At 43.0% G+C, this 144,179-nt stretch overlaps 6 protein-coding genes and 1 pseudogene across 42 annotated transcripts in view; 2 read left to right on the top strand and 5 right to left on the bottom strand.

Annotated features, from left to right (window-relative positions):
* LOC110497818 (kinesin light chain 1) overlaps positions 1–38,891 on the bottom strand; it is a 41,372-nt gene extending 2,481 nt beyond the window's left edge. Inside the window, exons 1-15 of one of the 8 annotated variants that reach the window (XR_005037715.1) lie at positions 38,268–38,867; positions 23,513–23,783; positions 23,012–23,242; positions 22,821–22,899; positions 12,874–13,102; positions 11,679–11,766; positions 11,066–11,167; positions 7,700–7,873; positions 7,454–7,553; positions 7,168–7,220; positions 6,674–6,741; positions 6,474–6,582; positions 6,085–6,249; positions 4,827–4,863; positions 1,979–3,598 (exon numbers count right to left, since the gene is read on the bottom strand). Coding sequence is in view for 4 of the 8 variants with exons in the window: in XM_021574221.2 (XP_021429896.1) it covers positions 308–374; positions 1,979–2,109; positions 6,085–6,249; positions 6,474–6,582; positions 6,674–6,741; positions 7,168–7,220; positions 7,454–7,553; positions 7,700–7,873; positions 11,066–11,167; positions 11,679–11,766; positions 12,874–13,102; positions 22,821–22,899; positions 23,012–23,242; positions 23,513–23,782 (1,866 nt within the window). In the remaining 4 variants the exon portion in view is untranslated. Of the gene's footprint in view, positions 1–307; positions 375–845; positions 1,838–1,978; positions 3,599–4,826; positions 4,864–6,084; positions 6,250–6,473; positions 6,583–6,673; positions 6,742–7,167; positions 7,221–7,453; positions 7,554–7,699; positions 7,874–11,065; positions 11,168–11,526; positions 11,589–11,678; positions 11,767–12,873; positions 13,103–22,820; positions 22,900–23,011; positions 23,243–23,512; positions 23,784–38,267 lie in introns of those variants that run through there. The other 7 variants (XM_021574222.2, XM_021574221.2, XM_036954777.1 and 4 more) reach the window with 7 other exon arrangements.
* A 921-nt stretch (positions 38,892–39,812) lies between these two features.
* LOC110497821 (cytochrome c oxidase assembly factor 8) lies at positions 39,813–48,591 on the bottom strand. Its single transcript, XM_021574236.2, has 5 exons — positions 48,299–48,591; positions 41,173–41,370; positions 40,481–40,544; positions 40,286–40,376; positions 39,813–39,964 (listed from the first exon to the last, which is right to left on the bottom strand). The coding sequence occupies exons 1-5, from the start codon at positions 48,443–48,445 to the stop codon at positions 39,847–39,849; spliced, it is 618 nt and encodes a 205-aa protein (XP_021429911.2). The 5' UTR covers positions 48,446–48,591; the 3' UTR covers positions 39,813–39,846.
* On the top strand, positions 48,358–63,860 carry LOC110497819 (BAG family molecular chaperone regulator 5). Of its 12 annotated transcripts, XM_036954780.1 has the most exons (5): positions 54,888–55,492; positions 56,445–56,535; positions 59,274–59,458; positions 60,134–60,985; positions 61,130–63,860. In XM_036954780.1, the coding sequence occupies exons 4-5, from the start codon at positions 60,168–60,170 to the stop codon at positions 61,665–61,667; spliced, it is 1,356 nt and encodes a 451-aa protein (XP_036810675.1). In that variant the 5' UTR covers positions 54,888–55,492; positions 56,445–56,535; positions 59,274–59,458; positions 60,134–60,167; the 3' UTR covers positions 61,668–63,860. The 12 variants fall into 12 exon arrangements, with proteins under 12 accessions (XP_036810676.1, XP_036810674.1, XP_021429909.1 ...); XM_036954779.1 differs by lacking the exons at positions 54,888–55,492; positions 56,445–56,535 and adding an exon at positions 48,372–48,495; XM_021574234.2 differs by lacking the exons at positions 54,888–55,492; positions 56,445–56,535 and adding an exon at positions 48,684–49,105.
* A 16,800-nt stretch (positions 63,861–80,660) lies between these two features.
* On the bottom strand, positions 80,661–92,628 carry LOC110497817 (annotated as a pseudogene).
* Positions 92,629–93,000: 372 nt separating this feature from the next.
* Positions 93,001–103,702, top strand: ckba (creatine kinase). Of its 2 annotated transcripts, none has more exon segments than NM_001124715.2 (8): positions 93,001–93,041; positions 100,117–100,304; positions 100,441–100,595; positions 100,738–100,870; positions 102,265–102,436; positions 102,738–102,861; positions 103,038–103,227; positions 103,392–103,699. In NM_001124715.2, coding segments are annotated over 8 exon segments (1,152 nt in total). In that variant the 5' UTR covers positions 93,001–93,030; the 3' UTR covers positions 103,571–103,699.
* Positions 103,703–103,892: 190 nt separating this feature from the next.
* On the bottom strand, positions 103,893–133,307 carry mark3a (MAP/microtubule affinity-regulating kinase 3a). 16 transcript variants are annotated; one of them, XM_021574216.2, is made up of 19 exons: positions 131,899–132,044; positions 129,937–130,119; positions 127,488–127,541; positions 126,084–126,132; positions 125,387–125,452; positions 124,623–124,693; positions 124,018–124,074; positions 123,106–123,342; positions 122,456–122,596; positions 121,676–121,775; positions 118,791–118,903; positions 118,539–118,686; positions 118,165–118,382; positions 117,936–118,039; positions 115,282–115,548; positions 114,492–114,518; positions 106,629–106,708; positions 104,875–104,919; positions 103,893–104,502 (listed from the first exon to the last, which is right to left on the bottom strand). In XM_021574216.2, the coding sequence occupies exons 1-19, from the start codon at positions 132,004–132,006 to the stop codon at positions 104,426–104,428; spliced, it is 2,145 nt and encodes a 714-aa protein (XP_021429891.1). In that variant the 5' UTR covers positions 132,007–132,044; the 3' UTR covers positions 103,893–104,425. The 16 variants fall into 16 exon arrangements, with proteins under 16 accessions (XP_021429891.1, XP_021429887.1, XP_021429883.1 ...); XM_021574212.2 differs by lacking the exons at positions 106,629–106,708; positions 131,899–132,044 and adding an exon at positions 132,470–133,307 and having other exon boundaries at positions 122,477–122,596; XM_021574208.2 differs by lacking the exons at positions 106,629–106,708; positions 131,899–132,044 and adding an exon at positions 132,470–133,306.
* Positions 133,308–134,035: 728 nt separating this feature from the next.
* LOC110497814 (eukaryotic translation initiation factor 5) lies at positions 134,036–141,299 on the bottom strand. Of its 3 annotated transcripts, XM_021574200.2 has the most exons (12): positions 140,931–141,299; positions 140,540–140,730; positions 139,202–139,478; positions 138,932–139,013; positions 138,620–138,792; positions 138,005–138,116; positions 137,777–137,898; positions 137,442–137,600; positions 135,502–135,663; positions 135,194–135,358; positions 134,910–135,050; positions 134,036–134,775 (listed from the first exon to the last, which is right to left on the bottom strand). In XM_021574200.2, the coding sequence occupies exons 3-12, from the start codon at positions 139,271–139,273 to the stop codon at positions 134,677–134,679; spliced, it is 1,287 nt and encodes a 428-aa protein (XP_021429875.2). In that variant the 5' UTR covers positions 139,274–139,478; positions 140,540–140,730; positions 140,931–141,299; the 3' UTR covers positions 134,036–134,676. The 3 variants fall into 3 exon arrangements, with proteins under 3 accessions (XP_021429875.2, XP_021429877.2, XP_021429876.2); XM_021574202.2 differs by lacking the exon at positions 140,540–140,730 and having other exon boundaries at positions 140,931–141,248; XM_021574201.2 differs by lacking the exons at positions 140,540–140,730; positions 140,931–141,299 and adding an exon at positions 139,963–140,327.
* Between the last annotated feature and the right edge of the window lie 2,880 nt (positions 141,300–144,179).

Genomic DNA, 144,179 nt, shown 5'->3' with positions numbered 1-144,179 from the left:
TCTGGTTACAGACTACTATACCTGGTTCACCTTAAGTCTAATTTCCTCATTGCAGCCACATAAATCAACTGTCAAAAGGTATAATTTCCTACATCTACCGTGCACATCATTCATTACTGTGAGTTGTGACTAAGGGCTTATTGATTGGGGAATTGTTGTTTCATAAAGTCTCAGAGAGTAGTGTGTAAGAAAGAGGGAGGAAGATAAACACAGGGGATGGTGAGGGAGAAGAGATCCAGAAAAAAAAAAATGGGGAAAGATTGAGTGACGTGAAAGATGGAGCGTGAGAGACAGTTAGGCTCCTTACTTGGTAGAGGTCTCCGGTAGCCTTGTCCACCACGTTTAGAACACCCAGTGAGCTGGCTCGCTTCATGCTGCACCCAGAACAGTGGCATGCAAGGAGATGTCAGTGAGAGCCGGGTTGAGGGGTCAAGAGTCAGGGGTGAGGAGAGGGACATGTGGCCCATGAAGATGGTATGTGGGTTAATAACAAAAATGAGACTCACTCACGGGTTAGTTTCCCCAGACAATGCCCCGACACAAATACATAAAGCCATCTCTATGAGCTAAATCATAACATATGGGTTAAAGGACACACTTAACAAAAGTTGAAGAGAGAGTGACAACAAATTGATTAAAGGGAGTAGTATTCGGTGCCAAATTCATTAAATTCTGTTGATACAGCGCTCTACTGTCTCCTGGATTAGAAAGGTCATCATAATGGGGTTAAATCGTCATTGATAAAGAGTTAGGAACGTTAAAATGGTCTGAGGGATAGAAAGAGCAGAAGAGAGGAAAATGAGTCAGAAAACAGAATGTCAAACAGATGAGGCATGCAGTAGCCATTCACTTGGAAAAGTTTATTAGTCAGAAATAAAAACACAGCATAGATATGTATTAGAATATTAAAATAAAACAAAATTCCCATGCAGACAAAAATAAATTCACCAAAAAAACTGATATTTGCACCTTGTTTTGAAAATGTTGTTTAAAAATTGTGAAAAAAGGAAAACAAATAAAATAAAATATGGCTTTCATATGCAGGCATTTCAAAGCAGGCAATTAGTAGTAGTTTGGTCATCTAGAGCTCTTAATCATTCTCTATTTAGTCCTGTCTCTAGGCCAGATTGTCGCTCACAGCTGACAGAGTACTCTGTGTACACATGGCCGTGGGAAGTTGTTTTGCGTTGTGCATATGTGAGTATTTTTCTCCGCTCATACAGGAGTAATAATGGCCTAGTTCACTATTTTTGTGGAAAAACAATTATTATTTTTAAAGCAGATGTTACTTTTTATACAAATGATAAGGGCATAAAATAGAGAAGCTCACTGCTGACTGAGGCACTAGGAGTCGGAGTCCTCTGTAGTTTCAGAATCAGTCCGACTTGCTCTGCCTGTCAGCTCAAAGCACTTCCCTCACTGAACATATCCACACAGGCAATGTAGTCTGGAATAGTACCCTGTTTCTACAGCGTGACATTGAGCCAGTAATAGTCTGTACCAGTCACAGTATGTGGCATTCATAGTGTATGAAAGTGAAAATGCACAAGTAACAGGCTCTTGAATGTGTTAGTTAGTGGTTCATTAGCTGTGCCAAACAGGACTCAGAGTTACACCAGAGTTAACCCACAGCAGAGTAGAGATCCCTCCAGGAGCAGGGTGGCTTAGTCTTTTCTGGGGCTCCCGACTGGCGCAGTGATCTAAGGCACTGCATCTCAGTGCTAGAGGAGTCACTACAGACCCTGGTTCGATTCCAGGCTGTATCACAACCGGTCGTGATTGGGAGTCCCATAGGGTGGAGCACAATTGGCCCAGCATCATCTGGGTTAGGGTTTAGCTGGGGTAGGCCATCATTGTAAATAAGAATTTGTTCTTAACTGACTTGCTGAGTTAAATAAAGGTTAGATACAAAAAATATTATTTCACCTTTATTTAACTAACTGTGCATGAAGGGGTCAAAGGTGAGGAGAATAGTTACCCAGAGTTTTTGGGGTCCCACTCCCGTGAGCTGCCGCCCTTCAGCTTGCGGACCAGTTTCTCACTGCTGCGGCGAATAGAGGCACGGAGTTTACTGAAGGAGCCGCTCCGCTTCAGAGAGCCGGAACCGTCCTGATGAGAGAGGTCAGAGGGTGACTTTCACACTCACATCTTGCATACACACAGGTAGAGACAAACATGCATGCAGAGTTGCACACACCCCCACACTCCGTACAGATATGCACGCACGCACGCACACACACAATCAAAATACAGAGAATTGGCTCAGTAACTTCTTCTGTCTGCATATGTGATGGACTGTGCATGTGCTTGTTTTTGCATGTGCATCCGATTAGACTCTGTTGAGACAAAACATGTCGGCCTCATCCGTGTGCTATTCAGAAATGATGCTATAAAGAAATTAGAGAAGCCCTCCAAAAACATTGTATAAAGTTATGCTCACAATAGTTCTCTTGGGTCAACAGAGCAGAGCAATGTAAATTCCTTCTAAAGGTTTTCAAGCTTTATTCATTCAAGGTAGCAATATCCATCCTGCTATGTTTGATCAGATCTTGGAGTAACAGGTTTTCATGCTCTGTGGTTATTCACACAGCTCTGACCCCTAACCTCTGACCTGTCCACTAGGACACCACCATGGAGAAGAGAAGGAAAAGAAGGACGGGTCACTTTACCATGGTCCCGGAGTTGACCGCTACCATCAAGATTTAGACACACACACAACCAACCACACACAAACCCCGCTTTACACTCACACACAGAAAGAGAGAGAGCACACAAAGAGGCTACAGGCAAAGATGTGAGTGAGCAAAGACTTACGTTTTATTAGAAGTTAAGAGATACATACTATAAGAAGCACAGACAGGACAGAGTAGATTAGTAGGAGCCATGAAGAGAAGTGTCCAGATTCCACTCTGCAGAGTGAGGCATGTCCCACTCCTCTTTCCTATACCCCCCTCTACACTCCCCATCCCCTCCCACCATCTGGCTCTGTATACACAGGAGCTGCATTGTCTTTTGACACTCCCTCCTGATCAGGACATGACAACACCGTTAAGTTTGACATCAATAGGACCACATGGAGCATAGGATCAAACACTAGTAAAGAAACTCGACAGCAGCCTAGAGCCACCACGGTACTCTGAGGGAGCATACAGGATGATGATCATGCCACCAACTCATAGAATTCACAGTATGTTAGTTAAATCACTACGAGCAAAAGCAGACCGGTATGCATCATTACTTCTAGTAAATGCTGGAAACGCAACACCACACACACCCTACTGAGAGATAGAACAGATAGAGTGAGGAGACAGAGTATTTAAGTACAGCAAAGAGCAAGATAAGGTAATGGCAGGAGGCAGGAGTGGCTTGGTTTGGTTCTGAGACAGAGCCCAGCCCCCCTGGTCCCATTGACAGTGGATAGGAGGATAGAACTAGGGACAGCTTGGCCCAGTAGAGTCACCAGACAGACAGCCCAGAGGAGGAGAGAAGAGTCTGAAGAGAAGACACAACTGCAAAGCTGGAGGGGTGGCAGGCGAGCTGGTGTCCGTCATGCAGAAGACAAGTACTTAGAACCACAACAAGGCATCTGGGATTATGCCTGCCGGTCAGACAGGGTGAAGAGAGGGAGGAAAAAAGAAAGAGAGAGGGAGACAAATTAAAGGAATACCAAGAGAGGCAGAAGAGGGTATTGAAAAACAGAGATGAAGATGAGGTAGAGTAAAGTGAGAAAATGAGGAAGAGAAGGAAAGCAGAGCAAGTCAGACAGACAGCAGTGGTCAGCCAGTGTTTCCCCTACAGAGACAGTATTTCTCCAGGTAGGGCTGTGGCGGTGCTTTACAACTGCAGAAGGCATCAGCGCTCAAAATTAGCAACAGCTAAAGAGATTTATAGGGCAAAGGAAACTATAAGCAACCACACAAATCCAGGGACCAAGGGTAAAGTAAAAACAGTAGCCTAAAAACTAATTGAGGAGTGAATTAAATCAGTCCTTATGGCACTTGAATCCCTTATCAAGTGCATCCAACTGATGCAAAGGCAGCATGGATTTGGAATTGCTCATATGACCTCAGAGCCTAAATGGTCAGTTAAAGTATCTCTCAATAGACTGAGGTCCTAGCCAGTATGAGCTAATCAGTGCCCTGGTCATGATGGTAAATTCGGTAGTTGTGTCATTTGGAAAGTGAATGAATAGAACTATAGTTAATGAATATAACAGGCTCAATTCAGCCAATCTAAAAAAAACTGTGAAGTTAATCCACAAAACAACCAACAATGTGACTATAACCCCAAAATAAACTAAAACAACTGCCTGTGTGTTCTAACCCAGTCAATTCCCTGTACAAAGCCATCAGCCATTTTCCACTGCCATGTTCAGAGGACCTGAGGCTCATCCATGGGCAAATCAAATCAAAGCTCCGGAAAACCCCAAAAACACGACAAACAAAATGGAAAATAGGACTAAAGTGGGTGACAGAACCCACCCAAACAAAGCAGAAGTGAAGGGGGTATTCTTGGAGAGATACTGTGTCTGGGGAACAGTCTGTCTTCTAGCACACTTAAATCATACTTGCACACACAATAGTACAGGTTTTACTCAGAGAGGAAACAACAAGTTAGCCCACCACAGCACTGCATGCACAGACAAAGGGATGCAGACAGTAAATACACACTCAGAATCAGCTAGAATAATGGGACAGATTGTACAGGTTGAATGCTGTCCCACCACTCTGACTGGTAATAACCTGCCACTGGATGCAGAGAAAAAGACAGCAGGGGTACTGTATCACCATCATCATACATGTTTAAGTCTGTCCATCCATCCTTACCAGTATGTACTATGTGTGTCTGACAGAGGTTTCAGCACTACACGCCGCACACACAATGGGCAGGAGAGGCACATACAGTACAGACAGTACAGTAAACACAGACACACATGATGAAAGTGTCAGAGGGACATTGAAGATGTACAGTACAGAGCCCACATGCATCAGTGATGAGAACATGAATGAGTCACCATGGCGACAGAGGTGTTCTTTAACACACAGGTTAGTGTCTGACTGAGACAGTCCGATAGGTGAGCAGTACAGTAGAGAACACAGGTTACAAATGTGCCTGAGCCCAGTCTCCCCGGAGCCTTGAGCTGAGGGCAGACCAGGCAGGCAGGGGACTCCAAGGAGGAGATGCTGATTGGTTGTCTTGGGCACTACGGCTACTGTTGCTATGGGAGCAGGGCAGTTCTGAATAGCAGACTACAGCAGAGAGTGTGGTGTGATTTGCAAACATATGCTGTGACCAAGAGGACTTTACTGCAGTAATCGGATAGAGCCAGTGAGAATAGCATACAGTTGTCAGACTAATGCATGGAAAGGACGAGTTTGTTGTGTGCAATATACTGTTTGCTGAAACAAAATAGAACCATACAAAACATATGGCGCCTATACTAGATACAGTAACTTGCGGGTACAAAGGTCTGATAAGTCATTTTATGTAAGCAGCTGGAGTGTTCACTCAGTTGAGGACTATAAGCATGAGTGTAGACTAGAAGCATGAGTGTAGACTAGAAGCATGAGTGTAGACTAGAAGCATGAGTGTAGACTAGAAGCATTACTGTAGAACAGAGGAGGTGATTATAACTACAAACTGGCCAGACAGTCAATCAGCATTATAACCTTAGCTATCACACAAATAATATGGAGTCATATAGAATCTAGGACATTTACCACCAAGGTTACCACTGGCAACTCAGTCCTCATCAAATAATTGACAAGTTGTAGAGGATATGCACTTTAAGAGTAGGTAAGAAATAACTTTAAATGTTCAGTAATATCCTCCTTGACAGAAGCCACTGTTCACTGCTCATTAGTAGATTAAATAAATCATCAATTGTAATGTATAATCTTAACATTGATCATTTCTAGAGACGTTTTCAAAGTAAATTGAGAAATCCGATGAGATATTAATCACAAAGCCAATCATATCAAATATTTTCCATCCCAATTGGGCTTTTCTCTAGGAGGATCTAAGGGGTGTGTCTGTACCCCTTCCTACTCCCTGTGTGTGGCCTGGGCTGTGTACTGTACTTACCCCGTTCCACTCCACGCTCATACTCACTTCCTCGCCACCGTCCGGGCCACTCTCATACTTGACCGTGGCGTCGGAGGTCAGGCTCTCACGGCTCCACTGCTTCTCCCGCGTCTCTGGCTCACTCAGAACATCCGCCACACGCTGTTTGTGCACCGTGTCCAGACCCTGGCCATGTGGACAGGAAACACACACACACTCTCAGTGATCAACATCGCATCATGTGTTGGATTTTGTTCTGGATTGGTTTACAACAGATGAAAACCAAGACCTGCTAGTATTTCAGTTTAGACAGCTGGACCAACGATACTCCTCCAGTCTGTTCACATGACCCTGGGCTGGCAAATCTATTATTCAGGCAGGTAAGTGGCAGAAGAGGACAGTGGTCACACCTGTTTTCTGGAACGCATAGCGGCCTCTTCTAGGGTCTCTGCCGCCTCAAATTTACCCTGCCGCTTGTAGAGGGCGCCCAGGTTCTTCAGGGTGGTGGTCACTGTGGGGCTGGGGCAGACATTATAAACACATCATGAACTAATGTAATCACATACAGGACCATAGGCATACCACTACAGTTTCCATACTTAATACTGACCTGTCTACTTTACAGGCTTTGTACCAGCCTCCATACTCTCCGAACGGGGAGCCGTCCTGCTGCTTTCCCTAGAGATGAACCACCACATCCATCAGTTGTCAGGATTTAAGGACTTGAAACGCTAATGACAGAAATCTACCACCATAGTAAAATGGTTGGTCACTAATTAACAGCCTAAATATTCCAGCTAATTCTTGACAAATGACACAGGACCATGAAAGGAGGTTTGGATTACATCAGATATGAAAATATGAGAGATCGTTAACGCGGCACCAAAATACATGAGTGTTTAGAGGTGGAAAATTGAGAGATTACGGTCGGTCACGATTTCTTCTTCAGCCGTCTAAATCGATAAACCTTTCACACCGTGACGAAAACACTTTCCCCTGTCAGTTGTGAAAGTTAATCCACAGCATCAGCAGTGACTAATACCAGGGTCCTTAGTGAAAGTGGACTCTCCATCATCCACACCACACACACACACAATCTCTCACCTTGCTCTGTTCTTCTCTCTCCTCCGCATGCATCCAAATGGGTTTGTTCTCATCTGCAGTCAGAGACAAACAACAACCAACCATCAGACACACGCAGGTCAAAAGAAAATATTGACTGACATTCAGGCAGACAGCAGGGTATGGTCTGGCTCAAACCATTAGAGCATTCAACTGAAAGGTCATTGTTGTTTTCAGAAGCTTTTCAACTAAAATGATGACAGCAGCGTGAAAACATTCACCTTTACATCAAACGACAGACGATACTTGATTGCTGTGTGTGTCTTACCGTCTACAGAGCCAAACTCCCTCTCATGTGCGCGGGTAAGGATCTCTTTGTACAGAGTTTCAGCCTGCTTGAACTTCCCCTGCTTCAGGTAACAGGACGCCTGTGAGAGGATGAGAGAGACCGAATATGAATATGTAAGAATATGACCTTCAAAACGTCAGAAACTCTTCTTCTCATAACTCATTCTAAAATGTGCAGTCATCACACAAAGCCAGTGATCTCTTAACCCCTATGTGACCCTCTCACCAGGTTGTTCTTGGTCTTGGCCACGTTGGGGTCGTCAGGGCCCAGTTTGGTCTGGTAGATCTCCAGGGCCCGCTGGTAGTAGTACTCCACCTCCTCGTACTTGCCCTGGTTCTGACACAGCAGGGCCAGGTTGTTCAGCTGCTTGGCCACATCTGGGTGGTCCTTACCCAGAACCTGGGCAGGAGAAGATGGGGGGAGGCCATGTTAATATAACAAAACAGTGAGTAATAAAGCAATAATGGTTCACGCTAATCAAAGCATCTCAAAGTGAAAGGATGAAAAGGGAATATTTATAACAGAAAGAGACCCCATCACCATTACTTTGGATAGAATAATAGTCTCCGTTCTGTACTTTATGTGATCTGGCTGGACCTTTAGATAGGCGGGTGAAGTCAGAGCAGAGCTGGTGGAGAGGAGAGGTGTCATTAAGGGGTTGGGTGAGGAAGGAGGACAGAGCTGAGGGCTAACTCTGTCTCTCTGACTGACTCACTGAGAGAAAGACACACAGAGACTGGGAGTTAGGAGTGAGAGGCTCACTGCTCATTAGCAGAGAAATTATGATCTTCCTTCCCTCTATACAGTGAGTGACAGAGGCCTGGGTTGGAGAGGCTTGCTAATTAAATCAAATCAAGTTTTATTTGTCACATGCGCTGAATACAACAGTGAAATGCTTACTTACAAGTCCTTAACAATGCAGTTAAGAAAATACCAACAAAAAAAGCAAGACATAAGAATAACAAATAATTAAAGAGCAGCTGTAAATAACAATAGCGGGGCTATATACAGGGGGTACCGGTACAGAGTCAAAGTGCAGGGGCACCGGTGTCGAGGTAATATGTACATGTAGGTAGAGTTATTAAAGTGACTATGCATAGATAATAACAGAGTAGCAGCAGCGTAGAAGGGGGGGTGCAATGCAAATTGTCTGGGTAGCCATTTGATTAGCTGTTCAGGAGTCTTATAGCTTGGGGGTAGAAGCTGTTTAGAAGCCTCTTGGACCTAGACTTGGTGCTCCGGAACCACTTGCAGTGCGGTAGCAGAGAGAAGAGTCTATGACTTGGGTGACTGGAGCCTTTGACAATTTTTAGGCCCTTCCTCTGACACCGCCTGGTATAGAGTTCCTGGATGGCAGGAAGCTTGGCCCCAGTGATGTACTGGGCCGAACGCACTACCCTCTGTAGTGTCTTGCGGTCGGAGGCCGAGCAGTTGCCATACCAGGCAGTGATGCAACCCATCAGGATGCTCTCGATGGTGCAGCTGTAAAACCTTTTGAGGATATGATGACACATGACAAATCTTTTCAGTCTCCTGAGGAGGAATAGGTTTTGTCGTGCCCTCTTCACAACTGTCTTGGTGTCCTTGGACCATGTTAGTTTGTTGCTGATGTGGACACCAATGAACTTGAAGCTCTCAATTTGCTCCACTACAGTCCTGTCGATGAGAATGGGGGCTTACTCGGTCCTCCTTTTCCTGTAGTCCACAATCAACTCCTTTGTCTTGATCACGTTGAGGGAGAGGTTGTTGTCCTTGCACCACACGGTCAGGTCTCTGACCTCCTCCCTATAGGCCGTCTCATCATTGTCGGTGATGTCACTGTTGTGTCATCAAGAAACTTAATGATGGTGTTGGAGTCGTGCAGTCATGAGTGAACAGGGAGTACAGGAGGGGACTGAGCAAGCACCTCTGCACGCACCCCCGTGTTGAGAATCAACGTGGCGGATGTGTTGTTACCTGCCCTTACCACCTAGGGGCGGCTCGTCAGGAAGTCCAGGTGTTGTTTAGTCCCAGGGTCCTTAGCTTAGTAATGAGCTTTGAGGGCACTATGGTGTTGAACGCTGAGCTGTAGTCAATAAATAGCATTCTCACATAGGTGTTCCTTTTGTCCAGGTGTGAAAGGGCAGTGTGGAGTGCAATAGAGATTGCATCATCTGTGGATCTGTTGGTGCGGTATGCAAATTGGAGTGGGTCTAGGGTTTCTGGGATAATGGCTTTGATGTGAGCCATGACCAGCCTTTCAAAGCATTTCATGGCTACAGACGTGAGTGAGTCATTTGGAGGTAGTCTCTCTGACTTAGACCTGAGAAGATAAACCAAAAATGATCGATACCGACCATAATGAACACTTAAACGCAGGCATTTTGCTGATATTGTTTATTATGATAAGTAGACTATACTAGAGAAGTTTTAGAATAAATACATTTACTAATACGGGTGATTGTTAATGGGACAATTGACGGCTACAACCATCAAACTAGTAGTAGTAGTTTAAAGGATAATACAAATAAAAATAAACTGTAGTGCAGATTAATGTTATAAACTTATCGTTCTGTTTATCGCTATCGTATCAATTCAGGCAATTTATTGTGATTTTTGTCCATGTTGTCCAGCTCTACTCTGATTGACGGTTTCTCTCTGAATTATCAATAGCAACCTGAATGCATACAAGTCTCACTCCCCCTCTCTCCTGTGAAGCTTCTACGTGGATTTGAAGGGTTTACTGTTAACATCATTAGAAGTATGGGATTTCAAAAAGGAAACAACTGCTAGGTCTGGGTGATATATTGAGAGTTTTATTGAGGAGTGCTTCTTTGAACTCCAGACCAGGCTAGTGCATGTTACTGGGGAACTTTTTAGAGAGTCCCTCCCTCCTCCTCCTAATCTTCATCCCTAGGGATAAACCAAGGACTGAGGCAGCTCACACAGTGGGAAAAGCGCTTGCTATTAAAAGAGAGAACTGCAGGAAAATTCCTCCTGCATCAGCAAAGCCTTCTTCCTTCCTCTGTTGCCGAAAGCTGGGTGGCATATCTCTAAGCTCAAGAGAGAGCTTTATCATCAGTTTAAGAAGTGGAGAATAGAAATAACATGTATCCGCTGTCCTTAAGCTCTAGCACAGACGACATCACAGAGGGAGTAGACGTGTCATTCTTAGCACAGAGGGAGAATGAGAGGAAAAGGCACAAAGGGAGAGAGCGAGAGAGTGAAACAGAAAGGGAGATGGATAAATAGAGACACTGCACTTTGCATCTCCAGGACTGCTGAGCTCCTCCTTTATAAGCATCCCATTTTGTGCAGCCAAAAATAATGAACCCTCCCAGGACTTAACTCTCTCCAAAGTCACAGTTCCTCTTTGAACAACACAAAGCTATAGGGAGGCTTGGGAGGAGGGAGCGAATGCAGGGGAGAGCATATAGACAGAAAATACGTTTTAAAAGTTGCGTTTAACTAAGAGGAAAACTTTCGAAGGAACAGCAAAGTTCTTTGAAACTTGAGCAAGATATATTTGGAGGAGCAGGAATCAGGAGTGTTCTGCAGTGTTAGCACTCCATTCCCACAATTCCTTGTAGTGACCAGTGCCCTCTGACCCACCTTCTCCCGGATCTCCAGAGCCCGCTTGCAAAGTGGCTCCGCCTCTTTGTACTTCCCCCGTTTCCCGTAGAGCACGGCCAAGTTGTTGAGTGTAGCAGCCACCTGACACACACACACACAGAAATAGAAAGAAAACACTCTTAGGACAGCCTTAAATCATCTGTGCATGTATAATTGAGTGTCCACAAGGCTCAACCACGGCAGCAGAGTGCAACTGATCTGGTGAATTTAACCAATTAGAGGTGTAACCGACAGATGAGAGGAAGACAAAGAGGGAGGCACGAAGTGATTACTGCTATTTAATTATATCCCAATCAGCAGGATAAATCTCCACCACGTGTATATCACTCAGACCACCAGACCAATGAGACCACAGAGGGACCCACAGTGACCTTTGATTTAGACTAGGGTGGTCTGGGGCCCACATGTGACAGACACGAGGGGGTGATAGAGAGCCTAACCTCTGCTGCTCTGAGTCTGCACTGAAGGAACTGGAGGTCCAGGGAGAGTCAGAGACACAAGCCTGTTGAGGTCGGCACAGTTAGTGGACCTGCCTGCCTGGCTGGTTACAGACATACTGCTGAGACACAGATTGATGAGAAACCACACTCACCGCTGGATGGTCCCTGCCCAGAGTTTTCTCCCTGATCGCCAGAGCGTCATTCAGCAGGTTGGCTGCCTCTTTGTATTTGTTCTGGTCCCTGATAGAGGAGAGAGAAAAAAAGAGAGGACTCATGGGGCATGTTACCGTGGTTTCTCTGACAGTGAGGCCTATTACCACAGGGCAGTGTTGTAGTACTTGAGTCCAGGACTCTGACTTCACTCGGACTAAAGTTGTGATTTTCATATTGTTGGAAAGCTACTTTTAGCACTACCAAGGGACTCAAGTATAAATGATTCGGACACCACGGACTCGACCTCAAGGTTTAGTGACTTGACTACATCACTGCCATGGGGTCTCAAGTACAAGTTTGACAACCTTGGGGATCATAACCAAGTCTCTCCCCACATAAATAACCATTTTGTCCAACACAACCCTTTGTTATGGACGAATGTTTTGTCTTGGATAGACCCATATTAAGTATTGTCAGGTTTAAAAACATGCATTGCAATCAATGATTCTTCCCATTTCCCAGAACTAGTAGCTGACAATTCTTACTATACAAGCTGACATCTTGTCGAATCAGGATCAAACATACACCAAGTGTACAAAACATTAGGAATGACAGACTGACCAGGTGAATCCAGGTGAAAGCTATGATCCCTTATTGATGTCACCTGTTAAATCCACTTCAATCAGTGTAGATGAATGGGAGGAGCCAGGTTAAAGAAGGACTTTTTGAGCCTTGAGACAATTGAGACATGGAATGTATGTGTGCCATTCAGAGGGAGAATGGGCAAGACAAAAGATTGAAGTGCCTTTGAACTGGGTATGGTAGTAGGTGCCAGGCGCACCGGTTTTCAGTGTGTCAAGAACTGAAACACTGCTGGGTTTTTCACGGTCAAAAGTTTCCCATGTGTATCAAGAATGGTCCACCACCCAATGGACATCCAGCCAACTTGACACAACTATGGGAAACATTGAAGTCAACATGGGCCAGCATCCCTGTGGAACGCTTTCGACATTTTGGAGAGTCCATGCCCCAATGAATTGAGGCTATTCTGAGGGCAAAGGGGGTGCAACTCAATATTAGAAAGGTGTTCCTAATGTTTTGTATACTCAGTGTATATTGACTTTAACTGATCCACAGCCAATACCAACCACCACGACCCACCTCCCCACCCCAGAGCCCCTTCCCCAGGCTGACCTGTAGACCAGGGCCAGGATGTTGAGCATGGTGGCCACGTCAGGGTGGTCGTGTCCGGAGGTTTTTTCCAGGTCCTCCAGGGCCTGTTTGCAGAGGGGCACGGCCACCTCGTAACGGCCCTGGGAGGCGTACTGGATCACCAAGTTGTGAAGGGTCCTGAGGCGAGCCGGGATCTCATAGCCACCCTGCTGGGCGGCGGCTGCTGCTGCACTACCGTGGGGCTGCTGGACTGGAGACACACAGAGGAGGAGGGGGGCGGGCGAGGGGTTAACATAACATAAACTATACACACACACACACGCACAAAATTACTGGTAGAGTGGAGAAACTGAGACACTGTACAGGCACATATGAAGTATGTTGGGTCGGGAAACCATCCAAATGTCTCAGATCACTGCATGAGAGATTGTGTGAAAATGTGTATGGTTGAGGTGTGTGTGTTATAAGCAAGAGGTCTGGAAACCACCTGATTGGGTTTCTCATTAGAGGCCCACAGCTCTGTACTGACTCTGAAGGAGGGCCAATGGGCTGAAGAAGCAGTGGTCCTCTGCAGTAATAACCCTCACCACCACACCCAAAGTACCAAAAATGTCTCTCCAGTAACAAATGATCCCAGGTGTTCCATAGAGCTAAGACTGTTTGCAAGTTCACGACAAGAATGACAAATTCTATTGACTAGCATGGAAAAGCTAGGGCTGGCACAATTACTGTGTAACCGACGGTTATGGATGAAGGCCGTCATGAAAATAAAATAAAAAAATAAAATAACCGTCAAAATAAATATATACACATAGGGTCAGTCAGAAATTATTCACACCCCTTGACTTCTTCCACATTTTGTTGTGTTAAAATTGATTAAATTAAGATTGTGTGTCTCTGGCCTACACACAATACTTTTTAGAAATGTTTACAAATGGAATAAAAATGAAAAGCTGAAATGTCAATAAGTATTCAGCCCCTTTGTTATGGCAAGCCTAAATAAGTTCAGGAGTTGAACATTTGATAACAAGTCACATAATAAGTTGCATGGACTGTGTGCAATAGTAGTGCTTAATATGCATTTTGATTGACTACCTCATCTCTGCACCCCACACATACAATTACAGTATTTGTTAGGTCCCTCATTTGAGGAGTGAATTTCAAACAAACATAGATTCAACCATAAAGACCATAGAGGTTTTCCCATGCCTCGCAAAAATGGGCACCTATTGGTAGATGGGAAAAATGTAAACAGCAGACATTGAATACCCCTTTGAGCATGGTGCAGTTATTAATTGAACTTTAGATGGTGTATCAAAACACCCAGTCACTACAAAGAAACAGGCGTCCTTCCTAACTCAGTTGCGTGACAGGAAGGAAACCGCTCAGGAATTTCACCATGAGGTCAATGGTGACTTTAAAACAGTTACAGTTTAATGGCTGTGATAGGATGGATCAACATAGTTACTCCACAATATTGAACTAATTGACAGATTGTTTCTGTACCGCCTTCCTTCATTTCAAAATATTCCAAAACATGCATCCTGTTTGCAACAAGGCAGTAAAGTAATACTGCAAAAACGTTATGTTTTGGGGCAAATCCAATAAAACACATTACTGAGTATAACTCTCCATAATTTCAAGCAAAGTGGTTGCTGCATCATATTATGGGTATGCTTGTAATCGTTAAAGACTTGGGAGTTTTTCAGGATACAAAAGAAACGGAATGCAGCTAAGCACGGGCAAATTCTGCCTGGTCCGATGAATACCGGTTCCTGTTGTGTCATGCTGATGGCAGAGTCAGGATTTGGCATAAGCAACATAAGTCTATGGCCACATCCTGCCTGGTGTCAATGGCACAGCGGTGGTCTAATGGTGTGGGGAATATTGTCCTGGCACACGTTAAGTCCCTTGATACCAATTGAGCAACGTTTCCACGCCCAAAGAATTCAAGCTGTCCTGGAGGCAAAGGGGGTCCGACCCAGTACTAGATGGGTCTACCTAATAAAACGGCCTATGAGTGTATGTATATACAGTGCCTTTCGGAAAAGTATTCAGACCAATGAACTTTTCCCAGATTTTGTTACATTACAGCCTTATTCTAAAATGGATTAAAAATAAATAAATCCTCAGCAATCTACACACAATACCCCAAAATGACAAAGGTTTTTAGAAATGTTTGCATATGTATTAAAAATAAAAAACAGAAATACCTTATTTACATAATTATTCAGACCCTTTGCTAAAATTGAGCTCAAGTGCATCCGGTTTCAATTGATCATCTTGGAGATGTAACTACAACTTAATTGGAGTCCACCTGTGGTAAATTCAATTGATTGGACATGATTTGGAAAGGCACACACCTGTCTATATAAGGTCCCACAGTTGACAGTGCATGTCAGATCAAAAACCAAGCCATGAGGTCAAAGGAATTGTCCGTAGAGCTCCGAGACAGGATTGTGTCGAGGCACAGATCTGGGGAAGGGTACCAAATCATTTCTGCAGCATTGCAGGTTCCCAAGAACACAGTGGCCTCCATCATTCTTAAATGGAAAAAGTTTGGAACCACTAAGACTCTTCCTAGAGCTGGCAACCCGGCCGAACTGAGCAATCGGGGGAGAAGGGCCTTGGTCAGGGAGGTGACCAAGAACCCGATGGTCACTCTGATAGAGATCTAGAGTTCCTCTGTGGAGATGGGAAAACCATCCAGAAGAACAACAATTTCTGCAGCACTCCACCAATGACTCTCAGACCTAAATGACTCTCAGACCATGAAAAACAAGATTCTCTGGTCATATGAAACCAAGATTGAACTCTTTGGCCTGAATGCCAAGCGTCACATCTGCAGGAAACCTGGCACCATCCCTACGGTGAAGCATGGTGGTGGCAGAATCATGCTGAAGGATATTTTTCAGCGGCAGGGACTGAGAGACGAGTCAGGATTGAGGCAAAGATTAATGGAGCAAAGTACAGAGAGATCCTTGATGCAAACCTGCTCCAGAGCACTCAGGACTGGGGCCAAGGTTCACCTTTCAACAGGACAACGACAATAAGCACATTTCCAAGAAAATGCAGGAGTGGCCTGGGGACAAGTCTCAATGTCCTTGAGTGGCCCAGCCAGAGCCCGTACTTGAACCCGATTTAACATCTCTGGAGAGTAGAGGTCGACCGATTAGGATTTTTCAACGCCGATACCGATACTGATTATTGGAGGACCAAAAAAAGCCGATATCAATTAAATCGGCCGATTTTTTACATTTATTTGTAATACTGACAATTACAACAATACTGAATGAACACTTATTTTAACTTAATATAATACATCAATAAATCAATTTATCCTCAAATAAATAATGAAACATGTTCAATTTGGTTTAAATAATGAAAGTAAAGAAAGTAAAAGTGCAATATGTGCCATGTAAGAAAGCTAACGTTTAAGTTCCTTGCTCAGAACATGAGAACATATGAAAGCTGGTGGTTCCTTTTAACATGAGTCTTCAATATTCCCAGGTAAGAAGTTTTAGGTTGTAGTTATTATAGGACTATTTCTCTCTATACCATTTGTATTTCATTAACCTTTGACTATTGGGATGTTCTTATAGGCACTTTAGTATTGCCAGTGTAACAGTATAGCTTCCGTCCCTCTCATCGCTCCTACCTGGGCTCGAACCAGGAACACAACGACAACAGCCACCCTCGAAGCAGCGTTACCCATGCAGAGCAAGGGGAACAACCACTCCAAGTCTCAGAGCGAGTGATGTTTGAAATGCTATTAGCGCGCACCCCGCTAGCTAGCTAGCCATTTCACATCGTTTACACCAGCCTAATCTCGGGAGTTGATAGGCTTGAAGTCATAAACAGCTGCTGGCAAACGCACGAAAGTGCTGTTTGAATGAATGCTTACGAGCCTGCTGCTGCCTACCATCGCTCAGTCAGACTGCTCTATCAAATCATAGACTTAGTTATAACATAACACACAGAAATACGAGCCGTAGGTCATTAATATTGTCGAATCCGGAAACTATCATCTCGAAAACAAGACGTTTATTCTTTCAGTGAAATACGGAACCGTTAAGTATTTTATCTAACAGGTGGCATCCATAAGTCTAAATATTTCTGTTACATTGCACAACCTTCAATGTTATGTCATAATTACGTAGAATTCTGGCAAATTAGGCGGCCCAAACTGTTGCATATACACTGACTCTGCATGCAATGAACGCAAGAGAAGTGACACAATTTCACCTGGTTAATATTGCCTGCTAAACTGGATTTCTTTTAGCTAAATAAGCAGGTTTAAAAATATATACTTCTGTGTATTGATTTTAAGAAAGGCATGATTGTTTATGCTTAGGTACACATTGGAGCAACGATACGCACCGCATCGATTATATGCAACGCAGGACACGCTAGATAAACTAGTAATATCAACAATGTGGAGATAACTAGTGGTTATGATTGATTGATTGTTTTTTTTCTAAGATAAGTTAAATGCTAGCTAGCAACTTACCTTGGGTTACTGCATTCGCGTAACAGTCAGGCTACTCGTGAGGCAGGTGGTTAGAGCGTTGGACTGTAAGGTTGCAAGATTGAATCCCCAAGCTGACAAGGTAAAAATCTGTCGTTCTGCACCTGAACGAGGCAGTTAACCCACCGTTTCTAGGTCGTCATTGAAAATAAGAATGTGTTCTTAACTGACTTGCCTAGTTAAATAAAGATTAAATAAAAAGGTGTAAAAAAATAAATAAATACAACTCTACCAAATTGGTGTCCAAAAATAACGATTGTTATGAAAACTTGAAATCGGCCCTAAATAATCGGCCATTCCGATTAATCGGTCATCCTCTACTGGAGACCTGAAAATAGCTGTGCTGCAACGCTCCCCGAACTACCTGACAGAGCTTGAGAGGATCTGCAGAGAAGAATGGGAGAAACTCCGCAAATACAGGTGTGCCAAGCTTGTAGAGTCATACCCAGGAAGACTGGAGACTGTAATCGCTGCCAAAGGTGCTTCAACAAAGTACTGATTAAAGGGTCTGAATACCTAAATCTAATATGTTTTTTAAATTAGCAAACGTATTTTTTGTAATATTTTTTTTTACAGTTTTTGCTTTGTCATTATGGGGTATTGTGTGTAGACTGATGAGGGGGAAAAAACAATTGAATACATTTTAGAATAAGGCTGTAACCTAACATAATGTGGAAAAAGTCAAAGGGTCTGAATACTTTCCGAAGGCACTTTATATTTATATTATTTTTGTGAGGAACGAACAGCTAACTGAAGACGGGACTGCCGGGCATTCGTGCGGTTGAGCCCGTTCTGGTTGTGTCACGTTCGTCATAACGAGGAGACAAAGGCGCAGCGTGAGATGAATACATTCTTCTTTAAACAAAATGAACATGAAGCCATAAACACGAGTGCTGACATGCAACTACACATAAACAATAACCCACCAAACCAACATGGAAAATGGCAACCTAAATAGGATCCCCATAAACAGCTGCCTCTGATTGGAAACCAATTCAGGCCACCATAGACCTACATTCACCTAGACATACCAAAACCCAATAGAAATACAAAAAACCCTAGACAGGACAAAAACACACATACCACCCTCGTCACACCCTGACCTAACCAAAATAATAAAGAAAGCAAAAATAACTAAGGTCAGGGCGTGACAGTACCCCCCCCCCCCCCAAAAGGTGCGGACTCCCGGCCCGCAAACCTAAACCTATATGGGAGGGGCTGGGTGGGTATCTAACCTCGGTGGCGGCTCTGGTTCTGGACGCCGCCCACGTTCTTTACACTGAGTCCGCTCTTGTAGCACTGACCCGTGGATCATCGTCGGAGGCTCTGGACTGCGGATCCTCGCCGTAGGCCCCGGGCTGGGGACCCTCGCTGGAGACCCCGGGCTGGGGACCGTCGTTGGAGGTTCCGGACTGTGGCCCGTCGTTGGAGGTTCCGGACTGTGGCCCGTCGTTGGAGGTTCTGGACTGGGTACTGTCGCCGGACGCTCTGGACTGGGTACTGTCGCCGGACGCTCTGGACTGCCGAGGCGCACTGTAGGCCTGGTGCGTGGTGCCGGCACTGGTGCGTGGTGCTGGCACTGGTGGTATCGGGCTGGTGACACACACCTCAGGGTGAGTGCGGGGAGGAGGCACAGGATACACTGGACCGTGGAGACGCATTGGAGATCCAGAACATAGAGCTGGCTCAATACGTCCTGGCTGGATGCCCATTCTTGCGCATCTCTGAGACACCTTGCGCATCTCTGAGACACCTTGCGCATCTCTGCATAACACGGTGCCTGACCAGTTACACACTCCCCACGGTAAGCACGAGGAGTTTGCTCAGGTCTCCTACCTGACTCAGCCAATCTCCTCAAAAAAAATCTTAGGGCTGCCTCTTGGGCTTCCGTGCTATCGTCGCTGTTCCTCTATTCTCCTGTATTTCTCCTCGTAGTAGCGCCGTTCCGCTTTCGCTGCCTCCAACTCCTCCTTAGGACGGCGATACTCCCCCGGTTGTGTCCAGGGTCCTGCTCCATCTAATATCTCCTCCCAGGTCCATTTCCCCATTAAGCGCTGTTCCTCCTTTTCATGCTGCTTGGTCCTTGTTTGGTGGGTTATTCTGTCACGTTCGTCATAAGGAGGAGACCAAGGCGCAGCGTGAGATGAATAGATTCTTCTTTATTTAAACGAAGAACACTAAAGAAAATGAACGTGAAGCTGTAAACACGAGTGCTGACATGCAACTACACAGACAATAACCCACAAAACCAAAATGGAAACCTAAATAGGATCCCCAATCAGAGACAACGATAAACAGCTGCCTCTGATTGGGAACCAATTCAGGCCACCATAGACCTACATATACCTAGACATACTAAAACCCCATAGATATACAAAAACCATAGACAGGGCAAAAACTAAACCAACCACCCTTGTCACACCCTGACCTAACCAAAATAACTAAGGTCAAGGCGTGACAGGTTGTCAATAGTTAGCACAGCCACAAAGTCATGATTATGGCTAAACCCCACCTATTTCTACAAAGGAACTTCTTAAAATCTTAATTTAAACTTAACCTTAACCACAATGCTAACCTTATGCCTAACCTTAAATGAAGACCAAAAAGCAAGATTTTTTTACAATATACACAAAGGTTTTAGAACAACACAGGTTTTTCTTGATTTTACTTTTTTATACATTGTAGAATAATAGTGAAGACATCAAGACTATGAAATAACACATAGGGAATCATGTAGTAACCAAAAAAGTGTTAAACAAATCCAAATATATTTTATATTTGAGATTCTTCAAATAGCCACCCTTTGCCTTGATGACAGCTTTGCACACTCTTGGCATTGTCTGAACCAGCTTCAACCAGTTCCCACATATGCTGAGCACTTGTTGGCTGCTTTCCCTTCACTCATATAACCAATCATGACATTGTGGCTGTGGTAACTCGTGACAAACTGCCAACCCATTATTGACCCATTATTGACTTGAATGGGAATTCCCGTTCTATTCATTCTATTTCTATGGCAGCACATGCAGTCAGGAACGGTTATTACAGTCATTAATTACTTCATTTGGCTGGCCAATTACGGTCATCCAAAATTCCATGATCGTCACAGCCCTAGGCAAAGCCAAACATATCCAATAGATGTGAAAAGGTAGCGCTGCATTGCAAAAAGGTCACTCACAAACACGTCACTTGTCATGGTCTTTTCACTTCATATATGCGAGGACAGGAACAAACGTTCACTACACTGTAACTACCTAAAAAAAAACTAGCTATGCTCCATCTACACAACATGACCAAAAATGTGGACACCTGAACATCTCATTCCAAAATCATGGGCATTAATATGGAGTTGGTCGTCCTTTGCTGCTACAATAGCCTCCACTCTTATGGGAAGGTTTTCCACTAGATGTTGGAACATTGCTGTGAAGACTTGCTTCCATTCAGCCACAAGCATTAGTGAGGTCGGGCACTGATGTTGGGCGATTAGGCCTGGCTGGCAGTCGTTGTTCCATTTCATCCCAGAGGTGTTCGATGGTGTTGAGGTCAGGGCTCTGTTCAGGCCAGACAAGTTCTTCCACATCAATCTCTGCAATCCATTTCTGTATGGACCTCGCTTTGTGCACGGGGCATTGTCATGCTGAAACATGAAAGAAAGGGCCTTCCCCAAACTGTTGCCACAAAGTTGTAAGCATAGAACCGTCTAGAATGCCATTGTATGCTGTAGCATTAAGATTTCCCTTCACTGGAACTAAGGGGCCCAGCCCGAACCATGAAAAACAGCCCCAGAAGACTATTCCTCCTCCACTAAACTTTACAGTTGGCACTATGCATTCGGGCAGGTAGCGCTGTCCTGGTATCCACCAAACCCAGATTAGACTGCCTGATGGTGAAGCGTGATTCATCACTCCAGAGAACACGTTTCCACTGTTCCAGAGTCCAATGGCGGCGAGCTTTACACCACTCCAGCCGACGCTTGGCATTGAGCATGGTGATCTTAGGCTTGTGTTCGGTTGCTCGGCCATAGAAACCCATTTCATGAAGCTCCCAATGAACAGTTATTGTGCTGATGTTGCTTCCAGAGGCAGATTGGAACTCGGTAGGGAGGGTTGCAACCGATAACAGACAACTGTTATGCGCTACAAACTTCAAATTAAGACCTTTAAAAAATAAAAAAAATTATACAATAGTCTGCGGTCCCATTCTGTGAGCTTGTGTGGCCTACCACTGAACCGTTGTTGCTCCTATACGGTTCCACTTCACAATAACAGCACTTACAGTTGACCGGGGCAGCTCTAACAGGGCAGAAATTTGACAAACTGACTTGACGGTAAAGGTGGCATCCTATGACAGTGCCACATTGAAAGTCACTGAGCTCTTCAGAAAGGCCATTCTACTGCCAATGTTTGTCTATGGTGATTGCATGGCTTTGTGCTAGATTTTATACACTTGTCAGCAATAGGTGTGGCTGAAATAGCCAAATCCAATCATTTGAAGGGGTGTCCACATACTTTTGTAATCCTAGTGTAGCTGGAGACAAGCAATTAAACCATCTCCACCACTGCAGTGAGAGGGACCTAAGACATAAGAGTATTTCAGGGAGGTACCAGTCAGGACAGGAGAGGAGTCGAATCCACTTCACACTACACAGACAGACACAGAGCCCTGTCTCAGTCAGCTCTGCTTCATGTGGGGGCAGGATTAATGTGAGCGCACTCAGGAGCATTTGACGCTTGCCTCCCCCGCATTCTGGAGAGCTTCCTGGCACAACCCACTCTTTTCTTTGATCCTCTCTTTCGTTCCCTCTCGCTCTTCAGATTGTGCTCATTAAGCAGGCAGAAACTTGGAATAAAATAAAGTATTAACAGCCCAATACAAACACAACAAAGGACTAGAGAGATCCTGCTCCTCTCTCTCTCTCCCTCCTCCATATCCCTGTCTGCATCTTATTAGCTCTCTATGTGGTGGAGCAATTACTGGAGATGTACCCTTTAAATCCCTGCAATATGTTACTTATGCAGATTAATTATGCTTTTTTACCCATTTGCTGGAAGTGGTTCTGTGTAGGATCATTATACGATATTGTACGTAGGACCCCTTTGCTTAATTTTATCAATAAATGCCCAGCTTAGTGGGGAGTGGGTGTTGTCCCTCTGCCTGAGATCCTCTCATGTACATGCTGGTTGCTGGAGTGAACCCAACCTGGTGACTGTGTGATCTGGCTCACTGGGTCCATTTCCATTTGGCCTGCCTCCACACTCAACCAGCTCTGACTAATAGCACTTTAAAGCTCATAGTGATACGTACTTTCAGACCAACAGGAGGAGAAATGGACTAGTTAATGTATTGGAGGGAGTGGGGAGGGAATGTAGGAAGTAGGAACAAGGAGAGGAAACGTGAGGTGAGGAACAGAGAAAGACATGGGTACAAGAAGAAGACTCACTGCCTGGAGGTTGGTCATCCTGGTCATCTGGGAACAGATCATCCAGATTCTCTTTACTGGAGTCAGAGTCCTTCTCCTCCTAACAGAGGAAAACAGGGAGGACAGATGATTGTTATTGTCATTCAGTGTAAACCAGGCAAATGAAATGCGGTGGTGTGAGTCAGTCTGTGTGTGTGTGTGGGTTAACTCACCGATGGCAGCAGGTCCTTATCGTACTTCTTCAGCTGGTTCATGAACTCCAGGTGTTTCTTCTCCTCCTCCAGCTGAGCCACACTCTGCTCGCTCTTCTGCAGCTTCTGCTGGGTGCCTGCCAGCTCGTCCCTCAGCCACTGGTTCTCCTGGCACAGCCGGCGCACCTGTGCCCGCAGCTTCTGCTTCTCCGACTCCACCGAGCTCAGGTGGCCCGACAGCGCCATCATCACCTGGACCAAACACAGCGAGGGGTTTAGGGGTGAGGCAACTGGGCAAGAGGTCCAAAGGGTGCGGAAGAACACTGAGGAGACTAGTAGTAAATAATTAATGGATAATCCTTGGTTGTAGTCTGATTTACTGACACAGGTCATTTAGGTGGTAGGTGCCTGTGGGTTCTCCATCTAGCTGTCTAATTTGAAAGTTCATTAGATTAGATCCCAGAGGGCTCTAGCTCTCCCCCAGCCTGAGGCGTGTAGCCTAGACCTATACAGTGTACTAACCTGTGCCTCGCTCAGGCCCAGCTCCAGCATCTCCAGGGACTTGCGGATCATGAGGGACTTCTCCTCCACCAGGACTCCCTGGTCATCCTGCTTCAAGCAGTGCAGTGTGCCCAGAAGGCCCTCCAGGATGGAGTTGTGTTCCTGCTTTAGAGCCTCCAAGCCCTGGATCACCTGCTTGGTCCTGGAGATGATCTCATCCTGGGACAGCTTCTCCCCAGGGTCCTCCTCCTCCTCCTTCACACACACCATGGCAGACATGTTCTCACGCATCCTGTAGCAGTCACACAGAAGAGGAATGGATTTAGTTAAAAATGTAGAAGTATGAATACCCCAGCCCTCTATTTCACTGTTGCTAAATGCATATGCATATCAGTTTACTCCTGGCTGTATCCCAATGTGTTACAGACTAATGAACTTCTGCTTGATCTTAACTTCCGTCCTCACAGTTGTGCGGCATATTACATTTTATCATCAGACAGCCTTTCCAGCATCCAGCCTACTCTTATCTATTGAGCATTTCTTAATCAATATGCGCCTCAGTGTACCTGTTTCTGCGTGGTAAAATCACTAGGTTTATTGCACAAAGTGTGCTTATCAACCAATGACACATATGCAAGCAGGGCTTTTGAGAAAAGAAAGAGGAGCGCCTGGGCGATTTATTGGAAGACCTTCTGCTCTGACTGCAGCCTGTCTGTCTGTCAGTTTAAACAGAGCCCAGCTGAGGTGTTGACAATGTAGATATACCTGGACAGATCAAGCGCTTGGGTCTAGAAGGTTCTATCTGCATTTTTGTCAAAATGTCATTATTGACATAACCTTGTTCTGTTCAATGTTCTCTACCTTTACTGAACAAAAATATAAAACTCAACATGCAACAACTTCAAAGATTTTACTAAGTGACAGTTCATAGAAGGAAATCAGTCAGAAATAAACTCATTAGGCCCTAATCTATGGATTTCACATGACTGGGTAGGGGTGCAGCTATGGGTGGGTGGACCTGGGAGGACATTAGCCCACCCACTTGGCAGCCAGGCCAACCAACTGGGGAGCCAGGCCCAGTCAACCAGAATGAGTTTTAACCCACAAAAATGGCTTTTTTACAGACAGAAATACTCCTCAGCAACCACTCCCCACCCCCCCTCAGACGATCCCACAGGTGAAGAAGCTGGATGTGGAGGCCCTGGGCTGGTGTGGTTACATGTGGTCTGCGGTTGTGATGCAGGTTGGACTTACTGCCAAATTCTTGAAAAGCAACGATAGAGAAATGAACATTCAATTCTCTGACAACAGCTCTGGTGGACATTCCTGCAGTCAGCATGCTAATTGCACGTAGCGCTCCCTCAACTTGAGACATCTGTGGCATTGTGTTTTGTGATTAAACTGCACATTTTAAAGTCTCCTTTTGTCCCCAGCACAAGGTGCACCTGTGTACTTATCATGCTGTTTAATCAGCTTATTGATATACCACATCTGTCAGCTGGATGGATTACCTCAGCAAAGGAGAAATGTACAAAATTTGAGAGAAATAAGCTTTTGGTGCATTTTGAAAATTACTGAGATCTTTTATTTCAGAGCACGAAACCAACACTTTACATGTTGTGTTTATATTTGTGTTTAGTGTATTTTCATCATGAGCAAAAGCTATTGCTTTCCTACTGAAAGTTGCAAAGAAATTGTGATCCATTTAATAAAACACAAGAGACCAGCTAAATTAATAAAAGTATCAGGACCAGCAGCATCTAGTGGACAAAAATGAATGTGAATGTATCAAGTTATGGTAAATAATGCAAGCGACTTAAATAGTAATTTTTCTGAACGGGAGGGAAAAAACCCACCAGATTCACAGGGAATACATTAAAATGATGAAGAAGCAATATTCAAAGCAGCAGCGCCATACTACTTGTCAAACAGAGAACTGATGGTGTATATTGGTTGATGAGGTGGGATTGGCAGGGGTTGTGGGTGGTCCGTGGGAGATCTTTGACCATTTTATTATTCATGTCTTACTCATTGTTAGGTTAGAATTGTGGTCGAAATCGAATGTTAGGTAATATATTTATTTAAGATTATATGAATCCTGTAAATTAAAATGGCCAATTTGGGTACAATTAATTAGCTTAATTTCTCAGAGATCAAATTATATTTCAACAAAACGTTTCAGGAACGCTGATCTTATCCGTTTCTAACTACATAAACGATTTCAGAACAATCTGAGATGGTGCGTGTCAAAATCCTCTTTCTTGTGTTTTTTGAGGTGGAATTACTCATCTTAGTCACGGTCCTTCTCATCACCAAATGGATTGACCTGGGGTCCTCTTCAATTTAGCCAATCACTATGGTACTAAAATGAATAAGAAACACTATGGCACGTTTATATAAGGCGCTATTCACTGATAGAAACTGCCAACAACCATGGTAAATTAAAACAACATACACCCCTGGAGTCGTGAAATTAACAAACACCATCTCTCTGTATCAAACTTCCAAGTAGAAATCATTGCTGCGCAGTCTGCATTTGTCATGCAGTCAGACACACAACTTTGGGATAAAAAAAAACGATTTATTTGGAAACGGTCGTCATTCCGCGTTAGCCTTCCTATTGTATTAAAAACACCTCTGTCGCTTTATTCGCACACTCAGCATTCGCAACTTCAAGTTCAGGAGCCAACCTCTTATACAGTATATGTGGTCTCAATGAAACTGGAAGCATAGAAATAGCGCACATAGAACACATCTAGCGCTTCTTAGACTTGCTTTCAATGAGAATGACAGATTTATAACTCATATTTCTATAGGTATTTGGTCAGTTCGCCCAAAATGTTACATTATTGCAGCTTTAAATGTTACGCTATTGTTTACTACAGTGTCTGTAAATAAATATTGATAATGGAAAGAAGTGGAGGGCGCTCAACCAACATAAGTCGAGGTGCAATCAAAAATATATAATTGAAAAGGCGCAACACACACATACCATGTTGAGCGAGCGTTACCCTTTTCAATAAATGTTAATTACCCATTTACAGTGCCTTGCGAAAGTATTCGGCCCCCTTGAACTTTGCGACCTTTTGCCACATTTCAGGCTTCAAACATAAAGATATAAAACTGTATTTTTTTGTGAAGAATCAACAACAAGTGGGACACAATCATGAAGTGGAACGACATTTATTGGATATTTCAAACTTTTTTAACAAATCAAAAACTGAAAAATTGGGCATGCAAAATTATTCAGCCCCCTTAAGTTAATACTTTGTAGCGCCACCTTTTGCTGCGATTACAGCTGTAAGTCGCTTGGGGTATGTCTCTATCAGTTTTGCACATCGAGAGACTGAAATTTTTTCCCATTCCTCCTTGCAAAACAGCTCGAGCTCAGTGAGGTTGGATGGAGAGCATTTGTGAACAGCAGTTTTCAGTTCTTTCCACAGATTCTCGATTGGATTAAGGTCTGGACTTTGACTTGGCCATTCTAACACCTGGATATGTTTATTTTTTAACCATTCCATTGTAGATTTTGCTTTATGTTTTGGATCATTGTCTTGTTGGAAGACAAATCTCCGTCCCAGTCTCAGGTCTTTTGCAGACTCCATCAGGTTTTCTTCCAGAATAGTCCTGTATTTGGCTCCATCCATCTTCCCATCAATTTTAACCATCTTCCCTGTCCCTGCTGAAGAAAAGCAGGCCCAAACCATGATGCTGCCACCACCATGTTTGACAGTGGGGATGGTGTGTTCAGCTGTGTTGCTTTTACGCCAAACATAACGTTTTGCATTGTTGCCAAAAAGTTCAATTTTGGTTTCATCTGACCAGAGCACCTTCTTCCACATGTTTGGTGTGTCTCCCAGGTGGCTTGTGGCAAACTTTAAATGACACTTTTTATGGATATCTTTAAGAAATGTCTTTCTTCTTGGCACTCTTCCATAAAGGCCAGATTTGTGCAATATACGACTGATTGTTGTCCTATGGACAGAGTCTCCCACCTCAGCTGTAGATCTCTGCAGTTCATCCAGAGTGATCATGGGCCTCTTGGCTGCATCTCTGATCAGTCTTCTCCTTGTATGAGCTGAAAGTTTAGAGGGACGGCCAGGTCTTGGTAGATTTGCAGTGGTCTGATACTCCTTCCATTTCAATATTATCGCTTGCACAGTGCTCCTTGGGATGTTTAAAGCTTGGGAAATCTTTTTGTATCCAAATCCGGCTTTAAACTTCTTCACAACAGTATCTCGGACCTGCCTGGTGTGTTCCTTGTTCTTCATGATGCTCTCTGCGCTTTTAACGGACCTCTGAGACTATCACAGTGCAGGTGCATTTATACGGAGACTTGATTACACACAGGTGGATTGTATTTATCATCATTAGTCATTTAGGTCAACATTGGATCATTCAGAGATCCTCACTGAACTTCTGGAGAGAGTTTGCTGCACTGAAAGTAAAGGGGCTGAATAATTTTGCACGCCCAATTTTTCAGTTTTTGATTTGTTAAAAAAGTTTGAAATATCCAATAAATGTCGTTCCACTTCATGATTGTGTCCCACTTGTGGTTGATTCTTCACAAAAAAATACAGTTTTATATCTTTATGTTTGAAGCCTGAAATGTGGCAAAAGGTCCCAAAGTTCAAGGGGGCCGAATACTTTCGCAAGGCACTGTATGTGTAAGTGGGTGCTGTTTTTCTTCTTTTTTTCTGTGTGCTTTGTCTCTGTTGTTGTATCTCTTATATGGGTGAAAATTGTGAAATTCCAATAAAAATACTGTTAAAATTATTTTTTTTTTAAGTTCATTTGTGGAATTTCTCTCCTTCTTAATGCGTTTGAGCCAATCAGTTGTGTTGTGACAAGGTAGAGGTGGTATACAGAAGATAGCCCTATTTGGTAAAAGACCAAGTTCATATTATGGCAAGAAAAGCTCAAAAAGGCAAAGAGAAACGACAGTCCACCATTACTTTAAAGACATGAAGGTCAGTCAATACGGAATTTTTCAAAAACTTTGAAAGTTTCTTCAAGTGCAGTCGCAAAAACCATCAAGCGCTATGATGAAACTGGCTCTCATGAGGACCACCACAGGAAAGGAAGACAGAGTTACCTCTGCTGCAGAATTTAAGTTCATTGGAGTTAGCAGCCTCAGAAATTGCAGCCCAAATAAATGTTTCATGGAGATCAAGTAACAGACACATCTCAACATCAACTGTTCAGAGGAGACTGTGAGTCAGGCCTTCATGGTCGAAATGCTGCAAATAAACCACTACTAAAAGGACACCAATAATAAGAAGAGACTTGCTTAGGCCAAGAAACATGAGCAATGGACATTAGACTAGTGGAAATTTGTCCTTTGGTCTGGAGTCCAAATTGGAGCTTTTTGGTTCCAAACGCTGTGTCTTTGTGAAACGCGGTGTGGGTGAATGGATCATCTCCGCATGTGTATTTCCCACCGTAAAGCATGGAGGAAGAGGTGTTATGGTGTGGGGGTGCTTTGCTGGTAACACTGTCTGTGATTTATTTAGAATTCAAGGCACACTTAACCAGCATGGCTACCACAGCATTCCCAAGAAGGGGGGTGATGGAGTGCTGCATCAGATGACCTGGCCTCCATAATCCCCTGACCTCAACCAAATTGGTTTGGGATGAGTCGGAACGCAGAGTGAAGGAAAAGCAGCCAACAAGTGCTCAACATGTGGGAACTTCCAAGACTGTAGGAAAAGTATTCCAGGTGAAGCTGGTTGAGACAATGCCAAGAGTTTTAGTTACTACACCATTTCAAATGTGTTATTTCATAGTTTTGATGTCTTCACTATTATTCTACAATGTAGAAAATGGTAAAAATAAAGAAAAATCCTTGAATGAGTAGGTGTTCTAAAACTTTTGACCGGTACTATACATTACGAACATTTTATTTATGGTTTACAGGATATCCATCAAAAAGCAACTACACTACATGACAAACAGAATGTGGACACGTGCTCGTCGAACATCTCATTCCAAAATCAAGGGCTCCCTTTGCTGCTATAAGATCCTCCTCTCTTCTGGGAAGGCTTTCCACTAGATGTTGGAGCACTGCTGCAGGAACATGCTTCCATTCAGCCACAAGAGCATTAATGAGGTAAGGCACTGATGTTGGGCGATTAGTCCTGTCTGGCAGTCGGCATTCCAAATAATCCCAAAAGTGTTTGATGGTGTGGAGGTCACGGCTCTGTGCAGGCCAGTCAAGTTCTTCCACATCAATCTCAACAAACCATTTCTGTATGGATCTCACTTTGTGCACGGGGGCATTGTCATGCTGAAAATGGAAAGGGCCTTCCCCAAACTGTTGCCACAAAGTCAGAAGCACAGAATCACCTAGGATTTCATTGTATGCTGTAGCGTTAAGATTTCCCTTCACTGGAACATAGGGACTTGTCTGGGAACAGCCCCAGACCATTATTCTTTGTTCACCTAACTTTACAGTTGGCTTCATGCATTCGGGCAGGTAGCGTTCTCCTGACATCCTCCAAACCTAGATATATCTAGATGGTGAAGCACTCCTGAGAACGCGTTTCCACTGTTCCAGTGCTCCAGAGTCCAATGGCGGCGAGCTTTACACCACTCCAGCCAACGCTTGACATTGCGCATGATGATCTTAGGCTTGTGTGCGGCTGCTTGGCCATGGAAACCCTTTTCATTGAAGCTCGCTTGGAGGGTTGTTAACACAGTGTCCAAAGAAGGGCCAGAAGTATACAAAATGGTGTCGTCTGCATAGAGGTGGATCAGAGACTCACCAGCAGCAAGAGCGACATCATTGATGTATACAGAGAAGAGAGTCTGTCCAAGAATTGAACCCTGTGGCACCCACATAGAGACTGCCAGAGGCCCGGACAACAGACCCTCCAATTTGACACACTGAACTCTATCAGAGAAGTAGTTGGTGAGCCAGGCGAGGCATTTGAGAAACCAAGGCAGTCGAGGCTGCAGATGAGGATGTGGTGATTGACAGAGTCGAAAGCCTTGGCCAGGTCAATGAATACGGCGGCACAGTATTGTTTCTTATCGAAGACGGTTAAGATATTGTTTAGGACCTTGAGCGTGGCTGAGGTGCACCCATGACCAGCTCTGAAACCAGATTGCATAGCGGAGAAGGTATGGTGGGATTCGAAATGATCGGTAATCTGTTTGTTGACTTGGCTTTCGAAGACCTTAGAAAGGCAGGGTAGGATAGATATAGGTCTGTAGCAGTTTGGGTCAAGAGTGTGTCCCCCTTTGAAGAGGGGGATGACCGTAGCTGCTTTCCAATCTTTGGGAATCTCAGACGACACGAAAGAGAGGTTGAACAGGCTAGTAATTGGGGTGGCAACAATTTCGGCAGATACTTTTAGAAAGAAAGGGCCCAGATTGTCTAGCCCGGCTGATTTGTAGGGGTCCAGATTTTGCAGCTCTTTCAGAACATCAGCTGACTGGATTTGGGAGAAGGAGAAATGGGGAATGCTTGGGCGAGTTGCTGTGGGGTTGCAGTGCTGTTGACCGGGGTAGGGGTAGCCAGGTGGAAAGCATGGCCAGCCGTAGAAAAATGCTTATTGAAGTTCTCGATTATAGTGGATTTATCAGTGGTGACAGTGTTTCCTATCTTCAGTGCAGTGGGCAGCTGGGAGGAGGTGTTCTTATTCCCCATGGACTTTACAGTGTCCCAGAACTTTTTTGAGTTTGTGTTGCAGGAAGCAAATTTCTGCTTGAAGAAGCTAGCCTTGGCTTTTCTAACTGCCTGTGTATATTGGTTTCTAGCTTCCCTGAAAAGTTGCATATCACGGGGGCTGTTCGATGCTAATGCAGAACACCATAGGATGTTTTTGTGTTGGTTAAGGGCAGTCAGGTCTGGAGAGAACCAAGGGCTATATCTGTTCCTGGTTCTACATTTCTTGAATGGGGCATACTTATTTAAGATGGTGAGGAAGGCATTTAAAAAAAATAACCAGGCATCCTCTACTGATGAGATCAATATCCTTCCAGGATACCCCGCCCATGTCGATTAGAAAGGCCTGCTCGCTGAAGTGTTTCAGGGAGCGTTTGACAGTGATGAGTGGAGGTCGTTTGACCGCTGACCCATTACGGATGCAGGCAATGAGGCAGTGATCGCTGAGATCTTGGTTGAAAACAGCAGAGGTGTATTTAGAGGGCAAGTTGGTTAGGATGATATCTATGAGGGTGCCCGTGTTTACGGCTTTGGGGTGGTACCTGGTAGGTTTATTGATAATTTGTGTGAGATTGAGGGCATCAAGCTTAGTTTGTACGATGGCTGGGGTGTTAAGCATGTTCCAGTTTAGGTCGTCTAGCAGCACGAGCTCTGAAGATAGATGGGGGGGCAATCAGTTCACATATGGTGTCCAGAGCACAGCTGGGGGCAGAGGGTGGTCTATAGCAGGCGGCAACAGTGAGAGACTTGTTTTTATAGAGGTGGATTTTTAAAAGTAGAAGTTCAAATTGTTTGGGTACAGACCTGAATAGTAGGACAGAACTCTGCAGGCTATCTTTGCAGTAGATTGCAACACCGCCCCCTTTGGCCGTTCTATCTTGTCTGAAAATGTTGTAGTTGGGGATGAAAATTTCAGAATTTTTGGTGGTCTTCCTAAGCCAGGATTCAGACATGGCTAGAACATCCGGGTTGGCAGAGTGTGCTAAAGAAGTGAATAAAACAAACTTAGGGAGGAGGCTTCTAATGTTAACATGCATGAAACCAAGATTATTACGGTTACAGAAGTCATCAAAAGAGAGCCCCTGGGGAATAGGAGTTGAGCTAGGCGCTGCAGGGCCTGGATTCACATCTACCTCACCAAAGGAACAGAGGAGGAGTAGGATAAGGGTACGGCTAATAGCTATGAGAATTGGTTGTCTAGAACATCTGGAACAGAGAGTAAAAGGAGGTTTCTGGGGGCGATAAAATAGCTTCAAGGTATACAGACAAAGGTATGGTAGGATGTGAATACATTTGAGGTAAACCTAGGTATTGAGTGATGATGAGAGATATTGTCTCTAGAAACATCATTGAAACCAGGTGATGTCATCGCATGTGTGGGTGGTGGAACTGAAAGGTTGGATAAGGTATAGTGAGCAGGGCTAGAAGCTCTACAGTGAAATAGGCCAATAAACACTAACCAGAACAGCAATGGACAAGGCATACTGACATTAAGTTGAGGCATGTTTAGTCGAGTGATCATAAGGGTCCAGTGAGTAGTGAGGTTGGTTGGGGTCACGCGATTCAGACAGCTAGCCGGGCCATCGGTAGCAAGCTAGCATAGGATGGAGGTCTGTTTTTAGCCACCTCGTGCGTTTCCGTCGGTAGATTAGTGGGGTTCCGTGTGGTAGAGGGGATTAATCCAATTGGCAAAATAGATATAACGACCCAAGAAAAATTGTCTGAATAGACCTATTCAGATAGCAGCCGATAAGACAGCTAACGATTAGCGGGCCGCAGATGGGCGTTCAGGTAACGTCGCGACCGAGGGGCCAGTTGGATAACTCCCTCAGGCAGATAATGTCGGTAGTCCAGTCATGAAGGCCCGGTGGGGCTCCGCATCGGCAGTAAAACGGTTCCGGATAGGTGATTGTAGCCCATGAGTGGCTGATGGAACTCTTCAACTGGCTAGCTCCGGAATAATTTATGTTTGCTCCGGGATCGACGTAAGCCAATAGTCACATGGATAGCAGCTAGCTAGCTGCGAGATTCAGGTGTAAATGTCCAGAGCTTGCGGTTGAAATCCGGGGATATGGAGAGAAAAATAGGTCCGGTATATTCTGGTCTGAGTTGCGTTGTACAAAACTGGCGATAGATTTGAGCTAAAGGATAGCTGATGACCACAAACCGTGGTTAGCTGAATACTAAAGTTAGCCACTAAACTGGCTAGCTTCTGGATAGCTTCTGGCAAGCTTCTGGTTAGCTTCTGGCAAGCTTCTGGCAAGCTTCTGGTTAGCTTCTGGTTAGCTTCTGGTTAGCTTCTATTGTGGATTTCAGATTTGAGGTAAATAAATATATATTTTTTTTTAAATTGGTGAGGCGGGTTGCAGGAGAGTGTTTTGAAGTTGAGTTTTTGGGAAAAAATATATATAAAAAGATAGCTATGAGAATTGGTTGTCTAGAACATCTGGAACAGAGAGTAAAAGGAGGTTTCTGGGGGCGATAAATAAAGGTGTAAATATATATACGGGACACGACAAGACGAGGACGTCTAACTGCTATGCCATCTTGGGAAACAGTGAGCTTCTGTGAGCTTGTGTGGCCTACCACTTTGCGGCTGAGCCGTTGTTGCTCCTAGACGTTCCCACTTCACAATAACAGCACTTACAGTTGACCGGGGCAGCTCTAGCAGGGCAGAAATTTGACGAACTGACTTGTTGGAAAGGTGGCATCCTATGATGGTCCCGCGTTGAATGTCACTGAGCTCTTCAGTAAGGCCATTCTTCAGCCAATGGTTGTCTATGGAGATTGCATGGCGGTGCATAAAATTGTATACACCTGTCAGCAATGGGTGTGGCTGAAATAGCAGTGGTGTCGACATACTTTTGTATATATAGTGTACAGTGGAAAGAAAAAGTATGTGAACCCTTTGGAAATACCTGAATTTCTACATAAATTGGTCATAAAATTTTATCTGATCTTCATTTTATCTCCAATTGCCAAAATTATTATAGCCTTATTAGCATTCAACTGTCTATACATAAATAAATTAAATAATTCACAATAGGCTACTAAAGCATGATTTGGACACAGCGGATCATTAGCTTCCTCTAAGGTGTGGATTGTTTTTAATTGCATCGCCTACAGTTGGATGGAAAGGCAGCACGCACAATTTGGGAAGCGTGCATGGCAAATGCCAAATAGATGACTGTAGAGTAGCGACTTTCAGTGAAAAGTAGGCATATCGCATTATTTAAAAATGTAATCACAGGAAAATATAGTTTGGAAAGCAAATGGCTATTGCTGTAAAGAGAAGTCAATGAAAATACTAATCTGTATTTTAGTAAGCAAAATTCTAAACTTAATTGAGCAAAAAACATTTTATTGGCACCAACAGAGAGCATCGGTGAGTGCTCACTGCGCATATTCACTATTTAGGCTTTCATTGATGGGTCAGTGCCACTTAAAAGTTTGTTTTTGGATAATAATTTCCTCCTCCAGTTTAGATGGACGTAATATTATATTTGTGTCTCCCCTTATCGTAGTCTTATCATGGTTAACATCGTTTTTATTGATCTGTTTGTCAGTGTCAGCGGAGCAGGCTACTCTGTAATTTGTCATATTAAAAAAGATTATGACTGGAGAGATGAGCAGAAAGTGAAGTAGAATTGCATGAAATGTGTTTCTCCCATGCAAAGAAAACGTATCTGATATAGCTCAGGCCTCTACGGCAATACGCGCTCAGCCATGCATTGAACAGTCTTTTTTGCGAAACAGTGATTGAATTATATTATTAGTCTAAGTTATGACTATACAATCTACTCATCAAAATACGAATATTATCGTATAAAAGTCTACAAATGCAATGATGCATGGAATTCTTTATTACAAAAGGTGAATTTATGGTGAAAATGTGCTTCGCCAAACTTGAAACTGACTTGAAACTTACTCGTCTTGTTGGCTGAGGAAAAGTAAAATCGACAGTTATACTAACATCTTCAAAGTGCGCGGTAAGGACACACGTCATTGCATTCTCGATGTGCATGTTCTGTTAAGATTACAGGCAAATCCTTACAGCACTGGTTTTAGTCACACAATTTAATTTAGCTAGCTAGGTAATGTCAACTACTTATGTCATCATTAATGCAAGCACATGGCCTGAATGATCGATCTGTGCCAACTTTCTTGCTTTTTGCAGATTGCATATTTTAGAAAACTAAATAAACCCACTAGCTAACATAATAGGCTCAGACAGTAAGTGTTCTTTATCACTTTGGCGCCAGTACACTGTCAGCACATAAGTAGCACAGACTGCTTGCTAGCTAGCTAACGTTAAGTAAATGAGAATGTCATGAGGTCAGGGTTGCTTGCTTGGTGAAGTGTACTTTTGATTATTTACTTATTTGAATAGGCTGGCTGTGGCAAACCAGTCACAGTCAAACCACCATGACCACTCTCTTACGTTGTGACATAGGGCTTAATAATTATGTTCAATGAACAGCTCGTAGAGCGCCCTCTTCAGGCAACCATTGAATTTATTTTTTTAATGGCTGCAAATGAGCAGACGGATTTGTTTATTCTATGTTTAAGTAACGGATGTGAAGCGCTAGCTTAGTTAGCGGTGGTGCGCGCTAAATAGTGTTTCAATCGGTGACGTCACTTGCTCTGAGACCTTGAAGTAGTGGTTCCACCTTGCTCTGCAAGGGACGCGGCTTTTGTGGAGCGATGGGTAACGATGCTTCTTGGGTGACTGTTGTTGATGTGTGCAGAGGGTCCCGGGTATGGGCGAGGGGACGGTTTAAAGTTATACTGTTACATATATAATACTGCTACAAATATTTATGTGAAAGGCTAATAGCGGCTGATAATATCGGTCAACCGATTTATAGGCTCTATCCTAAATATGATTAGGCTATAGTTTACTACATTGCATAGAAATAAATATTTATCACCCATATTTGTCTCCATCTGAAAATCGGCCAGCTCCTAAGAGGGATGGGTTCGGGACCAGTTCTTGCGGGAGCAGGGGGGTGGGCTGGTGCGGTATGAAATGCTGCTGGTGCGGGCGGGAGCTGAATTAAGAAATCAGTCCCATGTAGATCTCTATTTACATGGTCTAGTTTTTCTTTCTTCTTATGAAACCCAGAACAAAAAGCACTGTAGGGAAGGAGAGGGAAGTATTTTGATGTTATCGTTTGAAATGTAAATATCTGGCTTGAAGCGTAGCCCGGGGGGACTCAGTGCTCTCAAAGGGATGTTAAACTCGTTCAAGCATTTCCCTGGAGTCAGGTTTGTGCTGTAATGGAGATTCAGAGAAGCGGTGGGATCCTCAACCGATTCCCTGCCCAATACTGCAGAACAAGCTGTTGAATGGATTTAAGGAATGAATGAATACAGTAGGCTGTCTAGAATGCAAATAGACCACAGGTGACCAACATAAATTTTCGTCATACTAATTGGGTATCAAAGCTGCTGCTGTATGAGCCAAAGTGAGAGAGCTGCCCGGAAGGCACCTCCAGACCTGTCTGCATGAAATCACAGATAGTTCCCACCACCATCATCATCTCAGAGTTTCTCAGTCTTAAGGTTTTAAATGTAAAAACATTTTTTTTTGCTTTAGGATGTCAACATTTTCCTTGCAGCAAGTTAGGTGACAGTTAAGATTATGCACACACACCCTTACTCATTACCCAATAGGCACAGAAAGAAAAAAAATCTGCAGAAAAGAGGAACTAACCAGTGCTTGTACAGACATTCTTGCATGAAGATGTAGATATTGTAAGACTACTCAGAGGGTTAGTCAGCGATGTGAAAGCTGATAATCATCAACTATGACTCAGGAGCGAGGTTGCTGGGAGAAACTTCTCCACCCAACCAGACACCACACAGAAACAGAGAGAGTCATGTCTCACGCACAACACAGCATCCACATTTTAACGTTATAGACGGCAGCTTCCTCTGGGTCTGCAGCATGTGTGTGTGTACGCCCACCAGCCAGAAACATATTCACCTCAAACCAGAAATAACCACAGAGTGAAGTCTGAACCACCAACAAGGGGAAAGGGAGCAGAGACCTGACTGTTGGCATGCCTCCCCTACTGAAGAGCAGCCTAGTATAATTAACATTCACTGCCACATTTCAGCAGGGCCTGACTTTCAAACCCCCAGCTGTCAGCCCAAATACACTGGTCTCAGTATCCCTGGCCAACACAGCATCTGCATCCTCCTTTCTGAGTAACTTCACCAAGGAGTGGAGCCGAGACCAGGTTTTGTTGACTCTAGCTCCGACTACATCGACTCACATAAGGTCAATATTTTTTTAAAGAAATAATAACAATAATAATATATAAGGAAACGCCCACCTTGTACCTATGCTTGTCCTCTGTAGTTGTGTGAAACTTCCTTTACAATGAAGTGGAGTTTAGTACAATACCCCCTCATCAACATAGGCGATAGAACAAGCGATAGAACATTGGGATGGCAGGTAGCCTAGTTTAAAAGGTTGCTAGATCGAATCCCCGAGCTGACAAAGTACAAATCTGTCGTTCTGTAGCCTGAATAAGGCAGTTAACCCACTGTTCCTAGGCCGTCGTTGTAAATAAGAACTTGTTCTTAACTGACTTGCCTGGTTAAATAAATTGTGAATTTCAATGAAAACCATCAACACTAGGCTAGGCAAGCAGGCATCGAAATAAAAGTAGCTCTGGGTGAGAACACAAACATGTATGGATATTTGGCCAACTGAACTGGTGTTTTCAGTAAGGTCCGCTTCTCAGTTTTCTAGTTAACAATTATATAAATTGATGAACCTGTAGAACCAGTTCAGTGTCCTCAAACTTACCTAGCCGCAGTTCAGCCTAGTGCGTGGTTATTACTGGTTAATAACGTTATAGCAGCTAACGTTAGCTAGCTAGCATAACAAGCTTCCTCAATCGTCCTAGCAACCTAATCTCATGAGAAGTCAATAACAAGTGTCAACAAGAAAACATTTGTCAGATGAATTACAAAAATTTACTTGTGTGAATTGAACAGAAAAATATTTGTTTTAGACGCAATCTCGGCATCAGTCCGTAGCTAGCTAACGTTAATTAGCTGCCAGTGACAGACTCCCCGGTAGTCAAACCTTACCGTTCTGTTGGACATCCGTTGCCCAACACAGTACAGTGAGGAGTTAGTCCGACTTCAATGCAGTTTCCGATTGAAAACACTGAAATGTTGTATATATTCTGAAACAACAAGTTATTTTTTTTGTTATTTCGACTTTGCGAGAACAGAAACACTGCTCACTGTCTTGTCTCTTTGCGCTGTTCTTCCTGACTGACCACAGGTAGCTGTCACGGCTTTATTGCTTATCGCTGCATCATCGGTGACTAGCTAGCTACATGTACGGGAAGTGATATCTGAACCAAAAAAGTATTACATGATCTTTCATGTTAAATAGACCACGTTTCATTTAACTAGGTCTTATATCACTAGAAACACATTTGTTGGCTACTGAACTGTTGGGCGAAAATGGCGTTACCATAGTTTCTAAACTCAGAGACGCAACATCGCGAGACTTTGGGAACGCTTGCGAAACAGACCAAACAGCCCAGGCCGGGGTTCGAGAAGTCAATAAGAGAAGTTTAAAAAAAATCTTCCTTAGTTGTTAATCTTCTAAAAATATAAAAGGCACAACCTAAATTCGAGCCAATGTATTAAGTAGTTAAAAATATTAGTCCAACCTCGTGAAAGTGATAAACTGACAGGTTCTCCTTTTCGTCAAAACAGCTTTATATTGAAGGAGTGCCTTTGATTCAACTGCCCACACATGCGCAGTTCGACGCTAGACGACAGTAGACCCGGTGACGTTTCTACGCATGAGTTTAGCTAGCCAACGTCGCCTACAAGCGTGAACGGGGATTTCTTTTGGAGAAGCAGTTTTAGCCTATCTTCACACTGTACTGTCTTTAGCGTCACAGTCCTCGCGCCCCAACTCCCCTTCATTTATCATGATGTCATCCAGTTCAGATTAAACTGGCAGTGACACTGACATTTATTGTGATAGCAAACTCAAGAGATTTTAGATGGTTTCTATACCGTCTCTGGCTAGCATCACCGATTATATCACGTGAGGGATTTCATTTACTTCAGGCCAGGTTTATTTAGAGTAATACAGTATTTCCATCAATTTGAATGAAAGATTGTATGCACAAAAGTGCTGTCATTCAATCAAAACCAGAATATAAAACTGGGTGGCAGGAAGCCTACTGGTTGCTAGTTCGAATCACTGAGCTGACTAGGTGAAAAATCTGAGGATATGCCCTTGTGCATGGCACTTTACCCTAATTGTGCCAATGTCACCATCAATAATGTCTGAGCCCTGGGTGTGACGCCACTCTCTGAGGGTGTCTCAGGGGGAGAGGGATATGCAAAAAATAAATAAAAACGTTTACATTTCACACCACACACATACACTTGTACAAGTTACACACTTGCACATATGTGAAACAGGACAAATATAAGCACCCCCCTATTTATTAGATGTCTAACCCTCTTCTGTTCTCTTTTCATTCCCGATCCTAGAACAAATGACTGGGTTAGTAAAAGTATTATCATGACAGGTGGGGGGAGTGTTGTGGGAGTTCCTCACTCAACTGTTGCACCAAATCAAATAAAAGACAAACACTAAGGTGAGAGAATAGAAGATAACGTATTTAATGGAGTATCATGTGGTAGGGCCGCCTTTCTTCCAGCCTCTTCTCTCAGCAAGCGTTCTCCAGACGCTGTGGAAAGCCACTCTGCCCATAAGCAAGGTGATTGTGAAGTTACGTCTGTACCAGTCCCTGTCAATGAGATGAAGGGAGGGAAAAGAGACAACAATACTGTAATAAATAGGAGAGAACTCATTATATTCACAGAATGGCTTGCTTATGCACATACTAGTTTTACATATACAGCAATGCCTAGTTAATGCCTGGTTAAATAAAGGGTCAATAAAAAACAATGTTGACTCTGTGCATGAGTTATATCACATTAATTAATAATGATATTTCAAGATCTGCTATTGATGACCTGCTATCTCACCCCCCATTAACCAGTAGGAAGATACAGGGCATCCTTTTGCACCTGTTTGATTAACTGTAAGCAATAGTTCCCAAACTTACTTATTGTAATTGGCATGTCTTATGCAGTTTTCATCCAGGAAATGTTTGTAAAAGACTGCCATTTCTTCACTGTTTAAAGCCCTTTTCCTTCCTGAGAAAATATAAGGAACAACAAACATTAAGACACATTCCAACCACCCCTGTCATCCATCAGTTTGATATCCTTCATAATTTCAAATCACAATATCAGCTAACCTTTCTCATCTCTCTCAGTCAAGCCTTTCTCCTTCAGTTGTGAGAGGACGAAGGCATCCTTCTCCTAAATGAGAAAACAGAAATAGCCTTTGAACAGAAACAAAGTAAAAAATAATCATTTAAAAAAATGTCTACACTACTACAGTACTGGAAATATATATATTTATATATTTACCTCAATATTTGAGATCAGTGAAGTGCTGCCCTCTGGTGGACAAAATGTGTTGTCTAAATTCTAACCTATGCTATATTGGCCATATACCACAAACCCCAGAGGTGCCTTATTGCTATTATAAACTGGTTACCAATGAAATTACAACAGTACAAAGTTATTTTTTGCCATACCCATCGTATACGGTCTGATATACCACAGCCTTCAGCCAATCAGCATTGAGGGCTTGAACCACCCAGTTTATAATCTATTATAGCTAACTCAATACACATTTACTGATGGGTTTTTGCTTAGCAGTTACAACTTCGATTACATTTCATTTTGGGTACAATGAGGCTTACGCTAGCCAGAGACTACTGAAATTAAGTAAAATCAACAAGAAAATCACAGAAAAAGTGTAACAACAGCTGAGCTAAGTAGTAAATCATTTGTGATTGCACTACTGCGTTAGGTGTCTCTGAGATGAGTCAACAGATAATTAAGGATACTGTTGAGTAAATGGATAATTAAGGAAGCAAACCTTGTTGAAAGTGATATTCTGATTGGTCCAGAATGCATGGTTCCAATCCTCCGTCTCTTGCCTCAAGGTTCTAAGCTGCTTCTCCAATTCAGTCTCATTCTCAGGGATGTGGTATATGATTGGTCGCAGGTTTGACAGCCTGTGAGGGGGACCAACCCAGTCATGCTTAGATTCAGCAGCTGGGATGAACTGGGATATCTGTTTAAAAGATAAATAAAACATCCTAAATCATGTTACTTCTATAAACAGACAGTACACAGCAAAGGGGATGACACATAAGATGTATTTTAACCATCCCCTCATATCAATTCAATATTTAAAGCCAGGCAATGTTCTTATTGAGGGGGTTTGGTTATTAGGCGACAGTAAAGGCTGGTAGCGCCTTGCATCATTTGAGCTTTGTTTTATGACATCATTATACAGTACCAGTAAAAGGTTTGGACACACCTACATTGTAGAATAACAGTGAAGACAAAACTATGAAATAACACAAATTGAATCATTAGTATCCAAAAAAAAGTGTTAAATCAAAATACATTTTAGATTCTTCAAAGTATCAAGCCTTTATCGCAGTGCTAGCTGTGCCACTAGAGATTCTGGGTTCAAGTCCAGGCTCTGTCGCAGTCGGCCGAGACCGGGAGACCAATGGGGCGGCGCACAATTGGCCCAGCGTCGTCCGGGTTAGGGGAGGGTTTGGCCGGCAGGGATGTGCGCGATGGGACGACTAGCGACTCCTGTGGCGGGCTGGGCGCAGTGCACGCTGAAACGGTCGCCAGGTGCACGGTATTTCCTCCGACACATTGGTGAGGCTGGGTTAAGTGGGCATTGTGTCAAGAAGCGGTGCGGCTTGGTTGTGTTTCGGAGGATGCACGGCTTTTGACTGTCGCCTCTCCCGAGTCCGTACGGTAGTTGCGGCGATGAGACAAGACTAACTACCAATTGGATACCACAAAATTGAAAAGAAAACGGGCTAAAAAAAAAATAATAATAATAATTTTTTAAAGGAGCCCCCCTTTGCCTTGATGACAACTTTGCACACGCTTGGCTTTCTCTCAACCAGCTTCATGAGGAATGCTTTTCCAACAACCTTGAAGGAGTTCCCACATATGCGGAGCACTTGTTAGCTGCTTTTCCTTCACTCTGTGGTCCAACTCACCCCAAACCATCTCAATTGGGTTGAGGTCGGGTGATTGTGGAGGCCAGGTCATCTGATGGAGCACTCCATCACTCTCCTTCTTGGTCAAATAGCCCTTACACAGCCTAGAGGTGTGTTGGGTCATTGTCCTGTTGAAAAACACATGATAGTCCCACTAAACCAGATGGGATGGCGTATTGCTGCAGAATGCGGTGGTAGCCATGCTGGTTAAGTGTGCCTTGAATTCTAAATAAATCAGAGTGTCACCAGTTAAGCACCCACACACCATAATACCTCCTCCTCCATGCTTCACGGTGGGAAACGCACATGCATAGATCATCCTTTCACCTATTCCACGTCTCATAAAAACGACACGGCGGTTGGAACCAAAAATCTCACATTTGTACTCATCAGAACAAAGGACATATTTCCACCGGGCCTAATGTCCATTGCTCGTGTTTCTTGGACCAAGCAAGTCTCTTCTTATTATTGGTGCCCTTTAGTAGTGGTTTCTTTGCAGCAATTTTACCATGAAGGCCTGATTCACACAGTCTCCTCTGAACAGTTGATCTTGAGATGTGTCTGTTACTTGAACTCTGTGAAGCATTTATTTGGGCTGCAATTGCTGAGGCTGGTAACTAATGAACTTATCCTCTGCAGCAGAAGTAACTCTAGGTCTTTCATTCCTGTGGCGTTCATGAGAGCGTGATGGTTTTTCCGATTGCACTTGAAGAAACTTTCAAAATTCTTGACATTTTCCAGATTGAAAGACCTAATGTCTGATGGATTGTAGTTTCTCTCTGCTTATTTGATCTGTTCTTGCCATAATATGTACTTCGTCTTTTACCAAATAGGGCTATCTTCTGTATACTACCCCTTGTTACAACACAACTGATTGGCTGAAACGCATTAAGGAAAAAAACTCCACAAATGAACTTGTAACAAGGCACACCTGTCAATTGAAATGCATCCCAGGTGACTACCTCATGAAGCTGGTTGAGAGAATGCCAAGAGTGCGCAAAGCTTTCATCAAGGCAACGGATGGCTACTTTGAAGAATCTGAAATATCAAATATTTTGATTTGTTTAACACTTTTTTTGGTTACTACATTATTCCATATGTGTTATTATTCTACAATGTAGAAAATAGTCTAAATAAATAAAAACCCTTGAATGAGTAGGTGTGTCCAAACTTTAAAAAATTAAAAATGTTTTTTAAGTCGCCCTATTGTGTATGATGATGCCATGACTTGTTACTAGCAGTAGGAATACACTCCCTCCTGGACCCTTACACGAACTCTGAATTTGTCCTGCTAGGTGGCCTAAACTGGGACGTGTTTAAACCACTTTACCAAATCCTAAAGCAATGGTACTCCCTACATCGTTCTCAGATTATTACCAATCCCACAAGGCATGACTCCAATCACCCAGAAAAGGCTACTCATATCCTTCCTGTTTGGCCCTGTCCGGGGGTGTCCTCGGATGGGGCCACAGTGTCTCCTGACCCCTCCTGTCTCAGCCTCCAGTATTTATGCTGCAGTAGTTTGTGTGTCAGGGGGCTAGGGTCAGTTTATTATATCTGGAGTACTTCTCCTGTCCTATTCGATGTCCTGTGTGAATCTAAGTGTGCGTTCTCTAATTCTCTCCTTCTCTCTCTCGGAGGACCTGAGCCCTAGGACCATGCCCCAGGACTACCTGACATGATGACTCCTTGCTGTCCCCAGTCCACCTGGCCGTGCTGCTGCTCCAGTTTCAACTGTTCTTCATTATTATTATTCGACCATGCTGGTCATTTATGAACATTTGAACATCTTGACCATGTTCTGTTATAATCTCCACCCGGCACAGCCAGAAGAGGACTGGCCACCCCACATAGCCTGGTTCCTCTCTAGGTTTCTTCCTAGGTTTTGGCCTTTCTAGGGAGTTTTTCCTAGCCACCGTGCTTCTACACCTGCATTGCTTGCTGTTTGGGGTTTTAGGCTGGGTTTCTGTACAGCACTTTGAGATATCAGCTGATGTACGAAGGGCTATATAAATACATTTGATTTGATTTGATACTCTCATTGGTGTTATCCTTACAAAGAATCCTAATCGCGATCACTGTTTTACAGCTTGTTTTCGTAATTGCTGCTCAGTGAAACGACCTGTCCCAGACGCTTGCTAAAAAAATAAACTCTAATGACCTGGCCACTGTAAATTGGTATAGAATCAGCTTTATCCCCTCTGACGAAGACGCTTGTACCTTCTTTTTATATATTTTCCGTGGTATTGTTAACAAACACACCCCCATAAAGAAAATGATAATTAAAAACAGGTTCATCCCCTGGTTCGACCGACTCCCCTTCAAGAATTCCATTTGGATAAAGGATCGGCATACGCTAGGGCTGGGCGGTATACCGTATTTTATGATATACTGGTATTGATGCAGGGACCGGTTTGGGTTTTTACTTTACCTTCTATACTGGTATTTGAATGTTTGGTTTGTTAAAGGTGATACGCCATGTGTAATGTCAATTTGTATAGTTTACTTCGCTACTTGAGTCGTCTTTCTTCGCTCTTTCTCACTGTGCTACTTTCCACACAGACCTAGCCACGCCCCCTGTCACTCAAGGAGCGTATTTGTTGTTCCTCAACGAGATACTTGCGTTCAGTCTGCATGGTCAATGCAGCACATGCAACAATGTTGATGACAATGCTGTTTTCACTTTGCTTCTTAGTTGATTAATATTATCGTTCTATAATGACACTATTCGTTTATGTTTCTTACATCAGCAAACAGCTAGTTTGTATTTTCTTAGCTAGTTGCCCTAAATCTTGTAAGACGCTATTTGCTAGCCGCTAATGCTAATAGCTATCTAGGTAGCTAATACATTCACTAAGTAAAAGCAAACGTAGCTAGATAATACCAGTGATGGTGTTGACCTAAACTAGCATTTTTGTGCAACAGTATCTTCTAAATCAAAGAGGAATATGTTAGCTATATGAAGTAGCTAAGAGAAAACATGCAAGGTAGCCAAAGCTTATAGGGTCCCCTAGGAAACACGTATCAACAATTTAGTTCCTACCCTGTCACAATAACTCCTCCCTGGTATTTTAATTCGTTTTCATCTCAAACAGTGTATTCAAATTTCCCACCATTTTATTCTAACTATAGAATTAGAACAGTAATTATATTTCCTTGAGTCCAACAGTTTTGCTCTAATTTGCAACATTTGGTTAAAAATAACTCTTTAGATTATTTGCCCATATCGTGCAGCCCTATGTGGCAGTGTGGAAATTATCTAAATTGAGCAGTGGTGTAAAGTACTTAAGTAAAAATACTTTTAAGTACTACTTAAGTCGTTTTTTGGTATCTATACATTACTATTTTATTTTTTTTGACTACTTTTACTTCACTACATTCCTAAAGAAAATACTGTACTTTTTACTCCATACATTTTCCCTGACACCTAAAAGTTTGTTACATTTTGAATGCTTAGCAGGACAGGAAAACGGTCCAATTCACGCACGTGTCAAGAGAACATCCCTGGTCATCTACTGCCTCTGATCTGGAGGACTCACTAAACACCAATGCTTGGTTAGTAAATTATGTCTGAGTGTTGGAGTGTGCCCCTGGTTATCTGTAAATAAAAATAAATAAATAAAAATGGTGCCATCTGGATAAGGAATTTAAAATAATTTTTACTTTTGATACTTACGTATATTTTATCAATTACTTTGAATGCTTAAGTATATTTAAAACCAAATACTTTTAGACTTTTACTCAAGTAGTATTTTACTTGTTGACTTTCACTTGAGTAATTTTATATTACTCAAGTATGAGAATTGGGTACTTTTTCCACCACTGCAGGAAATCCAGAAATGATAGGTGCTGAAATTAGTTTGGGTTGAAGTTGAATTGAACAGTATAAAACCATCAGAAAGGAGAAAGACTCATTGAAATCACTTAGAATGTATGTATTGCCACCCTAGGATCACTTACTAATCATAAAGCATATGTAAAACTTGTATTATTCAAAAACTAAAAATACCATCCAATTCTTTTTTTAAAATACCGTGATATAATATTTTGGCCATATCGCCCAGCCCTAGCACACACATACTCAGGCTGACTGGCTCTCATTCAGGCAAATGAGAAATAAGTGCACTTGGGTTAGTTCTAGAAAACGGTTAAAGACCTGGAGAATAAACCCTCCTCCTCACAGCTGCCCATGTCCCTTAATGTTGATGATGTGGTTATTACTGACAAGGAGTACATGGCTGAGCTCTTTAATCACCACTTAATAAAGTCAGGATCCCATTTGACTAAGCCATGCCTCCTCGCCCGTCAAACATTTCCTCATCTCCCACCCCTTCTAATGCAACTAGCCCTGATGCTCCTGCCTCGCTACAAAGTTTCTCCCTGCAGGCAGTCACTGAGTCCAAGGTGCTAAAGGAGCTCCTTAAACTTGAACCAAAAGGTTTAGACCCTTTCTTCTTTAAGGTTGCTGCCCCTATCATTGCCAAGCCTCTCTCTCTTTTTTTAACCTGTCTCTCCTCTCTGGGGAGTTTCCCATTGCTTGGAAGGCAGCCTCAGTGCATTCTGTATTTAAATGAGGAAATCAAGCTGATCCTAACTGTTATAGCCCAATTTCTATTTTGCCCTGTTCATCAAAAGTGTTGGAAAAACGTGTCAATAATCAACAGACTGGCTTTTTTGATGTCTATAGTATTCTCTATGGTATGCAATCTGGTTTCCGCTCCGGTTATGGATGTGTCACTGCAACCTTAAAGGTCCTAAATGATGTCACCATTGCCCTTGATTCTAAGCAATGTTGTGCTGCTATTTTTATTGACTTGGCCAAAGCTTTTGATAAAGTAGACCTTTCCATTCTTGTGGGCCGGCTAAGGAGTTTTGGTGTCTCTGAGGGGTCTTTGGCTTGGTTTGCTAACTACTTCTCTCAAAGAGCGTAGTGTGTAAAGTTGTCTCAGCCACTCTGTCACCAAGGGAGTACCCCAAGGCTCAATCCTAGGCCCCACACTCAGGAAGCTCTCTCATCCATTTATATGCAGATGATACAGTCTTGTACTTAGCTGGCCCCTCCCCGGATTTTGTGTGGAAACGCTCTCCAACAAAGCTTTCTTAGTATCCAACAAGCATCCTCTGCCCTTAACCTTTGTTTTGGAGATGTTCAGAACACACCCCACTGGTGTGATTAGTACCTCTGAGGGTGTAGACCGTCCTACCCATGCTAGATTACTGAGACGTAATTTATAGATCGGCAGGTAAGGGTGCTCTCAAGCGGCTAGATGTTCTTTACCATTCGGCCATCAGATTTGCCACCAATGCTCCTTATAGGACACATCACTGCACGTTATACTCCTGTGTAAACTGGTCATCTCTGTATACTCATCACAAGACCCACTGGTTGATGCTTATTTATAAAACCTTCTTAAGACCTCACTCCCCCCTATCTGAGATATCTACTGCAGCCCTCATCCTCCACATACAACACCCATTCTGCCAGTCATATTCTGTTAAATATCCCCAAAACACACATATCCCTGGGTGTCTCCTCTTTTCAGATCGCTGCTGCTAGCGACTAGAACGAGCTGCAAAAAACCTCTCAAACTGGACAGTTTTATCTCCATCTCTTCATTCAACGACTCAGTCTTACTGACAGTTGTGCTGTCATGAGTTGCTGCTATGCAGTTGTCGTCTTAGGTCTCTCTTTATGTAGTGTTGTCTCTCATCGTGATGTGTGTTTTGTCCTATATTTTTAATCCTAGCCCCCGTCCCATCAGGAGGCCTTTTGCTAGGCAATCATTGTAAATTATTTGATTCTAACTGACTTGCCTAGTTAAATAAAATAAATACAAATTCTCATCAACCAACATTAGCAAACAATGCTTCTGGAGGTAGGTCTCTGAAACTCAGACCAGAGACGTGCAATAAAGAAGCACATGAAATCAACTCATTGATGAGAAACTAGCTAGTGAGTGGCCCACGCACCTTCACTGAGTTCCCTTGCTTTGTAGGTTCACTCGAACTGCACCGACAACTGGCGTTCGCTGATATGCGCCGCATATGCAATGGACCTAAAAGATTACAAGGCCATGGTGACCTCCGCAGAAAATATCCTGTCGTTTTTCCACTCATTTCAGGGCCTCTTCTACAACGTATTTTACAACATCGTCGATATTCTAGACGTAAGTAACATGAAAATAGCCACTGTTTAGTTCGTCTGTGACCAACTTGCAACGCTACCACGTGACAGAGAACGTTCCATGTACTTCCTGTATTTAAATTAGGTTGGACGACCAAGGTATATCACAACGTCTTTCTGTTTACTTAGTCAAATTCTTTAACATAACCATTTGTCTGCGGAAGCGCGAGTGTAATTTATTAGCATTGTCCACATGTGTATTTAATGTAACGCCCAACACGGCTTTCATATATCTATTTTGGCCAGCCTGTCATTCCTCGTATTTCCACGATATCGACTAGATAGGATACAGTTAGTCAGAATTGTCCAGAATGTACTTTTCGTATCAGGTTATAAGAATTAACGTAGCAGTTTAGGAGAATTAGGTTAAGGTTAGGAAAAGGATTTGGGTTAACTAAAATGCTAAATTTTTTCAACATTATATATCAATTTGACCTTAACCGTATACCATCTAGCCGTGATCGCATTCGCCTTGAAAAAAAGCTAGTAGTAGCCAGCTAGCTGGTTGCTAAATATCAGATTGTGGTTGTGCTTGGTAATGTTTAGCATTATATCGATATTTTCCCTATTATGGCTGTACGTTGGTTATGCAGGTAAGCATGAGGACATGTAGCTTATCATATATTCCTGAACAATTATAATAGTAGCTATCCCTATTATTTCACATTGATTTATTTAGCTAACACCGTTAAGATATCTACAACGTAGATAGCTAGCTTACATGCTAGCCTACATTTAGCTTGTACCTAAAAGACAACAAAAAATTACGCCACAGTAATGTTTTCATCTATATGTGTGGATTTATTGCACTTTGACTGACATGTTATGTTCTCAGAGAGCAAAATTGCTGTCAAGGGACAGGTGAGGTGATTGTGAGTCCTTTGTTGACCAGCGGTGCACTTGTTCCAAAGAGGATCATTGTCCTCCAACATTTGGAGCCCCGTTAAAATTCTACAAAAAGTAGCTAGCTACAGCTTTCCTTCCCCCTTCCATCACTGATTATAACTTCAAAATAACTGGACAGGTAAAAGTAATCTGGTGGAGCCGGTGTGTTGACATGTCCAATCATGTGTCATCAGTCAGTGATTACTGAGGAAGGAAAGGTGCACTTTAAAGGAATTGTAATGATGCCTTTGGACTTTTGAAGATAGAGTTAGCAGTTTGACATCATAAAAGCGGGCGACTTCCTGCTCAGAATTACAGGAATATGTTCAATAAGAAAACAGATTTGGCGATGTTGTGCACTACTGAGCACAATCCATGAGTGGGAAAAAGACTCTCGCTAAGGTGACTCAGATGGAGGTCTTATAGGTCTGTAGATGATGCTCATTTGAGATGGGAGCTAGAAGGTAACAGTCTAGGAACATACAGAGAAGGAACTGTCAGATGAGTCAAAATACCCCCGGAACGAGCCACACTGGGAGCCAAATTTGAAATACAATACATTGTATACAATACATTGTATACATAGAGCAGAGTGGAAAAATCGCATTAAAAAAAACAATTTAAATGTATTTTCGGAAGAACTGTGGTCACCATTCATGTAATACATTAAACATATAGTCTGCATAAGACTGAATTGGGGAGTTATTTCATAGTTTTTTCACAGGTAGGCCTACATTATTTTCCCATTTCAATCTTTTAGCAACCATATTCTTGGAGTGACTGTTATGGGCAGAGCAGACCATCAAATATGCATTTAAATATTTTGATATGCAACCTGGAATTAAATTTAATAGCACCAGTGCTTCTACAGTGAAACAAATCTCACATTGGTGCCATTTGTGAGCGATGTTGTTAGGCTACATTGTATCGTTGTTTCTTCAGAGTGCACTGGCAATAACAATTTCATTTCACAGAGAAAACACGGGTTCTTCAACTTTAGCACTAGCCAATATCCACACATTTTTGAATGATCTGAATGAAGATGATGGTGAAGGGGGTGATTGAATTTACAATATACAATTGGGGTTGGCCTCTAACCAATTTGTTCCTGAGCTTGTAGCTACTCGGTGGGCCAGAACATATAGCCTACTATCTGCCCAATTCATATCCCCACATTACACATTTAACACATGGTTAGTGGGATAATCAATTAAATGACAATGTGATCATTTCGATCTGATTACAGTGGTTAATTCACCAATGTCTCTATTAATAGGCCTTTACCTACTCTATTAAAATATATTAATCTTAAATGTATTTCTCCAATGCCAAACCAGTGTGCCTTGTTTGCAACGAAACTGTTGCTGTTTGCAAAGAATTCAATCTGAGATATCATTATGAATCTAAGCATGGTACTTTCAGAAGTTGATTTTCCACCCCAGACATGAGGCCAAAGTCTGACGCAGAAAGCAGGTAGGCCTATTTAAGGAGTACATGGTGACAGTATTTTGAGGAAATAGCTATAGTGACAAATATATTGATAACATAATTACGTCTGTCAAACGTGTGGTGGGAAATTCTCACCAAGTTAGAGAGACTTTGTTATTTTTTCAAACAATCAATCTTTATTAATAACAATTGCAATAATGAAGCAGGTCAGTTATGCACTCTGATGTGTACGGCCAAGAGTTTCGATGACACGAGTGAAGCCTTATATAGATAAACTATCTTATGCAAGCATATACAAAACACGTTATCTTGGTATGTGTGTGGAGAAAGAGACAAAACTAGGGTAAAAGGTACAGATGTGAATTGGGCGTCTCGTTCTGTGGCAACAGCTAGTTATTCTAGTCTAGTGAGTCAAAACAACAGGAAATCACTCTAGACAGTTTCTCTGAAGTAGATAAACGGTTTCCCATTTTGAAATGCAAGAAGCTATACAGCCTTAAAAAGATAATTCATTATACAAGCATTAAAGAGGTTTGACTAAAATTCCCCTTCCACAGGTAAGCCTACCTCTTATTTTTTAAATAGTGGTCCAACAAATCCCTCTTGTTAGTAAATTTGCCTACTCAACTTTCAGCACCGGGCGCTGCCCATATTGATTTTTGAAACCGCGATCCACATGGCTGCATCTCAACAAATATTTTTTCTAATTCATCCAATTGTATTCTATTCTCTGTTTTTACCATGGACCTATTCCCCTAATATTATAAATAAGCTTTCACATGTGTGTTTTACACTTTTTATCAAGCTGTTGGTGCTTGCTTCTATTTATGCGAAATCAGTTGACCGCTGTAGGTTGAACTTCTTGTTTCCTAACATTATTCTTTTACAATTTTTTGTAGCGAATTGAGAAGACCCTTTACCCATCATATCCTACATATGTTAATCAATGCAGTGGTGGAGTGGCTTGTCTGTCCTGGAGATCATGTTGCGGGCTTTGCGCTGTATAGTGTGTTCTTTCAATCAGTTTAGATGTTGTGAAAAAATGAAATAGTAAGCGTATAGGCTACTCCAGTGACATGTAATACCCTATTCACTTTATTTTTATGCAAACCTCCAGAACATACATTGCGAAACTTGAAAGAACTCATGGTTCTCACGGTCAAGCAAAATTATACAATGTATCACTTGTACTCTCTGAAGAGGAAAGAATAATAGGATTTATTTGACCATTTAAAAAAAAATATATATATATATATATATCGCTCGCAAATGGCACAGATGTGAGTTTCTTTTCACTATAGAAGCACTGGTCCTCTTAGATTTTAATTCCAAGTTGCATACCAAAGTATTTAGGCTCATATGACGGTCTGCTCTGCCATTCCTCTCCTTCACACCAGGGCTGCCAACAATATAGGGTTGCTATAAGACGTAAATGGGAAAATAATGGACCTGTGAAAAAAACATAAAATAGTTCCATTACCATAAGATGTATTAAAGCTGCAATATGTAACTTTTTGGGGAACTGACCAAATTCACAGAAATGTGAGTTTTAGATCTGTCATTCTCATTGAAAGCATGTATAGGAAGTTTTAGATCTGTTATGTGCCCTATTTCTATACTTCCCATTCTTAAGTTTAGTTTATGCTTCTTTTGCTTTTGTACACCAACTTTAAAAAGCTGAAAAACAATATTTGGGGTTATTGAAAATATATTTCACAGCGGTTTAGATGGTACAATGATTCTCTACACTATACATTGCTTGTTTTGTCACAAACTGAAATTAGGTAAACTATTTGAATTTTTGCAACCAGGAAATGGCAGAGCAATTTCTGCATATTGCACCTTTAATTGAATAAATCAAATCAAATGGATTTTTATAGCCCTTCGTACATCAGCTGATATCTCAAAGTGCTGTACAGAAACCCAGCCTAAAACCCCAAACAGCAAGCAATGCAGGTGTTGATGCACGTTGGCTAGGAAAAACTCCCTAGAAAGGCCAAAACCTAGGAAGAAACCTAGAGAGGAACCAGTCTATGAAGGGTGGCCAGTCCTCTTCTGGCTGTCCCGGGTGGAGATTATAACAGAACATGGCCAAGATGTTCAAATGTTCATAAATGACCAGCATGGTCAAATAATAGGTCTGGGACAGGTAGCATGTCCGGTGAACAGGTCAGGATTCCATAGCCGCAGGCAGAACAGTTGAAACTGGAGCAGCAGCAGGGCCAGGTGGACTGGGGACAGCAAGGAGTCATCATGCCAGGTAGTCCTGAGGCATGGTCCTAGGGCTCAGGTCCTCCGAGAGAGAGAAAGAAAGAGAGAATTAGAGAGAGCATACTTAAATTCACACAGGACACCGGATAAGACGGGAGAAGTACTCCAGATATAACAAACTGACCCTAGCCCCCGGACACATAAACTACTGCAGCATAAATACTGGAGGCTGAGACAGGAGGGGTCAGGAGACACTGTGGCCCCATCTGATGATACCCCCGGACAGGGCCAAACAGGAAGGATATAACCCCACTCACTTTGCCAAAGCACAGCCCCCACACCACTAGAGGGATATCTTCAACCACCAACTTACCATCCTGAGACAAGGCCGAATATATGCAGCACGACACATCTCCTTCGCATAGAGTTGATCAGGCTGTTGATTGTGGCCTGTGGAATGTTGGCCAACTCCTCTTCAATGGCTGTTCAAAGTTGCTGGATATTGGCGGGAACTGGAACACGCTGTTGTACACTTCGATCCAGAGCATCCCAAACATGCTCAATGGGTGACATGTCTGGTGAGTTACTGTATGCAGGCCATGAAAGATCTGGGACATTTTCAGCTTCAGGAATTGTGTACAGATCCTTGCGACATGGGGCCGTGCATTATCATGCTGAAACATGAGGTGATGGCGGTGGATGAATAGCACAACAATGGGCCTCAGGATCTCGTCACGATATCTCTGTGCATTCAAATTGCCATCAATTAAAATGCAATTCTGTTCATTGTCTGTAGCTTATGCCTATCCATATCATAACCCCACCTTCACCATGGAGCACTCTGTTCACAACAATGACATCAGGAAACAGCTCGCCCCCACACGACGGCATACACGTGGTCTGAGGTTGTGAGTCCGGTTGGACGTACTGACAAATTCTCTAACACAAAGTTGGAGGCGGCTTATGGTAGAGAAATGAACATTAAATTATCTGGCAACAGCTCTGGTGGACAGTCAACATGCCATTTGCACACTCCCTCAACTTGAGACATCTGTGCCATTGTGTTGTGTGACAACTGCACAATTAGGTGGCCTGTTATTGTCCCCTGCACAAGGTGCACCTGTCCAATGATGATGTTGTTTAATCAGCTTCTTGATATGCCAAACCTGTCACGTAGGTGGATTATCTTGGCAAAGGAGAAATGCTTATTAACAGGGATGTAACCAAATTTGTGCACAAAATTTGAGAGAAATATTTATTTCAGCTCATGAAACATGGGACCAACACTTTACATGTTGCATTTATATTTTTATTCAGTGTACATTTAAATTGTGTTTTAATGCAATTTTGTCCCACCCTGCTCCATTTCAAATTTGGCTCCCAGTGTGTCTTTACTTCCGGGCTATTTTGATGCAACTTGCAATTCCTTCTCTGTATGCTCCTAGGTCACAGTTAGTGATGCAATGGTAAAACAATGGGTAGATAAACGCTGATTGTGGTGCATTTACCCTCCACTAAACCACTGGTCATAGTGTTTACAAATATGGCCATTGGCCAAGGTTTTATTCAGGGTCACACTATCTCATATTCAGTAGGCAGCAAACAGAGAAGATACATGGGACCTATTCAGGTTCAAATGTTGCAGATACAAGCTAAATATGAACTGACACAATTACCTGTCATTCTGCATTACACACCATATGTAGGGGCCCCAAGACCGACCATTGGTCCTTCAGTGGTCAACCATCCTCCACAGTCCCCATGATGTGTCTACACTTTGCCAGTAGGTGGTTATGAATCATGGTCAAATTTTCCGATTCTATATGTCTTGGCCGACCAATTCTTGTAGTCTGTTCTAGGCTATACACTTCTGTCTGAATGTCCTGCAATATTATGTACTCCTGAATTTAAGCCCCTGGGCTGTAACTAATCCATTTTGTGTACAGGCAGTTTTACCTCTTAAATCCTGTATGGATATGGAAGTTGGCATAAAATATTTGCAAAAATGGAATCTATGTCATTGTGGTATTCCATCAGCACCTTAGTTGGTCTCACGTTTTTGCCAGAGATGCCAAGTGCTTTATATCCCATGGAAATACAATACATTTCAAATTGTTTTTAATAGGAATTATAACGTCAAACTCCTGCGCAACTCTGTATACGATCCCTTTGTACAGTCCACTGAAGACTAGTTTATGACGCGCGTGAACAAACCCTCTGAATTGGTGCGTGGGAGGGGCAACACCGCAGTGCATAGTGCTGTTGGACTGTACCGAGGAGAATCAGCCATTGAAAACAAATTATCGTTACATACCTACATAAAGAGAAAATATACGTATTTGGATGACACAACATCGATTATGATCATTGTTGGCTAGCTGATGGAAACGGACATCTTTAGAAATGTGCGCGAATGTCTTTGGCGCTTTGAAAAGGTGAGACATTTCATGCGCAGCTGGGAAGGTGGTGGAACATTGCTGGCGTCTGTTACATTGAAACAGCAACCTAGCAACTGACAGTTTTGAAAATACGTTTTGTCTGAGAGATAGGCCAGAGGCAGCACTGCAAGCCTATGTGGCGGTATGTGAGTTGGTGCATGCATTCTTTGCGGTGACACTGTTGTGTTTACTGCTATTTCTATAGCCATTCGGTCGGTAAGTAAATTATTAGATCGGCTGCTTACGATTACATAATGCTTAAAGCCCTCTGTAGTAGGCATGTAGTAACGTTACTGTAGATAGGCATGTAGTAACGTTACTGTAGATAGGCATGCATGCAATGCAAAGTATTTGCTCACTGGTTTGCTGCGTTTGAAGAGGGACTGTTCTAGAACTCGTATTGAATTGGATCTCTCAGACAATAAGCCCCACGGAGCATCACCTTACACCGGGGTTCCCCAACTGGTGATTTTATTTGCCCCCCCCCCCTTTTCATTTTGTTTCATTGTTGGACATAAAATAGTAAAAACACCAGCAAATCAGCTTAAAGTGATTTACATTTAGGAAAGTTTTCCCACGCATAATAGAGACATGGATGTGATCGTATACAAACGTAAGCAAGGTTAGAAACGATTGTTTTAGTCAAATGTTATGTCTGTGTGGGCTTCTTGCGGTCAATTTGTAGTCTACAAATGATTTGTAATTATGTTCCGGCCACCTGACCATCCGCTCCCCCAAAAATTGTCCCGCAGCTGAATTTAGTTGATGATCCCTGCCTTACACAGCTCAATTGTAGACTACAGGTATCAATGTATTGATGACCTGGGTCTAAGATATGTAAACATATAAGCCATGTTGGCAGCCCACAGAAGACATCAAGTTTGATCTGTTTGCTCTTATCGGGTTCTGTGTCGGGCAATTTTTGATTTGTAAACTGTTGGTCTCACAGGTAACCTAAGCCGTTGCCAGAAAAGGGGCATTTGCCGGTGGCATCCTGGTTTGGAGACCTTTCCGAAGACTCAGAATGTGGTCATAACAATGTATGTCCCTTCCTGATAGGCTACCTCTCTCTGACATTCAGAGTGAGGTTACATATCTGGGAGGTTTGACTAGCCTTTCGGGTTTTATTTATTACTCATCCTAAACGGAGAGCAAAATTAAATGTATGCTGTTTTATTCAATGTACCTCATGTAGATAGGATTTTATTTGCGAAGGTCTAGTTGTCGATTTGTGTGGATTCGGCCCATGGTCGTCACCATGCTTTTAGGTAGGAGTACAATAGCAGCACAGTATTATTTGAGATAGTCTTTCATACTACTGTGTCTGGTTATATTAATTCAAAAGACAACAAGTAGCCTAGTGTCTCTAGACTCTCTCCTGAGGCCTGTTCTGGAAAAATGAAATCATTTTCTCTTTCATTTCTTGTTTAACCTTCAAATACCTCTTGTCCTTTCTGTGTCAATCCATTTCAATTCAGCAAGCCATGACACCCACCCACCGTGCTTCTACACCTGCATTGCTTGCTGTTTGGGGTTTTGGGCTGGGTTTCTGTACAGCACTTTGAGATATCAGCTGATGTACGAAGGGCTATATCAATACATTTGGTTTGATTTGATCTCACATTATTCTCAAATCGTTTCTGTAGTTACAAAAATAAGATTCCTACAACATTATTTATGATGAAATGTAATTTGATCTCTGATATACAATTGAGCTATAATTGCACCCAAATTGACCATTTTAATTTATAGGATTCATATACTAATCAGTAAATATAATACCTAACATCTTATTTTGACAACTTTTTTTGTTCAAAAGCTACCCACTGATCCCACGCACCCCACTCCAATCCCAACACAACAGTGAGTATACTGTATCAGTTCTCTATGTTTAGTAGTATGGAGCTGCGGCCCTGAGTATTGTTTCTTCATCCTATGTAATGTATTCTCAGTGAATTCGGTGATGGTTTTCTTCCCTTGTTCAGAGAAATTTGTCATTGAAGTTATGTTTGTCCCATCCTACATCCTCATATTGCCAGGTCTGACCACTAGATGACGTTGCTCCTGCTAATAGGTGAAAAGGGTTGGAAGTTTCCCCCTCAATGTGAAAGGGATAGTTCACCCAAATGACAAAATAACATTGGTTTCCTTACCCTGTAAGCAGTCTATTCATAGGTTGCACCTCCGTCACTTAGTCACGTTATGAACGTTCTCAAGCCGCTCTCTATCAGTGGTGCCCTAAAGTGGTGATCAGCCCATTCATTCTGGATGGAGGCTAACGGTTTAATCTAAATTACACTATAGTGCCTGTAAATACAATGGCATTGCAAAAGTAGTCATATTTAGTAGGAAACAATTTTATCAGCATTATCATGTCATCAAATTTACTTTAGACAGATGGTAATGTTGTCATTTGCTATTAAAGTTTTATCCAGCTAAAATCCAGTGGCCTCCCCTCAATCTTAGCTAGCTAATGTTCTACTGCATCTAAAGTCAATATGTTGACCTCAAAATGATGACAAAAGGTTTTCCTACTAATTATTTGCCTCCTTCTGAATTCATTGTATTTCCAAGCCACTGTAATGCACTTTTGATTAAATCTTCATCAGCACTCATTGATGATGCATTGAGTAGAATGCTCAGTCGGGTATCAGTCCAAAACAAATGTTCAAAACAATATTTTGACAAAACATGCAACCAATGAATTGATAAGGTATGACATCAACCCATGCTTTGGTTTTGTTGGCCATGGTTTCAAATGCTACATTTTAAGCATTTGTGGCACAAATCCAATTCAAGTCAATGGTACCTATATTAGCATTTTCACACTTCATGTTTGCCACAAATGCAAAAAAGTTAGCATTTGAAACAGTGGCCAGGTAAACAAAATAATGGCTTGCTGTCATACATTGTCCATAGACTGCTTACATGGTAAGGAAATCGATATGTCATTTGGGTGAACTATCCCTTAAACATTGAGGGGTTCTTAAAAAAAATAACTTAAAAGCTGGAACAGCACCATTTAGTGGTCAAGAACCTGGTATTATCAGGATGTGAGATGGGACATATAAACCTAACAACGTCAATGACTAATTGAACAGGGAAAAACAAACCAAAACAAATTCACTGAAAATACATTACATAGGATGAAGAAACAATACTCCAAGCTGCAGCTCTATACTGCTTGTCAAACACAGAACTGATACTGTATAGTCCTTGTTGGGATTGGTGTGGCGGTTCCGTGGGAGGCTTTTGACAATTTCTTTGGATTCTTCATGTCTTACTCAGTGTTAGAAAAAAAAGTTTGGTCCAAATCAAATGTTAGTTCCTATATTTATTGAATATAATACAATTAAATTAAAATTGCCAATTTGAATGCTAATCTTATCCGTTACTAGCAACAAAATAGGTTTCAGAACAATCGTGTGGCGTGTAGGAGAATACTATAAGCCCTAGGCCTATATTGTCTCAACTGACTTTTTCCAATGGCTCTTCTTAGGTTTTGACTATAGCCTATATGTAGTATTGTCTATGTCACACCGACATTATTTGAGGCTTTTCATGTGGGTTTATTATCTGAGTGGTCTTGCAATGTAACCAATAGACATGTTTTCCTCGGGACTGTTTAAATGGACCCTAGTAATCCCATAATGACTGCCAAATCGGCACTCTCTCTCACCATAATCCCCTTTTGGAAAAATCCCTCATATGGCGAACAACAGTGACACACTGTCTCTTTAAGAATGAGAATAATGACCTGTCTATTGTGACATTACAGACACATCACTGTGGAATAGCAGCAGAGGAACCGCCTGCAAATACAATATTTTGAGAGCCTCTCAATCTGCAGTGTCTGGATGCCGATGGTGCAGAAGTTAGGCTACTGGTGTGTTCTTCTGAGCCAGCTTGATCATACCTGAGCCAGCTTGATCTTATTCATTGAGTTTTCCCTCTGGAGTTTTTGTAAGTAGTGTTGTTGACTATTTTATACAATTAAGGAAACAGTCATCTTTGAGTGAGAGGAATTAGTTCTGTTGGGTGTCATTTTCAGTCCTGCTCAGACGTTCTTTGAAGAATGTAACTCAATTATGGTTATTTCGGACCTGGGGTGTAAAATGACATTGTTGTCGCTGCAGTAATCAGACTTAGTTCAGTGGTGTTCATTAGACAGCCTTGGACATAAGCTGAAATAGTAGCCAGCACTGTGTCTAGAGCTGTAGCCTACTTTCAGTAAGGAGTTTAATGATTGTCATGCTAGTGTTATCATTGAATGTTTTAATTTATTGCCTGTTTTTAGGACATGCATGCATAATTCTTGTTGGTTAAACAGTCACACTAACAAATTGGTATTGTACTTTGATCAAGTGCATCAAGTTCATTTAAACCTCCAGTAACTATTTGTTCTTTGAGGTAATAACAGTGTACAAAAGCGTCTTGTTCATTCTTGTTTTTATTTTGGGTGGAGCTTGGAAACCGCAGGCAGCTTAGGTCAACATTACATAATGGAAACAAGAACACCTGGCCTAACATACTGAATTGGATAAGCCTCATACTCATTTTAGAGAGTGTAGATTTTGCCTATGAATGTGTTTAGTTATGAACTTTTGTTATTGCATTTGTGCTGTGCCTGTTTTGCAGCTTGTTTGGAAAGCCCTTTGATGGTGGAAAGAGGATGGACCATGGCAGCCAGCAGCAGCAGCAGCAGCACCCAGCCATGATACGGCTCTATGAGGTCCAGCGGGAGGTCCAGTCTCTGGGCCCTCAGGTGTGCACCTTCAGCGGGTTGAAAAACGAGCGGGAGTATCGGCGGCTGGAGCGCGAGCTGACCCGGCTGCTCCTGGAGGTCGACCAGGTGGACACGGAGGGCAGGGCAGACCTACAGGGGGCACGCAAGAGAGCAGCCCAGGAGGTGGAGGGGCTGCTGCGCTACCTTGAGGAGAACGCCACCCACCCGTCCCGCCTGGCCATCGAGGAGCTGAGCCGGGAGGCCCAGGGGCTGGTGGAGCAGGGGGTGGTGGAACCACAGCGGGCCGGGGGCACAGCAGAGATCAGTGATGAGCTGGTGGATGCTGTGCAGGAGCTGATACTGAGGCTCACCCAAGTGAAGACAGGAGGGAGGGTGCCCCTCCGTAAGGCTCGCTATCGGGCCCTGACACGACTGTGTGCCGTGCAGGACGTGATCGAGGGGCGCACGCGCCAGCAGACCCTCCCCCTGTCAGAAGATACACACGTGGCCGTGCAGAGGATCAACCAGGTGATGGTGCAGGTGAGTGGGGCGCGCAGCCAGCTGGTGGCACTGCTGATGGGGCTGAGTGGGAGGGATAGCTGTGCCCACCTGTCCCGCGTGCTCACTGAGCTCCTGGTGGAGCTGGATGCCCTCGATGTGTCGGGGAACGCAGCGGTCCGGAACTACCGCAAACAGGTGGTGGAGGAGATCAACGGTCTGCTCAAACACCTGGACCTGGAGGGAGAGGGAGACGACACGCGCAGGTACACAGCTTTACTACAATTACAAATAATAGTACAGAAAGGATACAGTATGTATACAGTAATACAGTATGCATGTGTGTATACATGTTTTCAGGTACATCTTAGCTCAGAAATGTGATGTTGTATACATCTTTCTTTTTTCAGGTATGACTTGGCGCAGAATGACTCAATCCGTCAGATTGAGGCTGTGCGGGGTCGGGTGGGCCAGCTGCGCGGGGAGGTCCTGCGACACTGTGGGGTGGGCGACCTCTTCAGGCCCAAGCCTGAGCTCCAGAGTCTCCTCACACACCTGGACCAGGTGGACACGGCCCGTAACCCCTGTATCCGTGAGGCCCGCCGACGTGCTGTGCTGGAGGTCCAGGCTGTCATCACCTTCCTGGACCTCCGTGAGGCCCTGATCTGCCGCCAGCCAGGCTCCAACGAGCCCCCACAACACAGGGCTGTGTGGATGGTCCTGGGCAGCCTGTCAGACCTCCAGGCCCAGGTACTCTGCTTCAACGGCAAGCGGGCCGACAAGAGCTACATATTGCTTGAGGAGCTTCTAACTAAACAGCTGCTGGCCCTGGATGCAGTTGACCCACAGGGTGATGAGATGACCAAAGTAGCCCGCAAGCAGGCAGTCAAGTTTGCCCAGAACATCCTCAGCTATCTGGACATGAAGACAGACGAGTGGGAATACTAATCCACTGCAAAAGACTATACATAGCTGAAGTATGCGTACGCCGACCTATTAAATTGTATATATACACTGGTGTATCATCACTCTAAGAGTTGGGGTCTGTACATTTTGACTAAATCCCAGAATGCACTGCAGCAGCGCTTTTGGTCTCTTTGTTGTCATTGTCGCTGGCCTGTGGGTAAAAACAACAACCCAAGAAAATTTTTGTGAAATACAATTTGGAGAAAAGTGTTATGACGTGCTTTTGAAAGTTTATTGAGCATCTTTTTGAAATCTACTGTATGTGTATGAGTTTTGATCAGTGTTGTTGTGTGGTTGTAAAGCCTGCGGCCAAAAGCACTGAAGCCTGTTATGGTGGTGGTCAGAGTAGTTAAGATCCAGTCACGTCATCTGTTTTTCAAAAGCAGGAGTGGGACTAGAGCAATTACATCTCAATGGTATCCATGTTTTGCTTGACTACTTTGGAGGTCAGTTGTAAATTAACTCAGCCAAACGATGTCTGTGATGTCTCAAAATACTTCTTTACCGAGATGAACAGAGAGTGTACATCAGCACTGTGAGACAAGATCTTCACCTGTTAATTTTGCTTATCCTCTGCTCTCTTTCTTCCTTTAATCAACACTTCTGAGGCAAACTCCCCATAACCATGGCTGGACACACCAGTCTCTGGCAACTGTTCAGGTGACAAATGAAAAGGAGAGCTTCTTCATGGCTTTACCCACTGTCCTACAATAATGAGGATGGGCATGGAACTCAGTGAAGTTAAACGGCCTGTGAGATCCTTTGTCAACTTGGAGGGTTAGTTAAAGGCCTAGTTATAAAGAATGAATATTTGTAGACACGATAAATTACTATGTTTGTCTGTAATTTGTAGCTAAATGTTGATTGTGACTTGTGTGTTTGCGAGGCTATATCTTGTCTGCATTGAATTTAGTGAAGGGGAAAAACAGAGTGTGGAGGTGGTTTTGTTTTTGTCTGTGACTTTTCTATTGTCAGAGGAGTATGTCTGGGAGCCCTGGTGAGGGTCACTGATTTTTACCTTACTATTATTATAGCTGTTGACAGTGATCACAGTGGACAGGGCAGTCTAAAACCGCTTCAGCAGAGGTAGGGAGCTATTAGTAAAAAAAATCTGTCTTTCCTTCCTTTCACCCCCCTTCTGGTGTTTTTATCCCAAACAAAGCAACCCCCACCATACTCCACACACAAGCTAGGGAGGGACTGGCTGCTACCTTTTACAAAAGAATCCTGAAGGCACAAAGACCGGAAAAAGCACTAAATGGGGGACTGAGGAGCACCTAGGCTATTGTCACCGTGAGAAATTTGCACTTTTTACAAATTTTCAGTATTATACCTCAACTGTTTGTAAATGAACCCCTGCATGCCTGGTAGATAGCCCTAAGTACTAACAGAGCATAAACAGTCCTCAGTTAACTCCCACAGAACTCCCAGACTCTCAACATGACAGGGGTTATTCAACCCTTCCCCTGCTGCTGTTGAAAAACATATGGCACAAAAACAGTGAAATCCAGCTACACGGACATGGGATGTCTGACTCATAAGTGAGATAATGATTCGATTAGACAGTGTTCAGTGTGGCCTTCATGTAATGGGTGTTTGTTCACACAGCAAACCTAATGCTGTCTCAAAACAACCAACCCTGCCAGATCAGAGGCTAACACTAGCTACTGTTATAATTCTCCTCTTGATCTGCTCACGTACCAGTAGGTGTGATTATCAACACACAGTTGCACACAACCTTCCAAAATTGAACATACCTCTTATCTGAAAGCAATGCAAGGTGTTCTATCTGAACCACGTATGCATCAGTTGCATCCAGTGTTTGAAAATGCATTGAACATTTTAGGGGTAGAATGTATAATTTTGTCAGTGAAGAATACCAAAGCTGATTTATTTCAAGGAAACTTTTTTATGTTCTTTACTCTGGTGAACCTTTTGGTTTGCTTATTTTGGCAGGAATGTGTATGTGGGGTACAGTATTAAATGTTTTAATTTGACGATCTGTTTCTCCAGTCGCCTTTGACTAAGTGGATTGTGACAGGCTCTGCTGTGTTTCTCATACAAGATGCACGTGTACAAACGCACACTGAGGTTTAAATGATGTGTGAATGCTTCAATAATAGGTTTGTTTGACTTTTTATTCCCACTCCAAAATAAAAAAAGGTGTGTCCCGGATCTAGTTGTGTAAGTTCTTTTTATTCCTGGTTTTGCCGTTCCCATGACAACACTATCATATGAGTAGACCGGTTACAAAACTCCATGTATAAAAACAACTACAATTTGTTAACCTTCAAAATATCAATAATATATTTAGAAGAGTTTACATTGGGAGTAGTATATCTAGCTAGATTTGTACTCCCAATGTACTTTTGATCTGCTTTTAGTCTGCTACAGATTTGAAAGGCCACCCAAATGAAGCCCACTGTATCACCCATTTATGTATGTACATACATTACCGTTCCAAAGTTTGGGGTCACTTAGAAATGTGACCCCAAATTTTTTTTTTATACCATCAAATTGATCAGAAATACAGTGAAGACATTGTTAATGTTGTAAATGACTATTGTAGCTGGAAACGGCTGATGGAATATCTACATAGGCGTACAGAGACCCATTATCAGCAATCATCACTCCTGTGTTCCAATGACACGTTGTGTTAGCTAATCCGAGTTTATCATTTTAAAAGGCTAATCGATCATTAGAAAACCATTTTGCAATTATGTTAGCACAACTGAAAATGTTCTGATTAAAGAAGCGATAAAACTAGCCTTCTTTAGACTAGTTGAGTATCTGGAGCATCAGCATTTGTGGGTTCGATTACAGGCTCAAAATGGCCAGAAACAAAGGAACTGTCTTCTGAAACTCGTCAGTCTATTCTTGTTCTGAGAAATGAAGGCTATTCCATTTGAGAAATTGCCAAGAAACTGAAGATCTCATACAAGGCTGTGTACTACTCCCTTCACAAAACAGAGCAAACTAGCTCTAACCAGAATAGAAAGAGTGGGAGGCCCTAGTACACAACTGAGCAAGAGGACAAGTACATTAGAGTGTCTAGTTTGAGAAACAGACGCCTCACAAGTCCTCAACTGGCAGCTTCATTAAATAGTACCCGCAAAACACCAGTCTCAACGTGAACAGTGAAGAGGCGATTCTGGGATGCTGGCCTTCTAGGCAGAGTTCCTCTGTCCAGTGTCGGTGTTCTTTTGCCCATCTTAATCTTTTATTTTTATTGGCCAATCTGAGATACGGCTTTTTCTTTGCAACTCTGCCTTGAAGGCCAGCATCCCGCAGTTGCCTCTTCACTGTTCAACTTTTAACTGTTGAACCCCAAACTTTTGCAAGATAGTGTATATGGTCACATTCCATCAGGTTATAGTATAGCTTTGCATAAGGACAGCTAGGAACTAAGGGTACACCTGCATTGCTTCTACACCTGCATTGCTTGCTCTTTGGGGTTTTAGGCTGGGTTTCTGTACAGCACTTTGTGACATCAGCTGATGTAAGAAGGGCTATATAAATACATTTGATTGATTGATTGATTAAAGAAGCTTGAGTTGAGGTGTAGACCGTTAAGTGGTATGAGTTTTGGGGCACTAAAGTGCCTGTTGCCCAGCCTTGACCTCTACCTGAACCCAAAGTATCCAATCAACCATAGTCCGAGATTCCTCCCAACGCCCACACTTCATAAAGACATCAGTGACCATGGCCTCAACACACACACATACACAGAGGCTGACTGATGGATTTCAGAAAAGCCCCCAGCGTTCTACATTAAAAGTCCATCATATAAAGGCTTTTAAGAGCATTAGCTCAGAAGCAGAACTGTGGGAGGGACAGGGTGACTGGCCACACGGATCACGTCCAAATGTAAACCCCATGTGTGGGGTCATGACCTTTCACACGACAGGGTGTTTCAGCACCGGCTCACTTCCGCTCCATCACCTGCAACTCTGTACAGTATCACTATAGCATTACTACAGTATCAGTTGAGAGTGCCTGCCAACTTAAACGCGGGGTAATTTCATAGGTACTGTGCCAAGTTATTTTTTGTCTCTATTTTTCTTTCTCCCATAGGGCACAACTGTTCTTACTTATGTCCACTAGAGAGAGCCAGATAACAGGCCACGCACACACCCAGTGACCCTGTCAACGTCCAGAGAGAGGGTGTGTGTGCTGTTAATCAGGGCGAGGCCCACTCACACATATGGACTGCACCCTGCAGAGTGTATAAACTTGGTGTCGCTATGAGGACTGCATTAGTGTGTCGCACTAACGTAAAAACATGCCAAGCGTTTCGGTTCCTCACAACATGGTTCAGTGCTGCTACACGGTAACACTATGTGCAACAACCTGTCAATGATGAGGCTACTGACTCCACGGTCCGGGCCAGCTAGCTGCTTAGTCAAATCAATCCCCCTGCCTGCCTGCCTCCCTCCCTCCACCCACCCAATAATCAATAACAATGTAATACTAGGAAAAAAAACTAGAAATAAGAAGAAATATGATTTAAGTAAGCATACTCTATACAGGGTCAGTTCCAGTACCATATTTACAATGTGCAGGGATACTGGAGTGATGGAGGTACTGTAGATATGTATAGGGGTAAGGTGACTAGGCAACAGGGTACAAGATAAACAGCAGCAGCTTGTATGTGAGTGGGTGTGCGTGTGTGTAGAGTCAGTATAAATGTACGAGTATATTATGTGTGAGTGAGCAGGTGATGGAGTGAGTGTGTGTGTGAGTGTGTCAGGCCCTGTGAGTGTGTCGGGCCCTGTGAGTGTGTCGGGCCCTGTGAGTGCTCATAGACACAGTGCGAAGATAGAAGGTTAACTCAGATAGTCTGTGTAGCTATTTATCAGATATTTTTGCTTGGAGATAGAAGCTTCTGGAGTCTGTTGGTGCCAGACTTGCACCGGTACCGGTACTGCTTGCTTTGCAGAAGCAGAAAGAATAGTCTATGGCTTGGGTGGTTGGAGTCGTTCACGATTTTTCTTCCTACCACACCGCCTGATATTGATCTTGGAGAGCTTGGCCCCACTTGAATGAATAGTGTAGTGTGTGGGTGCTCTTGTTTGCTATGTGTGTTTATAAACAGTTTGGAGCATTCTATACTGTATTTTGTGACTCATGTCATGTAATGTGTCGCTAGAGTAGTTACATACATGAAATGTATTATAATTCTATATAGAAAGACAGGGTAACGTGAGGTCCCATGATCGTCCAGTGGATTCTCTTCATTGGCCCGGGTCTGAGCCCCATCTGTCTGTAAGTAGGTTATGGTGAATTGAGTTTGCGCCGAACCTCAGCAAATAACCACGTAACTCAAGGACGACAGCTGTGAAATTAATCCCCCCCCCCCCCCCCCACATGGTCCCTGTGAGAAATTCTGTGGGTTTCCAGAAATGATTACACCGCCAGCGGTGAGGTCACAGCGAACAGACTGGAGGAGAGTGGGGGAGCTGGAAGGAGACAGTTGGAGGAGAGTCAGCCAGTCAGAGGGAAGATATTCTGCTCTGATGTACATAACTTAACCAGCTGCAGGGAAGCCAGAAACTATCTGGAGCAACAAGGACTGCTGACGTCTGTTATATCCCGGTTCAATTCACTGATAGGGATAATCTCAGGACAGAGCTGCAAGGCCCATAAATGATGGGAGTAGAGTAGCAGTTGGCTGGTTGCCACAGCAGCGGGAATTACTCACTCCTCCAAGGAAACTGGCCCTTGTTTGCACTGTGGATGTTGTTCTGTTTTTCCACTCCCACAAATGTACTGATGCCCATCCCTCACCCCAACCTCGGGGACTCAGAGTACACACATGCAGACATACACAGATCCTAAAGATAGGGTAAGGCATCTCCACATATTTACTGTTGTCATTAAATCACCCTCAAAACAGAGCAAAGCATTATTCCATTGGACAAGAGAGCTCAGCTCTACAACAACATAACTGTCTTCTGAGTGGACTCTTCAGTGGCTCTACACAGCCTGTCTTGTTTCTACTGCATATTTTGCTGTGTTTACACTCTCTGGTAAGCATCAATCTATGTTTGAAACCTTTGTAAACAGATCCCTTCTGCGGCAAGCTCAAAACCAAGTCCTACATTCTCAGTTCCTTAAAAGCCATGCTTAAGGCTGAGAACACATATACAAGACATGCCACATCTATTTACACTGTATCTGGCATTGGGTAGTGTCTAATCTTAGAGGTTGGCACATCTTCATTCATGCTCCAGGGGGCAGTCGATCATTGTGCCATCCCTACCACGGCCAGGCCAGGGCGAACATTTCACCTTGGACGGTGGGCTTTGGAATGGAGAAAGCAACACAGTGTCTTGATGTGTTAGCTACTGTATTTCAGGGGCCATTGTTCCCCCAACCTGAAGTGTTCTCATTCGTCTCAAAGGATCTGTCCAGGTTTCAGATTCTCCTTCTCTCTACAGTGTCCACCTGCCCTTCATCACGTTCTGTTGGACACTGGCATAGCCTACTGTCTGTCTAGGAATACTAAGAGGAATGTGTCACACCTTGGTCTCTGTTCAAATGGAGAAATGCTAAAATGGAGTAGAAAATAGAAACCCACACCCCAACTCTCACCACTACCCGTGCTAAACAAATAGTGGTTCTATTCTTAGCAGGGGGTTAGCTGTCTCAGTGTGGAATCTGTTAGACAAACCTACCAAGTTGGAACTTAGAGTATCCAGCGACCATGCTGTTCTCAGAAGAAAGGAAACACAGAGACAAACAATGACTCAGTGACTGCATTCATGTCTACATAGCTGTCTGTCTCTGATGAGATGTGGAAGGCTGGATGGACCACACTGGCAACTTCACTAACTGGAGGAAGCAGTATTTAGAACAGTTACGTGCAGTTTGGCAGGTGCCCTTCAGACTTCACCAGTGGTAGACTTCCTCATAAACCCAGTGGCAAGGGAGGAGCTGCCTGGAGCAAATGGCATATTAAAACAGCAGGCTAAAGTCCACCAACCCCTGCCTTACCATATCAACAGATCTTGTGACAGCCTGGAGTTGTGGGTATGGGGACAAGACAATAAAAATATACATTTTTCTGCTCCAAGGTCCCTGGGCAAAAAAATCAACTTTTGTACCCAGTAAACCAGTACACAACATCCATCACGGAGGTACCAGAGGGGCTGCCACTGGGTGGCTGTAGGGAGTATAGAACAGTACCAACGTCCTTACACAAGAATCATAATAGATCAAGATTTTGGGAAGATTTGGTTTTAGGTCCAATTTAATCTCATGGATATGTCTGCTCTATTCTGATACTACGGCTAGCATACACACCAACTCTCAATATTCAAAATACTTCCCCCTCTCCAGAGGGAACCGTCAAGGGTGCCCTATGTCCCCGCTCCTTTTTGCACTTAAAATTATCATTATCATTCACTGGAATCCACTGAGCTGGTGAAGAACACAAGGTGTCACTGTATGCAGATGAGCTTGTAACGGGTGCGCTGAGAGTCGGGAAGCAAGTACAGGGAGTGAGTGCTTCAATAAATAAACAAAACAATAAAAACAAAATACAAATCGCACTGACATGAAACAGAGTCAATACAAATTGAACATTCAGAAAAGTTAACGTTTTCCGATCAACCCCGCTGCCAAGCAAATTCCCCCTGGAGCCCTGCATTTCCATCTGTCTCCCTCTGGTTTTTCCTATTTAGGTGTGAATATAACACATTCTCAGGCTACCCTCCATAAAACACATTTTGCAAGTCTAGTCACATGAGATGAAGCAGACTTACAATGCTGAGATAGTTTGCCTCTCTCCTTAGCTGGCAGAATCCAATCTGTTAAAATCTCAATTTTACCTAGGTTTCTATACCCTTTTCCAATGTCTTCCGATCTTTATGCCGAAATAATTTTTTACCAAGTTGGATAGGCTCATCAGTCATTTTATCTGGGCAGGCAAATCACCTAGGTTACGTAGAGCAATAGTTCAAAGAAGGAGACAAGATAGAGGATTGGCACTTCCAAATGTACTGCTTTACTAATGGGCAGCCAATGTTCAAAAGATTATGGTCTGGTGTAATGCTCCAAGTAAGAACTGGTGCTCAATAGAAGCACACTCCTGCCAATCATACTCCCTTTCTGTTCTTGCTTGTGCCCCACTGTCCTTGAGTCCTTCAAAGTATACTGGAAACTCCATTGTGCTCTCTGCTCTGAAGATCTGGAGACAATTTCGTCAACATGTTAGACTTTCTGCCCTTTCTCTTCTAAGCCCTATTTGTAACAATCACCTATTTTTACCCTCCAAACTCCACCAGGCTTTTGTTTTGTGGCGAGAGAGAGGTTTGGTATGTTTCAAAGATGTATTTTTAGATGGGAAGTTTGACACTTTTAATGATCTCGTAGCTAAATGTAATCTGGCTCATTCTAATCTTTTCTGCTATTTTCTTTGTTTGCTCTTTTCCACCTTTCCTAAACTATCTCCCAAGACGTTGCGAGAAGAGATTTAACCTGATTTCTAGATTATATGACATTATACTTTCCTCTGAACCCTCTCCAATAAACAAAATGAAGACAGAATGGAGTCGCGAACTTGAACTTGACCTTCTTAGGATTAACTCCACACCCTCATGTGCTCGGTTAAGTTGAAATCAGTTCAAGGACTTGCACAGAATTCACTACACCAAAGAAAACGTAGTAAATTCCTCCCAGACACGTGACAGATGTTCAACCACTCCAGCAGACCACACCCATATGTTTTATTTATGTTCTAAGCTGTCTGACTATTGGTCATCCTTTTTTAATACTCATAACATTCTCAATATTGACCTGCAGCCTTGTCCTTTGATAGCTATATTTGGAGTTCCATCTCTGTTTCCTAGTCTCACTAAAAGTAAAACAGACGTTGTAGCATTTGCTTCCCTCATAGCCCGCCGGCAGATCTTGCTTAATTGGAAATCCTCCAAACCTCCCACTGTATCAGCCTGGTTGAAAGATCTAATGTCTTTTCTACACTTAGATCAAATTAAATACACTTTGAGAGGTTGTACTGATAACTTTTTCTTGAGATGGCAGCCTTTAATTTCCTTTTCTGAACAGTTGCCTTCTATTGATCAGGAGTAATAATTTTGGCCAACAGGGGAAATGAGAGTGTGGGAGGGAAGGGATAGTATGTTGTGATGTTTTTGTATATGTGTGTGTATGTATGTATGTATGTGTGTGTGTGTGTGTGTATGTGTGTGTGTATGTGTGTGTGTGTGTGTGTGTGTGTGTGTGTGTGTGTGTGTGTGTGTGTGTGTGTGTGTGTGTGTGTGTGTGTGTGTGTGTGTGTATGTATGTATGTCTCATAGCCGCAGAACTAAAAAAGTGAGCCCATCACATGTAATGTCTCATAGCCGCAGAACTAAAAAAGTGAGCCCATCACATGTTATGAGGGCAAACTTAAATGCCCTTTTATAAGGGACAGTGGCGAGCACAGTGGTGTTGTCACAAGGTTGGTCACATTCAAACAAGTCCTTTACTTTGTGATTAGGCTGATAGTGACCGGGCATGTGTGACACAAGGCTCATGTTTGATATAAACTTTATGGCTTTTCCTCCTGAAAAGTACAATGTTCAACCATAATTCCTATTACATCATTTGCAGCAAATTTGCCTGACATAATGACTTTATAACAACGTATCTTCCCTTTTTATGTGTAATAGTGAAACCTGTCTTGTAAAACACTGACCTAGGAACCAAAGGAAAAATACACTGGTAATATCTTATCTGTACAAACTGCATGACTGGGTAGCCTGTACGTCCAGGCAGCCAGTGTACATATAACAACAGATATGGTTGTCCAACACAGGGCACCATAATCTTTATAGGTCTACTCAGTGAATTGTCTTGCTATTTTTATTAACACTCATTGAGATTATGAATGCCCACAAGTCCTGGGTAGAAGAGCTCCTCTGTGTGACCTGTTTATACTCCAAATCTATCACGTTAGTTCCAAAAGTGGTTGTGGTGGACAAATGTTTCAAATGACCCATGGCGAAAATAAGTCATACAGCATTGTATTTTAGTGGTAGGGAACAGGCAGTGTGTGGGCATTTTGTGGAGTGTTATTGGACAACCTAAGTAAAATGGTGGGCCCTGGTCAGCTGTTTTCAGTTATAACAGTAACGTAGGGATAGTTGAAATAAAAAGGAAACGTTTGGTGCTATTCAGATCCGCAGTAAACGTGTCCTCTATATTGCACTGGGCACAGTTGGGCAACGTTCCAGTTGTGGAGAATAAATGTGACATTTTCAGAGTAGATAACAGTCTCAGCACCTTCCTGCTCAGCTACCAGACTAGCCATGACGTCTGTGCCAGAGAGAACAAAGCATCGACGCTGATCCCGAAAGAAGTGACTACTGATAAAACATACAGACATCTCTGTCTCCATTCACATCTAAAGACATGGCAATTTCCCCTCTCAAATCGGTGTGTGCATTGTGGTGCTTCAAAAGTGAAGGGTAGGGAGTGGCAAGGGGGTGCTCCTGATGCCTCAGAGAACTGGTAGTCTTCACTGTCACTAGAACACAGGGATCACCTGGGACAGGAGTCATGGATCACACCCCCACCTCACCCCTCCTCCCTCCTGCTGCAGAGCCAGGATCTTATCACAGCTCACCCAGCAGGTGCCCATCCCTGATCACTGAGCCAATGTATTGCAGCCCTGCATATTAACCCAGCACATTAACCCTGTGCAACATTGCTTGGCAGTGTGCCCTAGAGGCCTCAGAACCATCAGCTGGAAGACTGCCTTTAATTTAAGCTCTTAGAGGACTATCAGCATTCAGCTACATGATCAAAGTATAATAATGAAGTATTTTGGGTAAAGTATCTTGTATCTTGCCATGGCGTCTCTCTCGCTTTCTTTATCTCAGCAGGTCACCAGCTGACTAAGCTATGAAGACAAGAGCAGCATCCGACCCTGATGCCCTGCTGTGTGTAGCAGTGCTTGTAATGCATGGAGGAGCTGAGATGTTTAATGGGCGTAGGATGATTTTACTGAACTGATGCTGTGTTAGGGAATCGGTACAGGACACTTGTAGTAGCTGCAAAAATCGATTTGCTATTACAGCTCTTATGTTGGCAGCCAGAACTCAACATGGTGACATTGTGTCCATAAAGATGGAACTTCAGACTGGTAAAGCAGTAGTGCACTTTGTTTACACTTGCTGGTAAGATTAAAGCTAAGATAAAAGGGATGGAAAGAGTAATAGCAACGAGGTGGGATGAAAAGTATAAAAGGAGAGGGTATGAAAGCATGACAGGGGATTTTTACGACAGCGATACAGGAATAGTTTCTACTGTACCTGTTTGGCTCTCATCCTTGGTTTAGAATAATCTCATCACAGCCTGTGTGAAGTGTGCCCTAGCCTATGGGCAGGGGTAAACAGACATTGGCCTTTCATCACAAAACCAATCAATTTGGAAATCAATCTCTTTCCAAAACCAAAATGACCTCACATACAAAATATGGATGTACAGAGGACAAATGTTTGCCTGTTGGGAGAACCAATCAGCAGAAAGAATAATGCAGCACTGTAGAATAATCAGGCTTGTCTAATCCACTGGCCAGGAGTATTGACCTCAACCTGACAGACCACACAGTAATCACCTCTGATTGGTAGTGTAGTTCAATGTAAGCATGCAGTTCAAAACATGTGATTGTGTGGGAGGGAGATTTACAATTTAAATCATATTTCATATTTAGAAATAATGTTGCTCATGATCTATGGATTTGACAGGCACCCACTGTAAGTAAGTAGTAGTAATAGTAGGGCACTTACTAATTGCCTTGTGAGATGAGACAGTCACCAAGCAGTTCCTACTTTTTTATTTTGTTTGGAACGTCTCTATGACCAATGACCCTGATGTCTGTGGACCATTATCTATGGGAAAAGGCTGCTCCACAATCATGTTCCATTTCCCCTCTGACAGCACCTACAAAAATAGAACCTAAAGCAACCCCCTATCTCTCCCGCACCAAAGGGCTCAGAACTCAATAATTATGTTGTTATTGTGTGCAGAATTGTAATGCAAAACATTCAGCTTTTTATGAAGAGGTGTCCACTGTCTTAATTTGCTTAACTACTTTCAGATATGTTTATCAGACTCAGTATTATGACCATAGAACTATGCTGAACAAAAATATAAATATAACATGCAACAATTTCAAAGATTTTACTGAGTTACAGTTCATAGAAGGAAATCAGTCAATTTAAATAAATTCATTAGGCCCTAATCTATGGATTTCACATGACTGGGAAGGGGCCCACCCACATGGGAGCCAGGCGCAGACAATCAAAATGAGTTTTTCCCCAGAAAAGGGCTTTATTAAAGACAGAAATACTCCTCAGCACCCCCCCATCCCTCCTTTAACGATCCCGCAGGTGAAGAAGCCGGATGTGGAGGTCCTGCGGTCGTGAAGCCGGTTGGATGTACTGCCAAATTCTCAAAAACGACGTTGGAGGCCGCTTATGGTAGAGAAATTAACATTTAATCCTCATGCAACAGCTCTGTTGGACATTCCTGCAGTCAGCATACCAATTGCACACTCCCTCAAAACTTGAGACATCTGTGGCATTGTGTTGTGTGACAAAACTGCACATTTTAGAGTTGCCTTTTGTCCCCAGCACAAGGTGCACCTGTGTAATGATCATGCTGTTTAATCAGCTTCTTGATATGCCACACCTGAATATGGAACATTTCTAGGATATTTTATTTCAGCTCATGAAAGCTGGGGCCAACACTTAACATGTTGCGTTCATATTTTTGTTCAGTATAATTTGCAGCTCAGTTTACAGGCGATAGCTAGCTATGTGTGAAACATAGAAACATGACTGGTCTCTACTGACATTGCTTGAGTTGAAGAAGCAAACCCTGTGACAGAGGTAGGAGCACTTAGTGTTGCTGATATGGGATGGTTGTCCTAAACCAGAGCAGGCTCTGTAAGAGGGTTAATAGCCACAATACCGACAAGAAGACACAGCTTTTCCTCTGTAATCTCATCAATGCTACATAATTGTATTTAGTTTTTTAAAGCACCAAGCCGCACCAGATCATGGGGTTTAAACTCCCAGTGCGGAGAGGGGACAGAGGAGAAACAAGAGATACAGAGATGTGGCGCAAGAGAGAGATGGGATCTGTTTACAAGTCAACAGTCATCAGTTCAAAGTGGTAAGACCATTTGTATTCTTTGTCCGGACAGCTGGATGGACTCAGAAACACATTTGGGATGTCCTTGAAGATGAGAGCATAAATATAAATCATAGATCCCATCACATACACATTCCAACAATAGCTCAACATCAAAGAAAAGAACAGTGGCCAAAACACTATTTTCTGTGCTTGGACCCCACAAACGCTCATCCCTGGTTTTCACAGTGGGTCAACCCTCTTTTTAACCATTAGTGGATGCTGGATGCACCCACTCTTCCATCCGAGGTCCGTCCTAGGTTCCATCCTAATGACTGCTTTCACAAGCCTGTCTGTCAGTGCTCTGTGATTTGTGCCTGTGCCATATCTCAGCTCAGGAGGGCAGATGACAAGCTGATTAGGAGTGGAATTTCCAGGGGCTCAGAGTTGCTATTCCCAGCCTCCATCCTCTAGATTAGACCCTTTCTAGCTGGGGACAGGCTGATGACACCCGGGCTACAGGTGAGACCGTTATATCTCATAACAACAGGGTCAGCTTCGACACAACCTGACCACACAGGGCTGTTGATAACCCACACAAATGCCAGGATTGCGTCATTAACTCCCCACCCCATATATACACAAATACACTTTCTAAACATGGTTGGGGGCTTTATTTAAAGAACATAAAACTTCCAAGTAAAAAAAAAGTGTTGATAGGGGACAGAATGCAGTCGGACGATCAAATAATTGGCATATAGGGTGCATTCGGAAAGTATTCAGACCCCTTGACTTTTCCATATTTTGTTACGTTACAGCCTTATTCTAAAATGTATTAAATTGTTTTGTTTTTCCTCATCAAATCTACACATAATACCCCATAAGGACAAATCAAAAACAGGTTTTTAGAAAATCTTAAAAATGTATTACAAATAAAAAAAAGAGAACAATTACATTTACATGACCTTTACTTGGTAAAGACATTACTGTGTAGCCGTATTCATCGACCTGGCCCAAGGCTTTCGACTCTGTCAATCACCACATTCTTATCGGCAGACTCTACAGCCTTGGTTTCTCAAATGACTGCCTCGCCTGGTTCACCAACTACTTCTCTGACAGAGTTCAGTGTGTCAAATCGGAGGGACTGTTGCCGGACCTCTGGCAGTCTCTATAGGGGTGTGTTATTTCTTACATTGTTACCCCAGGTAATCTCAGGTTTTATTACATACAGTCGGGAGGAACTATTGGATATAAGAGCAACGTCAACTCACCAACATTATGACCAGGAATACGACTTTCCCGAAGCGGATCCTCTCTTTTGCCCACCACCCAGGACAATGGATCGGATCCCAGCCGATAACCCAAAACAACGACGCTGTAGAAGGGGCAGACGGAGCAGTCTTCTGGTCAGGCTCCGTAGACGGGCACATCGCGCACCGTTCCCTAGCATACTACTCGCCAATGTCCAGTCTCTTGACCACAAGGTAGACGAAATCACTGTAAGTGTAGCCTTCCAGAGAGACACCAGAGACTGTAACGTTCTTTGTTTCACGAAAACATGGCTCACTCGAGACAGGCTATCGGAGTCGGTACAGCCAGCAGGTTTCTTCACGAATAGCGCCGACAGAAACAAGCATCTTTCTGGTAAGAAGAAGGGCGGGGGTGTATGCCTTATGATTAACGAGACGTGGTGTGATCATAACAACATACAGGAACTCAAGTCCTTCTGTTCACCTGACTTAGAATTCCTCACAATCAAATGCCGACCGCATTATCTACCTAGAGAATTCTCTTCGATTATAATCACAGCCGCATATATCGCCCCCAAGTAGACACATCGATGGCCCTGAATGAACTTCATTTGACTCTATGTAAACTGGAAACCACATATCCTGAGTCTGCATTTATTGTAGCTGGGGATTTTAACAAGCTAATCTGAAAACAAGGCTCCCTAAATTTTATCAGCATATCGATTGCGCAACCAGGGCTGGCAAAACCCTAGACCATTGTTATTCTAACTTCCGCAACGCATTTAAGGCCCTCACCCTTTCGGAAAAGCTGACCACGACTACATTTTGTTGCTTCCAGCCTATAGACAGAAACTAAAACAGGAAGCTCCCGCGCTCAGTTCTGTTCAACGCTGGTCCGACCAATCGGATTCCACGCTTCAAGATTGCTTCGATCATGTGGACTGGGATATGTTCCGCATTGTGGCAAACAACAACATTGATGAATACGCTGATTCGGTGAGCTGATTTATTAGCAAGTGCATCGGCGATGTCGTACCAACAGCGTCTATTAAAACATTCCCAAACCAGAAACCGTGGATTGACGGCAGCATTCACCCAAAACTGAACGCGAGAACCACTGCTTTTAATCAGGGCAAGGTGACCGGAAACATGACCGAAAACAAACAGTGTAGCTATTCTCTGCACAAGGCAATCAAACAAGCTAAGCGTCAGTATAGAGACAAAGTCGAGTCGCAATTCAACGGCTCCGTCACGACAGGTATGTGGCAGGGTCTACAGTCAATCACGGACTATAAAAGGAAAACCAGCCCTGTCGCGGACCAGGATGTCTTGCTCCCAGACAGACTAAACAACTTCTTTGCTCGCTTTGAGGACAACACAGTGGCACTGACACGGCCCGCTACCAAAACCTGCGGGCTCTCTATCACTGCAGCAGACGTGAGCAAAACATTTAAACGTGTCAACCCTCGCAAGACTGCAGGCCCAGACGGCATCCCCAGCCTCGTCCTCAGAGCATGCGCAGACCAGCTGGCTGGTGTTTTAGGGATATATTCAATCAAACCTTATCCCAGTCTGCTGTCCCCACACACTTCAAGAGGGACACAATTGTTCCTGTTCCCAAGAAAGCTAAGGTAACTGAGCTAAATGACTACCGCCCCGTAGCACTCACTTCCGTCATCATGAAGTGCTTTGAGAGACTAGTCAAGGACCATATCACCTCCACCCTACCTGACACCCTAGACCCACTCCAATTTGCTTACCGACCCAATAGGTCCACAGATGATGCAATCACACTGCCCTAACCCATCTGGACAAGAGGAATACCTATGTGAGAATGCTGTTCATCGACCACAGCTCAGCATTTAACACCATAGTACCCTCCAAACTCGTCATCAAGCTTGAGATCCTGGGTCTCGACCCCGCCCTGTGCAACTGGGTACTGGACTTCCTGACGGGCCGCCCCCAGGTGGTGAGGGTAGGTAACTACATCTCCACCCCGCTGATCCTCAACACTGGGGCCCCACAAGGGTGTGTTCTGAGCCCTCTCCTGTACTCCCTGTTCACCCATGAATGCGTGGCCATGCACGCCTCCAACTCAATTATCAAGTTTGCAGACGACACTACAGTGGTAGGCTTGATTTCCAACAATGACGAGACGGCCTACAGGGAGGAGGTGAGGGCCCTCGGAGTGTGGTGTCAGGAAAATAACCTCACATTCAACATCAACAAACCAAAGGAGACAATCGTGGACTTCAGGAAACAGCAGAGGGAGCACCTCCCTATCCACATTGACGGGACAGTAGTGGAGAGGGTAGAAGGTTTTAAGTTCCTCGGCGTACACATCACGGACAAACTGAAATGGTCCAACCACACAGACAGCGTGGTGAAGAAGGCGCAGCAGCGCCTCTTCAACCTCAGGAGGCTGTTGAAATTCGGCTTGTCACCAAAAACACTCACAAACTTTTACAGATGCACAATCGAGAGCATCCTGTCGGGCCGTATCACCGCCTGGTAAGGCAACTGCTCAGCCCATAACCGTACGGCTCTCCAGAGGGTAGTGAGGTCTGCACAAGGCATCACCGGGGGAGAACTACCTGCCCTCCAGGACAACTACACCACCCGATGTCACAGGAAGGCTAAAAAGATCATCAAAGACAACAACCATCCGAGCCACTGCCTGTTCACCCCGCTATCATCCAGAAGGCGAGGTCAGTACAGGTGCATCAAAGCTAGTACAGAGAGAATGAAAAACAGCTTCTATCTCAAGGCCATCAGACTATTAAACAGCCATCACTAACATTGAGTGGCTGCTGCCAACATACTGACTCAACTCCAGCCACTGGAAAAAAAAAAAAAATGTAATAAATGTATCACTAGCCACGTTAAACAATGCCACTTCATATAATGTTTACATACCCTACATTACTCATCTCATATGTATATACTGTACTCTATACCATCCACTGCATCTTGCCTATGCCGTTCTATACCATCACTCATTCATATATTTTTTAATGTACATATTCTTATTCATTCCTTTACACTTGTGTGTATACGGTAATTGTTGTGAAATTGTTAGGATAGATTACTCGTTGGATATTACTGCATTGTCAGAACTAGAAGCACAAGAATTTCGCTACACTTGCATTAACATCTGCTAACCATGTGTATGTGACAAATAAAATTTGATTTGATAGGGTTCAATTCTCAGGCCGACTCTCTTCTCTGTATACATCAATGATGTCACTCTTGCTGCTGGTGAGTCTCTGATCCACCTCTCTAGACAACACCATTGTGTATACTTCTGGCCCTTCGTTGGACACTGTGTTAACTAACCTCCAGACCAGCTTCAATGCCATACAACTCTCCTTCCGTGGCCTCCAACTGCTCTTAAATGCAAGTAAAACTAAATGCATGCTCTTCAACCGATCGCTGCCCACACCTGCCCGCCCGCCCAGCATCACTACTCTGGACTGTTCTGTATTATTGACTGTATGTTTTGTTTATTCCATGTGTAACTCTGTGTTGTTGTGTGTTGAAATGCTTTGCTTTATTCTTGGCCATGTCACAGTTGTAAATGAGAACTTGTTCTCAACTTGCCTACCTGGCTAAATAAAGGTGAAATAAAAAAAAATGTGTCTCATTCTGGTTAGAGCCAGTTTGCGCTGTTATGTGAAGGGAGTAGTACACAGCGTTGTACGAGATCTTCAGTTTCTTGGCAATTTCTCGCATGGAATAGCCTTCTCAGAACAAGAAAAGACTGATGAGTTTCAGAAGAAAGGTCTTTATTTCTGGCCATTTAGAGCCTGTAATCAAACCCACAAATGCTGATGCTCCAGATACTCAACTAGTCTAAAGAAGGCCAGTTTGATTGCTTCTTTAATCAGATCAACAGTTTTCAGCTGTGCTAACATAATTGCAAAAGGGTTTTCTAATGATCAAACTTGGATTAGCTAACACAATGGGCCACTGGAACACAGGAGTGTTGGTTGGTGATAATTGGACTCTGTACACCTTTGTAGATATTCCATAAAAATAAAATATTCTGTTTCCAGCTACAATAGTCATTTACAACATTAACAGTGTCTACACTGTATTTCTGATCAATTTGATGTTATTTTAAATGGACAATTTTTTAAAATTCTCTTTCAAAAACATTTAAGTGACGCCAAACTTTTGAACGGTAGTGTATATCAAACGTTTTCTGATGTACCCAGAGGACCGCTACTAGCATGTTTTAACCACTCCTATGAAAATGGTTGATCAGATACTCAACAAAAAGCTCTGATTTCACCAATACTGAAACAAGTAAATACACTGCTCAAAAAAATAAAGGGAACACTAAAATAACACATCCTAGATCTGAATGAATGAAATATTCTTATTAAATACTTTCTTTACATAGTTGAATGTGCTGACAACAAAATCACACAAAAATGATCAATGGAAATCAAATTTATCAACCCATGGAGATCTGGATTTGGAGTCACACTCAAAATTAAAGTGGAAAACCACACTACAGGCTGATCCAACTTTGATGTAACGTCCTTAAAACAAGTCAAAATGAGGCTCAGTAGTGTGTGTGGCCTCCACGTGCCTGTATGAACTCCCTACAACGCCTCGGCATGCTCCTGATGAGGTGATGTGACTGACTTGGAGTTACATTGTGTTGTTTAAGTGTTCCCTTTATTTTTTTGAGCAGTGTATAAAGATCCAGTCCACTGGAGGTCCAGTCCATTGGGCTCCCGAGTTGCACAGCTGTCTAAGGCACTGCATCTCGGCGCTAGGGTCGTCACTAAAGACCCTGGATTGATTCCAGGCTGGAACACAACTGGCTGTAATTGGGAGTTCCATATGACGACGCACAATTGGCCCAGTGTCGTTAGGGTTTGGCCTGGGTAGGCCGTCACTGTAAATAAGAATTTGTTCTTAACTGACTTGCCTAGTTAAATAAAGGTAAAATAAACATTTGAGTTCCCTTACAACACTGAAGTGTGACGCAAAATGCATATTGCAAATAATTAAAAAAGGTACGGTCGATATTATTCATTCAAATCAGTTTTGGAGATAAGGTACTCATAGCTAACTTTGAAAAGGCTTATGATAAAGTACGACTGGAATTTATTGTATTGTTCACTCAAAAATAAAACTATTACATTACTGTGAAATGTACCTATAAAATGGTCTGACAGTGGACATAATCCATATTAATATACCTAAAGAAATGATATCACTGCAATACATGTTAAGAGAACGTTACCAAAAATAAGACCTTGCTACCATGGAAAGGAAAATACCTGTCTATTTATGAAAAAATATATATATCTGCCTGATTAATTCTTTAGCTATATCCCAGTTTACACATTTGCTTATGACCCTGCCTACACCTAACAACTTGTTATTCATACCATTTTATTTGGAAATGCAAGCCAGACAAAATAAAAACATTGATTTATATAATATGAATTTGAAGGGCAGAAATGCTTAAATATTAAAGCATTAGACCTCACTAAAGCCTACAAATATTATGGTTAAACTCAAATATACTAATTGATATAAAATATTTAAAACATTTAATATATATAACTTTGAAAATCATATAAATACGACTGGAAATATATGGAAATGTCTGCTCTATACAAAACTACAACCAATTAATTGGAGCAATACCGCAAAAATGGAAGAGGCAAGAGGAAGGGGCAGAAAGTAAGGAACTTGTCTGTCAGCCCTGCATTAAAGACCTAAATTGGTTCAAGAGAATTGTGATAAATTAAGTAGTATGAGTTTCATTTAAGGACCAAAACATATACAGCTGTGCCATACAGCTTGCAAAATAGTTGTGAAGAGATTTGATGTACCGATTCCATGGCACATGGTTTATGAACTGATACACAATGACACTTGCTTCAAAACTGTCCCAGCTCTGCAGATGTTGCTGCAAAGAGAGAATCATTTGATCATTTGTTTTGGTACTGTCCATATATAGGTTGTTTTTAGTTACAGGTTCTGGAATGGCTGAAGAATTGAAACATTTACCTAGAGTCAACTCTGCAAATAGCACTGCTGAGTGATTTGAAAAGTCCTAGTCAATCGATCAATAATACTCTTTGCAAAAATGGTCATCTTCAATTTAAATCTGTAGAAACTATGAGAACAGAAAGGTTCAGAAGTTTTGTGAAACATCACAGCTGAAACACATGGCAAATACAAATCAAAACTGCATGGTCTTCAGAGACACATTGGGGTTGAGGGTAGTTGAAGGATGGGACTAAAAACAAAAGATATACATACCAAATATATTTTACATTAGTTATGTCTAAGCTGGAAATAGTTTACTCCAATTTGAATAGGGGTGGTAGGGTTAGGGGAAAATAATCAATAAAAAGTGTTAAACCCTAGGTTCTCCCACTGATATTTTTTTTTTAATTAGCAGACCTGTACACAAACTCATTGGTCATGTGTGAGGAGTACAGACAATGTACAAAATCATTGGGCAGAGGTTGTGTTCCTTTGTGTAATGGTCTGTTTCTTCTACAGTAAAATTGTTTACAGTCCCTCACACAGAGGAAGAGGGAAGTAGAGCACATCTGCACCTCCTCCTCCCAGCCTGAACGGCTGCCATTCCTCTGCCTGTTTTGGTCTGGAGCCACAGCTCTGTCCAGTAATGAAGATAATAGCACACCATAAGTTAAAGAAAACATATCACAGTACAAGCAAGGCAGTAGGAAGGATAGTACGGTGCTTATTCTGCAGAGGGTGATGCTGTAATGAGGCTGAGACAAAACACCATCTCCCAAACACAAAGTGCAAAACAAGTATGTTTAGAAACAAACTGGGTAGTAATGGGAGATTGTAACCATCAATTGGAAATAAGGTAGTATTATTTCAATCCTGAATGATGCAAGAAGATATCGGTGGCATGATAAGAGTGATTGTACATGACAGACTAAGAGCATATCTCAGACAGCTCTCCACAGCCTTAGTACGATTACAAGCAGACATAAGCCTAGGAAAAGTAGTGTGAATATTGTATATATTTTTTAATAATTTTGATTGTTTCTTTTTGCATTTGTATATTTTAGTAGAGACCCTCAGCAATCAGCTGCCTATTGATAAAATCCCATTTAGCTTTCTCTTCCCTCCGTGAGAGTGTTTGAGTATGTGTGGGTACGTGTGTATGCACACATTCATCAAAGGCCACAGAAGACTAAAACAGCAGCAATTTCTCAATCACGTCTCTCCCGAAGAGGATGTCGACTGTGAAATGTAGAGTTTTAGCTGAGCAGGGGAGAGGAAGGGAAATACAGTAAATCAGTCTGTGGAGCAGAGGTTTTCCACCCAGGTCAAGTTAGGACCCAAGTCACCAGCCATGTATTTAGATGTTGGAGTTTCCCTGACATAGCCTCCTAGACCAACAGTATCTACAACCTCCAGCAGTCAGTCCTCTACACCCAGGGTTTGGTCGCAAAGGTGAAGTAGCCTGTGTGCCCTGCCATCTCCCTGGGGGGCATAGTTGTCTTAGAGAACAGAGGTCCCCGGGTGTCGGTGGGGGATCTCCAGGGGCCGGTCAGTACCAAAGTCTGGTAGGGGGAGCATGACGGTGCGCACGTCATGCACCTTCAGCAGAACCTCCAGAGTGCTGATTGCCTCGAAACCATCATCAGCCAGCGCCTCACACGTCTTCTGCACCTGCTCAATACATGGGGAGCAAAAACAAAGTGTTGGAGAAGAAAGTAAAAGTGCAATATGTGCCATGTAAAAAAGCTAACGTTTCAGTTCTTTGCTCAGAACATGAGAACATATAAAAGCTGGTGGTTCCTTTTAACATGAGTCTTCAATATTCCCAGGTAACAAGTTTTAGGTTGTAGTTATTATAGGAAATATAGGACTATTTCTCTCTATACGATTTGTATTTCATATACCTTTGACTATTGGATGTTCTTATAGGCACTTTAGCATTGCCAGTGTAACAGTATAGCTTCCGTCCCTCTCCTCGCTCCTGCCTGGGCTCGAACCAGGAACACATCGACAACAGCCACCTTCGAAGCAGCGTTACCCATGCAGAGCAAGGGGAACAACTACTCCAAGTCTCAGAGCGAGTGACTTTTGAAACGCTATTAGCGCACACCCCGCTAACTAGCTAGCCATTTTACATCGTTTACACCAACCTAATCTCAGGAGTTGATAGGCTTGAAGTCATAAACAGCGCAATGCTTGAAGCATTGTAAAGAGCTGCTTGCAAAAAGCACTAAAGTGCTGTTTGAATGAATGCTTACGAGCCTGCTGGTGCATACCATCACTCAGTCAGACTGCTCTATCAAATCATAGACTTAATTATAAACACACAGAAATACGAGCCTTAGGTCATTAATATGGTCGAATCCGGAAACTATCATCTCGAAAACAAGACTTTTATTCTTTCAGTGAAATACGGAACAGTTCCGTATTTTATCTAACGGGTGGCACCCATAAGTCTAAATATTCCTGTTACATTGCACAACCTTCAATGTTATGTCATAATTACGTAAAATTCTGGCAAATTAATTTGCAACGAGCCAGGCTGCCCAAACTGTTGCATATACCCTGACTCTGCGTGCAATGAATGCAAGAGAAGTGACAATTTCACCTGGTTAATATTACCTGCTAACCTGAATTTCTTTTAGCTAAATACGCAGGTTTAAAACAATTCTGTGTATTGATTTTAAGGCATTGATGTTTACAGTCGTGCAACGATTGTGCTTTTTTCGGAAATGTGCTTTTGTTAAATCATCCCCCGTTAGGGGAAGTTGGCTGTCTTTGTTTAAGAAATAGTCTTCACACAGTTCGCAATGAGCCAGGCGGCCCAAACTGCTGCATATACCCTGACTCTATTGCAAGAGAAGAGACACAATTTTCCTAGTTAAAATAAATTCATGTTACCAGGCAATATTAACTAAATATGCAGGTTTAAAAATATATACTTGTGTATTGATTTTAATACAAGAAGCGTTAAATGCTGAGCTGTAATTGATGAACAGCATTCATACATAGATATTCCTCTTGTCCTGATGGGTCAGGGCAGTGTGAAAGCGCTGTCTGTGGACCTATTGGGGTGGTAAGCAAATTGGACTGGGTCTAGGGTGTCAGGTAGGGTGGATGTGATATGATTCTTGACTCGTCTCTCAAAGCACTTCATGATGACGGAAGTGAGTGCTACGGGGCAATAGTCATTTAGCTCAGTTACCTTAGCTTTCTTGGGAACAGGAACAATGGTGGCCCGCTTGAAGCATGTGGGAACAGCAGACTGGGATAGGGATTGATTGAATAGGTCCGTAAACAGCAGCCAGCAGTCTGCGCATTCTCTGATGACGCGGGTAGGGATGCCGTTTGGGCTGGCAGCCTTGCGAGGTTTAACACGTTTAAATGTTTTGCTTCCGTTGGCTGCGATGAAGGAGAGCCCGCAGTTTTTGGTAGCGGGCCGTGTCAGTGGCACCCTATTGTGCTCAAAGCGAGCAAAGAAGTTGTTTAGTTTGTCTGGGAGCAAGACATGGGTGTCCGCGACGAGGCTGGTTTTCTTTTTGTAATCCGTGATTGACTGTAGACCCTGCCACATACGGCTCGAGTCAGAGTCGTTGAATTGCGACTCTACTTTGTCTCTACACTGACGCTTAGCTAGATTGATAGCCTTGTGGAGGGAATAGCTACACTGTTTGTATTTGGTCATGTTTCCGTTCGTCTTGCCATGAGCACAGGCGTTTCCGGTTTTAGTTTCTGTCTATAGGCTGGGAGCAACGAAATGGAGTGGTCAGATTTGCCGAAAGGAGGGCGAGCTTTGTATGCGTAACGGAAGTTAGAGTAGCAATGATCCAGAATTTTGCCAGCCCGGGTCGTGCATTCGATATGCTGATAAAATTTAGGGAGCCTTGTTTTCAGATTAGCCTTGTTAAAATCCCCAGCTACAATAAATGCAGCCTCAGGATATGTGGTTTCCAGTTTACATAGAGTCCAATGAAGTTCTTTCAGGGCCGACAAGGTGTCTGCGTGGGGGGGGGGGGGGGGGGGGGGTATACACGGCTGTGATTATAGTCGAAGAGAATTCTCTTGGTAGATAATGCGGTTGGCATTTGATTGTAAGGAATTCTATGTCAGGGGAACAAAAGGACTTGAGTTCCTGTATGTTATGATCCCACGACGTCTCGTTAATCATAAGGCATACACCCCCGCCCTTCTTACCAGAGAGATGTTTGTGTCTATCGGCGCGATGCGTGAAGAAACCTGGTGGCTGTACTGACTCTGATACATGGCTCACTCGTGATATGTTTTCCGTGAAACGGACACTGTTACAATCTAATGTCTCTCTGGAAGGCAAACCTGGCTCGAATTTCATCTACCTTGTTGTCCAGAGACTGGACATTGGCAAGTAGTATACTCGTGAGCGATGTGCCCGTCTACGGAGCATGACCAGAAGACCACTCCTTCTGCAGCGCCATTGTTGTGGGTCGCCTACTGGGATCCGATCCCTTATTCCTGGTCGTAATGTTGGTAAGTTGGTAAGTCACTAACATTATGTTGGCAGCAGCCACTCACCGACTCAAATCTCTAGCCACTTTTATAATAAAAAATTGGATGTAATAAATGTATCATTAGTCATTTTAAACAATGCCACTTTATATAATGTTTACATACCCTACATTACTCATCTCATATGTACAGTCGTGGCCAAAAGTTTTGAGAATGACACAAATATCAAGTGACAGAGTGATCTCCTGCCTTCTCCTCGTTAACACAGGTGTGAGTGTTGACGAGGAGAAGGCAGGAGATCACTCTGTCATGTTGATTGAGTTCAAATAAGACTGGAAGCTTCAAAAGGAGGGTTGTGCTTGGAATCATTATTATTCCTCTGTCAACCATGGTTACCTGGAAGGAAACACATGCCGTCATAATTGCTTTGCACAAAAAGGACTTCACAGGCAAGGATATTGATATTGATATCACTGATATGTCAGCTGGTCCTTTTGTGGCAGGGCTGAAACGCAGTGGAAATGTTTTTTGTGTGGATTCAGTTGATTTGAATGGCAAAGAGGAACTTTGCAATTAATTGCAATTCATCTGATCACTCTTCATAACATTCTGGAGTAAATGCAAATTGCCATCATACAAACTGAGGCAGCAGACTGAAAATTAATATTTGTGTCATTCTCAAAACTTTTGGCCACGACTGTATATACTATAAATATACCGTCTACTGCATCTTGCCTATGCCATTCGGCCATCGCTTATCCATATATTTATATGTACATATTAATTCCTTTACACTTGTGTGTATAAGGTAGTTGTGAAATTGTTAGATATTACTGCACGGACGGAACTAGAAACACAAGCATTTCGCTACACTCACATTAACAGCAACCATCATTGATTGAGAGAAGCAGAAGAGGTGGCGCTAGTGGTGATCAGGCTGTCAACAACACTGATCCAGGGAGTGTGTGAAAGCTACTGTTCAAGGTATTTGACAACTAGTCAAAATATATCACGGGCCAGGCAGCCGTGCATACTGACAGAGGCAGAGAGAGGTCAGTAACAAACACGGTTGGGCCAATTGTCTCATCTTCAAGTAGGGACATTGTGTGTGTTGTGTGGCCAGGTCTAAATCAGGTTAAGAGGGTTGTGTAGGGACAGATGGAGTGAAAGGGGTTGGAGCAGAACAAACGCAGTGGGAGAGAGAGGGACAGGTCTGCCACTCATGAGCAGTGGTGTAAAGTACTTAAGTAAACTAAACATAGTTTTGGGGGTAATATGTACTTTAAAATGTATATTTTTGACTACTTTAACTTCACTACTTTCCTTAACAAAATATTGTACTTTTTGCTCTACATTTTCATTGACACCCAAAAGTACTCGTTACAATTTGAATGCTTAGCAGGACAGGGGAAAAAAAAAAGTCAAATTCACACACCTGGTCATCCCTCCACTTTTACTCAAGTATGACAGTTGGGTACTTTTTCCACCACTGCTCATGAGTTTAGTTTACCAGGATCACAGCAGATCCACTTAACCCAGGATCACCTCCTCCTCTGGCCAAAACCTGGACGTGCAACACTCAGGCTCCAGGGAGAAGAGTGTGTGTGTGTGTGTGTGTGTGTGTGTTTCTATGGTGACAAGGAAGCAGTGACAGGACCAGTGTTGAACTTCACAGAACTGAAAGAGCCGAGGCAGAACGTGTGTACGAGAGGCAGAACGTGTGTACGAATACATGAGTAGAATCAAAACGCACAAGACTATGCATGCGTTTCCACTGCGATAATGCATCCAGAGAAAGCCTACACACATCATTAACTTACATCCAAGAATGTGTGCAAACTGCAAAGGATTTCCCTCTAAATACAAGCCCCACAGCAGGGGATGAGAGCAGCTTGCCAAGATATCTTCATTAACCTGGAGAGACTGAGTAAAGCATGCAGCCTAAATCACGCGCCTATTACAGAAGCCTAGGTGTCACTGTGAGAAGACTTGATTTTTAGATTTAACAGTGTAGGAACAGTGAGGTGGCTTTTTAGCCTTACAAATAAAACAAGCAGACATTTACTATTAAGTGCCAAACACACACACCCCAAAGTAGAAGTAATATATTAGACAAGCACTCACAAAAAAAATTGTCTAATCTTGGAAATGTGGGATCTCTTAGATAGCAGACGTTCCATTGACAAATAAGAGCCGCCTTTCTCCTGCTAGACAGCTCTAAAGACATCCCCCATTGGCCCCATGTCTCCTGGAAGAAGGGGAGGGGGGGGGGGGGGGGGGGAGTCTGTGCCAGGATACAGGGTCTTCGGAGCACAGCTTCTCTAAATGAAAAGGGGCAGGCCACTGGCCAATTTTTTAAAAAGAATTACAGTGAGAGAAAAAAAGAAATTCTTCACATTCTGCCCCTTACCCTGGTTCTCAGATAGCATGACCAAATTTAAAGCAGGGGAAAGGAAAACACACTTTTATTATTAGTGGTTATACAAGCTCTGTGCAGGAGCATGTGAAGCTCACAGGGGCAGTATAATTGACTGGTCAACTGCTGGACACCCTCGGCTGAAGCACACACCTCCATAGTGTTCAGTCTTCTAGAGTGAATGAGAGCGAGATGGGGAAAGGGGGATACCTAGTCAGTTATACAACTGAATGCATTCAACTGAAATGTGTCTTCCACATTTAACCCAACCCTTTTGAATGAAAGAGGTGCGGGGGGCTGCCTTAAATCGACATCAACGGCGCCCGGGGAACAGGCAGAACGACATATTTTTACCTTGTCAGCTCAGGGATTCGATCCAGCAACCTTTTGGTTACAGGCCTAATGCTCCTACCCACCAGGCTACCGGCCAGACTCAAGTCTCTAAGACTGGAACAGAGGGAAATAAATTGTGCCTTGCCTAAAGGAGACTCATGCAACCTCTCCCTACAGCACATAACCCTGTATGGTCATGGGACTAATTCTATATCCAGATATCTGGCTGTGTGTGTAAGGGGGAGTCGGATAGCTAAAGAGGAATATGCAGAAGTGAAACCATAAAAGGGAGGAGTGAAACATCTACTGCAGGAGAAAATGTAGGAAAGGGTGCTGGAGTCTTTGCATTGTTGCTAGTCCATGTGCCACATTCCATTTCTTATGGAGGCTTCCGTTTAATAAGATGATCAGTTCATGGGCCTCGGGATTATAAAAATCAACTCAATCTTTTACAAAGCAGTTCATTAACCAGTGATCCAAAGTAAGTAACTGTAATAAGCTAGGGTTATGTGAATAATAGCCCTGATGTATTCTATCCATGTCCCACAAACACACATGCTCGCAGAGACTGACCACCCAACTAAGCCACCAACTTGCCCAGGCTTGCCCCCAATGCACCATGGGCCCTGGTCTGCACAGAGAACACTGCATGCACTTTAATCAGGTCACTTTATTCTGAGTCCGTGTGACATGGAAGAAACAAACAGGGAGGAACACATGCGAGCCAAGGACCCATTTAATAAGCACTCTGCTGACCCAGATCAAAATCCAATATGGAAGAGTGCACTGCACTGCCAGGGAACAAAGACTTGCTGGGATTTCAGAGTGGACAGGCCAAAGTCATGTTATTGGGACCAAGTTTTTGGCTTTCTCCACACACAACCTCGTGTCTTACCCTGCCGCCTCATGGCAATCTTGGCATGTTGGACGGCCTCCCAGGGAGAAGGGATATCACCCTCCTTGCAGATGTCCTGGTTACGGACGGTAGCCTACGCAGTGCTCCCTGAACTCCTCCGCCACCTTCTCAGCATGCTGCTTAGGGAACTCCAGTGTGCAGGTGGCCTGTGGGCGGAGGATGGCGTGGGACAGAGACCTGGTGCCCTTACCTACAACCACAACAAAACAAACAGGGAATGGGTTAAGAAAGGGTATGCGACGAGTGGCAGTGGTAGTGTCATAGATGGCTGGCGTTTTCACAACGAGAAATGTCAAAAACAGATCAATACCATTTTCATGTCATATTCCATAAACGTGTCTGATGTACAGAGAGTTTGTGTAGTTGTGCAACCATCAAAATAGTAATCAAATATTGGACTGTACATCATACTATATGACCACAACAATACTTGCTGTTGTCTGATTGCGTCTGAAGCAATCTTGTGACACGTGGTTAGTGCAGGGGGACATGGTGATGGGCTACAGTGACCCTTTCTCCTCCCATTGCATCACTGCTGCTTTTGTTCTCATGGCAACAATGGGTGCAATGTTTACCCCACAGCGGCACATTGACTTGCTAAACGCCACATCGTTTGACCGACCGGATGACTGACGTCAGAGCCAGGGGCATAGACAAGTGCCTGGTAACTACTTACTGCATGTAATCTGATGCTATGTGTGGGTAGTGTTACTGCATGGTAAGCCATTTCCCAGGCTTTGTAGTTTACTCCCCAATTTCATTCACAACTCTGCTCCAGTGTGTGTGATGTTCTACTATGACAATCCTTAAGCACTATGGGGATAGCTTCAAATCGCAAGTATGCAAAACATCCAGTCACCTTCCATGGTAATATCAAGCAGGAACATTCCCTCAGGGTACACGTGAAGGCCTAAGCATGGAGTGCACATTACTTTTTTTTTTTTTTACAGTGGAATATGTAAGTATCAAATAATCACACACACTACCGGTCAAAAGTTTTAGGACACCTAATCATTCAAGAGTTACTTTATTTTTATATGCCAGGACAAATGAGTTAGCTAGCTAAATTGCCATGAATGTGTAATGCTTTTCGACAGCGCTCCCAGTCTAGTCAGCATGTAATCCTGGCAGCAGGATGGAGCCTGGTCAGCGGGCAGCAAAGAGGGAAGAAATTAAACATGAGAAGCAGCAGAACATAACAGGAGACCTTGTGCTTGTGCTAGCCTGCTGAACTCCTCTAGTGACTGAATTATCCCTACAACACATGGTGCAAACAGAACAGCCAACTGATAATCACCTATTAATAATCGCCTGTTTACATTGTTTACATTGCTCAGTCCCAAAGTCACTCAAGACAAAATAAGTCAACCCTGATATTAATAAGTGCTTATCGGCAGATAAGCTCATTGCAACACTGCAGGACATGTTGCGGCTCCCCATTATGCCAGGGAGGGCGAGTGGGGGATGAGCAAACAGTTTGGTCATCGATAGGCCCGTTTTGAGTCGGCACACACGTTTACCGATGTTCCATCAATAACCTGCCCGACTGGGAAGGAACAGAACAGCAGTAAAGCATGATGAAGCACTGCAGCTAGAGCAGCCGTCTGCCTCCAGACACTCCTAGCCAGGCACGTACACGCGGCCAAGGCTGCAGCAGCCATCCATTAAACACCCACACACAATCATTTTTCTTCTGAAATTAATTCAACCGGTGGACACTCCTTACTGGGGGAAATTTCTAGATGGTACTACTGTGGTGTTCCATCTCACGTCTAGTTCAGATCATTCTCATGACTGACCACTTTACTGAATTTGTCAAGAGAGAAAGCTGAAGTAGAATTTGATACCTGTGGGCACTCGAAGTCTAAGAAATGGGATGTAAAAATCCACACGGTGTGTCCCAGTGAAAACAGACATCAACGGCTTTCTTCAAAGGTAGATAATCATGACAACTTGACATGCGTCATCAAAAGCCAAGTGTGATGTTGTCCCCGCCACAGCTCTTGAGTGAGAGCTTTCACTAACTGGCCCCTCTGTTACAAGAATCATTGGTGTCACATTTAGCCTTTTGTTGTTGAGTGCCTGGTTTCCCACTAGTCTATGACACATTCCTCCTCCAGGTCTTCTCTCTGTGACCCTCTCCTACAGGGACCTCTCACCAGTTTCACAGACGACAGAGCCAGGCTTGAGCTCCAGCATCATGGTAATGTTGGCAATGTCTATTGTGTAGGGGCAGGTTGAGGGTCCACAGCTCAGGGGTGGGGTGCATCACATAGATCACGAGACCATTGTGACTGGCATAACCAGTCATAACCCAGGAAGATAATGGCAACATCACCCTCCTGGATAAACTCTGATAAACTCTGAATACTCTACAAAACTCATGTCTTCTATCACAGGGGGGAACCAAGGTAAAGAGTTCCAGATGTTATCACCACAAAGACTATCAAAAAGAGTGGAAACTAGTGAACATTTCCCCCATGACAAACATAACACTATTCACAAATGCATAAAAATACAAGCTTGTACAATGTATTGGGCGACATAGCTGTGTTAAGCTAAACATCAGTTCTGTCTCCTGTAGTTAGGTGGTCTGGACATCAAAATCCCTCCAAAATGAGTTTGTTTATTTTCATACTCAGAACAGTTGCACGTGCGAGTTGTATATTTTGTTTTAAAAACACGTATAATTTAAATCTAAACGACCGTTGTTTATTTTCGAATTAGAACAGTGGAGAAACTTTACTTCAGTTATTTGACTGCCTCCACCTAAGAACAGCCACAACCATGGAGAAAATGTAAGTGAAAAACAGTTTGTTCATTTTAAAATTACATACCTAGCTAAGACATGTTAGTAAATTAACAAATCTAGTTAAATGCAATTTAGCAACCTTTCATCGTTAGCTAGCTTGGTTCGACATCAAATTTAATATTGCTTTTCCAAGTACACTATACGGCAACTTCACTGTGCAAAACTTCAAAATGTTATGGGGGGAGCAATCTGACGCCATTCATTAGTTAGTTAGCTAGTTAGATAACATTAGCTAAAGTCAGGCAATGAACAGTCACGGCAACGAACGTGTTAGCAAACTTTGACCCGCCATAAACGTAGCTACTTGGAACTAATGTTACTAGTAACGTTACTGTATAAAAGCAAAGTAAAGATCATATTCGAAGTGATTTATATGTCGAAAGGTTAATGATTCAGCCTTGTTATCTAACTTACTTGCTGTTCACATGCTCTTGCAGATCGCACATGTGGATTTGTTAGATACCACTGAGACTGACCAGACGAGACTTCGGTTCATTCGCAGTAATCCACTGAATCGTGCAATGAATGAGGCAGTTCAGGTGGTATCAGGGAATGGTGGTATATAAATCTGCGAAAAGGCGCACACGCGGTGCTTTTTAAATGCTCTTCAACAGCTGAGCTGTGTAGGCTCAAGTTGATGACGTTTAGGATTTCGTTTAAAGGCAGAACAAGCCATTTAGTGAATCATAATTGACTTTCAGCCTTGTTCACATGACAGCCCTATATTTGTTAATGAATCCCTAGGAATTGCAAACAGTTTGAGCAAATAATAGTTAGTTAGGTCTATTTACATGCGCCAAAGAAGGTCAGTTCATAGCTTTTGGGACAACATCTGTGTATTGAGTGGACTGACACCACTCAGGGAGTCCAACCAACACACTAACTCTCGATGTTGTGTCCCAAAGCTAGTCAGTTCATATAATTTTACATTGGATAAAAACAGAGAATCATTGAGGCCACTAGGGGAAAAAAAGGCAGTTTTAGCAGGGGCAGCGCCAGGGCCAGATTAAGAAAGCATTAAACAGATATATTACAGATATATTAAGTATTCAGACCCTTTACTCAGTACTTTGTTGAAGCACCTTTGGCAGCGATTACGGCATTGAGTCTTCATGGGTATGACGCTACAAGCTTGGCACACCTGTATTTGGGAATTTTCTCCCATTCTTCACTGCAGATCCTCAAGCTCTGTCAGGTTGGATGGGGAGCGTCGCTGCACAGCTATTTTCAGGTCTCTCCAGAGATGTTCGATCGGGTTCAAGTCCAGGCTCTGGCTGGGCCAATCAAGGACATTCAGAGACTTGTCCCGAAGCCACTCCTGCGTTGTCTTGGCAGTGTGCTTAGGGTCGTTCTCCTGTTGGAAGGTCCTGAGTGCTCTGGAGCCGGTTTTCATCAAGGATCTCTCTGTACTTCGCTCTGTTAATCATTTCCTCAATCCTGACTAGTCTCCCAGTCCCTGCCTCTGAAAAACATCCCCACAGCATGATGCTGATACCATCATGCTTCACCGTAGAGATGGTGCCAGGTTTCCTCCAGACGTGATGCTTGGCAAACTCCAAGCAGGCTGTCATGTGCCTTCTACTGTGGAGTGGCTTCCGTCTGGCCACTCTACCATAAAAGCCTGATTGGTGGAGTGCTGCAGAGATGGTTGTCCTTCTGGAAGGTTCTCGATGGTCAGAGTGACCATCAGGTTCTTGATCACCTCCCTGACCAAGGCCTTTCTCCCCTGACTGCTCAGTTTGGCTGGGCAGCTAGCACAAGAAAGTGTCTTGGTGGTTCGAAACTTCTTCCATTTAAGAATGATGGAGGCCACTGTGTTCTTGGGGACCTTCAATGCTGCAGAAATGTTTTGGTACCCTTCCCCAGATCTGTGCCTCAACACAATCCTGTCTTGGCGCTCTACAGACAATTCCTTTGACCTCATGGCTTGGTTTTTGCTCTGACATGCACTGTCAACTGTGGGAACATATATAGACAGATGTGTGCCTTTCCAAATCATGTCAAATCAATTCAATTTACCACAGGTGGACTCCAATCAAGTTGTAGAAACATCTCAAGGATGATCAATGGAAACAGGATGCACCTGAGCTCAATTTCAAGTCTCATAACAAAGGGTCTGAATACTTATGTAAATAAGGTATCTGTTTTTTTGTTTCGATACATTTCAAAAAAATTCTAAAGCTTGTTTTTGCTGTGTCATTATGGGGTATTGTGTGTAGATTGCTGAGGATTTAAACATGTCAAATCTATTTTAGATTAAGACTGTAACGTAACAAAATATGGGAAAAGTCAAGGGGTCTGAATACTTTCCGAATGCACTGTATATTATTATGCAGTAAAAACTTTTTTTTCTACAATAATCAGTTACCCAATCAAGGCAGGGCCAGTTACCCAATCATGGCAGGCCTCCTCCCCCCCATCTGAAGATTAGCAGAGCGGCAGCAGCAGGCTGTCTAAACTCATTGTGAGCGGGCTCCTGAATCTTCCTGTGGTTGGCAGTTGCTGTAAAAAGATATATTTATATATATATATACATATACTGTATATATAATATATATATACACACATATACACATATATACACACACATATATACACACACATATACACATATATATTTCTGTATATACATATTACTGTATACATTTCCTTTATTTTATTTTAGCTGCCTCTTGGGCCCTTCAGCCCCGGTAAGTCCCTGCATTAACCTGGCATTGGGCAGTGCCATTGAGAGCTTCCACCATGCTTATTAATTTCAAAGTAGTCAACTAGGTGGGGATTCATATGGGTTGTAACCTCAATGGCACTGCCCATGCTGTCACAGACGCTCTCATGCCATAGATATGAAGATAAGCCCTCTATTTTTAAAAATCACATTTTTACATTGTTATATCATATGTATAACCGTAAAAGGTCCAATGCAGCCATTTTTATCTCAATATTAAATCATTTCTGGATAACAATGGTCAAAAAAAAACAAAAAAAAATGTATTCTTAGCAAAGAGCAATTTCTCAAGCAAGAATTTCACTAGGACTGTCTGGGAGTGGTCTGAGTGGGGAGGGGCTAGCTGTTACTGGCAGAGAGGTTTGGAACTCTCTTTCTTATTGGTCCTTTAACTCATTTACCGCCTGGTGATGTCATCTCACCAAAAACAGGCTGAAATTTCAGGTGGTCGTTTCAAACAGCTCTTACACTAAAAGGGCATTATCATCATTTTCACACTTTCACATTATCCCAACCTCATAGTATGGAAATATATATTTAAACAGAGGGAAATCACACTTTTGACTGCACTGGGCCTTTAAACCTCTTAGATGTAAAGTACCCTGTTTTGGGGACCTGCGTGGTCCAGGTACCGGTTTCGACTGACATTTTTCGCTTATAAATCATTATGTGGACACCATAGATTGAGCAGTAGCCCTGATTCTCATGGACACATGTCTCTTCTGCCTGTATGAAGCAAGATGTGAAATCTGACACCACTTGAAGCTGGGATGTCCCTCCTACAATTTAATTCACTCTTCCGACTGTCCATCAACTCCTGGCTGAACCCTAGGTCACAGCCACTAACAATGCATATGTCTGGAATCCTTACATCGTAATGAGATGTTCACAGCGATGGGGGCAGACGTTTTGATCAAGAGAGACCTTCAGAAGATATGCACATTTTCTCTAACAGTAAATAGACAAATGTATTTTCCAGTTATAAGGAAGGTTAAATCTTATAGTTAGTCATTTTAGAAATTGATTATACTATATTTAGACAAAATATTATTCATTTAAAGTCTTATTCATACAGTTTTGTTGAATAGGAAATACATCATATAAAATATTTCATATTTTTATCATATTTGTACTGTGTACCTTGAGTTTGTGTCCTCAAAAGTGACTACACCTCAGCAATGTATAAAAAAAGTAAACCTTTCTTGGAGTATGCATATTACTTTTTGGGATTAAGTAGATTACATTTTCGATTACATGTAGTTACATATAAAAGGTTTCAAGAGAAAAGTGTGAAGGCGAAGGTAAGGGAACATCTAAAAACTGCAATCCGGTATAGTACCAGTAGGTAATAGATGGAGCTTCCTGGCCCCACCCACCTGTGGGTAAAACAATCGGTGGTTACCTAGGTAACTAAATTGGCTCACAGCAAAAACTTTCAAATGCAGTTTTCTTTTTGTTTGCTTGTTTTAACCAATTACACACTACATTCAAGAAAAGTACATGTCTAAATATGACTTTTCAACATTGCTTGCTCTCTAGAATTCTCACTACTTAGAAAAACGTAATACTGTAGGGCTTCTCTCATGCCCTTTTCTTGACAATGCTAGCAGCCATGTGAGTGAGTGCTAGCTAGTTACCAACCTGACTATAAAGCTACAAGTAGTGAGGAGTTCCAAACGGACTAAACTAAACAAGTTAAATGTCTTACCTGTGATTCAACGTTTTCAACATGCATAGCTAGCTATGTGTAGCCTACTTGGACATCTGATCCCAACATTTCCCAGTCTTCCACACAGAATAGCCTGTACACTGAATAACACAGCAGCATTTCGGAATGTTTTGTTATTTATGTATAACTATAAATATACTACGAAGTTGCCTGTTTTAAATTGGGGGTCAATTGGAAAGAACGTTTGTTTTGTGGGCGCAGTCGAGGGGGATTCCTTATTTTTACGTCAATATCAACTCGGAGTATAGCCTAGTGTTCGACCAATAGAATGAATGGAATACAAACACTGACCAATGGGAGCCGAGTTCGCCTACTATAAAGAACCATCTCCAAGACCATTTTCTTCTACTGGAGAACCAAATAACGTTGGTGATTTCGCGTCACGGTCGGAAAAATAGGGATCTTTGTGTCTTCCCCTAGTAGTAGTAGTGACCAGCCTCGGCAGCAGGTAGGACCCCTATTTCTACTCACTTGAGGATGATCAGAATGGCATCAGTCTTTTTAACCCCAATCTGCACATTAGTGACTCATTAGCAAATACTTTTTAGCAGAGGCTAGATTTAAAAGGATATCATTCATATATTTTTACATATTTCGGGGAAATATCGATAATAGACAACGCAAAAAAAGTTATATCTGTAGCCGTGATCGAGCAGGAGACCTCGTTATGTTGATGACCTTGCTCTAGTTTAGTGTGCCGCACCTGTTATCTCGCATAGCCTACTCTACTTTATTGTTCTGAACGACTTGGATTTAACAAGCAAAATACCACTCTAACCTAGAGCTCTGTGAAATAGTTACTTGGCTTGGAATGACACTGCTGCGCAATCTTTCGCATTTGACTTGCATTCCATCACTCCGCCTCTAGAGTAAAAGGATATTTTTTATTTTAGCAACTTTCTGTCGACATTTTCCTCTAGCCTCTATAATCGTGACTGTCTTTCGGTGCATTCGCTTACTACACAATGCGCATATTGATCCATGCAGTCGCATAATAAAAAACAACTATTTGACAGTTATGTTGTACTATTTTCAAGCTCACATTCACCCGTTTTTCCTCCACTCCGTGTTGCGTCCAGGGATCAGCCATGCCTTTCGGAAACACCCACAACGTGCTAAAGCTGAAGTATGCTTCTAGTGAGGAGTACCCAGATCTCAGCCAGCACAACAATCATATGGCCAAGATCTTGACTCCTGCCATCTACGAGCGTCTAAGGAGCAAACAAACGCCCAGTGGATTTACATTGGATGATGTCATTCAAACCGGGATTGATAACCCAGGTAAAGACCCATGCAGCGTTCAAACATCAAGCTATGTGTTCTGCCTCTTCAAAGTGCGTTTAGTGAGGGCGTCCAGTACAGAGATGTTCACAAGTCTTTGAGGTAAAGGTCAAGCCAACAGGGACTTTCTGCCTGCTGTGGGTTATCAAATCAAATGTATTTGTGGTTACACATGGTAACACATGGTTAGCAGATGTTAATGCGAGTGTAGCGAAATGCTTGTGCTTCTAGTTCCGACAACGCAGTAATAACCGAGTAATCTAACCTAACAATTCCAAAACTACTACCTTATACACACAAGTGTAAAGGGATAAAGAATATGTACATAAAGATACATACATAAAGATATGAATGAGTGATGGTACAGAACGGCATAGGTCTATAAACCTTGTAAATTATTTCCTAAATTTTTGGGGACAATTAAATACATTTAAAGTTACCAAACACTGTCATATAATTTACAGCATATTTAAATGACATGATTTAACGTACTATGATACACGCTAGTTCACTTGCTTGTTTTAACAAGCTTTACTTAAGATTAACGTTTGCTTGTTCCTGTCGTTTAGCTACATAGCAATAGCATACACAATGTCCGCTCAATCAAAAGTGCAAATATGATTAACTACTATTCTCCCATTGAAATAGATTCGTCCTTGTCTGCATATTTTTTTGTGGCACGCAGATGTTCTAGAACACTTTTCAGCCCTCTGTATCAAACTACTTTCTGTTACAATGTCGCCTGTTCAATGTTATCTGACAGAATGCACAACAAACTTATCCCAGTACTGACTTGCATTGTTCACGAGTCTCATCTAGAGGTCAAGTCTCAAGTCAATTGATCATGAGTCTAAGTCAAGTGCAAGTCTTTCTTTGTGACTCGAGTCTGACTCACTCGAGTTTCCATCTCTGATCCAGTATCACACTCTAGGGAGGCGCTCATACACTTTTGTTCTGCACAGTGACCTTGTTGATGGATTCTATAACTCTATATGAGTCTGTAATCAATAGGAAGGATGCGTGTATTCCATTGGCCTGCATCCATACCAAATGCCCAAAGCACAATGGTTCAATGATTTGTTTCAGGTAGCCTTTCAAATTCTGCTGGGAATAATGCTTGTTGGTCTAGCATACCATAATAATGTATCAATACAGACACTATCATCGATTGTCACTGCAATAAGTGACAAATCTGGTGACTCCATATGAACTAAAATGGTATAGTCCAACCCTTTTTGAGGAGAACTGAGGCGCTGAGTAGATAGTCCAAATGCATTTAAGCATAGCAGGTGGCTTACCCTGTAGAATGTGTGTGTTATTGTTCAGCAATGATAAAATGGCTAAACTGACCATCAAGAGGCTGTCACCCGAGGAGGAGTTCCCTGACCTAAGCCAGCACAACAACCACATGGCCAAGGTCTTAACCCAGGACATGTACACCAAACTCCGAGACCGTGCCACCCCCAACGGCTTCACCATAGATGGTGTCATTCAGACGGGGATTGATAATCCTGGTAAAACGAACCCATCCTGAGTGACTCCACCTTTGGAGTCTGATGAAATGCTAACTATTATTTATTGAGGTTGTTAATGTTTGTCATGCTCTACAATTTGTCTCCTAATTGACTCCCCTGTTTGTTTTTACCCCAGGCCATCCCTTCATCATGACTGTGGGATGTGTGGCTGGAGATGAGGAGACGTACGAGGTCTTCAAGGAGCTGCTGGATCCCATCATTGAGGACAGACATGGAGGATACAAGCCTACAGACAAGCACAAGACTGACCTCAACCCAGACAACCTGAAGGTACTGCCCTCTAAATGGGTACCTGGTTGACTGTGGTATAAGGCAAATGTTCAACTGTGTACCCTGCAGGAAACTAGACCAGTGTTATCAAGTTACAGGTAACTCTAGGATAACTTTGTTTTCATTTTTTTTTTTTTTACAGGGTGGAGATGACCTGGACCCCAACTATGTCATTAGCTCCCGTGTCCGAACAGGCAGGAGCATCCGTGGGTTCTGCCTGCCCCCACACTGCAGCCGTGGAGAGCGAAGGGGTGTTGAGAAAATGTCAGTCGAAGGTACTTACCTCAACCCACCCAAAAGTCTATCAAGTTGGACTGAACATATTTTCTAAATGTTTTTACCCAATAAATTGCGAAGATGGGAAGTGTAGAAACAATGTCTTGAGGGGTTGGGATGGTGTGTTTAATGCATGGTAGAATTGTAGACAGATGAACTAGAATTGTGTTTGAACTGTGGGGTGGAGCGGTGCAGAGATTTTCAATCCAGTACTGTAGTAGGGTCTGGGACTCTGAGTGGATGCCAGCCTAGAATGATGCCAGTTCCCTCTTGCAACATTACTGTGTGGAGGGTCCCCTCTAGTGGTGAACTATGTGAATTTATATGTCTGTTACTGACAAAAGATGACTTCAGACCAAGGGTAATCATAGACCAGGAGTATTTATTTAAAACATATTTGTAAACTTATCTATATTTCCAGAGGTAGTGCAGGATTTCTGTGAAAATATTAAAATGTATAAAAAAAAGTGGAACTATTCAATGTTTTTATGAATTTGACTAGCAACAAGACTAGACCCATTTTGAATTACAATGGAAAAGAGGTAAATCATCTCTAACTTTATTTCTGAACTCCTAATAGTGCAAATTGCATTCAATGGAGTATCTGACATAAGCTTTGACTGGTAATCACACATGCTTTTTTTTTTCCATGGCAAGTGATGCTGGCTGCTGGTAAGCGTTCTTGAATTGGAAATCATCTTGCACATGGCTAACCTTTGTTTAAACAGTTGCTAATAGCGACCGTGTTTGGCGTAAAGCTGGCACAATTATCGTATAGTCTTAATATATACATTTTAGGAGAAGGGGGGGGGGGTCCAACTTTATATACAAGTGTGGATATATAGTTGACCTAATTCATTTCCAAAAGTTCTAATTTGTCAGACATTTGTTTTTGAGAAAGGAGTGTCACCAAAGCTGTGTTGTATGACTTGGGTAAGCTTACGTTGTATTTGAAAGGGGGATACCTAATCAGTTGTACAACTGAAATGTGTCTTCTGCATTTATGTATGTCTAAATGACACTACTTCCAATTATAATGTGGGGAAGTCAAAATAATAACACTATCTACCAAACCTATTCATTTTAAAATGTTGATTATACTTGTCCTTTCCATTATTATTCACCGGATGACAAGGCGTGGGGGGAAAGAAACACATTTTGTTAACATGATCTGGGTCCCTGGACAAGGAAATGTTGGAGACCTCTGCTTTAGACTGCAGAACACTGTCTGGACATATTTATATACATTGAATTGATCCTTTCTTCCTTGAGGTAATTTCTGGTTGTAACACAACCAGATTGAAAGCCATGTAATGAAGACTGCACATTCACTCATCCAGTAAGCTCATGCAGAGCCAATGTATCTGACACATCTGATTTTGTTCCTCTACAGCTCTGGACTCCCTGTCTGGTGACCTGAAGGGGAAGTACTATGCCCTGAAGAACATGACAGATGCTGAGCAGCAGCAGCTAATTGATGACCACTTTCTGTTTGACAAGCCTGTGTCTCCTCTGCTGCTGGCCTCTGGCATGGCCCGGGACTGGCCTGATGGCAGGGGTATCTGGTGAGAGGACAGGGTTTTTCATTCTCACACTTCTAGGTTTCCTCAAAGGTATTAGAATGTGGTTTTGTTCTAACTCACCAGTCTCTTACTTTCTCACTTCTCCAACCTTACTTTATTCAAGTAAATGACTGCTGGAAGGGTAATGGTAAATTCTCAAATGCCCTCTAACTAGATGTACCTTAATCTCTGCTAAGTCAGAGGGCAAATGTTTATAATAGTTTATACGCTGGTGGTGGCATAAGCCATTGTCCATGACCTTGTAAGAGGACCATATAACATATATTTATTCTAATCGGTCAAGGCACAATGATACCAAGACCTTTCTGGTCTGGGTCAATGAGGAGGACCACCTGCGTGTCATCTCCATGCAGAAGGGTGGCAACATGAAGGAGGTGTTCAACCGTTTCTGCACTGGCCTCACAAAGGTGAGTGAATATCTGAGGAATACCTTCAAGGTTTTGAGAATTTAAATAAGGATAATTTGCTGTTGCCATATTAAATATGCTGTGTAAAAACATGCTGCAATGATCAATCGATGGTGTTTGTATTACTTTCCTTGTTAAAATTTGACACTGTCTTTGACACTGTCTCTTTTCCTCAGATTGAAACCCTGTTTAAAGATAAGGGCACTTCATTCATGTGGAATGAGCACTTGGGCTACGTTCTCACCTGCCCATCCAACCTGGGCACAGGGCTACGTGCTGGAGTCCACGTCAAGATCCCCAACATGAGCAAGCATGCCAAATTTGAGGAAGTGCTCAAGAGGCTAAGGCTCCAGAAACGTGGAACCGGTAAAACATTTATCCGTCACAGAACCAGATATCTACTTTTGTTTGTTCACTGTTGCGCAGGGTAACTTACAAGCACATTAAGGCGGTAGTTCTAGCGTTAAAGCTGTAATTTCTCGGAGTATTGTAGCTGTTCAGTCCATCTTCTGACGTTGTCTCCATTCCAGGTGGGGTGGACACCGCAGCTGTGGGTGGCACCTTCGACATCTCCAACGCAGACCGCCTGGGCTTCTCTGAGGTGGAGCTGGTGCAAATGGTTGTGGACGGTGTCAAGCTGCTGGTTGAGATGGAGAAGAAGCTGGAGAAGGGACAGTCTATTGATGACCTCATGCCTGCCCAGAAGTGACACTCTTGATTGCCTCCCCCTTGTCATCTGAATGACATCCTGGAATGCACTCTGTAATAAACAGCACTTACTCTCTTACAAGACACTCTCATTGAAAGAGGACATCTGAAAATAAAAACTGTTTCTTCCATGTTTGATTCTATTTCTTTCCCCATTTGTGATGTTGCACATCCTCATTTAGAACTAAAATATACTGAGTCAAGTTGACAATTTTATTGACACGGGTGTTCTTACCTAATGAACATTTACATAAACTCCACCAAAAATCAAACTGAGTATAACAATGTGTAGCTGTCTTGAAAGTAAGCTACATTATTTACACTGAAAACAAGGGAAACTTTAATGAAATAAATAAAGACATAGCTTTGTCCATTTTCACAGCATGACCAACTATATTCAATTTGTTATGGTCTAACATGACCAGAATATATACTGTAGCTATTAGTAATTCAGTGATTATTGTATAGCGGAATGCTTTTGGCATTTTATCATTCAACACATACTGTATTTTGTGGAGAAAAAAAACGAGAACTGCTACTTTAATCATTGTACAGCTTAAATACTTCAGACAGTTTTGCCCTTTCGTTCATAGCTTTAACTCGTTGGCAACTTTGGATGCAATGTTTTTAAAAGTGATGGATGAGCCTGATATCCTCTTGAATCTCACGCCATTGAGGGAGAGGCGGGGCAGCTTGCAAACCTCCATCTCCCATTGGACAAGGTTCTCAGCATGTCCATCACCATGGACACAGAGCAGCAGGAAACACTCTTGCTGTTCATAATCGCAGTTGTTGGCGTTGAGCACCTTGCGTATCTCTTCCATGATGTCGCAAGGCTCCATGGAGCTGGTGGTCCTCATACTCCAAGTGAATCTGAGGGAGCGGGGTTTACGGTCTTTACTTTCCCCTTTCTGATCCCCAGGTACATTGCGACTGATAAGAGGGAGAAAAACAAGTTGAATTATCTAAAGCTCTGCATTTTCCCCTAGGTTTAGTCATTGTCATGTGTATGGCTCTGCATCATGAATAGACAAAATAATGCAAAGTGTTGATCAAATTAGCAAAGCATACAGTAAACAGATGGTCATGCAGCACACTAGGAGGAGCACAACACTCAATGAGGAAACCACAATGAAATACAATAACCACACCCTTCATCACATACAGAGACCACTTCCATGGGGAAAAGGTGAGGGAGATGGGACTACTGGTTGACTGACAGAATGGAGAACAGAGCTGGGAGTGAAGTGATATCAAGCCTGTCACAGAAATATCAGGTTGCGAAAGCAACAACATACACCTCACCTTGAGCCCTCAAATCTCCCGTTTCTCTCAAACTCGGTTGAGACTCTGACAGTTGTAGAGGAAGCAGAGCAAGATTAGGAAAAAGAGAAAAAACACATGTGGACTTCCAAAGAGAGTATTTTGTCATTTCAAGGATGAGAGATATATAACATACAGTGAGCTCCAAAAGTATTGGGACATTGACATGTGTTGTTTTGGCTCTCTGTACTCCAGCACTTTGGATTTGAAATGACACAATGACTAATTTGAAGGTATTTTCATCCATATCGGGTGAACCGTTTAGAATTACAGCACTTTTTGTACATAGTCCTCCCCACCCCATTATCGGGGACTAAAAGTATTGGAACAAATTCACTTATTTATGTTAAAGTAGTAAATAGTTCATTGTTCCCAAATTCACAACACGCAAAGCTCGACTCTATACATTTGTTGGATGCATTTGGTGTTTAATTTGGTTGTGTTTCAGATGATTTTGTACCCAATAGAAATGAATTGTAAATAATGCATTGTGCGTCATTTTTGGAGTCACTTTTATTGTAAATAAGAATACGTTTTTAAACACTTCTACATTCATGTGGATGCTACCATGAATACGGATAATCCTGCATGAATAATGAGTTAGAAAGTTATAGACTCAAAAATATATTTGATATTTCTGCGTTTAACTTTCGACTCATTGTAATCATGGTAGCATCCACATTGGCGTAGAAGTATTTAGAAACAAGAAAGCCACCACCAAATAACTATAACCTCAATATGGAAGTGTTGACATGAACCCTGTGCAGAATCAATGGGACAAGAGACTTTGAACTGGTCACACTGATCAGTCTCGCCGGTGTTCAAACTAACAAAAAGTGCTTCAACAGACCACATAGAGCAAGGGGATACAGGAATGGAAATGTGTTGAGTGACGGTATGACAGCTTGGATACGTTTGTTGACATGACGAGATTCACCCAAACAAGACAAAAACAAAACCATACAGTGGAACTACAGTCCACACACCCACACGTCTAATACACACATTGTGTATTAGGGTCAGTGCATGCAGACTGGGGCTGTTGTGGGAGCTTTCATGCAGTCTATTTCTAGAGGTTGACAGACAGCAGGACAGAGGTCCTCTAGACATCCTCTGACATGTCCCATGTTTCTTCCCTCTATGTGACACTGGTTATATTTAGAGGAGAGGGGGTTGGCTTGAAAGACAATTAGGCAAGCAGTTACAGGGCCATTGTCGGACTGCATACCATGTCCACAGACCCTAATGAGTTTTGTGCTGCAGACATGCAGACTAGCTCTGAAATGAGTCTACAGGAGGGTAGAGAAAGTTTGATTCCTGGAGGGTTTAGTTAGTGGGCAACATAGAAGCCTCTAGCCAGTGGGATGAGGAACAAGAGCTGTACTGAGACTGTATCTGGGGCTGGACGTGTCACATACACATTCTAGAGAGAAGGGAATGTGACCATGTAACCATGTTGTATATGAGTTTGTTCTCTCCACACAGAACTCTGACGTACAAAGTTGAGCCTAACTCTTGTGGGGACATAAGGGTTGAAATGATCCCTTACTTTAGGTCTCCATCTGCGACTTCCTATAACTTTCTATATCTTCCGCTCTTGAAAAGCGTGTATTTTTTACGGATACATGAAAAGAGAGTAAGAAAAAAATGACATGATCACAGGCCGATAATGCCAGGATGACGAGGAAGAGGAAGGGGAAAAGAGAAGAGGAGAGATGAGTGGACAGAAGACTTACTAAGAGTCTTTGCTCCCTGGGAAGAAGGGATGGCAGGCCCTGATTTGGCCGTCTGCCGTTTGGCCGGGTCAATACTGACCCTGAGGGGAGGAAGAGCAGTGAAAGGTCCAAGGTTAAAGGGCACAGAAAGGTCAGGGAGACATTGGCACACAGCAATACAAAAGTGAGGAGAAGTGTGAAGGGAGGGCAAAGCGCATTGCCTACTACTGAGACAAGAGACTCCCTGCTAAGACTTCCTTCCTTATACTTCAACCAATCGTATCTAAGATGCTGTTACTCTGTGTAGAAATAAGAATCACTCGACAGAGAAATGAAATGAGTGACAAGGACATGGTGAAGGAAGAAAGATGGGAGGGTTGCAAATGTGACGGAACTTCCTGAGATGTAGAACTCCTGGTCGCCACTTGATCTCAGTGTGCCACTAAAGGCCTTTTCACACTGCATTGTTCTTAGCCCCAGGCTAAGGCTGGCCCTGGGCTATCTTATCCTGTGTTCACACAAACATTTGTTCACCTAGGGATATTGGGCTAAGCTTCAGCCCTGGGCTAAGGATTCACACTTGTATTCCAAAGCCCTGGGCTAAAGGGGTCTACACAGAATATGCAAACGGAGCCAACGGAGCGTAACGCAGTGTTGAAATGTTGTTTTACACCACAAAAGGGGCAGTGCCACATGAAAATTGTAACACGCCATATCATTCCTTCCAAAACCGTGGGTGCAGTGTTGTGTGAAGTGCTTGACTTGGAATGAAATAGGTGCCGGTACTCATTTTGGGTACCAGTACGTTTTATATTTAGGTGCAGGAGCTCCACAATACTTTCGACCTAATATTTTACAAGAGGAACAGGAGCTCAAGCAGTAGAACATTTTAGGTGCCAGTCCTCAGCTCCAGTGAGCTCCTGCACAAATCAAGCACTGGTTGTGTAGGCAATGAAGCTCGCTTGGTTCCTTGATCTATAGCCTATAGGTCCCTCAAACTCAACTCGACCTCGAAGCCAGTTCCACTGCATTTTTTCGTTGTTCCCCTCTAACCAGGGACTGATTTAGACCTGTTACACCAGGTGTGTGCAATTAATTATCAGGTAGAACAGAAAACCAGCAAGCTGCGCACCTCGTATGGTAAGAGTTGAGTACCCTTGCTATAGGTTATGCATCAAAGTAGCCTATTTTACATTAAGAAAATAATCCTAATTATCTCAGTGACTGTAAAAAAATAAAAAATAAAAATGTTTTTTAAACAATTGGAGCCTTTTTAGAATCCCACCCAAAATGTATTTTGTTTAGATGTAATAACTAGGGACTCCAGGCTACTGGTAAAAACCAGGGGTGTAAAGTACTTAAGTAAAATACTTTAAAGTACTACTTAAGTAGTGTTCTGGGGTATCTGTACTTTACTATTTAGATTTTTGACTACTTTTACTTCACTACATTCCTAAAGACAACAATGTACTTTTTACTCCATTTATTTTCCCTGACACCCAAAAGTACTTACATTTTGAATGCTTAGCAGGACAGGAAATGTGTCCAATTCACACATGCTTTGTTTGTAAATTATGTCTGAGTGCTGGAGTGTGCCCCTGGCTATCCGTGAATTAAAAATAAAAAAAAATAAAATGGTGCTGTCTGGTTTGCTTAATATAAGGAATTGGAAATGATTTAGACTTTTATGTTTGATACTTAAGTATATTTTAGCAATTACATTTACTTTTGATAGTATGGTGTATTTAAAACCAAATACTTTTAGACTTTTACTCAAGTAGTATTTTACTGGGTGACTTTCACTTGAGTCATTTTCTATTAAGGTATCTTTACTTTTATTCAAGTATTACAATTGGGTACTTTTTCCAACACTGGTAAAAACAGCTGTGAGATATATGCTTTTTCTCCACAACCAAAACATGACATTCTATTTTAGTTGATATGGGAGTGAATATATTGAAGCAGCATATCAAACTGGGATAATGTTCTAGGTCACATGGTCAAGTATAAGAATATTTGCCGGATATTTTAACTATAAATCTGATTATAAGGGAAGCTAAGAAAAACTAGCTCGCTTGCTATGTTTTTAGTTGCCAGCTTGCTACTACTAGCAAGGGAAGGAGACTCTTCCTTGTTTTCACTAAATAAAAAAAATGAAAAAGATAATACATTGTCATCGCCCCCTTGTGAATACGAGTGGGACCGGCGAGGATATTGTGTTACCGAAAGGTGTCCGCTACTCCAAAATCCCACATGCACAAGCAGAGTGGAGCTTGTGGTAACCTTAACAGACAAACACAACATGCGAACAACAATCTCTCTGCTAAGTAAGACATTTATTAACACATTATGTCTTCTTGCTTCCAGCCTAGCATTTGATTTCCAACAGTGTTGGTTTATAAACCTTGATGTCTGCCTGTCTGACCTCAAAACCAATGTTTCACTCATACAGATCCTATTAAATTACTAGAGGGGCTATATCATAAACCCTCAAAGTTCCATAATGGCACCAAAATGTCAGCCATCTTGGTCAGGGAGAAATCCCAAACCACTTTCATTTACTTAAGCAGGAAAATAAAAGGCATGTGATGTATCAGAAATTAATGTAATGGAAAATTTTTTAGTCAATTGAAAATAATGTCATATAATTATAATCTGAGACATTTTCTGTATAAACAGCTTCTAAAACATATGTAAACAGACCATAAATGTCTCAGATTCTATTTTCTTAGAAAACTGTGAGTGCTATTATATGACAAAATATCAGTACTTGTTGCATTTACAACTTGTCCAAGTCCTATCAACTGTTTGCGCCAGTGTATGGCTGCGGATGGAATGCATTGTTTGAATGTTTGCATATTGGCAGTTAATTAGAAACATTTATGGAATAATTATTCTAAAACTGTCTGCCTAGGTAGCTAACACACATACAGTGCAGATAAATTCTTCCCATTCATTGTTTTACACAATATCTTATCACAACCCTGGCAAACCATGGTTGACCAACTCCCTGACTAACATGGCTGACCTTTGGACCATCATAAGAAGGTTCATTCTAGTATTCTAAATAGTATTCTGTACTGTTGAAATGTGATCTTGCCCTGTACAGAGAATGCTGTGCATAGACGAGACACATTTTTCTGAACCAGGCAAAAATAATGCAACAATATTATTATCATTGATCTAATTAAATGTCAATAGAAAAGCTATGAAAACAGTCGAAAGTTTGGACACACCTAATCATTCATGGGTTTTTCTTTATTTTTACTATTTTCTACATCAAATAAATAATATATTTAGATTTGTTTTATACTTTTTTAGTTATAACATAATTCCATATATGTGTTGTTTCATAGTTTGTGTCTTCATTATTAGTCTACAATGTAGAAAATAGTAAAAATAAAGAAAAACCCTGGAACGAGTAGGTGTGTCCAAACCTTTGACTGATACTGCATATATACAGTATTTGATGGGATGCATTGACATTATGGACAGTATGTGGATATAATATTTAGTATATCTGTAGAATACGTAGGATAGAATGGTATACACTGTATTCAGCAATGGTTGAATAGGATGCAATTGACCAGAATACAGTATATACAGCGGCTTGCGAAAGTATTCACCCCCTTGGCATTTTTCCTATTTTGTTGCCTTACAACCTGGAATTAAAATGCATTTTTGTGGGGTTTGTATCATTTGATTTATACAACATGCCTACCACTTTGAAGATGCTAAATATTTTTCATTGTGAAACAAACAAGAAATAAGACAATAAAACTGAAAACTTGAGCGTGCATAACTATTCACCCCCCCAAAGTCAATTCTTTGTAGAGGCACCTTTTGCTGCAAGTCCCTTGGGGTATGTCTCTATAAGCTTCCACTGGGATTTTTGCCCTTTCTTCAAGGTAAAACTTCTCCAGCTCCTTCAAGTTCGATGGGTTTCGCTGGTGTACAGCAATCTTTAAGTCATACCACAGATTCTCAATTGGATTGACTAGGCCAATGTCACAGCAGGACGCTGCCACCATGCTTCACTGTCGGGATGGTATTCTCTTTTTCTCCCCAATTTCGTGGTATCCAATTGTTGTAGTAGCTCGTATCTTGTTTCATCGCTACAACTCCCGTACGGGCTCGGGAGAGACGAAGGTTGAAAGTCATGCGTCCTCCGATACAGCCGTACTGCTTCTTAACACAGCGCGCATCCAACCCGGAAGCCAGCCGCACCAATGTGTCGGAGGCTACACCGTGCACCTGGCAACCTTGGTTAGCGCGCACTGCGCCCAGCCCGCCACAGGAGTCGCTGGTGCGCGATGAGACAAGGAAATCCCTACCGACCAAGCCCTCCCTAACCCGGACAACGCTAGGCCAATTGTACGTCGCCCCACGGACCTCCCGGTTGCGGCCGGTTACGACAGAGCCTGGGCGCGAACCCAGGGACTCTGATGGCACAGCTGGCACTGTAGTAACCACTGCGCCACCCGGGAGGCCGGGATGGTATTCTCAGGGTGATGAGAGGTGTTGGGTTTGCGCCAGACATAGCGTTTTCCTTGACGGCCAAAAAGCTCAACTTTAGTCTCATCTGAACAAGGTACCTTCTTCCATATGTTTGGGGAGTCTTCCACATGCCTTTTGACAAACACCAAACGTGTTTGCTTTTTTTTTTCTTTAAGCAATGGCTTTTTTTCTGACCACTCTTCAGTAAAGCCCTGCTCTGTGGAGTGTACGGCTTAAAGTGGTCCTATGGACAGATACTCCAATCTCCGCTGTGGAGCTTTGCAGCTCCTTCAGGGTTATCTTTGGTCTCTTTGTTGCCTCTCCGATTAATGCCATCCTTGCCTGGTCCGTGAATTTTGGTGGGCGGCCCTCTCGGCAGGTTTTTTGTGGTGCCATATTCTTTCTTTCTTTTTTATAATGGATTTAAATGGTGCTCAGTGGGATGTTCAAAGTTTCGGAGATTTGTTTTATAACCCAACTCTGATCTGAACTTCTCCACAACTTTGTCCCTGACCTGTTTGGAGAGCTCCTTGGTCTTTCATGGTGCCGCTTGTTTGGTGGTGCCCCTTTCTTATTGGTGTTGCAGACTCTGGGGCCTTTCAGAACAGGTGTATATATACTGAGATCATGTGACAGATCATGTGACACTTCGATTGCACACGTGGACTAATTATGTGACTTCTGAAGGTAATTTGTTGCCCCATATCTTAGTTAGGGGCTTCATAGCAAAGGGGGTGAATACATATGCACGCACCACTTTTAATTTATTTATTTTTTACATTTATTTCAACAAATCATTTTTTAATATTCGCTTCACCAATTTGGACTATTTTGTGTATGTCCATTACATAAAATCCAAATAAAAATCTATTTAAATTACAGATTGTAATGCAACAAAATAGGAAAAACACCAAGGGGGTGAATACTTTTGCAAGGCACTGTACGTATGAAATAACACATTATGTAAACATTATTAAAGTGACCAGTGTTCCATTATTAAAGTGACCAGTGATTCCATGTCTATGTACATAGGGCAGCAGCTACTAAGGTGCAAGGTTGAGTAACCGGGTGGTAGCCGGCTAGTGACAGTGACTAAGTTCAGGGCAAGGTACTGGGTGGACAGTCTGATGGACTTGAGATAGAAGCCGTTTTTCAGTCTCTCTGTCCCAGCTTTAACACACCTGTACTGACCTCGCCTTCTGGATGATAACGGGGTGAACAGGCCATGGCTCGGGGGGTTGATGGCCTTCATGCTTATTTTGGCCTTCCTGTGACAGTGGGTGCTGTAGGTGTTCTGGAGGACAAGCAGTGTGCCCCCAGTGATGCGTTGGGCAGACCGCACCACCTTCTGGAGAGCCCTGCGGTTGCAGGTGGTGCAGTTGCCGCACCAAGTGGTAATACAGCCCGACAGGAAGCTCTCAATGTGCATGTGTAAACGTTTGTGAGGGTTTTAGGGGCCAAACCAAATTTCTTCAGCCGCCTGAGGTTGAAGAGGCGCTCTTCACCACACTGTCTGTGTGGGTGGACCATTTCAGACGGTTAGTGATGTGTACGTAGACGAACTTGCGGCCCCATCGATGTGGATGTGGGCGTGCTCCCTCTGCTGTCTCCTGAAGATCCTTCATTTTGTTGACATCATTTCTGGCACCACTGTGCCAGGGCCCTCACCTCCTCCCTGTAGGCTGACTTGTCATTGTTGGTAATCAGGCCTACTACTGTTGTGTCGTCTGCAAACTTGATGATCGAAGTGGAGGTGTGCATGGCCACGCAGTCATGGGTGAACAGGGAGTACAGGAGGGTGTTGAGCACTCAACCTTGTGGGGCCCCTGTGTTGAGGTTCAGCGTAGTGGAAGTGTTGTTTTCTACCTTCACCCCCTGGGGGCGGCCTATCAGGAAGTCCAGGAACCAGTTGCACAGGGTGGGGTTCAGACCTAGGGCCCTGAGCTTAATGTCTCAATCATAGCAATAGCGTCATTGCATAAAATGGTACGCAGCATCATCTGGATACGTGTGCAGCAAAAGTTCAACATTCACCTTCTGCTACCATTTCTGTCAAGCTGTTTTTCGGTAAATCCAACATACGCACCACACATAACGCACTGCAACTGCAATGCAATGCTGCAAGGCAAACGCAGCGTTCCAATGGAAATTAAAGTACTTCTGGTGTACTAAAATGCAATGACCCTGTTTCACACGGGCTATTTTGGCACCATGTTTCTGGGGCTAGCCCCGAAAAGTCATTTCTAACCTGCTCCGGAGCAGGGCCAGCTAGCCCTGGGCTAAGGTTGGTGCTAGTCCACTTTAGAATGTGCAAGTATAAACACTCGCTTGGCCCCGGGCTCAAAATCTCCCTTAGCCCTGGGCTAAGGAGCAGTGTAAACACGTCTTGAATCAGACTGAGGAACAGAAGGTTTTCTCTGAAGAGGAGGTATATTGGGAGAGCTTTTTCTTTGCTTTTTTTTTAAACTGCTCCTGAGCTGCCAGACCATCCGCTTGTAAATGTTCAGAAATTGATGTCTCAAGACATAATTCCCTTTGAATTTGTGAATTGCATCTGATCTTGCTATCAGCACAACTTGTTCACAAAAAGCTACCCAATAATTTATTTCAGAACCCTCTTGTTTCCCTAACAGTGTACATATGACTCCACGAACCAATATTCCACAAACTTAAGTTCCCAAAGTCTTATAAACAATAATTATTATCAGAATAATCTATATCAGGGTATTCAACTCTTAGTTGGAGATCTGGAGCCTGCAGGTTCTGTTCTACCTGATAATTAAATTGCACCCACCTGGTGTCCCCGATCTAAAATCAGTACGTGATCAGAGGGGAAGAATGAAAAAAAGCAGTGGAACTGGCTTCGAGGTCCAGAGTTGAATTTGAGGGATCTATATCATGCCTCAGCACATCACAAAGTCGATCACATTGCTACAAGCCAGCCAAGTTATCACAGGGAGCGTTGAGCATAACCCATAAACATACAACAAAATCCAATACTGGACAGAGCACCAGAATCTGTCTACCTTTCAAACACATATCAGTCTACATAAAACACACAAACTTACCTGGAACAACAGTTCAATACTAACCAATCATTGCTTTGTGAAAAACAAACCAGTCAATAGCAACTACATAAGCAGCCCCCGTCCCCACAGCATGCATTGTAGATTGATTAGTGGCAAGCTTTCTGTTTGCTGTTGATGGATTTTTTTACTGACTGATCAAGAGGACAACACTGCCCTTAGAATATGCCCTATCTTTGAAGCCTGAGACCAATCACAAAGGTTCTAAGCAGTGTGTTAGTTTGTCAGTTCCAGCTAATTATTGGTTAAAGAGAGTTTTAGTTGATGAATTGCACACACTGAAGGGAATAAGGGGTCCTACCTTTTGGTAAACCTGAATGACATGTTTCTACAACAGAATCAGGAAACACAAAGAAACATGAACATGAGGAAGGACAGCTGAAGGAATACGACTGATTGGCTGAAATTAGTGAACAAAAATCGCACCCGGCTGTCCCCATAGCAGGACCCTTTGAAGAACCCTTTTGAGTTCAATGTGGAACCCTTTACACAGAGTTATTCTATATGGAACCCAATAGAATTCTACTTGGAACCAAAAAGGGTTTTCCCATAGGGACAGTCGAATAACGCTTTTGGAACCCTTTTTTTTTTTAAAGATTGCAGGGTGGTTGGAATCATCAATGGTGAGAAGGAGAAGGTTCAAAAGACAGATGTTGATTTCTATTCCTAATGTCAGGTTAGTCTTGGGACATCCCTAAATTGTTGTCAGTAGCCTGGCTGCCCGCCTGAGATGTGTTAGTCAGTCTGGACAAAAACTCAAATTGGGTTTTCCCTGCTGGTTTACACTTGAGATAAATGTAATTATATGTATTTCTTAGGCTGGCACCCAGGCTACATTATCAGTGCTTTTGGAACAATCTATTGTTAGTAGGACTGTGAACGTTCCACACAATGTGAATCAGGATGCTAAAAGGAAGAGTGTTCAAAGGATTAAAAGGATTAAAAACAAACCATATAAGTAAGAATTTCACTGTTAGTCCACACCTGTTGTTTTGATTTGATATACAGTAGCCCAATATAGTCCGAGTATATTTTAGGGGCTTGGACTCGGCTGAATTGAGTGGCATGGAGCCGTTGTCCCTGACACCTACCTGCGTGTGAGTTTGGAGGTGAGTTTGGAGAAGAGGTTGCTGGAGCCGCGGCTGCGAGTCTGGGTAAGGCGCGCGGCGTCGTCGGACAGCGTGGGTGAGGCTGGGGGCCCATTGTAGGTGGCTGTGCGGTGCTCCCTCAGCTGGCCGCCGTGGAAGGTGCTGCGGCTCGCTGTGCCTCGTGGGAAACGTAGTCTGTCGGGCGTGGTGGCGCTGGTGATGCTGTGGGTGGACACCACAGGGTTCCGCTGGCCAGGAGACACGGCCACACTACAGGGAGGACGGAGGGAAGAGATGATACAGAGAAGACAGACTACACCTGGCAGTACATACCAGTTCTATACATAGCATCACCAGCTGGGCCATTACCATATCAACAGAACCTTACCTTCAAGCCCCAAACTCTCAAATTAAATCTAACCTGTGTTAATTACGTTAATTTAGAATAATACTAGTTGTTCCCTAAAATGTTCTATTTTGAAAGTGAGAGAGGTAACATGAACAGTTTGGGGAAACTGGTTAGTGGGGGAACACGGAGTGACCGACACAGTTTTGGATAGTCAAGGTAGAGGTGGGTGGTGGAGCTGCCAGTGCCAGACAGGGCCCGGTTTGCTGATAGCGATGGAATTTAGGCTTACGAGTGTTTTAACGATGCATCTTTCCTACAACGGCCGAAGATGTAACATGCGTTTCCCAAAACACCATGCAGAATGAAGTGCATCGTTGGAGCATGTGTTGATACTGATAGGATGGAAAGAAAGGGAGCGCTGCTCTCGGATCAGCTTTCTCCATTCAAATATTACCTTAACATTATTTAACAATACTGACAACGGATATGCTACTAGAGAGATATAACCACCTACGGCTACAAATATTGAGGCGGTGTCACATTGTATAAATGATGTGAGACAGGCGCAGGAATTCGTAATAGGGAGGTTTAATACTCCACCCAAAATATACAACATGCCATGAAAAGGCACGGGGACAAAGCCCAAAACAAACACGTACAAAAACACAGGGATGTAACCCAAACAAAAGAGTGAGGTTAAACCTCAAATAAATACACGGGATGAGACCCGCAATACACTACACGGGGTGAGACCCGTAATAACAAATGCACAACACCCGTAATAACTAGTGCACAATACACGCAAGCCGAAATAGCAAAGCACAGGTACTCACAGACCAACGGACATGGGAACAATAACCGATAAAACAATGATGAACAGAGGGCATATATATACAATTACTAATCAGGGGGAATGGGAACGAGGTGTGCGTAATGAAACAGTTCAGTGATGCTGAAGTCCATTGTGACGGAGTCTCCAGAGCCGGTGCACGGAATGAGCAGCAGTACCGGGGGAATCCATGACAGGCGGCTTATTCTAATGCTAACCCGAAAAAAAATGCACTAAATCACTAATTTGGCACATCATTGCACACATGTTAGGTTACACACCATGAAATATAGTATATTGAGACAAATTAAAGACAGTAGTCTTTAGACAGTAGCAAAATAACCCACAATTTATTGAACGTATTTCAATATGATTGAAATAGGCCTTGAACCTACTGTATTTATAATTTGATGCAGTCATCTCGGTTTTCAATTGACGCATTTTTTCATACATCGCTTGTTTGTATCAATTGCAAAGACATGGGCAACTTTGTTCTAAGTTATCTGTGGTCACAGCGAGAAAGATAAACCATGTGATTCTATGTTTAGCGGAGATCTTTTGTGTATAAAGTGACACGGGTGGGAAAAAAAAACATCAGACGCACTAAGCTGTCCTACAAGTGGTCATAGGCAGGCGTTACATTACGAGCGTTTTCAAGTGCAACGTTTTTTGGGAAACCGGGCCCAGTGCCATACCAGGGCAAGACCAGGGTCAGACCAAAGCTCCAAGGACCAAACAGAGGATGGAGAGATTAGGGAACAGAGTTGTGTGTATAATAAAGGGTGGGGCTGTCTCCTACAAGAGGTTACAGAGAGGGAGAGATGTCGCCATCACAACGGTTAGAGATAGTCCATAAAAGGGATGGATGTCGATGTGGGGCCGTTGCGTGGGTTAGAGAGGGCCCGAGACAGTGAAATAGGTGGTCTACACGTGGGAGGGGAGAGATCAAACAGACAGTTGGACTCCCTGCCTGCCGTCTTACTTGGGCCTGTAGAAGTCCAGAGTGCAGTGGGGCAGCGTGGCCCAGTCTGAGTCTGAGAGGCAGGCAGAGAGAGGGCCAGAGGCCTGGTACCTCAGCTGGACCGAGGTGGACGAGCCAGCCAACACGGGGGCAAAGCCAGAGAACGGACTACTCGTCACACAGGCAGACATCTCAGTTATACTGGGACACAACCAGACCAAGAGGTAACCAGATAGATAGAAGAGAAGAAAAAGGGAGCCAAGAAAGGCAAGTAAAAGAAGAGCAAGAAATTGATGATATTTCTCCCCTAAAGGCCTTGTTGTGTTTTTCTTTAATAACTTCTCTCAATAATAACAGTATTACTACACATAGTTCTCTCCTCTGAGGCCTTGGGGGGATGGACAGTGAAGGTGCTGTGTTGAATGCTGATGCCATGTGGAGGGTTCCTGTGAAAGGGGCCACTAGGGGTTTAGTGCAGGCAGCCAGTGAACACAGCAACATTCTGGCCTGTTCCTTACCTTTTCTCCTTCCCATTGGGAATGACAGAGAGCCGGTCCGTAGCGTTCTTGTCGCTGCACACGTACGTATTTCTCCTTGTCATCCCGCCTGAGCCAGTGTTATTCTGCAGGGTGGTACAGAAACGCTGATTCAGCACACATCATCAAATCAGAATGAGGGATTCATCCCCACTTCAAGTGTCATAATATGTTCTAGAATCGATAATTGAATGGAATAGCAGACACTCACATTGGGGACGGGGGTAACACCCTTCTTGCCATTGGGAATTTCAGCCTTGTTGGGGTTGTTGGCGTTCCCCAGCAGGGGACTGGAGGGGGGGACACTGCGCCCGCCGGGGGTGTTGGGTTTGCGTAGCTGCACCCCTCCCTCCTCTTTGATGTTGTTTTCGGCCGTGCTGGTCTGGCTCCTCTTGGGGTATCCGGACCCTTGGGGAACATTCTGACCCACTGGAGAAGAGAGAGAAAACGAGGAAGAAATAATAAAAGGATATAGAAAGAAACATTACTGGCCTACATAGAATTGAATATCTTTAGCCTCACATTTGAGCTGAAAAGCATGAGTCAAAGATGAGAATTGCCTCTAAATGTTTGTGAGTGTCTCACCCTGGTCACTGTAGCGTCTCTGTTTCTGGTTGGAGGAGATGCTCCGCTGGACTTTGAGGTGGGAGGGAGACTGGCCATTGAGCTCGCTGGTGGGCCGGGGCTTGGCCAGGGACAGGTTGCTACTGGAGGTTGACTCACTGGGCTCCAGCTAGGGGTCAAAGGTCACAAGAACACATGTTAAAAAGACTGGACTCTGGATATACTGTGTACTAGAACGGAGATATAAACAACTATCTATAGTGTTGCTCTGACCTCAGAAGACTTCCTTCCAAGCAGCAGGTAGGTGGCAGTGATCTCATCATACTTCATCTTGGCCAGAGACTCCTGGATCTCCTCTGGAGAGAAGCCCATCCCCACCATTACATCTGGAACAGTACAGAGACATGGGTTCACATACACAGCCCTCACCTCTACAACCATTGTCAACAACTTTCTCATTTTCAGGGACTATTCCTTTAATGAAATTGACCCCAATCCTGCAACCCAAAATGTTAACAAACGTAATAACAAAAATATCTTTATTCACAAGTTTCAGCAACCAAAAACAGCCCACATCCTTAGTGTGCTCTACATAGTTAATACAAAATTCATAAGCAATTATGCACACTTTGTCCTCTGACTCATTTAAAGCAATGGTGTATTTATATCTTCCTATTCCACCATAACGACAAGAGCGAATCCACCACTTATTAAATGCAGCAGAAACCTCATCATGAGTGAGTCAGCATTGCATTCCAGCTCAGGTGTTATCACCCCTCCTCCCTCTCGCCCCATCCATCAGCAGAGGAGGAAAAGTGCTGGGGGGAGGGGAGGAGTGGGTAACACACAGGCCTCCCAACCAATCACTGCCACCCCCGCTGCCTTCCAACCAATCACTCCCCATTTTCCATCTGCCTCCCGACCAATCACTTCCACCCCCGCTGTGCTGCTCGCATCACGTTGAGAGGAGCATGCCAGGTGAGGAAGATCCCGGAGCTGTAGTTCCATCATACATCAGCTCCCTTAATAATACATCAGTTCCCTCTATCTATCTCTGCATCCTTCTCTCTATCTATCCCTCCTTCTCTCTATCTATCCCTCCTCTCTATCTCTGCATCCTTCTCTCTATCTATCCATCATTTTCTCTATCTCTGCATCCTTCTCTCTATCTCTGCATCCTTCTCTCTATCTATCCATCTTTTTCTCTATCTATCCATCCATCCTTTTCTCTATCTCTGCATCCTTTTCTCTATCTATCCATCCACCCTTCTCTCTATCTATCCATCCATCCTTCTCTCTTTCTATCCATTATTCTCTCTTTCTATCCATCCTTCTCTCTATCTATCCATCCATCCTTCTCTCTTTCTATCCATCTATCCATCCTTCTCTCTAGCTATCCATCCTTCTCTCTTTCTATCCATCCTTCTCTCTTTCTATTCATCCTTCTCTCTTTCTATCCATCCTTCTCTCTATCTATCCATCCATCCTTCTCTCTATCTATCCATCCATCCTTCTCTCTATCTATCCATCCATCCTTCTCTCTATCTATCTATCCATCCTTCTCTCTTTCTATTCATCCATCCTTCTCTCTTTCTATCCATCCTTCTCTCTTTCTATCCATCCTTCTCTCTATCTATCCATCCATCCTTCTCTCTATCTATCCATCCATCCTTCTCTCTTTCTATCCATCCTTCTCTCTATCTATCCATCCATCCTTCTCTCTATCTATCCATCCATCCTTCTCTCTTTCTATCCATCCTTCTCTCTATCTATCCATCCATCCTTCTCTCTTTCTATCCATCTATCCATCCTTCTCTCTAGCTATCCATCCTTCTCTCTTTCTATCCATCCTTCTCTCTATCTATCCATCCATCCTTCTCTATTTCTATTCATCCTTCTCTCTTTCTATCCATCCTTCTCTCTATCTATCCATCCATCCTTCTCTCTTTCTATCCATCCTTCTCTCTATCTATCCATCCATCCTTCTCTCTTTCTATTCATCCTTCTCTCTTTCTATCCATCCTTCTCTCTATCTATCCATCCATCCTTCTCTCTATCTATCCATCCATCCTTCTCTCTATCTATCCATCCATCCTTCTCTCTATCTATCCATCCTTCTCTCTATCTATCATCCATCCTTCTCTCTTTCTATTCATCCTTCTCTCTTTCTATCCATCCTTCTCTCTTTCTATCCATCCTTCTCTCTTTCTATCCATCCTTCTCTCTATCTATCCATCCATCCTTCTCTCTATCTATCCATCCATCCTTCTCTCTATCTATCCATCCATCCTTCTCTCTAGCTATCCATCCTTCTCTCTAGCTATCCATCCTTCTCTCTAGCTATCCATCCTTCTCTCTAGCTATCCATCCTTCTCTCTAGCTATCCATCCTTCTCTCTAGCTATCCATCCTTCTCTCTATCTATCCATTCAAATTGGAAGATAAGGCTTCACTAAGCCCACTGATGAGTAATTCGTTCCACTGGGTGAAAGAGATCGGAAGCCCCCTGAAACATGATCTCTCGCCACTAGACTACAGAGCCCTCAGTGAAACATGTGATCTCTCTCCACTAGACTACAGAGCCCTCAGTGAAACATGTGATCTCTCTCCACTAGACTACAGAGCCCTCAGTGAAACATGTGATCTCTCGCCACTAGACTACAGAGCCCTCAGTGAAACATGTGATCTCTCTCCACTAGACTACAGAGCCCTCAGTGAAACATGTGATCTCTCTCCACTAGACTACAGAGCCCTCAGTGAAACATGTGCTCCATCCAATCTCCCCCCTCTCTTTCTCTCTGTGCGCTAGGTGACTGGCATCTCCCTCTAACACATGTGCTCTGACGGAGATCCCAGCTGCTATTATGCAATACCCCCACACTCCAGAGGACATATTTCAGAGTATACGCCCTCTCTACCCCTCCCTCTCCCGCCGTAGTGCTTTTATCCAGGGCAGGATGTGGAGGCTTTCTCTGTCTCATGTGTCTCACCCTCTCTCAGGGGCTCTCGCAGAAACAGGGCTGCTTTTATGCTGCATCTCTTATTTTTCTTTTCAAAGTGTTTAAATGCTGAGAGTGATTCTGTTGCAGTGTTGCTGCTGCCTACACACTTGAGTTTCTGAAGCGCAATAACAAGAGCAGTTTTTCTCCTGTTTAGTACCTATTCTCTTCTGATCCGTGATGTCCTGTTCTGGTTCTACAAAAGGCTTAAGCTCGTCCTCCTCCGATCCCACGTTGATCCAGCGGTCCTTCATGATTTGCTGAAAGAAAAACAAATAGTCCTTGTAATACAGGCCAGGGTCCTCTTAGTACAGGGTTTTAACATCATGATCAGTCATACGTACACATGGATGTGTGTAGCATAAGGAACCCTCTTAAATCCACTTTCACGTCATTGAACTCAAATAAAGTGAATTGTGGTTTCCTTGAAAAAGATTGGATAGAGATTTCGATTGGATACAACGCTCCACTGTTTGAAGGTGGAATCGCCATTTAAAGTCTGCATAATGTCATTTTCAAACAAACTCGCCAATCAGTAGGACAGTCGTGTACGATGGGTTTACAAGATAATAGGAAATGTACAATCACGAGGCCGACACCTATTCTAAATGACATCTTTCAATGCAAGGTCATAGCTCATCTGAACATCTGGTGACAAGAGGGATGAGGGTGGATTCTAGCACACACAATGTGAACACAGAAACTAAGACAACGTCTGTGTTGTTCTCAGAAACAAAAAGGATAAAAATAAGAGTGATCATGAATTATGTACTGTGCCAACAGCGGAGAGAGATAAAGAGAAGGGAGAATATGAAGCACAAAAAGAGAGTGTCGAGCAGATGCCAGGCCGAGGAGTGGTGGATGGATGGAGAGGTGGTGGGTGGAAAGAAATGCTCTGGAGTGCCATGGCGGCGTGAATAAAGAAGTGTAGAATATTTACATTTTCGCTGTCGTCCCTCACCTCGAAAGTCCCCCGCTTGGCCGGGTTGAGCACTAGGAAGCGCTTGAGGAGGTTCTCGCAGTCTGTGGACATGTAGAAGGGGATACGATATTTCCCCCTCAGAACCCGCTCCCTGAGCTCCTACAGAGAGACAGACAGGAAGAAAGAGTGAATGAGACAGGCAGTGAGGGCATCTTTGAAATTGTAAGTTCTTGTTCATCTAAAATTTGACCCATATGTTTCATTGACTATGAATCTCCCAATGACAAAGAATCTGAGGATGGAAGTGTTTTTCTGATAGTATTTTTGTGATAGTATTTTTCTGATAGTATTCTTGTGATAGTATTCTTGTGATAGTATTCTTGTGATAGTATTTTTGTGATAGTATTTTTGTGATAGTATTTTTCTGATAGTATTTTTCTGATAGTATTCTTGTGATAGTATTTTTGTGATAGTATTTTTGTGATAGTATTTTTGTGATAGTATTTTTCTGATAGTATTTTTCTGATAGTATTCTTGTGATAGTATTCTTGTGATAGTATTTTTGTGATAGTATTTTTGTGATAGTATTTTTCTGATAGTATTTTTCTGATAGTATTCTTGTGATAGTATTTTTGTGATAGTATTTTTGTGATAGTATTCTTGCTGACCTTGAGGTTCTGCCCATCGAAGGGCAGCGAGCCGCTGACCAGTGTGTAAAGGATGACCCCTAGGCTCCAGACGTCCACCTCGGGCCCGTCGTACTTCTTCCCCTGGAACAGCTCTGGGGCGGCGTAGGGTGGGGAGCCACAGAACGTGTCCAGCTTGTTCCCCATGGTGAACTCATTACTGAAACCAAAGTCTGCTATCTTAATGTTCATGTCTGCATCCAACAGTAGGTTCTCTGCCTAGAGACACAGGAGGGAAGGGAGAGAAAATGGACGTAAGGATGAGGTGAGAAATAGCAGTGAAATAGAATAGATGTAGGTAACAGACCAACTGGGTCACAGGTAAAAGCAAATACTGGAATAACTCAAAGACTCATAACAGTAGAGCTCCAATAAGATATAGAGATGTCAGAGGCACAAAAAGATCAACTGATGCCTGAAGAGGGTCCTTTACAGAACACCCCCCCACACAAAAACAAAGTGCTCTGCAAGTCAAAGTTAGTGTCGCGTTTAAAGTTTAACTGTGTTTCCTCCTCTCCCCAGTGACACAAACACACAGGGTGGAGATGGATGCTCTCTGCTCTCACATCTCTGTCCTCATGGATCATTCATGAAGCTCTACAGAGGAAGCAGAGTGTGGACACGCGGCTGCCGCCAGAGGAGAGGAGATGGGAACTCTGAACAGAGTCACTCCCACCGAGGTCGACCCACTCACACTAACCGTGATTAAAATAGCATCAATATTTATTCTACTTGTGGTAGCATAACATAGGCTGGCTAAATGGAATGATTGCTTTACGTGAGTATATTGTGCAGTGGACAACATGGGAGCAGGTAAAAAGCCTGCATCCAGCCACCTGACTTCATCCTCCTCTCCCCCACATACACCCAGCCAGGCCCTCACTGGTTCCTTACCTTCAGGTCTCTATGGACAATGTGCTTCTGGTGGCAGTACTGCACAGCAGATACGATCTACATAGAAATAGACAGATAGACAGACAGTGACAATCTTCCACCTGACAATGTTCTCACACACACCTCCCCCCGGGTGAAGGATGTGGTGAGGAGATGTGGTGTAGAGTGAGAAGATACAGCTAGAGACACAGAGTATCTCAGACACAAGGTGTAGACATGACATCTCTAGCTGGGAGAAAACTGTGTCCCCTCTTCCTGTGTGAGCATCTGCTCTAGATGTATCAGTATATCAGTGCCCCCAGTGAAACGCTGCAGTAAGATGAACCTGCAGTGAGACCAGTGAAGTAGGAAGCTATAGCCTAGACATTTCTAAGTGTGCCTTTCCTTCCACTGCAGAGCACTGTGTGTAGGCAGCACACCCCCAGTGTTTCACCGTCAGTGACAGAGAGATAAGAGATGAGGGGAGCTCGGTGTTTTGTCAGTTTGTCAGTTCTCATAACCCCACCTCATACCCTGGGTGGGTCAGGACACTGACTTGTGACATATGGCCAGGCAGGCAGGCAGGGTGTGAATCCAGCACACTGCGGGAAAAGTCCTGTACTTACCTGTCTAAATTTAGCCCTGGCCTCTTTTTCTTTCATCCTTCCGTGTGCAACAAGGTAGTCAAAGACCTCTCCTGCAAGAGAAATGCAGAAGTTAGGAGCTGAAATTAAAGGTTGCATATTTCAAAGGGAAAAAAAGTTAAAAAATATCAACATTCAGACAGTACATCAAATGAGGTAAAACGGTATGTGGAGCATGCGAGCCTAACTGTTCCTCATGCCTACAGAGGGAAACATAACTCTAATTAATATACTGTAGTTCTGTCCTGAAGGCACAAGCTTCTGAGTATGGCTACAACATCAGAGGCATTCCTCAGCCCACGCACCTGTGTCTTTGTGGAGGGGGGGGGGGGAGACGAGCATCAACACAATTCTCCCCATAAAACCTCTAGTTCTGCATCCTCAAAACCCTCCCACACACACTCAGTGTTGACCGCAGGCTGGGAGTAAGTGTGTGTGTGTCCATGTCCGTGTGTGTGTGTCTCTTGGCTCTCCCACCCAGAGCTCTTCTCTGTCCTGGTACCCCAATGGAAGAACCAGCTTCCCCCTGAAGCTAGCACAGCAGAGTCCCTGCCCATCTGAAATCCTACCTCTTCAAACATCTTAAATAAATAATCCTCCTCCTCACCTGGACCCCCCCCCCCACACACACAAATTCTAAAAATAAGTAACACTTCACCAGCACTTGATATGTATGACTCTTCATCAAGCCCTTTACCATCACAGCAGTTGTGAGGGCTGAGAAGCCAAGGCGTAATACTGCTCACCTCCACTGGCATACTCCATCACCAGGTACAGCGTCCTCTCGGTCTCGATCACCTCAAACAACTTGACTGAGGGGGAAAGAGAAAGAAAACTATTTTTCTTTGGCCCACACGCAATAACAACTAATACATTGCATCTTTCTGGCTCAACTTTGTAAAATGCTTGTCCTGGATAGCGCACAGGGCATTCAAGATGGTTCTAGGGAGTTTCTGCTCCTCAGTATAAATAGCAAGCTGTCGTAACTTAAAGCAAGGAATCCAATAACTTACATTTTCTACTGCTGAAAGCCTTGAGGAGGCTGAGGAAACTGAAGACATTTCTAATTTCCCTTTGTGCATGCGTGCCTGTGTGTGGGACCCAGTCATAGACTAACGCTTACCATATCTCACGTGTGCATATACTGTAGGGAACTCACACATGCTTATTGGGTATATACTGTATACGTCTTCCCTGCAGTGTTTTCCGTGAGCTGATCTAACAGTCTCTGGATGAAGAGTGGCTGAGCTCCAGGGCTATATATAGCAGAGGTGGGATGTAGAAGCGGTTCTTTCTCTCTTTTAGATGGTTATCATTGTGTATGTCATTATAATCAGATTTTAGAAATCATGGCATGCGTGGGGTACAAAATCAAACTAAATTAGCAGAGAATCCTGTCTACTTCCCCAGCTGCAATTGTGTGTATGTGTGTGTTCTACTTACCTATATTTGGGTGGTTTAAAAGCTTCATTATTCTTACTTCTCTGAAGAGCTGGAAGGAGAGAAAATAAATGAATTCATATTTCAGTGTTGGACTGGGTGTGCCAGAGAAGAGAGGCAGTAGGGAACCTTAGACTTTACCATTTTCAACTTCATTTGAGCAGGATGTGCACACACACACTAGACAAATGCTCCATAACCATTACAGAGTTGTGTCAGAGGCATGTGCAGTTTTTTGATTGATCTCCCTTTAACTATAGCAAGCTGTGCTCCCATCCCATCCATAAAATAATAAAAGTCATCCATCTTTAATGGAACAGGACACATGCCTGATGTTGTGCCATACTACTGTGCGGCTGGCATTATCCAAGACATAATAGTGCTGCAGTAGACATAAACAATGCATTAGAGGAGATACAGTATATCACCATGTCTGAAAGTTGCAGCTTAAAGACATATCCTAACTGTTCACCCAAAGGTCCGTTATTTAAAAAATTTAACCACTCCTATACACATGGTAAACTATCAGATACTCAGCAAGAAGGTAGATAGAGGATAGAGGGATAGAGGGAGGCGAAATAAAATCACAATAAGCTTGTGACAGATGAGAGCTGGGCCTCCTCTCTTCCAAACTAGGATGAAAAAAAACTTCACATCCAACACCTGTAATTACATAACTACAAAGGTCAAGGGCCAAGGTACACTGAGAAGAGGACACTACAAATGCGGGTGGCTTCGGTTATTGGGACAATAAATCAAAACATGGACCGTGTCAGAGAGAGGTAGAGTTTCTATTGTTCACAAATCAAAGTCTCTGATAGCATTGTCAGACAAGGGAATTTCAACTGGCAAAGGGGACATTTAAGCATGATATTTGTAGCTTTGCCTTGCTATAAATGAGTTAAATCAACATGACTACTCCTAGGGTTTATTTATAACGACCTACAAGGAGGTTGTCAACAGAAGAGTCATGTTTTGTGTGTTTCCAACAAGCCACCTCATGAAGAGCCCCTCGTGGCTCTGATTGTTTCTGTTGGTTTAGCACAGTCTATGTCGAAGGGCCAGGCCTTAAATACAAAGCACAGAATCAATGGTGAAAAAACAGATGGAAACTGCAGCTAAGTAGTGAGTGAGAGAGATGCTTACCCTAAGTCTCAGAGTTGGGCAGGCAGAATACCAACGGCCACACAAGGTATGCCCTGGTCATGCTCTGCTTTCTGTCTACCAAAACCCTGCCTGCTACAGCACATCAGTCAGATCAATAATGGCCTCTGACTGGCAACAACCACAACCAGGGCAAAACTACAAAGGTCAGGGGTTGCACAGCCACACTCACAAATGATACATTTTGTCACACCACCTCAATAAGTGTACTGTGAATCGCAGCCACACGGGGAGGATCCTTACCTTTTGAAGGCTGTTTGGGTTTAGTTGTGTCTTGTCGATGATCTTTATTGCCACCTGAGGAGAGAGCAAAAACAAGGTGTGTAGAAGACGAAATACCAGTATAAACAGTCGGTTAGGACATCTACTTTGTACATGTCACAAGTAATTTTTCCAACAATTGTTAACAGACAGATTATTTCACTTATAATTCACTGTATCACAATGCCAGTGGGTCATGAACGTACGTTGGTGCGAAAAGTGCAACTCAATCCCAGAACAACAGCAAAGGACCTTGTGAAGATGCTGGAGGAAACAGGTACAAAAGTATCTATATACACAGTAAAACAAATCCTATATCGACATAACCTGAATAGCCGCTCAGCAAGGAAGAAGCCACTGCTCCAAAACCACCATAAAAAAGCCAGAATATGGTTTACAACTGCACATGGGTACAAAGATCGTACTTTATGGAGAAATGTCATCTGGTCTGATGAAACAAAAATAGAACTGTTTGGCCATAATGACCATGGTTATATTTGGAGGAAAAAGGGGGAGGCTTGCAAGCCGAAGAACACCATCCCAACCGTGAAGCACGGGGGTGACAGCATCATGTTGTGTGGGTGCTTTGCTGCAGGAGGGACTGGTGCACTTCACAAAATAGATGGCATCATGAGGTAGGACAATTATGTGGATATATTGAAGCAACATCTCAAGACATCAGTCAGGATGTTAAAGCTTGGTCGCAAATGGGTCTTCCAAATGGACAATGACCCCAAGCATACTTCCAAAGTTGTGACAAAATGGCTTAAGGACAACAAAGTCAAGGTATTGGAGTGGCCATCACAAAGCCCTGACCTCAATCCTATAGAAAATTTGTGGGCAGAACAGAAAAAGCGTGTGCGAGCAAGGAGGCCTACAAACCTGACTCAGTTACACCAGCTCTGTCAGGAGGAATGGGCCAAAATTCACCCAACTTATTGTGGGAAGCTTGTGGAAGGCTACTCGAAATGTTTGACCCAAATTTTAATTGTTTAAGGCAACGTTACCAAATACTAATTAAGTGTATGTAAACTTCTGACCCACTGGGAATGTGATGAAATAAATAAAATATGAAATAAATAATTCTCTCTACTATTATTCTAACATTTCACATTCTTAAAATAAAGTGGTGATCCTAACTGACCTAAAACAGGAACTTTTTTATTGGATTAAATGTCAGGAATTGTGAAAAACTGAGTTTAAATGTATTTGGCTAAGGTGTATGTAAACTTCTGACTTCAACTGTACATACACTCACCGGACGGACAGTGTATTAGGTACAGATAGTGAGTCACGTGGCTTGCTATATAAAGCAGGCAGACAGGTATCGATGCATTCAGTTACTTTTCAATTGAACGTTAGAATGGGCAAAACGTGTGACCTAAGCAACTTTGAGCGTGGTATGATCGTCGGTGCCAGGCGCGCAGGTTCCAGTATCTCAGAAATAGCCGGCCTCCCGGGCTTTTCACACATGACAGGGTCTAGGGTTTACCGGAAAAGGTGCGACAAGCTAAAAACATCCAGTGGAAGTCCTGTGGGTGAAAGCAGCTCATCGTGCAAGCTAACAGGTGGGCCACAAACAGGCAAATAAGAGCACAGTACAACAGTGGTATGCAGAACGGCATCTCGGAACGCACAACTTGTCAATCCTTGTCACAGATGGGCTATTGCAGCAGATGACCACACCAGGTTCCACTCATACCAGATAAAAACAAGAAGAAGTGGCTTCAATGGGCACACGATCACCAACACTGGACAACTGAGGAGTGGGAAAAAATTGCCTAGTCCGACAAATACCAGTTCCTGTTGCATCATGCTGATGGCAGTCAGGATTTGGCGTAAGCAGCATGAGTCCATGGCCCCATCCTGCCTGGTGTCAACGGTAATGCGGTGGTGACAGTGGTGTACTGGTGTGGGGAATGTTTTCCTGGAACACATTAGGTCCCTTGATATAAACGAGCAATGATTGAACGCTACAGCGTATCTCAACATTGTTGCTGACCAAACCCAATAGAGCGTCTATGGGATGAGAGAGAACGGGATGAGATAGATGTGCGCAGCATGAATGTCCTGCCGTCCAATCTGCAGCAACTGTGTCATGCCATTGCGTCAGCATGGACCAACATACCTGTGGAACGTTTCCGACACCTTGTAGAATCCATGCCATGAAGAATTCAGGCTGTTCTAAAGGAAAAGTGTGTGGGGGGGGGTCAGTTAAGAACAAATTCTTATTTTCAATGACGGCCTAGGAACAGTGGGTTAACTGCCTTGTTCAGGGGCAGAACGACAGATTTTTACCTCGTCAGTACAAGTATTCGATCTTGCAACCTTTCTAGTCCAACGCTCTAACCACTAGGCTACCTGTCTGTGAAGCTAGGTGAACCAGAAAGGGGCTACAGCAGCCTGTCATGCTGCAGGTCTCTCCTCTCACCTCTCTGCCAGTGAGGATGTGGCGGGCCAGCTTGACCTTGGCGAAGTTGCCCTTCCCAATGGTCTTCAGGAGCCGATAGTTCCCCACATGAGGCTGCTCGTCGGCACCAGAGTTTCGGGTGCGGACTCCCGAGCGGACAGAGCGCGTGGTGACTTCCTGGCGCCCATTGCTGTGAGTCGTATGCTGTGGACAGACAGACGGACAGACATGAGTGAAACAGTGTGCTGTAGACAGAAAGACTGACAGACAGACAGGAGTGGAACATCTCTGCACTAGCAGTGGCTCATGCTGGGGCATTCCATCCCCTGTCAGGATCCAAAACAATTCTCCTGTTTATTACATGTTTATTGAAAAGATTATGATCAAGCAAACCAAGAGGGTAAAGAAAGGTTAGTGTAGGTTGGGGTTGCAAAATTTCGGGAACTTTTAATAAATTCCCTCGGAATGAAGAGGGGATAAGCAGGAAATCCAGAATCCTCCTACCAGGATTTCTGGAAAACCAGGGAATTTTGCAACCCTAGTGTAGGTGACTCACTGTAGTGCAGTTTGACTATCCAGTGTATGTCCAGCGTATTGATCCTCTGACCATGGATAAAAGCCCACAACACCCCATCCCAAAATCAGATAGATACTTTTCTATGGGTCAGTATCGACTCTCCACCCTCATTCAGCTCCCTCAACAGGGCCTGCTCTATGCTCTCACTCCGCCCTAACAACCCCAACTCTAACCTGGGCATCAGTGGTTCCCTGGCCACACAGACAATTTCAGTTGTGGGAAAAGATATACAGCGCTGAACTGGAAGAAAAGGAAAAGCATAGGCTAATAAGATTCTGATGTTTGCATTGATCAGGATGTTACCAGTAAGAATGCACTAGATTCAGCAGACGTCCAATAGCCTCGTAAACCAGACAGATCGCTGTGCTGGTCAGTCTGTTGGATCAGGCTAGACTTCCTATAAAGCCAACCATAACACTGGGTTACAGTGCTGTTATCACTTGCAGGGATGCTATAATAAACATTTTTTAAATGTAACCCTTTTTTTCTCCCCAATTTCGCGACATCCAATTGGTAGTTACAGTCTTGTCACATCGCTGCAAAATGTTTTAATTTCTGTTGTGATCCACTACCAGCCTAGACAACAACCTAAACATAACACCTCTGAATGTGAGAACAATTCAACTCTCTCATAAACCTTCTCAAAGTAGATCACACTTAAAGTATTATTACCTGTCAATATACTGAGTATACCAAACATTTGGAACACCTTCCTAATATTGAGTTGCACCCCACCTTTAGCCCTCAGAACAGCCTCAATTCATCGGGGCATGGACTCTACAATGTGTCGAAAGTGTTTAACAGGGATGCTGACCCATGTTGACTCCAATGCATCCCAAAGTTGTGTAAAGTTGGCAGGATGTCCTTTGGGTGGTGGACCATTCTTGATACATGTGAGAAACTGTTGACCATGAAAATCCCAGCATTGTTGCAGTTCTTGACACAAACTGGTGTGCCTGGCACCTACTACCATACGCTGTTAAAAGGCACTTCAATATTTTTTCTTGCTCATTCACACTCTGAATGACACACATACACAATCCATGTCTCAGCTGTCTCAAGGCTTAAAAATCATTATTTAACCTGTCCCCTCCCCTTCATCTACACACTGACTGAAGTGGATTTAACAAATTACATCAATAAGGGATCATAGCTCTCACCTGGATTCACCTGGACAGTCTGCCATGGAAAAAGTAATACATATGTTGTATACTCAGTGTATGTTCCTTCACTATAATGTCAATTCCAGATTAACCAGATACAAATGAAGGAAACTTCATACAACAGTATAAAATGATCAAATTCACTAAGACATTCCAAGAGAGTTTCGTCCTCATTTAGCCAAATGAAAATTTCTGGTAGCCTAGAGTTGCAGAGATGTCTCTTATTAATAAATCGTTACTTACTATGGTGATGGGGGGTCTCTTCATCGACGGAGACCCTGTCATTTTTGTGCTGGCAATTTGAATGCCATTTAACCAGATAACTCTCTCGTTTTTGTGGGGGTAACTCATAGATCCCCTCGCGCTTGCCCGATACTCTCAACGAGAATGAAAACTGACAGACGATTGCCTTTGAACTGAAAGGGGTGGGAACTGTGTAAGCCCATTGGTAGGCGAGCAATTGGCACCTCTATTGACCGACACTTTTAAAAACCAGTCTTCTAACAGGTAAGGTTTGGATGGAGATACAAATGAGTATCTATCACTGTCTACAGACCAAACACAGCATATGTAATCAGTTATCATATGTCATCAGTTATTGCCTGTTATCAGGCAGCATAGGAGATTACAGCTAGGGCATGCACAGTAGAGGAACATATGCCCATCTCCCGTGTGACACAATGTATCGAACACTCAGATACAATGTAGCCAGTAGCCTAAGTAAAATGGTATGATACAATGGAACAGGGAGAGTGGTTATTTTGTATTGTCAGACACAATACACCTCTAACTACTTAATAATACGTTTACTTACGCTTTCCGCCTCTTTCTCATTGACCGTAGGTAGTGGAGTTTTTGTTGACATTTTATTCTCGATGAATGTTGCCTCTATTTCCCGGATGATTCAATTCTGCACCTTCTTTGGCAATACAAGGGGTGGCGATTGTACTCTTGCTTCTGGACCAAAAACCATGGATTCTGGATACTGACTCAACATCGGTCCATCCAATCCAAATGTGTCTCAAGGTGTCCCGGGGACGCAGAAAAAGTGTGATGATGACATCTATTTCCCTATAACGCTCACTCGGTATATAGTCATTTATATTGAGAATGAAGGCTGATAAGCTATATATTTTTTTGAAAAATGCCATACATGGCCTCTTAAATTTAAGTAATTATCAGAGACTGGCTCCAATCTAGGCTAGAATAGCACTCAGACAGAGAGGACGGCAGATGGTTGTTGTCACCGGTCCCAAAATCGCTCCTTTTTGTAACGCAATCCTTGTGTGCCTTGATGTCCTGTCCGTCTGTATTCCTGAGTTTCAATAGCGTTTATCTTTCTGACTCGCTGTCGGCTCAATTTCTTCCATCTCCGATTCAGAATGAGGCTAGTGTTTTAGGTGGGACCAAAATGGCTACTCACGGGTTGGATCGGGCCAAATCCTGTCAGAACAGCAGAGGAAGTGAGGAAACAGGCGTCCCTCGGCGCTCATTGGAGCGCAATACAGCCGGTGATAGCGCAGTCCCACTCAGTGATTCACATTAATGACAGATAGGAAATAACAGGTCTTTCTCTTGTGTACAAGTTCATGCCTTACCTACAGAAACCTTGAGTCAGTGGTTGTGCTTCCAAACGTAGCAGGGTTATGGCAGGATGGCAGGTCCCTCCCATAAAGAAAATATACTGAACAAAAATAGAACGCAACATGCAACATTTTCATTTATTTTACCGAGTTACAGTTCATGAGGAAATCAGTCAATTCATTAGGCCCCAATCAATGAATTTAACATGACTGGGAATACAGATATGCAGCTGTTGGTCAGATACCTTTAAAAAAAAGTGGGCCTCAGGATCTCGTCACGGTATATTTGTGCATTTAGATTTCCATCGATAAATTGCAATTGTGTTCGTAGTTTACGCCTGCCTGCACATACCATAACCCCACAATGGGGCACTTTTCACAACATTGACGTCAGCAAACCGCTCCGCCACACAACGCCATTCACATTGTCTGCGGTTGAGGCAGGTTCGATGGACTGCCAGATTCTCTAACACTAATTGGAGGCAGTTTATGGTAGAGAAATGAATATTACATTCTCTGGAACAGCTCTGGTGGACATTCCTGCATTCAGAATGCCAACTGCACGCTCCCTCAAAACCTGAGACATCTGTGGCATTGTGTTGTGTGACAAACTGCACATTTTAGTGTGGCCTTTTAATGGTCCTCAGCACAAGGCACACCCATGTAATGAATGACCTTGGCGTTTAAAATCAGCTTCCTGATATGCCACAGGTCAGGTGGATGGATTATCTTGAAAAAGGAGTAATGCTCACTAACAGAGCTGTAGCAAATGTGCACACATTCAGAGATAAGCTTTCTGGGAGTATGAAAATGGGATATTTTATTTCAGCTCATGAAAAATGGGACCAACACTTTACATGTTGCATTTTTGTTCAGTGTATATTTGCCTCATCCAAGTGAAGTAGGCCTATATAATATATGCTGATGCAATATACTGAATACAAATCAGGGGGGTTAAGGAGTCACCCTGATGAGCTTCATATATTTCCGTGTTTTCTGTGCTCTCATTATTCCAAAAAGTTGTATCAATTCAAAAATATGCTGCAATGGCACTGCTGACTTGTCAAGAGGGGGAATACCACAAGTGTGTTGAGTACTGAGTGACATCCAGAGGTTATGCACAGTTTACACATACCACAGAGCTGACAATATCAATACCATCTAAAAACTCAATTGGAACAAAATAGTTGTGGACAGTAAAACATTTAATGACAAAAAAAGGGAAGAAATTCATACCAGTCAAGTAACTCCCCCAAAACTGACCCATATCTCAGATCGGATACATCTCAAAATTACAGAGGAAATGTGCATAGCGCCATGTTAATCATGCCAGGAAGCAGTGAGGGTGTGAGAAAAGGAAAGGAGGGCTGGTGATTTGACAAGATGAAAAAAATGTGATTCAAAGCTACAACTTCTCAAAAATGGCATCCTTGTTTAATTAAATTGCATCAATATCGAAGTCGTCCTCTTCCTCGTCAGGCTTGTTCGGTTTTACTGTCTCCACTTTCAGTTCCCGAGCAGAAGAATCATACACAACCTGAGTATGAGAAAATAAGAGTTGTTACAGTAAGTCTTGCATTAGCTGCAATTTTGACTAAACAGATCCTAGTAGCCCAACTCACAGTATAAAACTGGAAAAGCTGTGAAATCAGGGGACAGTCTAACCAGTACCTCCACATTTTCATCATCCTCTTCCTCCTCTACCTCACTGCCCTCACTCTCTTCCTCCGCCTCCTTCAGCCACCTGATGAAAGGAGATGCCCTCGCATGGATCTCTTTGGCAAGTTCCTTAGAGACATACTTCTTGGACACCTGAAAGAGAGTCATGAGCAACAAGACTTAGAGAACCGAGCAAACAGAAAATTAAACATCACTTATTTTACAAGAAGCTACGTAAGTGGGACATTCAAATGTATTGAAGTGTGTGCGAGCAATGTACATGTTTCACCACACACCTTCTCTGCCCAGGACAGTATGACATCCTCCTCCACTAAATCAGCATCATACAGGTCTTTGAGCACGACAGGCACACGGGGCAGCAGCTGGGCTTGGTGCAGCTTCACCAAGCACTCAAAGCCTCCCAGGAGGTACTTCTGGGCCTTCTTGTTATTCACACAGAACTGAAGTCATAAGGAACAGTAACAAAACCCATGATCAATTTGAGATGGTTTTGGTCAACTGTCCTCTCTTGAATGCATTACCACTGAGTTATGAGGTTATTAAGACAGAGGTCAAACGTAACAATACGGATTTGAAGACTCACGCGAAGGAAATGGCGTTTGTATTTCTTGATCTGGTCACGGATGTTTTCGTCAAACAGCAGTTCGCTCAGAATCAGCGGTCCCATGGCCATCACATCCAGACGCTCTGCCTCCACCAAGATCTCCTTATCTGCTGCATCAACGGCGCAGTCCTCCCTTTTTTGCTGGAGACGGGGAAAGTAACCACAAACAAGAACGCTTTTTAACACCATGGTCTTCAACATAGACCCCAAGAAGCCTAGCAACACAAAGATTTGAGTGTGGAACAGGACTACTGGGCAACACTTCTTGGTCCCGGTCATAAAACGTTCACTCTTTCATTGTTACCCTATAGGAGACCCTGATCCTGGAGTGCCACGGCAAATGGACAATTTAGCTTAATGTTTAAACTGCCATTCCTCTTTGTTTTCCATTAAAAATGCTAAGAAAAAAATCAAATCCACGTCAATTTACAATGCAGATTAATGGTTCCATTACCCATGTATGACCGCTTGGACCTGACAATTAAGTGATGTGAAGTCTACCGCAAACCTTTACAGACATAGAACACAGCTACAGTAACATGTCGATAGCGACAATTGTGAACGTTGCAGACCAAGAAAATAAATAAGTGACAGAATTCTGCTCTGGCATAAAATGTTCTGTATTTTCTCCCCAACAATAAACGTCGCTGACTGATGTGCTGCTGTGTTTTTTTTATGGCATGGTAGCTAGAGGTTTAATTTCTATTAAATGTCTTGGTAAGTGACAGTATTTAACTAACTTTAAAAGTACTTTTTTAGGACAGTCTGCCCGCAGGCAAGGCAGCAGGCTGCGCACAGCAACTCAGGATTTGATTGACAGTTCTGGTTGCCTAGTGATGGACATTAGTTCTGCTTCAGAAGCCTCATTCCTTTACAGACAAGTACAATGCCCATTCATATCTCCAGAAGTTTAGTGTCGGCATTTAAAAAGCCGTAGTGTACCCTACCCTAGCAGGCAAACATGCCGTAGTTGCAGTGCGTTCAAGGGGTCACATTCCATTATGTCTGAAAAGGGTAAATCGATAAAGGCTCCCGGTAGCCTTCTGTAATTTCAGATGAGGCAGAAACGAAGAATAGACTACCCTGTGCTCGCAAAACTGTCCCGAAGAGGCTACTGTATCCCGGCAGAATCTGTTTTATTTATTTACACATTATTTACAATGACAGCCTACCCCAGCCAAACCCTAACGACGCTGGGCAAATTGTGCACCACCCTATGAGACTCCCAAGCACAGCCAGTTGTGATACAGCCCATGATTGAACCAGGGTCTGTAGTGACACCTCTAGCCCTGAGAAGCAGTGCCTTAGACCCCTGCTCTCTCTGGAGCCCTGTACCATGAATAGGCAAAAATATTCTACACGCAACAGACAGAAGACTGATCACACATTTGCATCATTAGCGAAAAAGAGAGCAGACAGGCCAGCGTGGGTGAGAGAGGCAGCAGAAACATGCTAATATGTTTTGGTAATGTGCATCTCGCAATGTCTTGTCTTGCAAATTCCCCAAAGTAGCCTAAAAAGTTCCTCTTCCTCTGGTTTTACACAACTTTCCCAGGCCTTTATAGCCTATAACAAAAAATAACTGCACAGCGATTTCAATTAAGTGGGGGGAATACAAAAACATTGTTTTTGAGTTAAGAAAAATCCCTAACGTTAAGGATCCCAACTTCGTTTAAAGGTTCACACCCTTACCGCAGGTACTGCAGGAGCTTGTCCCAACTACGCCCCAAACAAGACCAACCGAGCTAATTGCATTTAGTCCGTCACTGAACTAATCAACACACCTGGTCTGGTTAAATCAAAAACATGAAGTGCTTATGGCACTCTAGGACCAAAGTCGCCTACACCATATTAAAGAGAATTTCACAATCAGTCACAAACTTTCATTATCCTTGTAATTAGTTTCAGGCACAACTTACTTTGACAAAGTTATAGAATATGTTGACCCGCTCCTCCAGGGTCTTCTCCAGGTCCTCACTGAGGGTCAGGTTCTTCGCATGGGAGCTGATCTCCTCCATCCTTCGTCTCTGTGCCTCCTCCGTGGTCTCCTCTGCCCAATCCTCATCATCTTCACCGTCCTGATACACAACATATTATCACTGGGTAAATGCTGCTAGATGGCAGGCTTGAGATACTGGCAAACTAGTCCCTCAGACCAATAATAACTTGGGAGGCAGGTGGAGATTTGTTCCCCCTATTCAACTGCTAACATTAAGAACTGGCATGGTTTGCTTACATTAATGAGGATACTCACCACGGCATCAGGGGCATCTATGTCGTTATGGTTCCCAGCCTCAACGCTGCCAGAACCATTCTCCTTGTCCTTCTTACGATTCTTCTTATCTTTCTTCTTCTCCACAGACCCAGGTTCATTTTCTGATGAAAAAGCCACCGGCGCTTTGACTCAATAGGGCTCATATCTGACTTGACTTTTAGATTAGTAAGGAAACAAATTATGGGCAAATTCTTATTGTGTGCTTACCTGGTGGGTTTTTGAGGATGAATGTGCAGAGCTTGTGTCGTGTGTCTAGCATGCCGCGGTACCCACAGGCCTTACAGGAGTTACCGATTGTTTGTTTCTTAGGATTGATATGCTGCAATGAAAAGGTCAAACAAATTAGCATATTCACCCTAATGACAGTGACTATACCACCAATAACAGACAAGTAATAATTTACCCAACAGACCATAACTGTATTGCAAGACAAAAAGACAATTGATCACTCAATGCAGGGTATGTAGCATACAGAATTAGATCCAAATGGCTGAGGCATGAACAAGCAGAACCCAAAATTACAGATGTAGCACAAGGTACGCAGGACATCAAATATATCTATATACAAAAACCTGACCAGGGCTGTGTCATATCAAACAGGCCTCATGAGGGACCTTGATACAACACTACGCGGAGTAAAAATAAAAATAAAAAAAAACACGATTAAAAAAACATTACCGGGAAAACTGACCATCTGTGGCTTTGGTATAATAGTCAAATTACAATTGCAAAGTCCCACAGATCAATGCGCTCGGCACACTTCATTCCTGTCCCCCTCTACTACCCAAACGTACAACACAAATATGTTCCTCAAATAGTTACCAGATCAGTTTCAGGGTTATCACACTCAGGACAGAGCACAAATTTCCGGATAAATACATCTAGCATGTCCTGCAACTTGTTTGCCTCATGGGATCCGTTGACGATGAAGCGGTCATTCTTTGCATCAAACTGGGTCTGAGCACCAAGCTCACAACCAAAAAACTTGGTTGGATCTGCAAGGAGGATAAGAGTCAAAATCAACATCCCCTAAGCTAATGGATGGTATGCACACTAACATTTAGCCACATCAATGTATGGTGCGAGTCAATGTTAGCACTTCAGAAAACACTTGTGGTGGGGAGGTCAACTTACATGTTGGAGGCCTACTCAGTGCCTTTGCAACATCAGTCATGTTGACAATGACGGTCTTGATTCCATTTCCTTTGCCCTCAACCTGGACACAAATCCAACCACAAAAAATTTTTAAAAAATTGTAGAATCATTTTGCAGATGATCACCCTTGAGGCCTGCACATCTCACTGGAAAATAACTAAAAGAAAACACACCCTAAGATAGTCATTCAACATTCTTGATATATGTAAGTCATTTCTCTTACAGGATCATACTATACCAGATAGTCACCTTAGCAATCAGACGGGGCATCTTGTAGCGATAGAACTGGTCTGCCACACTGCGGTTGACATTAACAGACATTTTGGCTGGCTACTAGCACTATCAGTAAGATAAAAATATATTGAATGGAGATGTTTCGGGATCTTCTGTCTGGAAAATAGAGGATGACATAAACGACTGCAAGCGTCCACCGTCTCTGACATGAAAAATATTTTGCCAAAGTGGCTGCAAGCTCCTTGCTTGTAGACTAGGTTTCCACACAGGTTCCAACAGCTGCACAACAGCTCTGAAAGAAAGGGCGAAAGGCACAGACATCAGCTCTAGTGCCACAGATTCTGATAACAATGATGGCATTGGTTTTTATTGAATATCCAAGTAGCCTATATAATTTTATGACTTGACCTTTTAATAACAATCTGTATAGGTATATTGTTAGCTACCCAATGTGTCCATAGTGTGACTCTTCTAAAATATCACCGTTGACAATTACAGACAAGACGAAAAGGCAGTCTGACATTTAGCTCATTGTCCTCCAATTCCGACCAGGCATTGCCAGAGGTGGTCAAGTCACGAGTTGAAGACATCAAATTCGGCATCAAAAATGACTAACCTACGGAGCTAGCCATCTTCACGACTAGAGCAGTTAATCTCACATGTCATTGGGTTTGTTAAATTAACTAGCTACGCTAGCCAGCCAATTGATTTTGCTTTACCGTTAACTAGCTAATACATTTGACACATTATATCACTTCGATATACAAACCACTTACAAACGAAGATGGGTAGATTAGCAACCAGAAAGCCTGACTGAAGAAGCTAGCGTACGCAGAATTCAAAATAACTGGGAACTCGGAAATCTCCGACTTCAGGACGTCCAGAACAACTGACAACTCAGAAAAACCGAGTTCCGACTGGTATTTGTCATTAAGGGTCATCCAACTCGGAATCTCGGGCATCTATCTAGAGTTCCGATTGAAGAGCATTGACGTCATGATTCGACCTCGTTTCCGAGTTCCCAGTTATAGTGAAAGCGTCATTCATGCCGCGATCAAAACAACTGGAAAATCTGGAATACAAAAAGCGCGCTCCGACTGGGAAAGATAGATTTTGAATTCCACCTCCGGCCTCTTTCTAGAGCTCCGACGTCATGATTTGACCTCGTAAGTGTCCGGGTTCCCAGTTATTTTGAACACGCCAAAACTACTAGTTGGCACTGAAGAGTGCGTCATCAGATGGCACGAGTGATGGGAGACGCCATTTTGATGTTAAGACGCAGAAAATGTAATTTTAAAATATACATACATTTACGATAGCACCTTAATCGTTATATAGTCATAATGCACTCACCGATTTCGTAAAACAGACATAAACACACCGCTGGTCGTCCAAGAGGCGCAGTGAACGGTTACCAATAGCTGTGATGTGTTGCTAGGCTTGTGGTGGCAAAATAAGTGTCGTGAACGTCGGGGGGTGACACGATCCAGCTGATTCTTGCCCCTATTGTGAAAATATTCTGGACGCCCTCAGAGTGGGGATACCTAAGAAAACGCGAAAGTCAGTCAGTAGAAACTTGCTAACTAGATAATGCGGATAGCTAGCACGTTGATACTCTCACGCTAACTTTAGCTGTTTTTTTGTATGTTGCCTAACTAGCTTTGGCTAAATATAACATGTTGATAACACAACAATTGCTAGGTAGACAACAGTCAGATAGATGGTCGACAGTAAAATTGCTTACCTCTCGAAGGTTATTTTTCAATGCTTCTGCTTCTTCTGTGGGGTTTTACTCACAAACTATTGCCGCGTTCACGACAACTGGGAACTCGGGAATCTCCGACATCAGATTTACCGTGCGTTCCCGACAACTGGGAACGCGTTCCGACTTTGAAAAAATAGTTTCAGTCATCCATCTCTGAATTCCAAGTCGGAGACTCAGGGATCATCCTAGAGCTTCGACTTCTCCGACCTAAAGATCAGTGGTTTCATAATTTGGCCGAATTCCTATGGTGCTTTCAGGACAACTAGATTTCGGAATTGGATGACCCAGTTAAAAACTATTTTCCCCGTCGTTGTTCGTTTTTTCAGTATCCGGTGTTGAAGTCGGAGAAGTCCGAGTTCCCAGTTATTTTGAACGCAGCACCATACATCCTATTATGGTGCATGGTTTTACACAGAATTAAGGATTTAAAGCTACATTTTTGGGGGTGACCCAACCAAATTCACATATAAATGTGTGTTATAGGTTCTCATTGAAAGCAAGTCTAAGAAGCGAAACTGTGTATTGTTTCTATTTGCACTCTTTCCAGTGGTGTAGAGTAAAAATACTACTAAGTCATTTTTCTGTGCATCTGTACTTAAAAATATTTATACTTTTGACAGCTTTTACTTTTACTCCACTACATTCCTAAATACAATTATCTACTTTATACTCCATACATTTCCCTGACACACAAAATTACTTTGTACATTTTGAATGCTTAGCAGGACAGGAAAATTGTCTAAGTCATGCGCTTAAAGACAAAATCCCTGGTCATCCCTACTACCTCTGATCTGGTGGCTCACTAAACACACATGCCTTGTTTGTTAATAATGCTGGAGTGTGACCCCTGGATATCTGTAAATTAAAGAAACAAGAAAACTTGTCTGGTTTGCTTAAAATAAATTATTTTAAATTATTTGCATAGTGTATCTTTAATATGATCTTTATGGTTTTATGCATATAATTAGGAACTACTAATTTAATAGGATCTCTATGATTTTATTGTACTGGGCATGCCACGTTCACATATAGTCGGAACTAGGAAACTTGGAAATGTCCAGCTTGCAGAATCATTAATCGCAACACGTGTTTAACTGCAACCAGTTAATAAGTCGGAAATTTCAGAGTTTTCTAGTTCCGAATAGCATGTGAACGCAGCAACAGTCCGCAATTTTGGCCTTTGTCCGGTCTCCCGCAACCAAACACCACTAATGTAGAACAAAAAGGTTGATCTGTCTCGTATTTCAGTAAGACATTCCGACCTGTCTATTGCAGTTACCTTGCACTTATGAAAATATAGGCACGTATCACAGGAAGTCGGTGGCACCTTAATTGGGGTGGACGGGTTTATGGTAAGGCCTGGAGCGGAATCGTATCAAATACTTGGTTTCCATGTAGAAAGATTAACATGCTATCATACACACACATTTGCGTATGTCTTTACTAATAACATCAAAATGGCGTCTCCCATCACTCCCATCTGATGACGCACTCTGCAGTGCCAACTAGTAGTTATTGTAAGAAAACTCCTCACAGCCAGGAAAACAGCAAGTAGCTCCAGGTAATTGATATGCAGTGCTCTTAGTTCTGTCGACCAAACCCCCCTTTCAGAGTAGCCACACACTCTCCCTGTCTCCTGCAGCCAGGAGGCCCCCTTAACACTGATTTTAAAAAAGAGAGGCCCTTCTCCAGTAACCCCAATTTTTCTAAGAAGTCAGTGAACAAATAAGTCTGAACTCTTCTGGTGATACTGAGTGTGTTTCCACCCCAGGCAAACAGGACAGCACTTGTGAGTATCATGCCCTAGGCTTACTCAAATCAAATCAAATGTATTTATATAGCCCTTCGTACATCAGCTGATATCTCAAAGTGCTGTACAGAAACCCAGCCTAAAACCCCAAACAGCAAGCAATGCAGGTGTAGAAGCACGGTGGCTAGGAAAAACTCCCTAGAAAGGCCAAAACCTAGGAAGAAACCTAGAGAGGAACCAGGCTATGTGGGGTGGCCAGTCCTCTTCTGGCTGTGCCGGGTGGAGATTATAACAGAACATGGCCAAGATGTTCAAATGTTCATAAATGACCAGCATGGTCCAATAATAATAAGGCAGAACAGTTGAAACTGGAGCAGCAGCACGGCCAGGTGGACTGGGGACAGCAAGGAGTCATCATGTCAGGTAGTCCTGAGGCATGGTTCTAGGGCTCAGGTCGTCCGAGAGAGAGAAAGAAAGAGAGAATTAGAGAGAGCACACTTAAATTCACACAGGACACCGAATAGGACAGGAGAAGTACTCCAGATATAACAAACTGACCCTAGCCCCAACCCAACCCACTGGCCTTCTTACTCAAGCAAGGAAGCACAAACTACACAAGCAAAGCAGTAGTGCTAGGCTTTTAGCAAACACAAATCCTACCCAAGCAAGGAAGTATTAGCTACATGAGCAGAAAGTAGTTTGCTTTTAGCAAACACAAAAACCAATAACTAGACCCCAAACTCGCAACATCTAGGTGGACAAATAATCTCTCCCCACTAACAGACACCTAAGACGCTTGTAAATTGTGTGAGCTGAAGAGCGAAGAATTGAGGAAATGAATGCTAGCCATGGTGTTATAGCCAGGAAGGCAAGGCTTCCGGGGATGGGCGCTGCCCTCTGGGCATGTTTTTAGTTTTCTTCAGGTGAATGTGATTGGTTGTTGACTCCCCATAGTATGTTATACAGAGTGACCGACTGAAAGAGAACAGACTCCCACTTCTTCCATCCTTCAAAGTTCCATATCTCCTCACGCGATGTAACTCCATCGCCGAGAAGTCCTCCAATCTCAGAAACCGCTCGGCCGCATCCACAATGATGTCCATCTTTCAAGACTTTTTCTCCACTTTGGCAGTGCCGTTGATCACCATAGCCATAAGGACAAAGTCCACCTTCTTAACCTATAGAATATCTGGGTCCTGATGATGAGAGCCAACCCCTGCTGCCTGCAGTGAATGCCTATCCACCACCGTTGGCAATTCAGGACCATTCGCCTCCTCAACCCTCTTGGCAGCTGCTGCATATGATATGTTCTGGTTGGCCCTGACTTTAGCCACCTCATTTTCTTTCACCCTCGTCGGGCACGCCAAACATGAAGCAACATGGTTCCCACCACAATTGAAATATTTCACACGATCAAAACTCAAACCACACTCAATGTGATCTCTACAACGTTCACTCCTTTGCTTCTTTCATCTACA

The sequence above is a fragment of the Oncorhynchus mykiss genome, chromosome 19, assembly GCF_013265735.2.
Source record: "Oncorhynchus mykiss isolate Arlee chromosome 19, USDA_OmykA_1.1, whole genome shotgun sequence".
Lineage (NCBI taxonomy): Eukaryota > Metazoa > Chordata > Actinopteri > Salmoniformes > Salmonidae > Oncorhynchus > Oncorhynchus mykiss.
This window is presented reverse-complemented; position numbering and strand designations above follow the sequence as displayed.

Bases quoted from the DNA above. Each gene is read 5' to 3' on its own strand.
- LOC110497819 (XM_021574228.2), top strand. The intron at 54,841-60,133 runs GTAGGTGGTTAT...CCTGTTTTGCAG, and splicing joins GATGTGTCTACACTTTGCCA to CTTGTTTGGAAAGCCCTTTG. The intron at 60,986-61,129 runs GTACACAGCTTT...TTCTTTTTTCAG, and splicing joins GAGGGAGACGACACGCGCAG to GTATGACTTGGCGCAGAATG.
- LOC110497814 (XM_021574200.2), bottom strand. From the start codon at position 139,273: ATGTCTGTTAATGTCAACCGCAGTGTGGCAGACCAGTTCTATCGCTAC. The intron at 139,014-139,201 runs GTGACTATCTGG...ATTTGTGTCCAG, and splicing joins TGCCCCGTCTGATTGCTAAG to GTTGAGGGCAAAGGAAATGG. The intron at 135,664-137,441 runs GTAAGTTGTGCC...CCCCGTCTCCAG, and splicing joins TATTCTATAACTTTGTCAAA to CAAAAAAGGGAGGACTGCGC.
- ckba (XM_021573123.2), top strand. From the start codon at position 98,598: ATGCCTTTCGGAAACACCCACAACGTGCTAAAGCTGAAGTATGCTTCT. The intron at 100,596-100,737 runs GTACTGCCCTCT...TTTTTTTTACAG, and splicing joins TCAACCCAGACAACCTGAAG to GGTGGAGATGACCTGGACCC. The intron at 100,871-102,264 runs GTACTTACCTCA...GTTCCTCTACAG, and splicing joins TGAGAAAATGTCAGTCGAAG to CTCTGGACTCCCTGTCTGGT.
- LOC110497821 (XM_021574236.2), bottom strand. From the start codon at position 48,445: ATGAGTGGAAAAACGACAGGATATTTTCTGCGGAGGTCACCATGGCCT. The intron at 40,377-40,480 runs GTTAGCTGATAT...ATATTTTCTCAG, and splicing joins GACTGAGAGAGATGAGAAAG to GAAGGAAAAGGGCTTTAAAC. The intron at 39,965-40,285 runs GTAAGTTTGGGA...TCTCATTGACAG, and splicing joins AGACATGCCAATTACAATAA to GGACTGGTACAGACGTAACT.
- mark3a (XM_021574204.2), bottom strand. From the start codon at position 132,006: ATGAGTTACCCCCACAAAAACGAGAGAGTTATCTGGTTAAATGGCATT. The intron at 127,542-129,936 runs GTGAGAGGAGAG...CTCTCTCCTCAG, and splicing joins ACATCCTCACTGGCAGAGAG to GTGGCAATAAAGATCATCGA. The intron at 124,075-124,622 runs GTAAGTACAGGA...ATTTCTATGTAG, and splicing joins CCAGGGCTAAATTTAGACAG to ATCGTATCTGCTGTGCAGTA.